Source organism: Cricetulus griseus, chromosome 5, assembly GCF_003668045.3.
Source record: "Cricetulus griseus strain 17A/GY chromosome 5, alternate assembly CriGri-PICRH-1.0, whole genome shotgun sequence".
Classification (NCBI taxonomy): Eukaryota; Metazoa; Chordata; class Mammalia; order Rodentia; family Cricetidae; genus Cricetulus; species Cricetulus griseus.
In genome coordinates, this window is record NC_048598.1 from 29056079 (window position 1) to 29200257 (window position 144179).

The following is a 144179-nucleotide window of genomic DNA, read 5'->3' on the forward strand; positions in this document are numbered from 1 at the left end:
ACAAACATTGAGCTATTAGTTCAATTTCAGATAAATAAACTTCAGAATTCTAGCAACTTATTATGGTTCTAAATGGCAACAAAGAGAGCAATAATATTTTTCCATCATTTTAGCAGAACTTTAAATACATATTTACAACATTTAGTAATTTCCCTTTTAAAAAAATTCTTTTCAGCCTCTATGTATAGGGCCAGATGTCTAATTAGGGACTCCACAGCTCAGTTGTATGGAGTTTACAAGTACCCTTGGCAGGTATCGGTCACACTATCCCATTCCCCAACAATGACGAAAACACTTGTGTTTTTATGAATTGAGCTGTCTAAAAAGATTACTATTTTTTTTGCCCTTGCCAATTTTCACTATGATTAGAAATCAATAAACCATGATGCAATCTTTCTATTATTCTTACTATTAGTTTTTCACACCCAGTCTCATCTCCCTCCAGATATTTTTCTGCATTAAAATTTTCTATAATTTTTCATAGTCATGGAAAATTATAGATGGCTGGAGTTTATGCTTTTTCTGTTTTGTTTTATTATAGACAGACAAATACTAACTTTTTAAAAGTTTGCTGTGAAAGGTGTGTTTCCCTATTTTAAGTAATTTTTACCCACTTAAAGGCTTTGTGGTATATTGATGAACAAGATTTCATAGATCCCCAGTTAGTCATTTGATCACTCGTCCTGTGTTGAAGTATTTTTTTATTGAAGGGAAAGCAATAAAAATTTTTAAAATGCATATTTCCAACATTTCCTAAAATCCTGGATGAAATGCAACTTGCACAATTCATGGAAAAAGTTACCCAATACTTTTATGAAAGCAAATCACCAGCACTCTAGAGGTTACTTGGCATTAAATTAATAAATTTGTGTTTGCACAAATCTGTGTGCTTATGTTCAAGGAGTTGAGAAGTGAATGGATTTGTATTTTTTCAAGAAAGACAGTTAAACTCCTATGGGAAACACAAGTAACATAAAGAGAATAGTTAATGCCTAGTCCAAACTGTCAGCGGGAAAATTAATTGCCATAATGTATACACATAAACACATACTCGATGAGTTCTTAGTCAGTTTCAGCTGTTCCTGTGTGCACTGACACCCTGCCAGGACTCAGATCCTCACTGGGCTGTGACATGACTCCTTGAAGCTCCCCATTCCTCAATGATAAAATGGACAGAATAGTTGTTCCTTCTCTGTAGAGTAAAAGCTCAGAAGAGGGTCTAGCAAATGCTAAATTCTCACAGATATAACACATTGTTTACTGTATTTTAGGGGACTTTATTGAATTGGTATGCAGTTGTTGATAGTTAAATACATTTATACAACATATAGTAATCATAATCAAATTAGTGTACAAAATGGCTAATTTCTTTGTAGTGAGAAGATCCTGAATCCTGTTTTCTAGTTATTTTGAAGTTTATAATATACCACTTGTAAGTACATCAACAGGTCATGTGGTAGAACTTACGAGGTCTCACTGTAGCTTTTTACCTGCCGACCAATCTTGTCTGTCTTTTCTCCTGTCTCTAGGATTTTCAGCCTCTCCAATCACCTTTCAGCCCCATACTGTAATCACCTTTTATTTATATTCCAACTGTGAGATCATGTTGTGTTTGTCCTTCTGTTCCTGGTTTATCTCATTTAACAATATTGAGTAAGTTTATTCATCATTGTCCTTCTGTTCCTGGTTTATCTAATTTAATAATATTGAGTAAGTTTATCCATGTTTTAAAAAATGAAAAAAATGCATTCCTTTGTGGGTGGGTAGTATTTCATTATGCTTGTATACCAATCTTAAAAATCCATTCCTCTATTGATGGCCAGCTTGAGTCCAAATCTTGGCTACTGTAAATAACTTTTGATACATAGTTCAGTAATGATATTGCTAGCTTGTAGCTTTTATTTTTAACTATCAGTTCCCTAAAATATGAGTGTGGAACTAGCTTACTAATAGTGGGGTGCATACACACACGTATATAATTAGATATTTTATTTACGGAAAAAGATAGGGTCTCGTTTTTTGTTCGCTCCCCCCTTCCTCCTACCCTCCCCCTCTCCCTCCCCTCACCCACCTCTAGCTTTGCATAAAAAGCATGAAATCCACATTCTGTAAATGCCAATGTCTCATTTCGCAAGTGAATTAATTAATTGATGAAGTCAGGTGGGTACAAATTACACTTCAACTGTTGACTAACAAAAGTGAGGCTGAAGCGAGGGGCCCTCTTTCCCAGCCTGGCCAGAGAAATCAAAGGGGAAAACTCGTCATTTACTAACGTAGTGGCTAATATGGAATTGACTCAGCAGCCTTACAGTCCTCCTCCGGAACGAAGTGCTCTGAAAAGTGATGTCTTAACCTCTCGTGTCTGTCCTAGTCTTTGAAAAACAGGTGGGATTAAAAACGAAGGCACCTGAAACCAAAACCAGACCGAGGTCTATGGCTGAGCAGCTGTGCGGGTTCCAAAGAGATTTGCGGAACTACACTGCCACCTATTGGCGAGAAAAAAACAGTAAATTCCCATACTTCATTTGTTAACGGTCCATGTATGCCCCCTCTAGGAGATGCAGTGTTTAAGAGAAAACATATCCGCTATTTAACAAACAACTGAAAGGCCACCCCGCTTCCTACCTAGCTTTCTAAAAGTCCGTGTTTGAAAACTTTTTCCTCTTAGGACTTACACAGCATTTTCTCTCTTGCTCCTGCGCACTGTGCCTTTGTCCTCCTGTGGGAGAAGAACAGTCCTCTAGCACTGAGATTTAAAAGGAGACATTGCTTCACTGTTTTATTTTCAGTTGACTTGTTTTCATGGCGTTATAGTTAATTTCACAAATATATGTACATATTCATGAGGTAAAATGTGACTCTTTGACTCATATGGCATTTTTAGTAATTAAATCAGGGTAATTAGCACACATAGCACCCCAAACATTATCACCCCTTTTGTGGTGAGAAGGTTAAAATCCACTCTCTAGCTACTCTGAAACACACAGTACATTACTGTTAGCTCTCATCACTATATTGTACAGCAGACTGGAATGAGGGGAACTAATATTGTAGTATTATTTTCCATGAGATCAACTTTTATACCCCATATATGTGACTTTTCTTGGGGGGGGACAGCAATTAATAAAGCAGATGCCTTAAGAATTGGAGGTCATTTACTATTCCGCTTTGCTACTAATTGATGCATTAAAGATGAAACACTACTGCCCTCTCGTTGCTGGCAAACAAACAACTATATTAGCTATTGGCTAGGCTTCAGGTAAGAGAAACAGTCTAGAATTGTCTTCTGGCACTGCCATATTTAACAAAAACCCACATAGGTATAGGACATGGGTAGTGAGTCAGAAAAAACAAAGACCAGAAAAGGCCTGAAAGAAAACAGATATTCAAACTGCCTTCTTAACATAGATTTATGTTTCTACCCGGAGATGTGTGCTGCTCTCAATACTTGTCAGAGAAGCTTACTATTACAGTGAGTAATAGTAATGATGAGATTAAAAAATGGTCTAAGTGCTGAGAATGTGAACACTCAGTTATAGAGGAGACACCGCCATATAACCTCACCCCAAACACACACACACACACACACACACACACACACACACACACACACACACACCCCTCCAAGGTTCAGGGATGAGATTCATCTATATCAACCCCCACACACACATATGTCTAAGCCTCAGGGTGCACTGCAGACCAAGGAGTAGAAAGAGCCAGAGGAGGGAAGGGGAGCTGTGCACGGCTGTCCACTGGATTCTACATGGCTGCTGCACTCACACTCGTACCAGCTGTGCTCACTTGCTTAGGACCTGAACAGGATCAAGCCAGTCACAATTCCAGCACAGATGGGGGAGGGGCACACATAGAGAAGAGCTTCCAGAAGATCCACCCCTAACTGCAGAGCTATTGGTAGCTGATGGCTGCTGAGGGAGGAAGAGTTACACTTCTTTGGAGACTGCTGGTAAGTTGCCACACCCCAGTGGATGTCCCCACCCCCATGCACACATGGGCAGCAGTAACTGGACTCAGTGGATTATTAATTTAAAAAAACAAAGACATGAGGTTGGGAAGCAGATGTGTTGTAGGGTTCTGAGAGGGACATGAGTTGTCAGGGTGGACATGGTCAAAATGCATTGTATACATGTATGCATTTTCAAAGAATACTTATTTAATAAGAGAAGAATACTTATTTTAAAATGGGCTGGTTAAAACACAACAACAAAAAATACAATAACAAAATGGACAAATAAAGAAAAGACGTCAAAAACAGAAGAGACCTACAGGAAGCATCTGATACTTTCTTTGTGTGGGTGGGTTGGGGAGATGTATTTTTCTTAAGACATTTTTGATTGGCTTTCTAACTACAAAGATTATTCCACCAAGGTAAAGAAAAAAAGTAAGTATGCATTGAGAACAGCAAATGCCAAAGGCAATATGTAACATCATATGAGTGGCTTGACTCATTGAAGAATATAGTTTACAAAAATTCCAGTTGAGGTAAGTAAGGGAAACCAGGATAACGGAGCTAAAATTATTAAGATTAAAGCAAGGGATAGCTAGTATTCAGTGAGAACCAGAGCCAGACTGTGAGAGTCATTAGAGGTGTTCCATCTTTTCCCACTTACTATTCTTCAGGAACATAACACAATTGCATGACCCTACCTTATTTGAGTGTTAGGCATGGTTGTACGACATACAACAATGAAGTGTGAAGAAACCTGGCGGGTTTTACAACATGCGTTTCTGGCCTCAGCAGTTATGGATCCAAATGTTATGGTGGAGTATATATGTCTCTCAACAGGTGTGCAAGTTGATCAAAGTTCCTCTGCTGACACTCTGGATCTTCCCATTCGTTACATTAAACCACCAAGACTTTGTGCTCTTTATGAACACACAACATTTCCATGGGTTATGGTAACAGTAAAATTATAAAGGAAAGGTTTAAGGGAACATAAAATATAAATCATTGGTTTGGAGTGAACTAGAGGGCAAAGGTTTAAGTAATGAGTCAAAACAAAGTATTTCATGTATGTAATAAAACACGTATATTTTGGAAAGATCCTTCCAAATTTACCCATTTTCCCATTAGATAATATTATATCCTAAACTCTAAAACAGTGACAAGAGCACCGCCATAGGGGTGTATTTCCTTTCTGCTGTAAATATTTTTTTATCATTTCCCACACCAGCACTATAGTATCAACTCTATTTCATGCTTCTTCAGCCGGTAAAGAAGCCAGAAGAACTTTATGCAAACATCTGCCAGGCTGCTCTGCTCCTCTGGACAGCATCATCCCATGGCTCACCATTCTCTAGGGAAAAGGCGCTAGGTGAAGCCTGTAAGATCCTGTGTGAACTTACCATCTAGCTCTGGTTATCTCAGCCTTGCTGTCACTGTGTACTCAGCTGTTCCCCAAATGTATCCATCATACTCTGGCATCTGACGTCACTCTCTGTGCCAACAATGTTCTTGCCTCTTATGGGGCTATCATATCTTTCTCCTATTCCTTCTGCACTCTTCTCAGAAAGACACCACCCTACTCCCACACCCCAGTCACTTTCTGGAGTTGAGTAACTCTCTCTTCATAAGCACCCTGTTTTCATAAGGCAAGAAACGGAAAGCTGGGGGGGCGGGGGCATTCTGAGCTCTGCAGGTCCATAGATCTATACCTGGCAGAACTCTGCGGGTCCACAGCGCTACACCTAGCAGAATGGGAACTAAAACTCCCAACCCACTGTGCTCTCTCCACACACAGACTTTGAAGATTTGGTTACCACCCAGTGGTGCCAAAAGGAGGTAGTGGTCTAAGCATTGATGGACTAAGAAGTAGGGCTTCATGGAAGGGGAGCTAGGTTATCAGGAGTGTGTCATTGAAAGGGATCCTGGAATCTGGCCCCTGCTTTGTTTGCTTTCATGCTGCCTTGGGGTGAGCACCTTCTTCGGATGCCTCAGTATAGGCACACAAATCACACAGCCAGCTGACCACAAACTAAAGCTAAGAAGCTAGAAAGAGGCGATTTGGGGGGAAGGAACAAGAATTTAAGAGAAGGTGATAGTATAAGGGATAGGAAGGGGAACAGGAATAATGGGTATGGGGTTCAAATGGGAAGGAGGAGAGGTTGCTAACAATAAGGACATTTGAAAAAGCTGTGTAAAAACCTACTATTTGAGAAACTCCATAACAGATAAGTCAACTGATACATTAAAATAGTTTAAACAGAATTATTTCTACATAAAAGAGAGTATTTTTCCCAGAAGTCATACATTGCCAAATAGAAAACTGGCTACCAGGTACTGAATATCTTCTTTCAAGTTATTGGTCAGACAGGTTTCTGAAGACCACCAAAATAGTGAAGGCTATTGTCATTGCTCTTGATGGTAAAACACTTTGGTGGTTTGAATTCAAATGGACCCCATTGACTCATATATTTGAATGCTTAGTCACCAGGGAGTGGCACTATTTGAAAGGATTAGAAGGACTAGGAGATGTGGCCTTTTTAAAAAGAAGTGTGTCATAAGGTAGTGTTTCAAAAGTCCTTGCCAATCCCGGAGTCTTTCCTCCTGCTCCATGTGTGCTGCCATGCTCCCCACAAAGAACTAAACCTCTGAAAGTGTAAGCAAGCTCCCAATTAAATGCTTTTTTTTCCCCATAAGAGGCGCCTTGGTCCTGGTGTTTCTTTGTGGTAATAGGACAGTGACTAAGACAGATGTTATTGCTGAAAACTATGCAATTGGTCACAAGACTTGTAGAAACCAAGCTTTTATAAAACTAGAAGCCTTTTTGCTGGCCAGCTTTCATAGCAACAGAAGGTACTGGGCAGGCTGCTGAGAGAGACACACCATCAGCAGTCTGACCCAGCTGGGAACTGCAATAGCAACAGACCTGGCATGATATGCCATGAGTGACACAGAGGCATGGATGGGGAAGCATAACTTATGCCTTCACGCTTAGCTGTGATGCTATTAGTAATTGAAGGCTGTTAGAAAAAAGTCAGTTTCCTTTAAGAGCATGGCCCATGGTAGGTTGACCATGCTCTAGAATATGGCCTTGTGTTTATGTGTATACGACCAACACTAATTAGATTCAGTGAGTTATAAAAAAAATACAAAGAGTACATGAAACTGTGAGTGTGAGGAAGGATGATTCAGTAAGAGTCTGGTGGGGATGTGACTATGAACCAAATACATCGAATACATATATGAAATTCTCAAGGAACAATAAAAAACCTAATTTAAACAAACCTCAGAAACCATGACCCAAAATAAAGTTTTCTTCCTTTCAAGTTGTTTGTCTTAGACGTTTTTTTCATAGCAACAGAAATTTGGCTGTCACAAAAGCTTTTCATTAGTAATTTCAAAGAGTTACTGTTGCTTGGGATCTCAGCCAGGTGTTTCCACATTCTTGGCCTGCTTAACTGAAGAACTGAAAAAGAAGCATTCACACAGATTTGCAAAAAGTAGCAAAATAACTTTATTTAGAATGAAGCAACAGTACAGATTAGAAAGAAATACACTACGAAGATTGACAGCAGGCTTCATGAGTAAAGTACTTAAGGGCCCTGACTACTTCTGTGGCTTCTTTTTATGGGTTTAGTGGGTGTAGTGAAAGTTGTTCCCTTTGTTGTGGTGGTGGTGGTTTGTTTATTTTTAATTGCATTACTTATTTATTGTCAGAGAGTAGGTATTGAGAGAGTTAGTTCTTTCCTTCCACCATGTGAGATGGAGATTAAACTCAAGTCATTGGCTTTGGTAGCAAGCACTGTACCTGATGAGCCATCTTTCTGACAATGTTTCTATTAATTAATTAATGTGCACATTTGCCTGTGTGAGGGTGTCAGATCCCCTAGAACTGGAATTGCAGACAGTTGTGAGCTGGCAAGTGGGTGCTGGGAATTGAACCCAGGTCCTCTAGAAGATCAGTCAGTGCTCTTAATCGTTAAGCCATTTCTCCAGCTCCTGATTCTCTTGTAATAGCTAGGTTAGTGGTCATATAATAATTTTTCTGTTCTGCATTCCCTTCCCATAATGTGTCATATTTTAATTATATGCATGTCTAAATATGTATATGCATAAGGTGGTAAATAGAGAATTATTCATAAAAATTTACTTGAGGACACAGTTTTGCATTACTGTGCATGCAGTCCACACCAATCCAGGCTGAATCCTTCTGTCCGTTTTTTGTACTTGGATACATTGGGGATATATTTGAATAGAAACTAAGTTTGCTTGTTAATAGAGGAAGAGACACTCATCTTACTGTTGGAAGGGTTGTGTGTGTGCCCCAATGCAGTTGGGGGGTCTGAAATTGATAGGCACATTGCTCAGAGAGGCATGTGTGTGGCATAGAACATGCAGGGGAGAATGTTAGGCTGCCAAGTGCATTATTAAAAGAGGAGGGAGTACCCAGCAGAATCCGAATAGAGTGCCAGGCTCCTAAGCAATTCCCCATGCTTGCCTGTCTCAAAAAAGGAAATATTAGTTTTCTCTTTTGGAGGATTTTGCAAATTTACCTAAGTATTTCTTTGATGTTTAAATCAATAGCACAGAAAATTAGGAAATAAAATATAAAGGTCTTACTGCCTTCACTTCCAGAGCGAGTGAGGTCACCTTTGTTTCTAGACCTTGTTTCTATGTGTTTACATATATGTATAAGTAACCTTTTAGAAGAAACATATGGAAAACCTTGTAAGTTAGTGAAAGAAGAAAAAGAAAGAGAACTATATACATTATGCACCAGTGATGTTCATGTCCGTGTGATCCGTGTAAGAGTACTATGACAAAGTGTGTGAAAGCAGTGTGCAAAACATTAGAGACAAACGCTTAAAGTAGTATGAGAGCCAAGGGGGAGGGGAAAACTGAAGTCATGGGGAGGGACAAACAAAACTGAAGATGTGTAGAAGAACCATATCAAAACCTACTGCTACATAAACTAATTAAAACACACCATTTCCTTAATATTTTCTTTTTTTTTGAGTAGAGGTACCTTGCATGAGTTGACTCTTCTGCTCCCACAAGTCAACAATGTTAAGAGAAAATCCCAGTGCCAAGAGTGGAATACCTCTCTGAATTGTTGACCCCCGGAGGCTCCCAAAATGATACAGGTGCTGCTACTATTGCTCTTGGTTGCCCACCAGAACTGTATGGGAAGTCCTTACTGGTGAATGTACCATACACTTCCGATACAAAGCACAGAGAAGTCAAGCGGGAAGTGGAAGTGTTCTCCCTGCCGACAAGCGCTTATAGTGCCAGAAGGTACTAGGGCAAGCCACTGGGACAAAAGTCATGAAGGGCCTTTTTCAACTGTTGACTCTGTGTGCCACAGTTCTGACCTTCTTGGAGAGATCTGCCTACTGGCACAATATTGGCAAGACCGCTTCTATTCAACCAACTGCTTTCTGACTGGATTTGAGGCTTACTCCATGGGAGGAAATATATACCTCTTGCTGAGTCTGTGGCTGGAGAGATCACAGGCCCTAGAGGAGAATGTATTATTGATATTTTGCTTTTAAAATGCCTTTTAAATATTTAAATGTTTTATTAAAAATAGGTTTTCTCATAGAATATATTCTGATTATGGATTCCTTTCCCACCTCCCAGTTCCTCCCGACTCCCCTCCCATCCAGATCCACGCCCTTTCTGTTTCTTGTTAGAAAGCAGGCACACAGAATAATAATAAAATAGAATAAGGTAAAACAAAACGAACTCATCAGAATAGGAATACACCCACAGAAGAGTGGTGCTGTCAGCCTGACTCTGGGAAGCGTCTTTTAGCAGGACAACAGTAAATACAGAGGCTCACAACTGGTCAAAGTGGTAAGAAGTGGCTGCTAAGCGCTCAGCCTGTATCACCCCTCCCAAGGTCAAGGAAACATCAAAGAAAGGAAATAGAGATGGTTACGAGCCAGAAGGTAGAGAGGAGCGTGTGAACAACCTTCCAAGTGTGGCATAGTCATCCCAACCACCAAAACACAGCGTTTATGAACATCTTCAAAGGAAAAAAAAAAAGACAAGATGTGAGGGCTTGGAAGGGGGAATTGATTAAGAAGGAGGAAGTAAACAGCAGAGAGAAAGCAGTAACTGGGTGTGGATATGATCACAGTATGTTCTATATAGATATACAACTATCAAAAATAAAATAAAAATTAAAGTCTATTATAGAACATACCAGAATAAGTATGAATGGCCATCAAAAGAAGTGTGTGACTTTTATACCTATGAATATGTTGTTAAAATATGACTCTAAAAGTCAGCACTGAAGCTGCATGGAATAATCTGGGCAGCCACAGACTCTAGAAAGTCAGTTCTAATAGAATGAACAGAGCATCAACACTAGAAGCAGAATGAAATGAACAAGTTATCACAGGTTTGAAGCCTGAGAGGAAGGGAGTGCCATAAGGAGCACATTCTCTATTTTCTCATTGCCCTCTACTGCCTTGAATGCTGCTTTGTACTATGTCTCTCTGTGTGTATATGTATGCATATGTGCTCAGCAAATATGTAGCCAAACTCTAAACTTTAATGCAGGCAGGAACCTTATCTCCAAGTATACATTACCCCTTAGCCAGAGGGCATGCCCAGTGCTCAACACTAGGTAAACACTGAGCATCCTCCATATTGACTTCTGATTTTATTTATTCTCCTTGAAGAACACTTGATTGCTCAAGCTGATAAGAAGTTCCCAACCCCTTCCCTTTTATGATATTGGCTCTTGAAACTTCTTTTAAGTTATGTTTCTTGTTGTCTCGGCATCTAACCCATAAGCAGACAGAGAATGCCAAGTTCATGCCAGATCACAATCAGCAAGGACGAGTCATCACGGCTGGCAAGAGGAATGGAATATTCTTCCTCTGGAGAGCTTATGCCTCTGCAAAGATGGCTCAAATTCTCGTGAACCAAACAAGGATCTTCTTGTCCCCCAGTATGTACTGACTTCTACAAAGGAGACATCTGGGCCACATCATAAAGCATATGCTGGAATCAGCAGTAGTAAACTCAGAAAATCTCTGAATTCTAGGATGAGGAAGAATCTTAACTAGACCTTAATCCAGTTTGCACTTTTTTGTTTTTATAGTTATGTAATGAACACTGCTAGCCAGTTTCACAATACATTTACACTCACTTAGGGAGTTTCTTTTTCCTGTGTATTAAGATAGAAATCTTCCATCCTGAAGCCCATCCTTTGGTTTGCTCACTAACTAAATATTTTGAAAATTGAGCTCTAAGCTTATAACAATGCCAGGTTCTTGGATCAGAAAAAAAAAATCTGCTGATTTCAAAAGCTGTATAAGTTGATGGCAACGTGGTCACGTAAATGGTATAATTCACATGATAATTTATGTGAAATGATGTGTGTCTGGGCATAATGGCAGGATGGAGGCTCAGCTAACTTAATCTAGGCTGATTGGACAAAGAAAGGAAGACGCCTGAAGTATGTGATATATTTGTTTCTCTAATTTGTTAATTATTAAACTATATTATCAGATACTAACTGATCCAACTATAGCATACACTCAAAATATTTACATGGCTACAGACATGTCACTGTGTCCCATCATGCTTTCGCCACTCTACTCTCCCGCCCCTATGTAGAAACAAGAAAATGGGAGGAATTGGCCCCCAAATATAGACATAATACCTATGCCTTGCCATGACTCTTTGTCTTGGCATATCTATGCATAGCATTTCACTGACAACAAAGACTGGGTAAGGAATGGGCACCTTATGTTGGCAAAAATATGTTCTGCACATGAAATTGCATGTTCTCTTAACACATTCTTTTTCTAGATAGGAGTGAAAAACATGGAGCCCACTTTTTACCAGAGTAGCTGACATGTAAGATGAAACTGACACTGTTGTAAGTCAGAGAAACAGAAGAAACTGGATTCCTGGTCCTCTTATTAAACTGCTGCATAAATCATTCCTGACATATGCTTCAAAATATCTGGGCCCAAAAGTGAACCTACTCACAGAGCCAGTGTAATTGGATTTGGGCTCTCCTTAATGTACCTTAAAGCCAATCCACATTGTTCAATTTGCAGACAGCCTTATTAAAATGAAGGAGTATTATATCTATGCCTTTGATTCTTTTTTAATTTTTGACAGTTGCATAAATAATATTAAGTGAGGGAGGTTTTTGTTTTTTGGCATGCCTTATTTTTCTGAATTAATTTTGGTTCCTAGTACCTAAAGTCACATTTTCCTGGAGAAATGTTCTTGATTCACTCAGCAAATGAATAACAGTTGGAAGCAATTCAGTGCCACAAGTATTGATTACCCAGCTCCACTTTGACCTGTCGTATGCTAGGTACCGCGTTATATGCAAAGTAGCTCTGAATAAGATATGGCTCCTTTCTTCAATGAGCTTAAAATCCTTTTTGAAATGTGATATCAGGAGTTTGAGCTCTGCCTTCATACACTCAGCTTCAAAAATCTGCCTTGCCTGCTTTGCATTGGGCCCTAGACAAATGCTGTCTCAACTAATCTTCACATTGAAGATACAGGTGATTATTTACGAATGAGGAAATTAAGTTCAAAGACATAACTAACTTTCACAATGTGACTTGTCAGACTAAATAGTGCTGGGAAATGAGTGGATGTCTGAGTTTCAAACCAAAAGTATGTCCAATGTTTAAGTGTCATCAGAATATGTCATTAACAGCTACGCACCCATGACAGCCAATTTATGTCTATTGTGGCTTTTGTGTCTTGGAGATACACTCTGAAGTCAAAGGTGGTACTCAGTTGATCCTTCAGAGGAAAAAAATCTCTTAAATCAAACAAAAGCTCATATGATGGCAATTAGAGCCAAAGGCAAGAACATTAAACAAGACATTTTAGCTATTCATCTATTGAATGAAGATTTATTATACCTAATATAGGACATGCATTGTGCTCAACACAATGAAGATGACAAAGATTCATGAGGTTCATTTCTACTCTAAAGGAGCTGTGACCTTTTAAGTAACAATAGCTGCCGTGTGTTAGATTACTACAAACCACTAAGCATTCCTCATAAGTCATCTGTTGTCCAAAAAAGGATTGCGTGATATTTTTATTCCCATTTGTTCCCATTCTATGGATGGAGATCTGAGGATGGACAGGGTATCATAAAATCACACAAGGAAAGATTTGAACCTATGGGGGGTTCACTCAGTCAATTATATCTCAAGGGGCTCTGAGATGTTTTAGCCAAGCTAAGAACCCTTGGTCAATCTTTGAAAGTCATATAGTAGAAGGACAGCTGACTCCCGCAAGCTGTTCTTGGACCTCTATTGTATCCCCATGCTGACATTCATGTTCTCTTACACACACACACACACACACACACACACACACACACACACACACACACACACACACACACACGATAAATAAATGTAATGAAAACAATAGCATAAAACATTTTAAATTTACCTGAAAATTATACCTGTAGCCTAAACTTGATTGAGATATAAAGGTAATTCCTCAAAGGTGTTCCTCTTTTTTAATCTTTTGGGAGATGGACAGACAGACACACACACACAAAGAGTAGAACAGAGAAGTGGGAGAGGAGAAGGAGGAGGGGAATGTATGCACACGTGCATGCACTTGTGTGTGCCCACATGCAAAGGCCAGTGTCTATCACTCTCCACCTTATTTTATTGGACAGAATCTCTCACAGAACTCTGAGCTCATCAATTCAACAAGACCAGCTGGCCAGGCCAGCACATGGACCCTCCTGTCTTCAGCACACCCTCCTTTGCTGGGATTACGTGCACACACCACCACACCCAGCTTTTTATGTGGGTGCTAGGGATCCAAACTCAGGTCCTTATGCTGGCACTCCAGCACTTTATCCTCTCAAGGCATCCCTCTCTTATTACCAACTTCTACTATGAAGTTGCTATTCCCTTAGCACAACACACATGCCAAAATGTGGTCCTCTTTGCAGGCACTCCATGAAGTCACATGATGTGTTTTTAGCTCAGTGATAGAAACTATCAGCTCTCTCTTCCCAGGGATAATCAAGTGACTGAGTTCTTGAAATCTGTGGTATGAACATTATATTTCAAGCTCTCTTGGCCATAATAGGCTTCTTGCCTCTGCCATACATGTTATGCATTTCTCTAGCTGATTCATGCCTTCCATTTTGCAAATAATGAGTCAGATGTAGGAAATGGTTCCAAGGTCATTCACATCACAAGTGAAGGGCCAAGACTCAAACTCCAGTACTCTCTACTCTTACATAGCTTTGAGTAATATGTCCAAATTTTCAATATATTTTCAAGGATAGCCAAGATTAGTGCATTTTCTGCTAAACCATATGTGAATGTATTCTATGGCTTTTTATGGTGAGAACTACTTTTCTTCAAAGCATTTGTTCTTTGTTCCTCTCATTCCATTCTCATTATTGCTTTCAGAATATTTCACATGTATGCAACCTCTGCTCCCACCCCCTCACACTGGTGCCTCATAATTACTGGTCCTGGCTCCACATTCTCCTTCATAACTATTCCCACAGGCCATCCGTCACCAGGCTATAGCCTGTCTCTCAGTGAAGTTTTCATGAGAATGTCTCTTTTGTGGCATTTACCAAGGGGGAAATGTCTCCCAAACTCCTTTAAATAGACTAGAGAAATGCTTTTCTCATAGTCATTTTAAATAGGCAAAAACCAAAGCAAAGCAAAGCAACAAAAACACGAACTTGTGACGTTTCACATCTGTAGAACTCAGGAGGTGGTTTGACACATGAAAACTATTGGGGTTGACTCTCTTCAAACCCTTAATCTGACCAAGACAGTGATTTACAGTTCTGAGTCTCAGGTAGACTCTGAGGAATGTGTTCTTATTTTCAGAAAGAAGAAATCATTGAAATTAAACATGTGAGATTTATTTTTTAGATCAGAAAATTTATGATAAAACCCAGAAGCGTGGGGGTACTTATTTGGGTGAGGTCTCGATAGCTTTTGTGCCTCTTCCTAAGTGCCTTTCCCTCTATTTCTAGCATACATGCAAACTGGTTGAAGGTGACCTTGAAAGGAACCATAAGGGAGAGGTTAAACGAGACACTAGTGGTCAGCCCTCTCTGTGATTAAGCCATTTAAAGCGTTTTTGAAGTTCTATGAAAAGAAACTTGGAGTAAAGTAAGCTTAAAACTACTCTCTAGTTGCGTTTTTTTTTTTTTTTTTTTTTTTTTTTTTTTTTTTTTTTAGTCACAAGAGCACAGAAAGGACATTCCATGTCTTTAAGAGAATATCTGAAATCATGCTTTAGCTAACACCTCCTAACAAAGCAATAAGATGCAAAGGCCAGGGGTAGTGTTCTGATGTCTAAATCCCACTCAAGTGACATTGAACTGAACTGGTGCAATTTCCCAAGATTAGTGAGAGGTAGCACCTCACAGGACTGTGGTGAAGCTGACAAGAAGTGACACGAGTAAGTGGCACCTGGTGCACTGATGGCTGGTACTGAGATAACATTCTAGCTGTTGTTTTCATTCGCTTCCAAGTGTAAATCTTCAGTGCAGTCCAAGGGGTGTGACAGGGCATAGGCACTTGGCTGCTTAACAACCGCCCTGAATTTATCACCCTGGTTTAGCAAAAATGTATTACTCTGAGATCCAGGTCAGAGAGACAGATCATTGGTCTGGAAAACAAATAAATCACTCATTCTCCATCAATCCTGTATGCTCGCTCATTGACACAATTAACCTTCATATCCAGCAAGTGGCTAGATTCCCTAAGGCATTGATGCAGAGGGAGATACGTCATCCAAAGTCTTAGCATTAATAATCTCACCAAATAGCTGTAGAATTTGTGTGATCTAAATCCAGTATTCTGAGGGGAAGAAATTTTGGCAAGAAAGAATTGGAAGGCTATCAGGCAATGTGAGGGGATTTGAGAAAAGAACCACAAATGTGTCAATCACTTGATTTTTCAGACTGCTAAAATCCCTTTGTTAGAATTTCCTAGGCAGAAAGGACAAGTAGACTCTACAATCAATGTGTTTGCATGTTCACTAGACCATGTTTAGCAAATTTAAAAATCAGACTTAGAATATCCATAGTATTTGTGACTCAAAAACAATGGTTCTGTCACCTCCAACTGTGTGTGTTGGTTCTGATTTTTGAAAACAGCCACTGTGAGATCAAACAAGCAGTGGTTAAGTTTCTTCAAGCCAGGTAAGATGTTCCACCACTGGGATATCCAGCCATTGGCTCCATAGCTTCCTCTGTTTGGAAATTGTAGGAACCCGCCGGAAAGAGGCCTGACTCTACTCTACCTCTTCTTACCTTGGTCTATCAATATTTCTTCCCCAAATAATTAACTTTTGCTAAGAGATGTCTGAATGAAAAAATCACAAATCTCAGTGGCTTAGAGGAACAATCCTGTATTTTCACAGGTGTGTTGCTTGGCTGGGCTAGATTGAGGATAAGCCCAGCTAGTGCTTCAAACTTCAAGAAGGAATTGCTTCACATTGAGGGTTGATGAGCCAGCTGGGGTCATTTAGTTCCATATCTCTCATTGTCCCAGGACTCCAGAGCTCACAAAACCACACTCACTTTATGGTAGAAAAGGGAACACTATAAACTGCACATGCAAATGGCTGATCAGTCCTACCAACATGACCAAAGCAAGTTTAATTACCAAACACAGTCTATGAGAGAAATTATGAAGAATTGAAGCTACACCTCCACCATGCCAAACTAATGTCCAACCTAAGCTAGAAGTAACTCCCCTCTAAAAAATGATTAATTTCTTTTTTCAAAGATTTTTCTTTCGTCACTTTTCACCGTGATGTGGAGTCCTAAACTCCTTTTCCCTTAGCCAGAGTCTAGAATTCCTTCTTTCCACTTCCTGCCTTTCAATGGAAACTTTCCTCACTCATTATTTATCAAATATTATTACTATTCATGTCCTATTTTCTTTTCAATTCTTCGAGAACAAACCTGTAAGACTCTCTTTTTAATGGATGGCTTAAGTATTTGTGTTGTTGTCCCACTGATGACCATAAATGGTAAAGATATAAGGTTTACACATATATCCTAACTATAATCTGAAACGGACTGCTAAGGTGAAGAGAAGCTAATTATTGAATAAAAATAATCTGAACATCATCACAGAGTATTTGAACATCTGCTAAAAATTTAAAGAAATAACTATGCTGTTCCTCATGACAAAAAAAAAAAAACAATAAAATTCCAACTGCATCACAGGACTCTGTAGTTACAAGGTAAGGTATGAACTGGCTAGTGTTTTGATCTATTCTGCTTTTGTCCTCCAGGTACTCAAACTGTCAGTGAAAGGTAGGGCTGCTAGACCACATCTAACGTACATCACTGTGATTGAAGCAGAAGACACCTTGAAATTTTGATTTGTGGTTCCAAAGTAGTATAGGTGATGTGGTCTCTTGGGTCTCTTGGTTCCATTGCTCTACCTTCATGTATGTGTGCGTGTGCGTGTGCGTGTGCGTGTGCGTGTGCGTGTGCGTGTGCGTGTGCGTGTGCGTGTGCGTGTGCGTGCGTGTGTGTGTGTGTGTGTGTGTGTGTGTGTGTGTTGATATAGAACATATAATCAAAAGTAAATTTATTCTATTTTTAACTAAATCATGCTCACAAGTAATCAGTAAGTTAGACTATATAATGTTTGAGTTGGAAGCCATGGGTCCATCAGGAAGTATATATGCTTTACTTACTGTCTTAGTTAGGATTTTTCGTGCTATGAAGAGACACCATTACCATGGTAACTCTTATAAGGAAAACATTTAATTTAGGTAGCTTGTTTACAGTTTCAGAGGTTCAGTTCATTATCATCATGATGGCAGGCATGGCCACCTGAAGGCAGACATGGTGCTGGCTACACCTTGATCAGAAGGCAACAGGATGTGTACTGCCACACTGAGTGACGCTTGAGCAAAAGAGACCTCAAAGCCCACCCACATGATTACATACTTCCTCCAACAAGATAACACCTATTCCAACAAAGCCATACTTTCTAGTAGTATCATTCCCTTTGAGGGTCATTTTCTTTCAAACCACCACTTTCTACTTCCTGGCCCCTAAGTACTTGAAATCATATCAGAATGCAAAACTGCTTTCATTCCAATCAAAAGTCCCCATAGTCTATAACAGTCCCAACAATGTTTAAAAGTCCAAAGTTCAAAGTCTATTCTAAGATTCATACAATCTCTTAACTGTAATTCCCTATAAAATAAAAAAGATCACATATTTCCAACATATAATGGTTCAGTGTATATGTTACCATTCCAAAATGTAGGGAAGGAAGCACAGTAAGGAAATACTTGACCAAAGCAAGACCAAAACCAAGCTGGACAAACTCCAAACTCTTCATCTACATGTCTGATGGAGATGCTGCTTGGATTTCCAACTCCTTTTATCTCTGTTGACTGCAACGTATTTCTTCCTCTTGGACTGATTCCACTCCCTGTTAACAGCTTTCCTTGGCAGGTATCCCATGGCTCTAGCATCTCCAACATTTTAGATTACCAGGATAATACAGGTTTCAACTTCACAGCTTCACATAATGGCCTCTGTATGTTGACACATGCCTGACTTCAGCAGCTTTCCCTAGACATGGAGGAAAATTCCATAATCCATTTTTTTCTATCCAGAATCACATGGCTGAAGCTGCCAAATTCTACTGCTTAATGGGGTTAGAACATGGCCAGCTTATTCAATTACATCGACACCAGCTTTCTGTCCTTCACTGCCTAAACTTGGATGTCCTTGAACTTGCTCTGTAGAATAGGCTGGCCTTAAACTCAGAGACTCCCCTGCCAGCATCTGCTTCTGAGTGCTGGGATTAAAGGTGTGTATCACCACAACTAGCTCTAAGCTTTTCTTCAGTTCCTTTACACAAGTTGGAAACTTAGCTTGGGGGATCTTGCCCTGAGATCACCACTCCATTTATCCCTTTTCTTAATCTGTTGGTCTCCTTGAACACAGGATTCAGTTCTATTCCATTTCCTGGTGCTCCTTTTCTCAATCTGTAAATTTTGTATTTTTACTTGCTTAGCTTGCTCGTTTTCAATATAAATCTTCATTAGTTACTACTAATAACAACACAACAGAGTCAATACTAGGATGGTCTGAGATTTCATCTGCTGGTAGAATTAATTCAAAACTTCTTCGCTTTAGCCTTAGGCAAACTTTTTGGACAAGGGCAAAAAGCAGACACTTTCTTTACCAAAATATTATATGAATGATCTCTAGGCAATATTCTCCTCTAAAACCTTTTGAGGCAGCCCCCGACAGTTCATTAAATCACACTCAGTACCACTGTCTTCCATGCTCCTAGGAGTATGACCCATTAAGCAATGCTTAAAGCATTCCACTGCTTTTGTAACCCAAAGTCCAAATTCTTCCAAATAAAAACCTGGTCAGTTGAAAATACTAACAGTAACAACAAAAGTTAATGTCCCTGGTACCAACTTCTGTCTTAGTTAGGATTTCTATTGCTGTGAAGAGACACCATGACCATGGCAACTCTTATAAGGAAAACATTTAATTAAGGTAGCTCATTTACATTTTCAGAGGTTCAGTTCATTATTATGGCAGAGAGCATGGCAGGATGCAGGCAGACATGATCCTGGGTACATCTTGATCCGAAGACAATAGGAAGTGGAGTGAGTGTCACACTGAGTGAAGCTTGAGCAATAGAGACCTCAAAGCCCATTTGAACAGTGACACACTTCCTCCAACAAAATCACATCTATTCCAATAAAGTCATACCTCCTAATAGTGACATTCCCTTGGAGGGGCATTTTCTTTCAAGCAACCACACTTACTAAGGCAATATACAATTCTGATGCTTTCCTCTCTAATTTTCAAAACGAAATCATTGAAGAAAGGATACTCCTTGAGTCTGGTACCCCTGCTTAGTTTAGTGCTTCCATGCTCTCTGACTACTTTTCTCCACCATACTTGGTGTTCTGTATCGTAACTGTCAATTCTCTTGTCTGAATCCACCAGTCAACCATAAAGTCTGAGAAGGAAGTGAACACCTTTCTTTCTCGTTGTTTGATCCTTTGAAACAGCAAGTGACATGAGTTAGATGCTCACTGCACATTAATTGAGGGAAGTAAACACCATTCTAAATATTACATAGCACAATAAAACTGAAGCATTTTACAAATTGTGAATGTAATATAGATATAATTATCATAACCTTCATCAATCATATTTAATGAGAAAAATTACAATAAACAAACCAGAGATTTAAAAAAAAAACATTATCAGCTCAGGCAATCTGCCAGCTTTACACATTGCCTAGTTTGGGGTTTTTACATGTCCATCTGCTTACTTGGTGTATTCTTAACAACATAAGCAATAGGGCATATGAACACACTTGATGGTGGGGAATATGCTTATATGAACTGGCTATATACAAACTCTCACATTAGTAACAAGCAGAAAACCTTGGACTCAGCACTGAAATGGTTTCACAAGGAAAGTTCTCCAAGGTTGTGAAATATAACCAAAATTCAAGTGCAAATTAAAATATGAGTCTTACCAGAAGGAAAATGCATTTTTCTCCACATTAAAAAAAAATCTTCCCCTGAACGATACGACCATAATGATTCAATTTCTCCTTCACCAATCAGCATCAGCCCGTGAGATTCAGACCTGGCACATGGAAATTTCAGCCTTAAGTCAAATATTATTTCAAAGTTAATGACAAAATCTATTTTTGCAGTGGTCTTGTTTAAAATATTTCCCCTTAATACTCTTGAAATGCTGTAATTGAAAGCAGTTATTTGAGATGCCAGGGCATGCTTCTTTAATTATGTCCCATGCCATCTGTTTCCAATGGAAGGGGGGTATCTGTTTGCAGTTACCGACCTTATGAAAAACAGGCTTGTCCCGAAATAGATTGGAACTAAAACCAGAAAGCATTTCTTTCAGAGGCATCCTTTCAAGCCAATTAACTTTAATCATTATAGAAATGTTTATTTCCCATCTTAGTCTCTCTTCACATGTAAATTCCTTCAGGGGAAAAGATCTCTTTTTGTGACTGTTTGAATAGTTCCAATTTGGATTAATCAGAACCTGCTGGCCTGTTTATGTCCCAATTGTGAATGCTGGCAGCTTTCTTGATGAGGGAGGCACACATTTCCCGCAGAATCAGACCCTGAGGTGCAGTAGATACACACCTACTAGTCAAAGTGGGTTGGCAAACCTCACCACCCCTGTATGTGTCCCATCACTGAAAACCCATTTCCCCAAAGAACTCGATATCTTCTTGGATCACACATTTACACATCACTCTCAGGAAAGCTGTAAGAAGCCTTGGTGGCCTTGCAAGACACAGTGTCTGAGGTGGTGGGTTAGAGGAAACATCAGCCTACTTAAGAGGATATTGTTTTTGAAGTGCCTTTATTATTTAAGGGAAATTTCTACCTACGGGTAAAAACATATTTCATAACAATTTTCAAATGAATGTAGATTAAGTAACTTCATTAATCCCTTCATTCACTCACTCATACAGACTGTAATTCCTAGGTATTTTCTTTTTTTACTGTTTTAGATATTCATATATCTAAAATTCCAAGAGCAATGTCTTAGACATTGTCTCAACCAATATTTGCTGAATTTTTCATGCTTCCAGACCCTGGAGACACATTAATATAAGATATGTAAAATCTATGTTCTTAAGGACTTGTATTTAACATGGTCAGTCTTAAAATGGTTAAAAGAAGATATGCTGTCTAAAAAGCTACAAAGAACCATATTACTAGTCTTTAAAAACCCTACAATACACATAATTCTGTGTGTAAATATACATATATAGTTTTAATTAACTGTTCTCATCTGTGTTGATGGTTCTTCTGCCAACAGCCAAAACCTTCTTAATAAAACTCCCAATACCATACATGAGAAGTTTCCCTTTTTTTTTTTTTTTTTTTTTGGTTTTTCGAGACAGGGTTTCTCTGTGGCTTTGGAGGCTGTCCTGGAACTCTTGTAGACCAGGCTGGTCTCGAATTTACAGAGATCCACCTGCCTCTGCCTCTGCCTCCTGAGTACTGGGATTAAAGGCATGCACCACAACCGCCCGGCTGAGAAGTTTTCTTTTGATTGTTGGTCAGGACTGTCCTAGAGACTCCAAAAACATACAGCTATTGTTGTTGCCCTTGGTTACCCCACAGGTCGAAGGTATAAGTCCCTATTGCTGAAAACAGTATGCACTTTAGATACAGGGTCCAGAGGCCCCTGAGCTGAACTAACTTCAATGTCTCCTCCCTGAGGATTAGCTTTCCATGGTACCAGAAGGCACCATGCAAGCTTCCAAAGGAAGGAGGCAACCAACAGTCCTACCCATCTACGATAACTTTTGTGCCGCATCAATAATTAGAATGGCACCATAACCACAAGGGTTCAGTAGTGGCCCACATGCCCTGGCAGGAATCAGCAGTTCTCTAATTGAATGTAAGACTGGCTCAACAAGAGGGAAACAGTGCCTGGTCCTGGAAACCTAGCTAACTACTCAATAAGGTTGTGGTTATTGGAGGAGAATCTACAACCATTAATTTACTAAACCAGCATAATCCCCAACAACAATCTGCTACATTTGTCCTTATGCCCACAGTCTTCACCCCTTATCAAGGAAACTTCTCTTTACAACAGACATAGACCACTACAGAAAACCACAACCAATCAAAATACAAAGTTGTAGTGCCCACTTCTAATGGATACATCTAAAAACAACAACAACCCCTGAACCTAAGGCTCGAAGAACATTGTGGAAGAGGAGGCAGAAAGATTGTATGAACCTGAGATAAGGAAATTTGTTGTGCAATTGCGACTCCAACATGACTGGTCAAACATGACCTGAAAAGAATGATACCAATGGGTGTGCCAAATTGGATGGGAGAAAGCCCAGGAAGCTTCAACCCTACACAAAGAACTATAGGCAACTGAGGAAAGCTGGGAAGAGAAGAGGTGATCTCCTGGAGTGGAAAGAACATACCAATTGTTTGTCCCATGCCAAATGGTCAGTCAAGAAACCATTCATACAAGTAATATTATGCAGGGTGAGTAGGTTATATTTAGGAATATATATATATATATATATATATATATATGCATGCAATAAACAATTGGTGAAAAAGAAGTCATAGATTTTAAAAAGACAGGATGGGCATATGGGAGGGTTTGGATGGAGGAAAGGTAAGGGAGAAATGTAATTATACTATAATCTCAAAAAATGATTTTAAATGTTCATAATCCACATAGCATGAAAAAGAAATTTCAAAGCCTTATGCTAATAAAGCCCAATTAGTCCCAATGACTAATAATAAAAAAAGAAGAAAAAGTACATGAACTGTAAATAACTGTAAGACAGATCAAGTACTTAGACTGTGTCATTTTCGTCTCTGTGCCTAGATGCAAAGTGTCTGGTGTAGGCTTGGTATTTAATAAACACTCAATTAATTGAACTCAGTAAGCTCGTTGGCTACCATTTAAGAAAGCTGCCATTTACTGGGCTTCTAATAAGTTCCACTTGCTATGATGAATGTTTTCCACAGATGAGTTCCCCTAATCCTCAAAACAAACAAATAAACAAAACCCAGGGAAGTGGATATTTAATGTCTCCAATGTTCAGAGGAGGGGCTGGAACATACGGATGGGAAAATCACTTGGTGAGACTCATCAGTTAGTAAATTCCCGGATGTGATTAAGAACTCAGGTCTGTCTTAAAGTCAGTATCCACATCTGCTTTCTGTTATCTTCCATGACTGCTCCACGTGTCGTTTAGAAAAGGCTTGCCTCTCACACACCAAACTCATGGATACATATTTAAAACCTGAAACCACCTCATCATGTGGGAAATGACAGCTCTCATCTCCATCTCCCCCTTGAAGTTCCTGGAGTTTTATATTGACTGGGCCTTTAATAGCAACTATATCTTTTAAGTTGAGTTTCCTGAAGTTTGCATATCTGTGGTTTTCAGATCTCATGGGCTCCATCCAAGAAGAATATATTCTAATCATTTCCCAGGAATCAAGAGAGTCAGTAATGCATTTTTCCCCCTTTGGAGTTGAAAGTTATCCTATCAGGTTGGATGGATTTGGCAGTAAAGAAAACCACCCATCTATCCCAGGCTTTCTTCATCTGATGATTCAAATAGAAGTGTAATAAAATCCTCCCAAGCTTTCCTAATTTAGTCCCATTTCAAACTTTCCAGAAATCAGTCAGAAATTCCTGTGGGAACATCATGAGAGAGACAGTACAGGGTGACGCAACAAAGGCGAGGGCAGAAAGAGATAATGTAAAGTTCGGAAGGAGTGCCAAGACATGTTAGTTGCACAGCAACCCGTGACTGAGCATCTAAACACACTAGCACTGAGGCCCTCCGCAAAGGATGTGCTCCAACATGGAGCTGGGTTCTATGTCCCTGAGGCTGGCATCAGTGGCTCCAGCACAGCTGGCTCTCAGCAGACTAATGAGTTGTGAACAAACTACAAATATTAACTCTGCCTTAAAATAGCTCTAATTTGTCAGTTTCTCATTTGCTGCTTGATAATAACAATCATTATTTCTCAGTCAATATCTACAGTGCACTGTCTTAAAAAAACTAGATGCATCCCTACCCAGAGAACATTAACTTTTAAATTTAGTATACACACATGAGAGAGAGGGTCAGAGACAGACAGACACACAGACAGAGACAGACAGAAACAGAGAGGGAAGGAGGAAAGGAGGGAGAGAGGGAAGGAGGGAGGGAGGGAGGGAGGGAGGGAGGGAGGGAGGGAGGGAGGGAGGGAGGGAGGGGTACATGTACTTAACAAGTGCCTTGCAGGGTAGGTAGGGGGAAATGAATGTGTCCAGTTGAAAATACTAACAGTAACAACAAAAGTATTAGTCCTCTGCAGTCAGTGTCTACCATAGTCCAAGAATTGGCCTTCCAAACCTTAGACTGACCTTATCAAGACCCTTTGAGACAAATGTTTTCATCCTTATTTTAGAAGGGAACAGTGAGACTCAGAGCGGTAATGTTCTTCAGCCACAGAGGTAATGAATGACAGAAGCAAAATTAGCAGTCAGTCCCTCCTGCCTCCAATCGTTTCTGCTTTCTGTCTTTACACAGTTTGTGCAACATTAGAAAATCTGGATCAAAAAAATTACATTTTTTTTTCATTTTTCAAGACAGGGTTCCTCTGTGCCTGTCCTGGAACTCACTTCTTATAAGACCAGGTTGGCCTCGAACTCACAGAGATCCACCCAAGTGCTGGAATTAAAGACACCACCACACCTGGATGAAAATTATATTCTTTAAGGGTAACAGCCTCAAGGTATACATACAAGACACTGAAAATCTAATACAGGATCTGGACATATACCTAAACTAAAAATGTTAGTTAAGTTCCATTTCCTGGCATTTCACTAGATAAGTATATAACTGATGGCATGTCACCCAGCTGTACCAGTTCCCAAATCATGACATGGAGACTTATTAGTTATGAATTCTTATCCATATCTTAGCTCTTATTTTAATCTGTTTCTCTTTATCTATGCCTTGCCTTGGGGCTTTTTACCTTTCTTTCTGTATATCTTATTTCCTGCTGTTTCTACGTCTGGTGGCTGCCTGGCCTCTGGCTTCTTTCTCTTTCTTCTTCTTCTTCTTCTTCTTCTTCTTCTTCTTCTTCTTCTTCTTCTTCTTCTTCTTCTTCTTCTCTCCTTCTTTCAAAGGTAGCATAAACAAACATAACACATCTTTACACCATTAACAAAGGTAGCAGAAACAACTGTAACACACCTTTACACAGTTAAAGTAATATTCCACAGCAGAAGCAAACATACCACATCTTTGCCCAGTAAAATAAACACTCCATGTCACCTAGCCTCAAAGGACCTTACCCCCATCTCAGGGATCTCTGAGCAAGCCTAAGTAGTCAAGCAGGAAACAACACTCTAGCACTTCAGTTGTCCTTGTCTAGGTCGTATAAGAACATACTGAGCTGCTTTTGGAAGTCATTTTCACACACTGCCTTCCATGATTGGCTCTTCAGAGCATATTCCAAGTTAACCTAAATACACAGCCCAATGGAAAACAGTCAATCTAGTCAGCCATCCAGAGCCAAGAGACTACAGAGTCCAGCATGTGGACAACATTTCCTTCTGAATGGACTGACACAAAAGCAAAGAGTGGGAAGAGGCAAGAGAGGACAGTAACAAATCTCCCCCACCAGTGACAACTAACGGATAGTATTAAGAGTCTACAGAACCATGAATCTGGCTGTCCACAAACAACCAGAGCCAACGTATGATTAAAAGGCACACCAAGCTGAAACTGAGAAGCCAATTATGCACAAAAATAACAGTAAGATTAAAGGCAGCTTTTAGGCAAGAACAATAGTCATCAAAGAAAACAAAGGAATAAGATACTGAGAGTGGTGAAAACACTTGTGGAACCAAGCTAATTTTTGTTCTTGTTCTATTTAAGAAAAATAGAAAAAACTTTTACCATGCAGAATTTCTCACTGAGTTCATTAGAAAATTATACACATGATGACTTCATCAGTTTTTAGTCAGGCAGCTCCCTGACCACCATGGTTTCAGCTTTCTTCTTTCTCCCTGTCTATTTCATGGCTGCCTCTACCTTCAAGGTAGAGTCCTTGGAGTTTGTGTTCTCTAGTTTCTACTCAAGTATCTATACCATAGGACTTTATGTCTAAAGAGTCCTGAGCCCACTTAGATTCTACAGGGATCTCTCCCCTTGTTTGTTATCTCATGAGTGCCACCAATGCTCTATGCAGTCACTGAAGAAGCAGCCTGGATATCTGAGCAGTCAAAACTACAAAGTAGTATGTGAGAACCTTCACCAAGTAAGATAGAGTGAAAATTCAGAATAGAGTGAGTATTCGAAGAAACCTAAATTTTATCATGGTATTCCAGGTTTGGGGGAAGGCATATTTTTTAATAAGGAGGGTGGAATATAATTTGTTGAACAATTTGTGGTCTATCTGTATAACTATTAGATATTTGATACATGGTATATGGGCCTCCAATTATGTTTAACTGGAAGGCCTTCGGAATAGTAGTAGAACCCCCGAAAGAAAAGGGAAACAAGGAAGTGTGGCATGCCAGAAGCCACAGTAGGCATGGAAATTAACAAACCACGCAGTAAATCAGGACTATAGAAAATTAATGGCTAGATGACAGACTGAGCGGGGCAAAGAGATCTACATGCACAGACCCGGGGTGGTCTGCCCTGGGCCCCAAGGAATAAACACTGGCCCACCAGGTGCCTTGGGGCACTGAGCAAATGGACATTATTATGGTGAGCAAATGTATGGTGTGGAGAGAGAGAGAGACAGAGAGAGAGAGAAAGAGAGAGAGAGAAAGGGAGAGAGGAAGGGAGAGAGAGAGAGGGAGGAAGGAAGGGAGGGAGGGAGGAGGGGAGGGAGGGAGGGAGGGAGGGAGGGAGGGAGAGAGAGAATGGTTAATTTCCTGTGAACAGAGGCATATCTGAAGAGGTGAAAGAGGTGAGCAGAGGTGGGTAGCTCCTGGGATGCTGCTCCAGCCTGTGTCTGAATTCATGGCTCTGATGCAGCCATGGTCTGTGTTGATGTCCTGATACCACCAAAGGCCGAGAGGATAGGGCTACACAGAGTTGGTCCTGCTCCGCACTGGCTGGAGCACTCAGGAGAGAGAGTCCTGCACCTCATCTGGGTAGCACAATAGAGGTGCTTCTTATCACAGAGGCATGGACAAGTTGGTCCTGAGGGCATGAGAATGAGAGAACAGGTCATGCCTCTTTCCTCTGCAATGTGGAGGCAAGGATGAGGGAAAGAGAACATCCCTTCCTTCACCCATCCACACTTGCAGCAAACAGGGGACCTGAACTAACCTCTCACCGGCTGCAGCACCCTGGAAAAGGAGCCATGCACCTCATCTGAGAAGCAGAGCAGAGTTAGTTAACCCTGTTGACATGGGTGCTGGTGAACCTGCCCTGAGCATGTGAGGACCATAACTGGTACCACCTTCCTCATCTGCGGTGTGTTGGTGGGGGCTAGGGAAAGATGCCCTCACCCGTTACCCCTACTGCCTCTAGCTGGCGAGGCAGCTGGCCCTCCCCTTTACCAGCTGCAACTCTTGGGAAAATGGGCCCTGAACCTTGTCTGGGAAGCACAGCAGAGCTGACCCTATTGATGGGGGCATAGATGAGCGCCAGAGAATGTGAGCCGGGGAGATACGGCCCCGGCCCTCATCTGCCATATGGCAGCATGGGTGGGGGAGAGATGCCCTCTCCCCACCTCACTCCCACCCGTCTACACCTGTGGTAGGCGGGAGAGCTAGCCCTGAGGTCATAAGAGCTGAAGACCTGTTCCTGCCCCTCAGCAGCAACAGCACTCAGGAGAGCAGGTCCTGCAAATCACCAAGGCAGAACAATAGAGCTGACCTTGTTGGCAGAGGTGTGGGTGAGCCAGTCCCAAAGTTGTGAGCATGGGAGAGCTGTTCCCACTACATTTGTGAGTAATACATTTGTGAGCTAAAAGTGGTAAGCACACACACACACACACACACACCAGTATGTTTTCCTGTGATAGGTCAGAAAGAAAGTATGCTACAAAAGTAAGATCAAAATATTTAACCCTTAAACTTTTAGAGCTTGTTATAGACTAAGGGCAAGGCTGAATGAATAGAAACACTTAGTTTCTTAATGAACACAAGGAAAGTGACACACGTTGAGCCCCACTAACCCAACAGAAAGCACTTATTCATGCCGACTTTAATTATTAAAATGTGAATTTATTTTTCTTTTATTTTGCATTTTTCTGCTTATGAAAATTCCCTTTGCTCTGCTGTGAATTTTCCTGCTCTCTATCCACTTTTGTGTCCTATCCTCCCCCTCTTTCCAGCCAACCAAGTCCAATTTCTGTCAATACATTCTATCTTTCCCAGCCTCAGTTACAGGTAGAGATTGTGCCCACATCCCTCTCCACCCTAAGGATCTGCCTGACCTGAGCTTGAGCAGTTCTTGTGTCACAGTGGCTGTGAGTTCATTTGTGCAACTGCTTTGCTGTCTTCTGAAATCATTTTTCCCCTTGGAGTCATCCACAACTTCTGGCTCATACAATATTTCTGTGCCTCTTCTAAAGTGATCCCTGAGCCCTGGGAGAAGGTATGTGTGATTACATGACCCATTTAGGGTGGAGCATTCGGTAGTCTCATTCCCTGAACCCCGACCCATTATGGGTCCCTGTGTTAACTGCCATCTATTGCAGAAAAAAACCTGTCTGATGAGGGCTGAGAAATATACTACTCTATGGGTATAATAATAAGTCATTAGGAGATGGTTTACTACTGTGTCCAGTTAGCAGAATAATAGCATTAGGCTTTCTCCTAGGGCCTATGACCTGTCTGGACATAAATAGATTCTTGGCCCAATAATCATGCCAATTGGACTGGACCTTAAATTCGATCAGAAGTTAGTTATTCCCATTATGTTCCTGCCACCATTGCACCAGTGAGTGTGTCTTGCTGACATAGATATTATTGTAGTCCATGAGATTTGCCGCTGGGAAAGATTGGGATTTACATTTCTCCTCTGGTAGCTCCTTCCAGAACTATAAAAATTAGATATTTAGGAAGGAGATACATAGGTCAGTACCAGCTTGATTTTTCCATGTTCTGTGATTCAAGTATCTGCTGTTTCCAGCAATAGGGCCTTACTTTCATGTTCTGGACAGTAATCAAAAGTATCAGCAATGCCCTCTAACGTATGGGGGGGCAGTCTAAGGAACCTCACTTGCCAACAATTCCAAAAGAGGTAACACATTACTATCATTGGGCTTTTTATTGCTTACTTTATTTATCTTAGTGGTATCTAGTAGGGGCATAGTTACTCCAATTCAGAGAAGTTTTAAACTTTATAAGTATGTATATAAAACCTCTCCAGAAGAAGGTTTCCATATGAACTTTTTGGAAAAGTCTTTCTGTCTATGACCCTGAGAAAATAAGCATTAAGACAAGCAGGTAGTAAAGGGGACTTTATGAAGCTTAACTGTATAAAGTCATTTTCATTATTGCCTAGTATAAAGAATTTCCCCCTCAAGCTGTCAATTTAATATATTCTTCTTTCAGAAAACCCTTCGTCACTTCGTCTTTACAGCATGGCAGTCTGTGACCTCAGGGGTGCCAGCTGCCTTTTGGAAGATGGTTACCTCTGAGTGTGCTCTGGAGTTGTTTAGCTCACAAGTTTTAACAGTTGTCAAAAACCCAATAATTTGATTTTTCCAGGATGTGTCAAGTCTTGCCCTGGGTGTTTGCTGCTAATGATTAAGCCAATTTTTAGTATAAATTTCTGGAGTATATCACAGAAAAGATCCAGTTCATCCATCTATTTACATATACACAACAAAACATCTTGGGGATAGGATCCAAGCCTAAGGGTAGCATTCATTTGTATTTTATATATACTTTATACACACCACCTGCCGGTCATTTTACTTGCATTGTGTGACTGCATCTTGACTATAGCCCATTATAGAAAGTTGGACATGCAATTTTTCACTTCTGTTATTTTAACATTAAAACAGTTTCAGATTTTTGATAATTCAGATTCGAGGTTTTTAGACTAAGGATGCTTAATTTGCACATGACTATGGTGATCAAGAAGGGCCACATATCAATGTAACACAGGCAAACAAGTAAATTAAATTGAGTACACAGATAAAGCCATACTTTACAAAAGTCCTCTCCTCCTCCTCCTCCTCCTCCTCCTCCTCCTCCTCTTCCTCCCCCTCTAATTTGATGGGGAGAAAGGATATCTCTCCAACAAATAGCACTAGACCAATGGGACACCCAACACAGAAATGAAACAACTTAAACCTCATATCATACAAACAATTATTTTGGGAGAGATTATATCTTTACTACAATCCACAGAAACATGATTCCTAAAAGAAAGCAAAGGAAAAAATGCCTCCAGGTTTTAGGGAATAATTTCCTAGACAGGATACAGTGAATATAACCATAAAAGATGAAAGAGTGACAGAGATGTCATCAAATTCAAACCTTGAGAGATTCTTTAAAAAAAAAAAAGGAACCATAGACTGGGAGAAAATAACATATATATGCATATACATTATATACATGCATATGTATTATATTGTATGTGTTTGTGTGTTTATATTTTACATATGCATACAATATATATTTCATATTTAAGAAAGACACAAATAAATTGAAAGTATTTTATAAGAAGAGATACTAGGCCGGGTGTTGGTGGCGCATGCCTTTAATCCCAGCACTCGGGAGGCAGAGGCAGGCAGATCTCTGTGAGTTCGAGGCCAGCTTGGTTGGTCTCCAGAACGAGTGACAGGATAGGCTCCAAAGCTACACAGAGAAACCCTGTCTCAAAAAAAAAAACATAAAAAGAAGACATACTAATGACCACATTTCACATGAGAAAGTATATTATATCATTAGTTGTTAAATAAAAGCGTATTCAAAGTACCATGAGATACAAATTCACACACAATAGAATGGTTGAAATTTAGAGACTGACAATATCAATCATTCACGATAATACACAACAATGTAATTTCTCATAAATTTCCAGCAAGAATATTGTATGGTAAATCCCTTTGGAAACTGTCAGTCTTTTTCAAAGTCAAACATTTGGCAGCTTTGTTGGTAAAAGTTACAAACCTAAACATTGGCCACAAATGCACATTAACAGAGGAGCAGCACACTGTGGAACATCTATGCAATAGAAGACTGCTGTCAACAGCCTTTAAAACGCCCAAAGAGTTAAAGAAGCCATATACAAAAGAGTTCATAGTATGTAATTTCATTTCATTGGGTTTGATTTTCATCAGGGTAATATAACAGTTAAAACCAATCTATGCTGTGAGTGATTGAAACAATGTTTCCCGAGGCCCACCAATGAGTAAGCAATAGAGACTGATGAGAGATGGGAGGGTTAACATATTCTATACATTGTAAAGAACATGGATTACATGGGCATATAGTGAGTAACTAAATGTAAAATTAAACAGTATTTAAATTAAATACTGTATTTAATTTTTGTGACCATATTCACTTAATTATAAATATGCATACAGTAACAGCACTGGCCATTGTTTTATGCCCTGGAAAGGCAACAGTTAAGTTTCCCTTAAATCAGTCTTGAATCGTCTTAAAATAAGAGAATCTGACAAGGTCTAAACAGAGGGAGAGAGGAGAGACATCTGGCCAGCTAGAGGAATGACAGCCACATTAAGGGAGCTGTTGGAGGTGAAGATTGGACTTCTTCTTAATACATGGAACTAGACAAAATTAATGACTGAGATTAGTTTAATGATTAAAAATTACATCCAGACATCAGCAAAGCAGCTGAGACCTGCCATATACTTCAAGAGGTAGGGAGAAATGAGTGCCAAAGAGCCACAGACAACTGCTTTGTAAAAATCTGTATCAGGAAACCATATGCTTCCATCTCCAACACTAGGATTGGCTAGCCTTCCTTACTAGATGTGAGAGGAACTAGTTGTCATGACAACCTGACAAAGATTGGAGTTCATCCATGAAGAATCTTGGTGTTCCTGAATTGAGCTTGAATAGGGATCTCCAGAACTACCAGAGTCAATAAATGATTCTGTTCTCAACCATCTCTGATTGTGAGTTGCTGTTTCAGTTTGGGAGAGAAACACATGAAGAAGCATTCCATGTGGCTCCATGTTGGACAGAAGTTACAGAATTCTTTCCATGTCTCAGTGGGTAAAGTGCTCACTGTACAATCATGAAGACCTGATATCAGACCCTTCCCTACCCCCAGCACACATATAAAAAGCTGAGTGTGGTGGTGCTCACCTGTACGCCAATGCTGGCCCAACTAGGGTAGAGAACGTCAGATCCAAAGCTAACTTGCCAGCCAGTCTAGCCAGTAGTTAAGTTAGAAGAGCAGTAGAGAAAAAACATGTACTGCTGACCTTCAGGCTCTCTGCGTATGCATACATGAGTATGGGCACCCTCACACATATTTAGACATGCATGCATATATCACACACATACACACACACCCAAAAATTAATCACATGAAGTTTTATGAACAGTGTGGCTGTCAGGAATGGGCGGGTAAGGATACTGACGAGTAGTTACTGAAAAGCAAGGAAGTAAAGTGGCCACCAACCACCATCAACCTCAACATTGGCTACAGACCAGATTCTTCACACACATCTCCAAAATAAGGCTCTGTTTTCTGTCTGCAGCTTTAAAACTCACCAATTCTTTCTCCAGTGAGAGATGGAAATTCTTAAATGTAAGGGGAAAAAGAAGGATCCCTATGATGGAACCATCTTAGATTGCACCACCTTGATTTTATTTTAAAAATCCTTGTGTATTACCTTTAGTAATATGATATAAACAGTTTGATACTTCCAACCGATAATTCTATCTGTCTGAATACTGGATCTGTTGCTGAACTCTATCAACTCAACAAAGTCATGGTTAAATAGATAAGAAAGTTTTAGCATCATTCTTTATTTCTATACCTTACATGGTCAACCTTTGCTTCTCATTTTCAGGCACAGAATTCTAGGAAGATAACATGTCTGTCACTGAGATTTTGGCACATGAACTCTCCACTGTTTCCTTAAGTACCTCAATGACCTAGTGCCATTTTGTTAACCGAGACTAGCTGTGATGATGTATAGAGATCATAGTAACAAGTAGAAACAGCACTCTCTAGCAAGTTCTAACAAGATTGCTGCAGTTTTGCTACTGTTCATTCTTTGTGTTTCATGAGCAAATAAAGTGCTAGTGCTGGCTGGCTGAGGATTTCAACATAGATTTTTCTGAAGAAACAAAAGTACATGACAAACTTCTCTGAAATTTCTGTTATGTCCTTTCTTGCAGCATCATGATGCATGAATGACGTATGAATTAAATAAATATGACTAATGATACACAGATGATAATATGGAACAGATCCACAGTGTTTGTGTAATTGTCTGCTTTATTCTTTCCCACCACACTGGCAGCTCAGGAATGGCAGACTGTCCATTTTATTTGGAATCCACATAGCTGCTGATCGGCAAAACACCTTGCACACAGTGAGGTCTCAGCACACATGCTTGAATATATGAATAAACAATTGCATCCAAGTCAAAGCAGATGCTCAGATGCTTAATCTGGAAACTGAACTAACCACATTTCATGTGTTAGAGTAGCTAATGAGTTGTTGAAAGAGTGACATGTAAATTCCAGTGTTTCAGCATGCTCTCTACCCTTTTGTCACTCCCAAAATTAAATACATGCATCTGCTCTAGCTAATTTAGGTTGTGTATTACTTCAGAAACCAAAGGTAAGACATATTTGTCAGTCTCAAAGTTAATATAGGCAGAAAGATGTGCCAGCTCTATCTTGAACTAAATGGCTTCTAAAGGGCAATTATTGAACCAGAAATCCAGCTTGTGGGTAGAAAGCAGAAATAGAGTTAGAAATTGCTATTTTACAAACTCTAATAAAATATGGAGTAATCAATGGCCATCAACGTGCATTAAATCACTAAATGCAAAACTGATGGAGAACCTTGTAGTAGATGACTCAAAATGGCAATGCTTAAGCTCATGTTTTATCATACAGTAAAATTACTAGACATTTAGTGATTACAATCTAAAACCAAATATCTTAAACTCTGAAATACAGAAACACACATAAGATGAAATGTAATTTTGTAGGTAGCCACTAAAATTGTCTCAGGAAAGGGTAGAGTTCCCTAGCATACGACCTCATCCCAGTGAATAGCCACAAGTTCCATGGTTCACAGGACACTGTCACTTCTGACTAACTGGCTATGAGTTGGAGGCTTCAGCAGATTCCTTCAGGCTCCACAATTCACTAGAATGACCCTCTAAACAAAGGGAGTTGTTACATGTATAGTTTATGTTTTATCATGAAGAATACAACTCAAAAGGAGACAGCCAAAGCAGGTAGGGGATTTTCCGGGGCCCAAAATATAAGTTTCTTTGTCCTCATGATTTGTCAACCTCTTGGTCCATAAGTGTGCATCACTAATAAGGAAGCTCACACTACCATCACTGTTCATAATTTTCATTCCATAGGCATGGCTCATGGAGCCATTCCTCATGTGATCAGACTCTATCTCCAGTCTACGTTCCCTTCTCAGAAAGCTAGCTGATACCAGCTGGCTCAGTCTCATCTCTGACCACATAGTTGGTCTTCCCTTTCATCTTCAGCTTGCTGTACTTATTCATGCCCTGCCAGCAGGCTACATCGCTCTGTAAGTAAGGCTTCTCCCTAATAAATACCCTTATATTTTTACCTGACTCCATATTGGTAATTCCCACTTTAGTTACTGTCTCATTTTTTTCTTCATATGTAGAGTTTAGACCAAAAATAAAGACAAAAAAGTAGAGATAAAGTATTAGGAGAGGGGCATCATCATCCATAAGCGTAAGGAAGGCAATGTAGAGACAGATGTTATCAAGTATGTGTATATATGAAAATGTCACAGTAAAAACCAATATTCTTTATGATTCACCTTCACTAAGCAAATATTCTCCATAAATGTTAAGTGTGTTAATGCCCAAAATATGCTTTCTATTTGAACTGTCCATTTATTAAATGAAGACTAATGGATTTCACTTAAAATCTTATTGTCTGCTTTATTACTTTGGGAGTCGTTTTTTTCTATATCAATAAGATTGGTATTGGCCTGGGTCCTTCCCCATGTGTCCAGGGCCAGAGTGTATCCCTTCACATGGGATGGGTTCTCAAATTCCCTTCTTACACCAGGGAAAAATACTAATCCACTACCAGAGGCTCCCTGGAGTGCAGAGGCCTCCTTATTGACATCCATGTTCAGGGGTCTGGATCAGTCTTGTACTGGCCTCAGAGCCCCTGTTGAGGGCCCTACCCTGCCTGGGGAGTGGAGGGTGGATGGGGTGGGGGGTAGGTCGGGAGTGGGGGAGGAGGGATGGGGGTGAGGGAAGGGAGAGGGATAAGGGACTTACATGTGAAACAAGCTTGTTCCCTAACTTGAACTAATAAAAAAAATTAAAAAAAAATAAAATTGGTATTGAAGTTGCTATCCAATGTCACAGATACCTTCCTGTCTTTGAAATAAGGAATAAAGTAAGAAATTGTCATTTGTACTATATAGTAACTTAGAATATTTTCCTAAATTTATTCAGTGAAGTGTTAAAGAATTTTCTCACTGTAATAGGGAGACTTTGTATTTTACATGTAAAATCCTTTCATAATCTTTAACTTAATGGCCAGTATTAGATTTTCATTTCTTCCATTCCTTAACTTTATCATTGAAATATATACTAGTAGTTTTAACTGTCAATTTGTCACAATGAGGAATAAAACTGGGAAGAAAAGTCTTAATGATGAATTGCCTAGATCAGGTTGACCTGTGGTTATGTCTATGGAGTGTTATCTTGATTGTCAATTCATGTAGGAAGATACAACCCACTGTGGGTGGTATCATACCCTAGGCAGGGGGTTCTGCACAGTATAAGAGATGAGAAAGCTATATGCAAGTAAGTAAGCATAGATGCATTTATTGTCTTTGATTGTGGATATGGTGTGACTTGCTGCTTAAGTTTCTGCTTTGGCTGTCCTTCAGTGATGGACTGTAATGTGGAATTTTAAGCTGAGTAAACTCTTGCCTCCACTATGTTGAAACTAGAAGAAAAAACCTGTAATTATAACATACTCCTGAAAACAATCAAATACCTTCCCACTAAAAGTTGCTTTTGACATAACTCAAGTAGATGAAGATTCTCTCCATTTTTAACATAAGCTGGAATTTTCTTCTTGGCTCTCCTGAATTCTGTGTTATTGTGTGTTCATTTAAAGCCATATATAGTCAGAAGTTAATATAGACACATTATTATCTTATAGGGAAGAGTTTTCAAAGTGTTCTCAATAGAAACCAGGGACCCCCAAGACCTTACCAAGAGGTCCGTGTGATCAAAACTGTTTTCATAATAAGCATTTGTGGGTAAAACCAGAGTAGCCATATCAGACTACACTAGTCACAGTCTTCATTGCCACATATGAAAAACCAACAACCTCAAGTCAATAATGTCCTTACATGGGAAGTCAATGTGACGCATGCCTGCTGCATGGGAAACACGATAACATCACATTTTCAAGGGAAAAGACTGACAAGGTTACTTGAGTTGTGAGCTCAGTTCTCCACTCTAGCCATGAAACATCTTTTATTACTCGGAAAGAGTGACAGACTGTGGTTATCCAAACTGGGCTATCTGGCAGATTTTTCTCAAAAGTGAATGGAGTCTGTCACTTCAGGGAAAACAATTATCTGTTGCCGATGATAAAATTAAAGGTTTCGGGAGAAGAGTAGGATCTTGGAAATGTTTGCCCATCACCATGAGTTTGAAAGTTTTCCAATACTTAAAGACTTTTTCTCATGGCATTGGTATTCATAGTAATAAGAGTGATTGTGTGTCAGTGTCTGAAAGATCCATGTAACTTGGTAAGATATTATGTTCCAAATTACTAATATGTAATATTATAAGATCAGGCAAGTTAGGAAACTGAATTTTAATGTGACAAGGCATGAAAGATTTATTAGTATAGCGTAAGGTTGCACATAGCACCAACCATTTATCAGTTATGACTTACAGCATTTTAGTGTAATAGCTAACAGTGGCCACAAATATTTGAAGGGATATTTGCAAAGAGGTGACATGAAGGGCAATGGATAGTTCAGTAGTTACTACTACAGTGGAAGCATCCTTGTTTTCAGAAGTATTTTCTGTTGCAATTGAGTGCTTAGTTTATATAAACATGTTTGTAGAGAGGTAATTGCTTCTTGGCTTTCTTTCCAATCAAGTTTCTAGGAGGAGGAAGAATGGAAAGGTATTCACAAACTTGTAAATACCCACTTGAGCAACAGTGTCCACCTTTACAGGACTAGGCCTTGAATAATAGCTTCAATTTTTAATTTCTGATGAACAAGTCTATAATTTAGCTGCTGAAACCTCCCTAGGAAAACAGACCAGCTGAAACATGAGTCTGAATGTGCCCTTGGAATGCCCTTTGCTGTCCCAGTGCTTCCCAGATGAAAACAGCTGGTTCTTGGCAGCATGAGAAATGAATAGCCATTGAAGATGGGTTCCCAGGAAGAAAGTGCTCATGTTGGATGCTTATCTGAGTAGTCAGGGCATTGAAGTAACACAAGTACTTCTTCAATTTTAAGGAGAATTAATGGCATTTTCCAGATACATCTAAAGAGATCTCAAAAGTAACCCATGCTACTGCCATTCATTATGAACTCATTGGAGTGACCATTCATGGGATCTCAGTAGCCACGAGAGTTCACATAAAAAGGAAACCCAGAGAACAGGGTGGAAGATTCTAAGCATCACCAATGAAACACTTTCCCACAAAATACTCTGGAAAATTGACTTTGATGAGGAGTCTTCTTTTGAAGAATGATGGGGAATGACCATTTACCATTAGTTCAGGAGTCAGGTCCAGCTTGCTCCAACCATCCTCTGCTCAGTGGGAAAAGCCTGTTACTGATTATTCATAGCACCACCCATAAAATGGTCTTGAACAAAATCAGAATTGTATGCATGCACAGCAAAATGCAGCTTGCATATAGGCTTGCAAGGACTAGGAGCATGGGTGTGTGAGGAGATATTCACCAGTAGCTTATAGAGAATCTCTAAAACAATCACTCAGCAGTACACGCACAATTATGGAAGTGTATAGCTATACTTTTATCCACTTTCCTCTCTTTTATTTGCTTAGGAAAAACCCAAAGCCCAGAGAGCTCAAGTAATTTGCTAAAATAATTATGCAAATGGAAATTCAACTGTCCCCAGATGCCAGTCCCATAGATACTGTTCAGTCATGAAAGCAATTATTACAAATATGAAGTGTCCACTTTTGAGATTTTTAAACATTGAGAAACAGAAAGATGCCAATACACTGAGCAGGTACCCTACCCGATACCTGTCTAGAGTCAAATGTATTCAAATAGTTTTTTCCACACTCTCTTCCTTTATGATGGTAATTCCTAAAGTGCTCAGATAGAGCATCCTCTGATGATGGTACAGCACACTTATTTCTTGAGTTTCCTTGAGTCATTGTTCTTGCTGGCTTCAAAGCGCCCATCCTATAGACTACAGTTTAAATATCCCATTTCCCCAGGTTTCCCCTATACACCAGAGTCCCTCACACTTCCACACAAGAAAAAGAAGTTTTTTCAGCTTCTGAATTCCTAGAGAGCTGTGTGTGCTTGGTGTTATCATTTTACCAAAGTGACACCATTATATGAAAACATCAATATAAAAGTATCTTCTGTGCTAGAAGTCATGCTTTGTCCTCACTTCACAAACATGTTTAAAAAGAAAACACCACTCAATGAGCTTCTTGTCAAAGCAGTAAGAAGCGTTCAGATACAGTTTTATTTAACCTTTTCCTAAAATAATTTTTATGTGTTTGTTGTCTTTGAAGTGCAATGGTCATATAAAGTATTTCTGGTACTGGGTGGTTTTATAGATGAAATGAATTCTCTTATTTCAGTTGGAATTGGCTGGTCTGTGGACTGGGACAAGACAATTCTCATCCTCACAGAAACTTAACACACATGTGTGCATACACACAGCACAAAAACACAAAACCAAAAACTTTAATATAAAAGCAAACAATCAATAAATTTAAAAATCCAAACAAAGCAGTGTGAGTTTAAAAAAAGTCTTCAGAAATACCATTGAGTTCATTTTGTGTTGGCCATGTACTGCTGGGCTTGGCACCTCCCTTGCATATGGTTTGTAAACCCAGTGAGACTCCCTTAGAGAAATCAATTTTTCTTTTACAAAAGTTATCAACTAGCGATAGCTTTTTTGGTTATGGATGGGAGCTTGGTCCAACTCCCCCATCTCAGCTGGGATGGGAGCCTATCTGGTTTAGATTTTGTTGTATGGCAACAGTTCTCCTGGAAAGACATGACTACATCTACTCACCCCCAGTAGGAATCCCACAAAAGACCAAAGCACAAATGCTACCCAAGTCCAACTCAGTGAACCATTGAGCTTTATTGGGGTTACTTAGAGTAATATAGGTGAGAGATTACTTGTAGAAGCAGAAATAATTCAGAGACAGCTGCATCACCAAAGCCCACCCCAGCATGGTTGACAGCTCACAAAAGCAGGGAGCCTGGAGCACACTGCACAGCCTGTAATCAGATCAACAAGTTGCAGAGTATCCTTTCCATATGCCTCAGTAGGTCTAAACATCTTCCAGGCAGCTTGTCTGGTCTTGAGTGGTCTTTTCACCTTGGCTTGTCTGAGAGGGACTCTCACTGACTCTTCTGACTTCCAACTTTTATACTTCTCAGTTGCATCAACGTGTTCCCTGGTGTTTATGTTTTATTCAGGGCCTTAAAAAACACAAGTGTGACCATTAGCCTAGCTTACATATTCTCAGCACTGGAGTCAATTTAAGTCCGAAGGGTTGTTTTTGATACTTGTTTTATTAAGTGGGATTTTGTTCTACTTTAGAATTTGGTAATGGGAAGGTCCAGAAAAGGTTATTTTACACTCTCGTTTTGTCCTCTCATGTCCTTCTGTCCTGTGTATCACACGAGTTTTTAAAAAAATAACTTGATGACAGTGTCCTGGGACCATTACAGATGTTTCCTATTTGAAGACTGCCAGGGAAGAATCTTGAATTTCTTTACACAACTTCCCAATTTTTACTATAAAATATAATGTAACAGAGTATATAGTATCATTATTTATAGAAGGCCCTCTTTATTTCTATTTTCCATTATAATATTTTTATTTTAAATTCAATAAGTTATCCTAAAACTCACCATGTATAACTGCAAATGCAATATTTTTAGTCTGTTTCCTGTCAAAGTTCCACACTTTCAGAAGTAAAACTTAAAAGCTAATTAGTGCCTGCTACTTGGAAATCTTCCTTTCATGTGAGGGCAACAAAACCCAGGCACAGTTACTTGGCTTAGTTTTAAAGAATTTTTAATTAAAAGATACATAAATTTATGAATATATATATATATATATATATATATATATATATATATATATATTCTAATACAATGGATAACAGCCATCCTAGGATGGGACCTGTGGAGGCACAGATAATGATTCACTGGACTAGGCTCAAATATAGGTTAAATATAATTTATTTCAGGGAGAAGTCACTTAAACAAGAAGCAGATGGCTGCCATAGGTTCCCGCTCTAAGGATCCATACAGACTGTTCCCTGTGACCCGACTGACCACAAGAGAGAACTACCTTCCTGGGACCCCAGACCTAAAACTCACACTCCATCAAGTCTGCACCTGTGACCACACCCAAAAGAGCATAGTCAGTGTTACAGGTGAGGGTGGGATGGATATCTCACTACAATTTCCCCCTTTAGGCTAAAAAAAAATTAGCCTTGATAGAAAACTGCATACAAAGATAGCAAATATCAAGTATGCTCTAGGAGAAGGAAAAGTAAGAACAAACACACTTAAGACCTATTGCCCATGAAGCAACTAGAGCAAAAGGCAAGAACTATATATCCAGTCCTAGGGTAAAAGCATAACAGAGATTACTATAGAGTTGTCCTAAGCTGGAAAGTTTAGGTCTAGTATTTAATATTTCTATCTAGGCAGAGAGAACAATAATTGTGACAGTCTAATCTTCAACCTCATCAAAGACCTGAGAAGGAGGATAGCAATACTAGGGTAGGCAGAAAGAGCAGGCAAGCGATTTCCAAAAGGTGCAGCAAAGACAGAAACAACAGGCTACCTGGACAGTCATTCAAAGTCTCATAGCAGCATAGGGGCAACCAACTTTGGCTAAGGCCTAGAGCATCTAACTGACCAGCACAGAAGCAGGGAGGTAGAAAGGCTGTCTTACCCCAATTTGGCAAAGTTCAGCAGTCTTCTAAGTTTATCTCCTGCAAGCACAGTAGGACAGCATGTCCAAAGTCAGTGGTTAAGGTGGGGGCAGTTCTTTGCCCTAGAGGCCATTAGCCGAGGAGAGAATGGTGCCCAACATTTTCTCAAGAATAGCTTGGTGCTGTCAGGAGCAACTGTGTCTCATGTCAATGGAGTACTAATATTAAAAAGTTTAAATGCCATATTCTGCAGGTCTATGAAGTGTTTGGAGATCAAATATCTACGTCTGACTAATTTCATAGATAAGAAACATGGGTGGTAATAGTCTGTAATTCTCAGAAACATAGTTGTACAATGGCTGAAGCTTCCCAAAATAATTTAACCAGGACAATGACTACATATATATATATATATATATATATATATATATATATATATATATCAATAACAGAGATAGAAATGAAATGTCTTGACTAATGGTAGAACTGTAAAGTGCAATATGATAAAATATCCTAAGTTGTATCAATATACAAAATGTATATACATCAAGATAGTTTTATCTTTGTGTGCAAAACATCGTAAACAGAAAGAAGACCCTAAACAGTCAACATACAATAATCTAACAATTTAAGTTATCTATAGCTAATAGTTGCTAAAGCTAGTTCACTAGAAAATAAGTTAATCTACCTATATCCCATCTTAACCATACCTTTCCCATCCATACCCTTAAACTTATCTAAAAGAGATACCCAAGTCTGAGCATCACCTTCCATACCCAACCCTAAACAACTAAAACCAACCCTATGCAAGTGAATACTATTCCTTAAAGCCAACAGTAGGGAACGGGAGCATTGTTTTCTTAAGATTACTTCCCTGCCTTGATCCCAGACCAAAAACTCACACTCCATCATGTCCGAACCTGTGACCACACCCAAACGGGTGTGGTCTGTGCTACAGGTGCTGTCGGGGTGGATATCTCACTACAGGGACCCAAATTCCTGCCTTCCCCGAGTTTCTTCACCAGGTCTGGCTTTCCATTAGAAATTGCTTCTAGTAGTATATACTCACTATTGATTTTGTTAACTATTAGGAAATAAAAAAATCACCATGGTCCCTACTCACCACAAACATATATTTACATTTTAATACATGATGATATATTATAAAAGAAAAAAGAAGGGGCCACAGTTTGGTAGAAGAGAAGCTGCCTAGCATGCATGTGGTCCTAGGTTCTATTCCTAGCAACAAGAAAGGAAGAAAGAAAGGAAGGAAGGAAGGAAGGAAGGAAGGAAGGAAGGAAGGAAGGAAGGAAGGAAGGAAAAGAAAAGAAAAGAAAGAAAAAGAAAAAGGAAAAGACTTCTTAACTGACACATAGACATACAATTGTAGGGGAAAAGGGAAACATAAGAAAAGAAAATAATGAGGCTTCTTTGGAGCAGTTCATAAATGTAGGAAACACAAATGGGTCATTCCTTTCTCCCCCTGATTATACAATGCTGCACACTAAGTAAGTTATGAAGAAAAGAGATTTATTTTGGCCTACAGTTCTGGTCCAAGATTATGAGACCATATATAGTCCTGGCTTTCTTTCTTCTGGCTGGCAAAATCTGATAACTGTGTGGCACATTACATGAAGAAAAATGGAGTGATTACGTGTGTGTGTGTGTGTGTGTGTGTGTGTGTGTGTGTGTGAGAGAGAGAGAGAGAGAGAGAGAGAGAGAGAGAGAGAGAGTCTTGTTTCATCCTCCTTTAATAGCATTGTTCAATAATGAGGGACTAATATTAGTCCATTCTTGGGCTGTATCTAGTCCTGATCATTGCCAAAGACCCTATCTCTACAAAGACCCACATCATGGTCAGATTAACCTTCCATTGTCTGAGTACTTCACGATGGGGATTAAATACCAACACATGAACCTTGTAAGGGCAAAGTCTCCTTAAAGCGCAGCAGTGGACACATTAAAAGTTTTGAGGATGAAAAAAGCAAAACTTTGCATCCGTCTCCTCTTCCTTTCTCCCTCAGGACCGCCCACTGCCTTCTCTTCCTCAAGTGCCCATCATTCATTCCAGAGAGCTTATTCTGTAAGTATTCAGGCCTTCTTGAGAGTAACCAAGAGGAGAGTCAAAACATATGTTAACAACAGGTCCAAGAATAATTTTTCTAACAACTATATAATACCATATATGTAAATACAAAAGCACGCTGCCAAAGGAATTCTTATTTTGGAAAAATAAGTCATAAAAGTATGTGTGATTTTCTGCTTTCAATTTTCTTTCCAGTAATAATACTTACTGTTGTTCACTTATTTTGTCAAGTAGACAATCATTGGCACAAGATATGCAAGCAAAATTTAAGAGTGAATAGTTTTAAAGTAAGGAAATTCCATTCGTGTAACTTTTATCTTCAAGCTAGGAAAAGATCACCATTAGTCAATGACACCAAGGTCAAGCTCAGAGATACTGGCCCCTGGATGCTGGGGGAACTCCTGCTACCCAGTCTACACAAGTTGCTCTGCCAACAATGTGTATGATAGTAGAGTCACTCCATAATCAAACAGGATTAGGAAATGTTAGATTAAATGATAGAATCCTGTATTAAGCAATATGACGTATATTTCTTTACTTCAAACTAGTCAGCCACTTTAATATATTAATGTGCAATATAAATTTGTAGAAGAAAGCAGTAGCTATGTAACCTTTTGCTTCTGCAACATGCTGTTAAACATTTTTAAGTCACCTGAGAACAGGACTTTAGGAGGAAAATAAGACCCCATTGTAATTTTTCCATAATACAGTATATGTAAATAAATTCATCCTTGTGATACAGGACTCTAGGAAGCTAAGCATAAGGAAACCTTGGTGACATTATTAGTTTTCCCTTATGTGGATTTTTCCCTTGGATTTCAATAAGGAAATAACACTGTCAGCATAGGGACCCGAAGGGCAGCTGAAGCTCAGAGAAGAAACCATATAGCCATAGACTGCATATCAATTTAGGTAGCATGTGATACGTGAAAAACTGAGTGATTATAGACATACATGAAAAGCAATGCATGGTATACATGTACAAGAGCATAAGTGTAAATTATATATTCATATAAGACAGAAAGGGGCAGGTCAGTGGTGACACACACCTTTAATCTGCTCAGGAGGCAGAGACAGGCAGATCTCTGTGAGTTCAAGGCCAGCCTGGTCTACAGAACAAGTTCCAGGATAGGTTCCAAAGCTATAGAGAAACCCTGTCTCAAACATACAAACCAAACAAACAAACCAACAGAAAGGGGCTGGCCTACTTCTCAGTGCAGCATTGGGCAAGTATTAAGCACTGCTGTTAAAAATCCAAGTCCCTGTTCCTCTGATTCTTACAATCCTTCTACTCTCTCTTCCAAAATGATCCCAGAGCCTTAGGAGCAGGAACTGTGCTTTAGAGATAGAACTGGGCTCTACAACTCTGCATTTTCTATAATGGTCTCTGTTGCAAGGAGAAGTTTTCTTGATGAGGACCACACTTATCTGTGGATAAGAACAAATATTTAGAGTATAGTTAGGAATGATGCTACCAAGCTGAACAGGAACTACAACAGACATGCTAACATGGACAGGGGTTGGGGAGTAGGGGGAAGAAAGCTCAGGGCCTCAACCCTACAGAATAATCTTACAGGTAAGGAAAGCTGAGTGGGAAAATCAGTCTTCTCCAGGGAAGAAAACACCAACTGGTTATCCAATACAAAATGGTCAGCCCTGAAAACATATATACAAGTAACATTAAACAGATACAACAAGTTCTATTATGTATTTAGAAACACCAACAACAACAACAACAACAATTAATGAAAAAAAGACCATGAATTTGAAAAAGATTGGGGATGGGAATATGGAATGTTTTGGAAGGAGGGAACAGTGTGTGATTATATTATAATCTCAAAAACATAATTTAAAAATCAAATTAAAATCACAGTGTTAATGACAAATTATTTAAATTCTTATTATAAACACTTCTGGGATTAATTTCCCTGGAAAAAAAGCAGAGACATTAGGGAATGGAGCAATCTAACACACTGGGATTTGTTAAAAACACAAAGCTCTGTGTCTTATGTGAGTTGTTCAAACACCCTATTTTAGTGACTCCTCTGGGAGGCATTCGTACTCTGCCTCCCTGGAAGATGCAACACTAAGTCCAAAAAAGGGTTTTTTCCTAGTGTGCTTTTCTGTTTTTAGTACTGTGGCCTGAGCTGTCGCCACGAAGACAGTGAGAGCAGGGACAGCAGAGCTTAGACAAAGGTGAGTGCAGTGGGCAGCCCCAGATAAGCAGTCAAGGCAAGTTGTGAAGGCTGCCTGAGAGCCTAGAAAGAAGCTGCTGAACAGTGTGAGCGCATCCAGGGCAGGAAGAAGAAAGAGCTGTGGCAGAAAGACGGAGAGGAAGCTGTGGATGAAGAAAGAAAATGCTGTAGAGAGCCAGGGAAGAGAAACCACAGTCTCTGCTCTCCAGAGTAGCTGGGGAGCTGTCAAATGTTTAAGGCCAAGAGTTTGGACACACAGGTCAAGAACTATAACACTGGCTCTGCCAAGCTCTAAAGAATCCTAGTCAGCCCACCTGGAAGCTGAAATCCAGGCTCAGTCATTGAGAATTTCTTTTTCCTGGGTCTACATAGGAGCTATTAGCATTTGTAAAGCCAGCACACACTCTAGTCTGGTGGGGGGATGGCTGAGATACTGTTATCCCACCTTCCTGCTACCTCCAAGCTCTGCTGTCAAATGCCAAGAGATAAGACAGCTACAAAAGACCGTTTGAAAGGCATCTCCTCGCTCCCATCCAGCTGAGAGAGAAGACTCCAGCCAGTTGATTGATAACATGTATTACATGTATACAAGTACATGATATAAAACTGAAGAAAATGTGTGATAAGCATATATATATTTAAACAAGTGTGTAAGTATAAAATGTCTGAAAATATGTTAGGTAACAGCAAACTGTTGCAAATGTCTGCATTTTGAGATATACAGTCCATCCTTTCTAGAAGAATGACCTCCAATGGGGAAGACCTCTCATCTCCATTTTGTGACTTCCTTGCCCCTTCCAGAACTTGGAAGAATGCTATTTGCACAAATAAGGCAGGCAGAGCTCAGGATGCAGATGCAGGATTAAAGGGTATTGCTCTCATCTTGCTTGATCTCAATATGCCAGATGCTTTATATTCCTCTGTTAAAAGCACATCTTTCTGCCCAAATATCAGGTATGTGCATTACTATTCATAAACAGTAGCAAAATTGCAGTTATGAAATAGCAATGGAATAATTTTATGTTTGGGGGATCAGACAACATGAGGACCTATATAAAGGGTCACAGCATTTAGGAAGGCTGAGAACCACTACTCAAGAGGCTTACAAGAATTTGTTCATGGACCACATATCAGGATAGAGAAGCTAAGAAATGCAGTCTTTATTCCAAGCAGACATCTACTGAGAAAGAGATTTTTATTATTTATTATTTATTAAATTGCCTTCATTAAAGAAAATGAAGTCTATAAAGCTTTATGGGCGCACCATCATCCAGAGAAAATGCATAGATTGCATAGAAGGGATTGCAGGCTTGTGTTTCTCCTTAAGACTGAGAAAAACTTGAAAGTGCCACTCAAATGGAAGAAGCTTCTGCCATACAATCTTCTCTTTTGTGCTTACCCGCAGTTAGGGAGTAGAAGAAGTGGGCTTCCTCTCCCCTGCTGTATGCTGCCCATGTTGCCCTAGTCAGGGAAAGGAGAAATATGTTTTCCAGTAAAGTAAGCCAGGCCTTTGCACGAAACCAGGGAGTTTAAGTGGCTAACCATAGTTCTGTAACTTAATGTGACTTCCGTCCACTAAGTAGAAAATCCCAGCAATGTCACAGTCATCCCGGGGAAGAGGCTTTCCCCTTAAAGTTGGAAAGAACAGTGAGAAATAAAAGTCAAAGTCATTGGTGAACAGATTCTGTAAACACTGCCATATAAAACAATCATCAAAATAAAGGCATGGTTTATGGTGAAAATTATGTTAAAAATAAAAAGTAATTGAAACATAGCAACAGAAAGCATAGTGTACAGAGTCTAAATCAGTGTTAATTCTCTCCCTTAACTCATCCTACTCATGTTACAAATACACAATGAATGAATGAATGAATGAATGCTAGTTATAGTTTTCAGAAAAGCAGTCCAAGTGGATATGCTAAAAATATCACATCTCAATTCTCCCTGTCTACAGAGATGCCAAATTATTGACTCATTACCACCTGGGGGCAACTGTTGAAACTCCAGACGTCATTTGTGGGAGAAGTTCTGACAGACTTGAGGCTTGGAATTGTCACCCTACTGTCCTGACCGTTACAACTACAGCATACTACTTGAGTTTCATGAGCATATTTCATTACTTGTTATGTCACAATCTGGTTCCAACCACTACACAGATACGGCACAGAATGTGAAGCCATCTCCTGTGGGTTTGGGCCTGGAAGGAAGCCACTTTCCAGTGTGTCATTAGTTTGCCATGAACATGATTTCCTTTTCTGTGTCCTTCTATACCATCCAGCGAGGACGCCCCAAGTTTTATCTTGAGTGACACCTAGTGGTTCCATGTTATAGGAGAAACCTCTGGAAGGTGATCCCTAAATTCTTCCAGCCTTTGCGATTATAATGCCGCCAGCCAGCTCCCTTCTCCTTTCAAAAAACTACAAAGGAGTTACAAGGCAACCCTGGGGGTGAAGTGGGAAAACTGTGGGAAGTTCCCTTCTGTGGACCAGAGCAGAAAGACACACTATGTTTCAGAGGTAGACACCAACACAATTCACATTTTTCTCTTTTTTAATTTATGGTTACATTTTTATATATACAAAAAAAAAAGCAGAATGAAACCCAGAACGTGGCATTCCATATTGCAAAGCCATTTCAAAACCATCATGCAGCAGACCCAACTGTGGTTCAGCAGTTATGTGCCTCATTCCTGTCTCTTGTTTTCTTTCCACTCATGGACCATTAAAAAAAAAAAAAAAAAAAAAAAAAAAAATTGGACAGAGTAAAAGGAATTCCCAGAGAACAGAGGACGCCAATCCAATACAACTTTCTTCTTAAATGTTACATGCTGAAAATAATACAGTAAACATTCGTCTGTCAAGATTTTCTATACTAAAAGAATGAAAATATTGTGGGCAAAGCTGATGCTGGTCCCCACCCTCTATTCCGGTCCCCATTTAGCATCATTGACATTGATACTGTGTTTATTTCCCAGGTCATTTTCCACAAAATAATTTATTCCATATTAAAGGCATTATCTTACATCCCATTATTTAAGATGTATTTTAATTATGTTATATATTATTATGCACGAAAATTCGTTTTTCTTTGGGGTTGATAGCTATTTATACTTAGCTGTATGACATGAGTGAATTATTTTGCCTGCTGAGTTCCACTGTAGAAAGAGATCAGTTTATCTCTCTTAGAACATTTTTCCAGTAATGTTTTCTAATGATAAACAATGCCACACCCACCTCCCAGCAACTGGTTAACCGGGTTCTGTCCTTGTTGGGAATTATGGCTGCCTGCTTTGCGCATCATGATGCTTCACTATCATGGCTGCAGGGACTCTCTGCATTGGCCCGGAGCCAGTACCGGATCCCTGCATGCTTTGGTTCCCAGGTTTACAGGGTATTTTGCAGGAAGCATGCTGCCTTCCTCTGTTACTTTCTTTCTTTTCTTCTTTTTCACTTTGATGGTGGTGGTGATGTTGGCCCATCCTCCAAGGCGTATGTCCAAACCCCATGTTGATAAATAAGGAGGAAGCCAAAGCCTTTGAAGGAGTCTTGAAAGTCGAAAAGGACTGACGAAGATGAAGGTAGTGGGGGTCCGTGGTGCGCACCTCTCCCGACGTGGGCAGGACAAGAAGATTTGAACCATTTTAACAATGGAACAAACATGCAGGATTTTCAGCTATTTATAATGGAAATTTGTAATCATTCCACAAAGGTAGAAATAAATAACAAGTGCAAAGAAACACCCAAGAAGCCCCAGAAGGGCAAGCAAACAAAAAAATTTTACAATGTTGTGGAAAAGGTAGAATTTTGAAAAGAGACTCTTAACAGAAAAACTGTTCCTTTATAAAAGCAATGAGAACAAAACCAATATTATCAAAATCAAATTTTCCAGAACTCAGTGTAGTAATCAGGGGTTGAAATAATTTTTTCTTTCAGCCTAAAATCTCAAGAAAAACAACTGAAACTCAGTGAAAATATTGGTTCCATGGTGATTTATTTAGCCTGTTACCATCTTGTTATTTCTAGTCCTCAAAAGACTTAACTACTGTCAACTTCACAATGAAAGGAACTATGAAAATAGCACCCTAGCCAGTGCAGGGGAAGGTGAAAAGATTTGTGTTGTCCCATAAGTTCTCCAGGAAGCCATGCTATTTGACCTGTCTACCTTCTCCCTAAAGAAGCAACACTCAACTCACATAATTTGTTTTTATCTGCTCTGACCCAGAGCTCATTCTGTGCAACAGCTCTGTTCCCACACCATTTGTTTAAAAAAGGCATGAGAAATGCTTGGCTAGGCAGCTGCCTTGGGTGACAAGACCAAGTACACCAAGTGAGCAGCTGATCAAACACAAAAGTCAGAGGATGAACTGTCCACAGGGAACTGTGAGACTGATGATCTACTCGTAGGCATCCCCAGGCTATGTGCATGTGCAGGGCTCTGTACATACCAAAAACATCCCGGAGAAACCCCAGGTTCTCACTACATTTTGAACTTGACACTCTGCACTCAATAAGTAAAGGTCAAGGCAGAGTTATGAACTGCTGGAAATCTTAAAGACATTAGGACACCACACACACACACACACACACACTCATCACCTTGATGAAGTCTGGAAGACTAATTATTTCAAAGCCTTTTAGGAAGTCTGTATGGTATCAAAAGAGGACTACTGAGTAAAGAAGTCAGTAGTCATGTATTCCAAATACAATAGACTCAACAGTATAATAAAGTGAGGAAATTTGTTACATTCATAAAGTTTAAAAAATCCCACCTACAATGACAGCAAGAGTAACAACAAACCTACACTTCCTTATCGTCTTTAAAACATCCAGGGTTCAGTGAAAATGCTCAGGTAAAGCATCTTAGGAAAAAGTCACTAATACATACAGAAGAATATAAGTTGAACTAATTAGGTAAAGTGTGTGTGTGTGTGTGTGTGTGTGTGTGTGTGTGTGTGTGTGTGTTGTAGGCATGTGCACATGTATGCATATGTGTGCAAGTTAAAGTTTTCCTGTATTGCTCTATACTTGTGTTTTCAACATCAGGTCTCTCATTGAACTCAGACCTCACTTAGGGACAGTGCTGGCTCCCAGCATTCTCCAAGGATCTTACCATCTTCGCCTCTCCAAGCAATAACATAATTGGTGTGTGCCGTCGTGCCCAGCTTTTTATACGGGTGCTGGAGATTCAAACTTGGATCCCTAGGCAAAGACTTTTAATAAATTATTATAAATATAGCAAAAGAACTAAAAAATTGTATAAAGGACTGAGAGTACAAGAACAATGTCCCATAAAAAGTACAAAATGATCCAATGTCAATTGAGAGCTTGTCTATAGAAATAGAAATCATAAAAAGGAAAAGTCAGATAATGTAAGTGAAAAATGCAATGAGGCCATCAATAGCATATTTGAGTAACAAGGAAGAATCAGTAAACTTAATGATATGTCTATTGCTATCCAGCCTAAAGAGCAGAAATGGAGAAAAAAAGTTTACTGTGGCACACCATGACACACACTAACCTATGCATGATACAAGACTCAGAGGGCAAAGAGAATGAAGGGTAGAAAAAAATCTGTAAAGATAATGGCCCAATACTCCCCAAATCTAATGAAAACCATAAATTCTAAAAAGCTCAGCAAACTTCAAAGAGAATCTCTGATGAGTTCTAAAGGGTCCTGTAAAGAAACAAGTAAAAGTCACTGTATTAGAACAGGACATCATCAATCAAGGTAACCTGATCCGTGATCAGAAACCACGGGGGACCCAAGGCAGTAGGATGCCATTTTCAAAGCACCAGAAAAAAGAATCAACCAGTTTTTCTAAATATAGTAAAATCACTCTCTGAAACTGAAGGAATGAAGACAATTGAGCAAAATTCTTGTTTTCTTGTTTTGGTAGTAGAACTTCCTATAATAAATAAACAAATATTATAATAGGTAAAAATGAAGGGATGCTATTCAGTAACTTAGTAACATAACTAATACTATTGAGTGCAGAGCTAAAATTTGTAACACTAAATGCAGTTATCAGGAAAGAAGATAACTGGGCTGTTGGTACAAGCCTGCAGTCACAGACACTCCGGATCTTAAGACAGGAGCATCACAAGTTCAAGGCCAGCCTGAGCAACTTAATGAAGCCTCTGTCCACAAATAGGTAGATATATAGGTAGGGAGGTAGATGAATGATAGATGGATAGATAGAAAGATAAAAAATTTAAACCTTAACTTTGCATGTTGAAAAATAGAAAGAGATGGAGGGAAATAGGGCAAGATGATGGCCAAGGAAGTCTTTCCAGTGAGTGTTTTTCCACAGGATTTGAACACCATTCCTACACCAAACTACATTCACAATAGCAAAAACAACCAAGTGAAAGACCTCAGTACCTGGTTTTAACATATGGTAATAGGAGTGGTAAAAATGTCAGAAAAGAAAGAACTTCCACACAACATCTTCCTCAATTTGAAGCAAGGTAATATGGGGAAAGAAGTGGAAGAAGGAAAAAGAATGAACAGCAGGCCTTGGAACCTAGTCTGAGGTAAGCCACAGTGAAACCTAGTATGGCACAGATCCCATAGCTCCTACCCTGTGACCTGATGGGGCAGGTGTTGGGTTTTGACATACAAGTTAGTCTGGCATCCAAGGGTCTCTTTCCACCATCCATCATGAAAGCTCAGCTTGTCACATGGTGCAGAGGTGGATTCCAAATATGGACTTGAGTGTAATGAATTAATGAACACAGGACTTTGTCTAAGAACCAGTGTGGGGCCCACCAGAATGAACCTCAAGACCAGAAAGAATCAAGAGGCCCTTGACCCAAGGCCAAGGCCCACAGTCATAATTCCTGAGTCTGCCAATACCAAGCATGGACTGTGTCCCAGTGAGGCATATTCATGTCAGCCTGCTTTGCCAGCAGCTATGGCATGGGTCTGTGCCATGGGCCTCTGGCATAATCTCAGAGATTATGTAGGTCCCACTAGCTATGAGGTACACATCCAGATAAACTTAGCATCAGCTTTGATAATCAGAGAATTTTGAAATGAATACTGGCCCCCATGGCTCATTGTACATGAATTTTGTAAGTATTTCTGTGGTCAATATAATTACAATTGGGAATTCTAGGTTGTAGGCTTCAACTTTGCCATAAACTTCCCTATAACTTACTTATATCCATTTGTATGTCTACCAATTGAGTAAGAAAATACAAGTTTTTTTTAAAAAAAAAAAAACCTTGCCAGTATTTAAAATGGTTGTTACTTACTTGTATTTATTTTTACTTATTAGCTGGAAAATAATAATGAATTGGTTTGTATTTCTACAAAATCAAGTATGAGTAAATGCTCATGCCATGAGGTTATCTTTGTGAATCTTCTATTCATACCGATCCAACATCTACTGAGCCATATGAAGAATTTCTTTTAGAAATCAGGGAGCACCTGGCCCTGAGAACCAGCAGCCAGTGGATATGTCGGTACGTTCCGGCCAGGTGCCACAACCATTCTAGAATGGAATCTTTGAAACATTCGGTTGCCATGACAGGTGTCAACATTTCCAAGGAATATCTTGGTTGATAACTATCCAAAGTGTGTAACAGGGTTTCTCTTCCCTACTTTGTGCCATCAGAAATTACAGAGAAATTGCAGACAAGTAAGTGGTTGTTTCATTATTTTTGTAGGCATCCAAATGCCTGCTTTTCCTGCTACTTCTCTTAGTTTGGACTTATTGCTGTTGCTTTATTGAAAGAAAACTAAAACACCTATGGATAAATTAGGAAATTACTTTGCCATAGACTCATGACAAAAATGTCCCACAACCTGCAGTGTAGAAGCTAGAAACCTAGGATATCGGTGGCACAGAGTGGGACTAAAAGACGAATCTGGTTACATTATAACTAAACCCTAGAAACACAGTTCATAGTGGTAGCATTTACAAATGAAATCTTTCAAAAGGTTGAAAATAAAAAGATAGGGGAAAATCCTACTAGAAATAGAACAGTAAGAACAAGTCAATTGAGATTCAAGGTGGTGTGTATGAACTTGTTGTTGTTGTTATACAAAGAACCACACACAGAGAAAGTATGATTCAGAATGAATACAATTATGGAAAGCCTGTTTGTAAAAGAATTCTAAGACAAACCTCAATGTTCTTGGTCCCAGTATTCCTGTCTCATAAAGTTAAAGATAAAAACTGAGTCTCTGAACATGCTAACTTTTGTTTTCATTAAGCACCAAGGCAAAGGAGTTTCACAGCTATAATTAAGGGCAATAAGAAGTTGTCTTTGAATTAATCTAAAGAGAGAGTATCTGAGTGGGCCGGACTTAACCTCACAAGCCCTGTAATTCTCACTCAAGTCTATTAGAAATAAGATGGTGTGGGAAGCCCATGGACAGGGTCTTCTTGATGGGAAACTGGAATTGGATTCTAGAAGCCGAGCCACAGCTACCAGAGAAGAAGGCATGGGCCTGATGAGCTGGAGAAGAGAGTTATAACAGTAACCTAAGTGACCTTAGGATGCCCAGCTTGATACGGCAACAGTCCTGAATCACAGCATTGTGACTGAGAAAGAGGGACCTTGAGCAGAGGGTAGGAAGAGCCTATTATTGATTAGTTTGGTGGGGCTTAGAGAAGCTAAAATGACTAAGGGTTGGTTTCATTAGGAAATTGAATGTGTGGTACTTGGAGTCTTAAGTTGGGAAATTAATGTAAGTGCCACATTATAACCTTATAATAATATAGTGTCAAATGGATAGAATAAAACCAGCCAAAGGAGAGACCTTACTTTGTGTATTAATGCCCTGCATTCTCTTTCAGCATCACTGGAAGAATCTAATTGACTGGCAGCATGTCAGAAGATAGTAAGGCGTGTGGAGCTAGAGGTACTATTGGGATGGAGGGCCTGAACTTTTGGAATGTGTGTGCTGTGTGTGTGTGTGTGTGTGTGTGTGTGTGTGTGTGTGTGTGTATGTGTTTCTCTCTGTGTGTGTGTGGTATGTGTGTGTATATGTGTATGTGTGTGTGTGGTATGTGTGTGTGTGTGTTTCTGTGTGTGTGTGTGTGTGTGGTATGTGTGTGTATATGTGTATGTGTGTCTGTGGTGTGTGTGTGTGTGTGTGTGTATGTGTGGTATGCATGTTTCGCATGTGTATCTTTGTGTGTGCATGGTGTATGTGTTTGTGTTGTATATATGTGTGGGTATGTATGTGTGGTGTGTGTGTGTATGTGTGTGTGTGTGTGTGTGTGTGAGAGAGAGAGAGAGAGAGAGAGAGAGAGAGACAGACAGACAGACAGACAGACAGACAGACAGACAGGGAGATTCAGATATTGAACCCTATCCACAAACACAGAAGATTTGCTCTTATTGCCCAGTAAGATACTCACAGCACTTGCATGTCACTATAATTTCTTAAGAATAGAAGTAATACAAATTTTCTTTGATCATATGCAAAAAATAGAAGTGGACAACATTAATACACACACACACACATACACACACACACACACACACACACACACACACACACACACACATATATATTAAATTTTCTGATAATGTTGGGTGATAACTACACAGAAAACTGTTTTCTGTTCACAATATTAAGAAATTAATTACATATCTATTGCATTTGGAATAGTCAACATGAGTAGATTAAACTTTATCAGATAATGTTGCTACAATGACGATTATCATGAACATGTTTTTGACAAAATTAACACTGATATTTGAATTGTAGGTTAGATCATAGGCTCCTGAACATCCTCTGTTTAGAATAAATGTCATTTAGTTATAGCACAGTGCTCTTCCATTTGATAACCTAGTATTTGCTAATTTCTGTTAAGTACTCCTCTGGAATACACATAATGAATTTATGTGTGGAGTGTGTGTGTGTGGGGGGGGATATTACTATCCAAGTCAGTAGGACTTCAATTTTAGAGATAAAGTCTAACTAAGATGACAAGAGAGTTTTTTTTTTCATTATTCTTTACATACTCTTTCCTCTTTCTGCCTAGAGACTCCTCTCCAAAGTCTGAGGTCCACTTTGAAGTGGTACCACAAGGTATGTGACATTCAATAACATTCATTAGTGCACCTGAAATCTCCTCCAAGGGGAAAATCATACTCACCATCTCTATTGCAAATATGTTAAAGTTAATACTTAGCTTGTGTAGGTAGATGGAGACAACTCAGTGGGGAACCGTCTTTTAATTATTCTCCTCTATAGCATTATGGTCTCAATCACTCTCCTGAACATTTATAAATGGCCTTCAGCACCAGTTCAAAAGGGTCTACCCCAGGCCTACTGATTCTCCAGCCACCATCACAGCCTGATAGCTCCCCAAGTCTCCTCACTCTGATACCTCTACTGTGGAAATCACCAAACTGCAGTCCACCCTCCTCAGCTTCACAGCTCTCGTTTTCTTCTTGTCTTCTATGATTTTTTTCCTAGGCCTCTGGACACTTTTCTTGTCCTTCACTTCTAGAGGTCAGAGAAGTAACTATTCATTTTGTGGTCTTTGAAGTGTGTAAAATACGAACTTTATTAGTGGGTATTCATCAATTAGTTTTTTTTTAAAAAAAAAAACATGGATTGCAATAATGAACTTTTAACAAACTCTATCACCATTTTAATATCAATATTCAAGTGAAAATTAGTGCAAGAAATACCTCCACAATAAAATGTGTAATCTTTCAGGAATGGGTATGTATAGTTATTAAAACTTTTATACATAGTTTCATTATGATCTTAAGTATAAAACATTGCTGATTATTAAAATTAAAATATTGGTAACAGTTGATAGATGAAATGAATTTTCCTAGCAAAGGAAATCATTTGCCAACATCCCCAACTCAAAGGAGAAAAAAAGGAAATATTGGTATTTCATTCATACATTCACTTATTCAAAAGCAGCTTTAGAGTATCTGTGGCGTGTCCAATATCATGCTGTAGTTTTGAAATGCAACACAAAATGAAATTCCGAAACTAGTTTCAAATTGCCTATAGTCCAGCAGAGAACTGAGTTAAGTTAGTGCTAAGAAATTACAAGGAAGGTAGAGTGGGTTCGATGTGACAGGTGCATGTTGGAAGGGACCTTCAAATTTATCTGTGGTTAGAGAAGACTTCAATGAGTGTTGTAGGATGGGTGAAATATCCAGTTGAAAGTAAAGTGCATCCCTGGAAGAGGATAGAGCACATGTGTGCAAGAAAGCACAGAGCACCACACTCCAGGACACTTTTCTAAGGGAATGAGTTCCTCATGAGCAAGGATCTATGGCCACTATCTGCTGGGGCAGAAATGATGACCAATGGGAGGGAGATAAGATATTGTGCCATGAATGAAAAGGGAAAGATGAAAAGAGGAAGGGCACATGGAAAGAAGGAAGAAGGAAAAATCTCTTAAATTTCAGAACTCCAACCTCAGATTAGGAAGGAAAGCAAGACAGACAGAAACAGAGACAGAGCAACCTCCCCCATTCAAGCAACAACTTCAGCTAACACATAGTAGATACTCGGGACATACTAGTTAGCATGTCTGAGTGCTTAAAATGAACTACCATTCACTCCTCATAACAGCCCTTTAGGGGACTGCTACTGTTATCCCCACTTTGAAAAGAAGCAAAAATTGGCAAGAGGTGACTTGCCTGTGGTGGCATAATTATTAAGTGAAAGAGCCAGCCTAAAAACTCCAAGTCTGGTAATAGATTTAGTAGTCTAGCACCAAGGCTGTTGTCACTAAAAACAAAAGAGTTGCCTGCCCTAGAGATAGGGCATTGAATGAAAAAAAATATGATGTTAAAGATTTTAAATAAGAAGGATTTAGAATTAATGATGGTGGTATTGCTTATTTAAACTTTTTCATACAATATGCTGGGACCCCCATCAAGCTTGAATCAGTCCAGGTTTTGTGCATGCTGCCACAATCTCTGTGAGTTCATATGTATATCAGTCCTGTTTTGTCTGGAAGATATTGTTTCATTGGAGTCATCCATGACACCATTAAAAACCAAAAGTGATAGGTAAAAGTTTGAAATTGGAACACACATCCATCTAGTAGGGAAGAATGTTCCACTTCAGAATTGCCTGGAAGACTTTTACAAAGTGTTGGTGACTAGGCTTGATGACAAATATCCAGAAATGTAGCTCAATACTCAGAATCAATATTTTTAGCCTCTTAATGCACCGTGGGAAGACATTCTGGATATTTCTGATTTCCAAGAGCACAGGGCCAATTGGAACCTAATAATTGAGTAAAGCCCTGAATGATCATAATCAGTCAAAGACAGATTGTTAGGATAGTCAATGTAAGGGGACAGGAACAGTGAATTTTTGTCTCAATGGCAGAGTGAATAGTACAAACATGTTCGATTTCAAGAAAGACAAGAAACCATAAAGCTTTGTATTATAGTGAAGGTTGTCTAACGTGCAGATGTTATTTTCTTCCAGCAATATGTTACATGCTAACAATACAGATCACCAATAATCATCCCCTAAAAGTTAAACAAAATCATATTTGGTATTGTACGAAAAAGAAAAAAGGAGAATTACTTCTCTGAGCCATCCAGTTCTAGTGAACTTGAAAGAGTGTTTTTCTTTTTTAAAAATTTTAGTTTACCTTTATTTTATGTGCATTGGTGTTTTGCCATGGGTATCAGATCACCTGGAACTGGAGTTAAAGACAGTTGTGAACTGCCATATAGATGATGGGAATTGAACCCTGGTCCTCTGGAAGAGCAGTAAGTGCTCTTAACTGCTGAGCTATCTCTCCAACCCCTAACTAGGGAGAGTTTAATGGCTGTGTCTGAGGCAGAATGCTTTGCCTGAAGGGGAATGCCATTTTCTTAGTTCAGACCCCAATCAGGAAGTTCCTAATTTAACGCCCAGGCAAGCAGCCCTACCCAGTGGGATATGCTGGCACAGATCTCACAAGACTCAACCCCAGAGACTCGGGAATAGCACGAAGCAAATAGAGACAAGGTTTTTTTCTCCCAAGGTAGCAATTAATCAGTTGTATGCATTTGCCTGTACATTAGAGGAACTGGATCCCATTAGAGATGTCATTATACTATATCAGAAATAGGGATCAAGCATTTCCTTGGCCTGAAAGCCAAGAGTAATGTGGCAATATAGGCTTGGCTGGACAGGAGAGGAAAGAGGGCTCCTCAGTCATCCTTTGCTAAGAGTCCATTTGTCTTTATTAAGTTCTCAAGGTGTTTCAGAAGTCCATGGTTTGTTAGATGCACACCTTGCCATTCTTCCTGCCCACTCCACGTATTATCTTTACTGTGTTTTGAATGTTCCTGTTCTCTGAAGAAACTTTTGAGTTTAATTAAAATTTGGTTTACTTTCACTTTTGTTGCTTATGCTTTCATGCCCAACCAAAAATTCAATGTCAAGGCCAATTTCAGGGGACTTTTTCCTGGAGTTCTGAAGTTGTCATATTAGATTTAAATTTTTAGTAGATTAGCCTCTTAATTTTTGCATATGGCACAAGACAAGGGTCCAGCATCATATACCTCAATACATATTGTGACCATTCTTTTGCCATTTAATGTTCTTGGTACCCATACCTAAGGTAAAACTATTCCTGAAATCTCAGTTCCATTTCATTGATTTTTGGGAGGTTGTTTTCAGGCCTGCTCTCTCATCACTTTAAAAAGTGTTGATACCTCCACTCCCTTTTCTTTGGGTTGCTTTGGCTAATTGGGCTTTACTTTTCCAGTTTAGAAGGGAAGCATTATGCATTCTTATTGAGATCTCTTTAATTACTGTGTTTCATGGTTACATGGTTATGTTAGATAGCTGCTTACCGAATGGCCTCGATCCTTATTCTCTAGGCTGAATTTATATGTTCCTCGGTAAGACTTGACTTCAATTACCCAGCTAAATTTCCATAGATTGACACTATATTGAATAGATTGCACTCAACTTTTCAGTGGTATACAAACACACACACCTGGTAAACAACATTCCAAGCAAATTTAGTCTGAAATGTTACAAAATCATAATGGCTGGCTATAAAAAGCCACCAATACTGTGGCTGAGTCACAGAACTTCTAGTTTTAATCCCATGAACTCTCCCATTTACAATCTGATTTGTTTCCTTTATTCTCTGTGAAATGGAGAAATGAATATGGTGTCATGAATATCACTGTTCTATAATTGTTGATTCTTTGGGTTTTGTTTTTTTTCCTGTGATCCTTAGGAGTTTAAAGCTGAAATCCTAATGGATGCATACTCAGGCCTGATAAGAGATCAATGCATTATCTTGGCCTTGAACTCTAGGTATGTAAGCTATAATGATCCCTGATTTCACTAACTAAATATCTTGCAAGTGTTATAGATTTAAAAAATAATCATAAGAACTTGATTACTCTCAATTCCTTCACCCCACTTCAGCAAGCATTGTTTCCCTTTTAGGCTCTCTCCTGAGTTTCTGGATTGCATTGATGATCAGATACTTTCTGGAAGATTGTGGGGCAGTTTTCTTTTGCAATCAATTTGAAGATGCATACAATACTAGAGATATTTACATATGTAAAACAGAGTACCACTGGCTATGAAAATTTGTTAGTAATAATGCCCAGTTATCTGAAGTATACATTTGTGGTTTTGGCTGGACATGTAATCAGTCTATAACTTTATTTCTAGTGAAATATATTCTGATTTCTAAATAACTGTGAACCATATTTTCAAAGAACATCACTCTTTCATATTTGAAGCATCATTGTTAAGAGAATATCAAAACTGGTGTGTTATATAAAGCCCCAAATTGTACCTCACACTTAGTACTTTTTGCTAAAAAAACCCTAATCAAGTTGGGTTGCATTTGAAATCTCACAGATTTAGTAATTATATCTCCTTTTTTGTCAGTTTTGTTGATCCTTTGATGCAATTTGAGACACAGTTGAAGATAATAGAGTTATCTTTCCAAACGATATTTTCCTTGCCAAATCTTAACATAGTGAAATCAATGGGGAAGAACCCTGAAGACACTGAGGACCTGAAGGTAGGCTCCTTCTTCCTTTCCTGATAACAAGGCCTTGGCATACACCACAGCAAACTATCTGGTGCACCTCTGTGGTTAGAATATCCTGCCTATGTTTTTATTTGATAGTATTTGCTCTCATTAACCCATTTCCCTGAAATCCTCATGACTATAAAGATTTAACAGATTTACAAGGTTTATAGGTACAAGTGAGTGAAGATAGCTTGAGTTTGGTTTAGCAAGACAAAGGAGCTTGTTGGGAAGTTCTGAAAGGGAGAAGGGAGCAGACACAGAAAAATGCAGCTACCACGATTCCAAACATCAACAACATTTGTGGTCTCTGTCTTGTCCATATGGCTACATGGTGCATGGAGCCTTAAGCTGGAGCTGCAACTGAGAGAAGATGCTTAGTGATAGAAGATGTTGGTGAATAATAGAAGATGCTATGAGTGATAGAAGATGCTAGTGAGTGATAGAAGATGCTAAGGAGTGATAGAGGATGCTAAGGAGTGATAGAAGAGTCTAATGAGTGAGGTCTCAACAGCAGAGCTGCCCCCCTCCTCCTTTCTCATCTTAAGTTTATAGGGGAAACTGGGACTCTTAAATGCAAAGCTATACACATTTGGTAAAATTTTGTTTAAGACTAGCTGGCTTCACCGGGCGGTGGTGGCTCATGCCTTTAATCCCAGCACTCAGGAGGCAGAGGCAGGCAGATCTCTGTGAGTTCGAGACCAGCCTGGTCTACAAGAGCTAGTTCCAGGTCAGCCTCCAAAGCCACAGGGAAACCCTGTCTCAAAAAACCAAAAAAGAAAGAAAGAAAGAAAGAAAGAAAGAAAGAAAGAAAGAAAGAAAGGAAAAAAAGACAAGCTGGCTGATTGCACATTTCTGTTTTGTATTTCAGAATTTATATGAAAATATTTTCAACATATACGAAGATAATCTTCTTATTTTAGTGTCTAAAGACTTCTATAAGATACAGATCTTAAAGGTAAAAGCAAAACACATAGTTTAGTTACAGTGTAAACAGTTCAGCACATTCTGTTTATTTCTAATTGGCCATATTTGTCTCTCCATCTAGTACTGGGAGGCTGGGATTTTTTCCTAAACTTTCAGTGGTGTGAAATTACTCACAGAGTTAACCATTTCCTTCATTTGAGTTATTAAAGGATTAAAATGTAGGAAATGGTGTTAGTGGCTACTGAGAAGTCATGTCTTCTGTGGAAACATGGGAGTTGGGGAGTAGTAAAGAACTGAGCTCCCTTCGAGTCTACACAACAATGCTAACTCTGTCATGATGCCTGTTTGCACTCTGTTCCACCAGTGCTGGATCTAAGGACTCTGCCATAGTTTGATTTCTGTAGCTGTGAGTAAACACCTTGCCAAAAAAAGACATCTTAAGAAAGGAAGGGGTTTATAATCCATAATTGCAGAGAAGTCACAATTGTGGGAATTCAGACAGTACACCATATTCACAGTCAAGAGCAAAGAGAAATGATACACCCTGGGTGCCTGTTTGCTAGGTTGCTTATGCTCAGGTAGCTTTCTTCATTTATATAGTCCAGGACCACATGCCCAGAGAATAGTGCCACCACAGTGGGTTGGATCTTCCTGTATCACTCAACAGTTGTCAGGACAGGTCCTCAGACACATCTCAAGACCAACCTGATTTAAGAAGTTTCTCAATGGAGTTTCTCTTCCCAGGTGACTTAAGGTTATGTCAAGTTGACATCTAAAACTAACCAGCACATATGTCCATGCACAGCTTATCTTCATGTTTACCATATGAACTAGAAAAACCTTCCACTGCTGTGAATGGAATTTAGAGCCATTGTTGTGAGAGCCAGAAGACAAGCTATAGTGAAAGCCTGAATTTTCTTATGGACTACTTAAATGATCCCAGTCAGGACACTGGTAGAAAGATGCAAAAAAAAAAAAAAAAAGAAAAAGAAAAAGAAAGAAAAAGCCATATGAATGAAGTCTCAGAGAGGAAGATGCTAGAGACTTGAATAAAAGATAATCTTGTCACACAGCTATGAAGACTTGGAAGAAGTGTGAACTTTTGCTGGGTCCTCTTGCACGTAGGGCTGGGGAAGGGCGGGATGCAGAGTGTCTACATCCCAGACTACTTCCCCCCCCACCTCCCAGTTACCTGAGAGAACCACACTGAGTAGGGAGACTTGTCAAAGCAGGATCTCTCTTTATTACATCAGGCAAGTACTTATATAGGGTTGAGGAAGTGGGTGGGGACCTCAGGATGGAGTGAGGTGTAAGGGCCAATAATATTTCACCAATAATATTAGCAGTAGCTGGGCAGAGGCAGCTTTGCTGAGTCACTCCCATGCAGAAGAGATAGGTCAAAGACAGGTCCAAAAACTCTAGCCAGGCTCAGGAAGTTCCACTAGGCCTTGTGTCCCGGCCATTTTAGGCCCAACAAACTTTGGGGAAGGCTGAACTGTAAAAACCTCTTCTGGAAGGAGAAGTTAAGATGTCAGCAACTGCATCTCATCTCTCATTTCCCTTTTGGAACTAGGCTATCCAGAAGATAATGTTTCTAAGTAGCAAAGTGTGCACTTCGCTACATGGCTCCTTTCTGTCGGGTATCGTGAAAGGAGAGAATGAAACCAGGATTTAAATATTAAAGTTTTAAATAAAAGTGTTGTAGAACGCAAATATCTAACTCTCACCCTGGACATATGTGAGAGAGAATACTAATGAACTGGTCAAGTGTCTACTTACTCCAGAGATCGATCTACACAGGAGAAAGCCAGGTTCTGTCCATCTGAACAACAGGAAAAGGATCCTGAAGGCTTTTCAGAGATCTTTGAGGCAAGCTAGCTCCTCAATGGCATAGTTTCTGGAGAGGTACCGCTAGGACCACAGCATTAACTGATGTGCACCACTTGGACATTCTGCTCTGCAAATACCAGCAAACCATACCTCTACTGTCCTGGATGTGACTGAGGCAGGTCTAGGTGTGGCTCCATCCACATCTCTGGAAGGTATGAGCCATAAATCTTAGTGGTGCCCTCATGGTAGTAGTTCTGTGGGCACACAGAACATAAGATGCTGCCTCCAGAATATCTAAATCAGGAAGCAGAATAATTCTGAGAAGATGATCTTTCTGGATCAGATACAATTTCAGTACTCTCTTAAGGGTGAAATACAAATACTATGCTTTTTAAAGCACAGTGAACTTAAAAGTTGGCATACCATCATAGTCTCATACAAACATTTAATGATACCTGAAAACTTGGATTATAGTGAATATTATATGAATAAATTTAATAAAACACAAATGTGTTAGGATAATAGTGGAAGTTTCACAGTAGTTGGAGGGTTAGGTTTTTGTTGTAGAGAAAATGTGATCACATATGGATTAATCCATAGACAAAGTTGGAAACTACAAATACGAGTCTTTCATAAATGAAAATATTGTGGTCCTAATACAGCTGTTACATTTCCAACAGGAAATGACCATGTGGATGAATCAGAATAATCAGTACCTTAAAGAACGAGCAATGCTGGTCATCACCAGAGTACTAATGTTTGCATCCAAGAGAGCCAAGAAATACGTAAGTCAATGACTCAAGATTGGATTTCTAGAGGACTGTTTGCCAGATCTTAGGTCTTGAAATCACTGATGCTGGCTTGGTACCAATGGGCAGGGAGACAGGGCTATCTAGAAAGTGTCAACAGCCTACATGACTGTGACTCAATTAGAGCAGTGTTTTTTCCAATGATTGACTAAACTACATCCTACATTTATACATATCCTATGAACATGTTAAACCCCCTGATTTTTGCTATCTAGACTCAATCTCTGTTGACCCAGTGCTATGTGTAATGTCACATATGTCATCCTTCCTGTTTTCTAGAGTATCTTTAAACCTTTTTATTTAAATGCATACAACTAATTGTTGGGGGCCTTGACAAATGCCGTGGCCCATAGAGTAACAATCTATGTGCGGCAAGCAGGAAATCCAGTTCAACACTACTTAGTTGGTGTTGGTTCAGATTTTCTAGAGTCCAACCCCAAGCAGTTACTGTGAACATATTTAAGTACAGTAGGATTTGAAAAAAAAAAAAAAAGAAGAAAAGAAACAGTATCCTCCTGTAATGCAATCCCCTGTGCACAAGCAGGCATAATTATATCAAAACTCTTTTCAAACTACATGCCCATTCTTCCAAGAAGATGGGTTCTAGAGCTTGTCTACATGTGTTTCCTTAAGGATCTGGTGTGGTCTTGATCATACAGATAGTGTAGAGTGCACTGGTTGTAGGCGCTAGGGGTAGCCCCTGGCCATACAGATAATGCAAAAGTCAACTAGACCATTTGCCACCTCTGGGGCCTGCTCATGGGAGCTTTTTGTTACCCAGCCATGCAGAGAGTGCAAATCACCAGGCTATTAGCCCCCTCTATTCCCAGCCTTCTGGATAGAAAAACAGGTTATACACATTTTTCTTGAAAAGACAACTCTGTGTTTTTAACATTCCTGACTTTAATAGTGCTATCTGCAAGTGCAAGGATGTTTGTGTTCCCAACAGCTAATCCTTGAGTTCTTCTACTGCTCACCACACTAAAGTCTACGCCTTCGCTTACTCTCCTCTTCATTGCACTCTGTCCCTGTCAGTGTGATGTGTGTCCTGTCAAGCCATGTGTGCATCACCTCTTTTTTCTTTACTACAATTTCACTCTGTTTACATGTTGTTCTTCCTCAGTCTTTCAAACACTGTCCCATTGTTGTTTCAATCCATGTAACTTTATTTCATACTTCTAAATGCAATAAGTGTCTCATGGTTTTGGTACATTACGATTGACACATGTTACTTTCCGGTAGGAGAAAGGTGTGAGTGGCTAAGGTTCATTTTAACATAGTTTGTATTCTTAGAGTGCCCATTTTCTCACAGCTTCGCAAATACTGAGATGTTATTAGTCAGGATTGTTAAATTCCAGATGGGAATTGAGGAGATGTCCTAATTGTCAAGCTTGGCTGAAGCTTTCTGCTTTGAACACATCATTGCCCACCTTCTCAGAAACCTCACACTGTGAACATTCCCCTCTTGTGGATGCTTTTGTCAATATTTCCTTTTCTAATTTATTCTCTAATTTTCAAGTGGTCAAAGGTCTACATACAATAACTAAATGCCTCTGGCTCGTAAGTCTCTCTCAGGGTTCCAGTTCAGCTCTCAGCCTAGAGGCTGATTGAAGTCACATGGGGTCTGATGTCAAGCTCACTGAATTGGTCCTTTGTTGGTCTTTATATATAAAACATTTATATATACTCAACTAATTGTTCATTTAATTATTTGAATGAGGCTTAGGATTAAAAGCAGCTCACCTCTCATATATTTTCTGTGCTCCTAACACGTGTAATCCACCCAGAAATTATTTGCTGACAACTGTTTATCTGCTGTCTATTCACATGCTTCTCTCTGAATATACTGATACACTCCATTAAGCCATACCCAGGAAGTACGTCAGATATTTGGGAGCTGTGTCTTATGTGACCACTCCCTTCTCTCTTTCCCTTACTGTACCATAGGACATGCTCCTTTGCTCGCAGGACACTTCAGATGTTAAAAATGTAACCACGCACATTCAGGTGTGAATCCAAAGCCACAAATTGTTAGTTTCAACAGATTAGGGAAGTTCGCAACGGATAACCTAGTACTGCAATGGTCTGCAGTGGTTACTAAAGGCCACCAGGTGGCGGCACATCAGCATTTTTCAGAGCACTGCTAGCCACCAGCTGCTTATTTTGGTCATGAGGGCACAAACTTCAGTAAGCCAACTTTCTTTAAAAAATAATGTCTTAGACAAATGATTAGCTTGGTAAAATTTATATATAAAGCATATCTATATCTATATTTATATTATATAGTTACATATAAAACAACTATATATTTACAAATATTCATGTATATGTATAGTTACATACATATAACAACATAATCCAAACTACTGTTAATAAATTAAAAGCTGAGCTTCCAACAGGTCTAATACGTCTCCCTCAGTATCTGGCACAAACACTATTTTTCTGTTCTCTGATTATGTGTAACTACATATTCTGTGCTACAGTATTGATGAATGGACAAACTAGATGTGACATGGCCATACAGTGACATATCACTCAGCCAAAGCATCATACCAGCCAGAAACACTAAATTATATACTTGACAATTATTAAAATGGCAAGTCTTACATATATATTTTGCCATGATAAAAGACTGAAAGAGTGTAGTTAATAGAAGGATATTAAAAGTAGCAGAGGGAAGTTTAGGAGAAATGATAGCCCTCCAAACTATTTGTCATAAAATAGGTGGTTGACACATTATCTCTGTCACATGTAGCGGGAAATAAAAGCATGAGCAGTAGAGACGGCTCAGTGGGTGAAATATGCTTGCCTTCAAGCTTAATGAGCTGAGTTCCATTCCCAGCGCCCACATGGTAGAAAGAGAGAACCAACTCCTACAAGTTAATTTCTATCCTCCACAATGCTCTGTGACACATACACACAAAAAATGTAAAAAGAAAGAAAGGAATGACTCTACCAAGAGAGTTGTTGTAGCACAGAAAATGTGAGTTAAAGTGGGATTTATTGTATCAGGAATAAAGAGATAAACCCTATCCACCTGGTGATGGAAATAAAGGGAAGCCGATTATTAGATACAGGTGTGACTTCCAGATAAAGCAGCTAAAATGCTTAGAAGTCGTTGCCTTTGACATCTAGCTCCTAAATCCATCATTGTTTCTAAGACAAGGAACTGAAGAAAGATAGGATCTGTAAGCATCTTCAATAAAAAGGGACAGGGTAGGAATCTGATCGGGAGTCCTTAACGTTAGTAACAAGGCTTCTTTTCCTCAGATCTTTTCTTCTTTGGGTAGATTTTCCACAAAAGTGAAGCATATCCTGTTAGAGTTCTCAAGAAACCTGATGCTTGAAAAGCCATAGCTGTGATTGACACCCATCTGAAAGAACTCTGTGCAGTTTAACAGCCTGCCTTCCTCTTCTGGTAGCCTATCATGACTCATGCCCTGCTAGCAATCTAGACAGCCACACCTACCATGTTAAATCTATGGGCCTAAACAGATCCTATCCAGCAAACAGAGAGAAATTATCAATGACTTTCATTGCAAATACAAGTACTCAGAAGTTACATCCACATGGTCATGAGAAGGAATAATCAGAGAGCATGAAAGGCAAGACTGTAAGGCATATACCCTTAGGACCTCCCCTATAAGCAGTCAGTCCCCAGCTTTGGTGACCTAAGCTATGAAGTATTGCTTTATCAGGTCGAACATAGAAAGAAATATTCACCATGGACTCTCCTTAGGCTCATAACACGGGAGTGGTCCTTAAGATCTTGCCAGTCGATAGAATCAAGAAACTTGGTAGGCTGAACCAAAGAGCAGGACACGCAGGGGATGAGAACATATTTCCCTAGAACTAGATGGGTCCTGTTACCCACTTCCAGATTCTGGGTTGTAGGACTCCTAAAGTGGAAGGTTGTGGGATACTGTCCCAGAGGGGTGTGGGTGAAAGACCAAGGACATCTACAGAAGAAAGAGATCGATCCATCTCATCTTCCCCTCTCTCACTCAGGCCAGCACCCTCAGCATCTCAATTCAATCATGGCCTTGGGTAACTTCATAGGGCCTTGGGGAGGACAGACAGAGAAATGGCACAGAAAGGGTAGGAAGAAATAAAACAGGCCCTGGCAACTTTCTAGAGGGTGCAACTGGAGCTTAACTTCTCCCACCAAAACCTGCAACACCAAACACCAAAAACATCTGTCTAGGATAGTAATCACTCATCTTACTAACAAGGAACAGCTTGGCAGCCATGCCACTAGTGCGCAAAACCATAGACTGATGAAGCAGTTTATCTTTAAAAGAACTGTCTCCCACAAACCTGATACATGGTATGCATATCTTCACAAAAACATACCCCTTCCATCTCATCTCCATTCACGCCTCTGTAATTGCATTTAATCCAGCCAGATAAATTACCCAAGACAAAAATCTAAATATCCAATTAGCTAATGTGCCAAAGCATAGGGAGAGAAGCATAAACCTTGGCAGTAGCTTGGATGTGGGAAGCGCATGGTCTGAGGGCTTTGTTTTTGTGGGGTCTTTCTAGATTAATTTCTCTGGTAAGAGTCAACAAACTCTAGGAGGAAAATAACTTCACATTGCACTCATAGAGCCATTTAAAGCATTTCACATGGGAAAATTAGAGCTTGACAATAGTTTGAAATTCTTCAAAACTTCAGAACTGAGCTGAGCACTGACAAGAGATGCCCACAGGTCTCTACCCACTGGTGTTTCACTCCTCCTTAAGGCATTTGTTACCTACCAACTGCTACCTGGATTAGGAAATATAAACTAATGTTGAGTTACTATTATCTCAAGCAGCTCCCTAGGAACCCCCGCACACATACATGATCATTTTTCCCTATAGCACCTGTTACAAATATAGCATTTGTTTACTTTCATTTCACAGCACAGAAAGCTGTGTACAGAGACTCTAAGTCAGTGGTTCTCAACCTTCCTAATGCTGTGACCCTTAAATACAGTTCCTTGTGCTGTGGTGACCCCCAACTATAATTTCATTTTTGTTGCTACTTCATAAGTAATTTTGCTACTGTTATGAATTGTAATGTACATATATCTGTTTTCTGACGGTCTTAAATAAATCCTGTGAAGTGGCCATCCTCCCCCAAAGGGTCATGACCCACAGGTTGAAAACCGCTGCTAAGTGGTACCCTCCTACTTAAGAGGATCCAATACAAACTTTTAATGTTGATTATTCAAATCTAATGCATTTTCTTCTTTGATTTTCAATTAGCCAAGTATCGACGCTCCGTGTTTAGGTGTCCTGGCAGCAGAGCTCTCTCTCTTGTGTGCCCATGAAGATCCCTTAATCACACAACGAGCATTATCAAGCATGAATTATGTCCTCTACATTGCAATGTGTCAGAACTGTAAGTACAGCTCGCCATCTTTTCCTGTTACTAAAATCTTGCTCTAATTATCTGACTTTTGAAGAAGCTGGTCATTAATGGTGGGGAAAAGGATTACAGGTGAAGTCAGGAAGACAGGAAGGAGGAGGTTTATAAATGAAGCATTTAGAAGAGGCATGTTCCCCCTCCCTCCAATGGCTGTTACAAAGAAAGATTCAAAGAGCTAGCAAAGGCTATAGTGGGTGTCCAAAGACCTGTAAGCCAGAATTTAAGATCTCATTACTCACAAGTCATGCAGAATTGTTTTGTCTTATTAGGAAGAAAAAGTCTCCTCAGATTATGCTATTTGTCATTTAAGATGCTAAAAGACAAGGGAATAGGGGAAACTAGTTCCAAATACTTTAGCTGTTCACCAGAACAAACTTGAAGCCTACTTCTAAGAATAAAAACATTCCAGTATTCAACAAGGTAAATTCAAGAATGTCTGGCACCTAGTAAAAATTAAAATGCAGTCAGGTGCAGTGGTGCACATCTGTCATCTTAGGCCTTGGGAAGTTTATGGAAGAGGATTTTTGAGGTCAAAACCAGACTGGGTTACACAGATCCTGTCTCGAGGAGAAACAAACAAGAAAAAAAAATTAGTCATGAAAAGAAAGTAAAATACAACCCACTATGAGGATAAAAACCAACCAAAACTTATAAAAAGTACAACAGATCTGTTAACTAGTAGAGAGTGACATTAAAGACAATTATTACAACTATATTTGCTTACTTAAAAACTTAAAAGGAAAGTGTCAACCTGGTAAGTAGAGTCAGCAAATTTTTAAAAGACCCATAATGCTCCATTACTCAGAATGCTGAGGCAGGAGAGGGTCATGAGTTTGATGTCACACTTGGGTTACATAAATAAAGAAAAGAAAGAGAGAAAGAAGAAGGGAAGGTGGGAAGAAAAAGAAAGGAAGAGTGGCAAGAGAAATCCATGAACTCATACTGAACTTGTAGAGGACAAAACACTATCTGAAATGAAAAACACTTAGGTGGGAATTAACAGCAATTAGTGAAAAATTAATGCTCCATGAGACTGCGGCAATAGTAATTATCAATGATTAAACAGAGAAGTAAGAAATACTGAACAACTAACAAGGAATAAATGTTATAACTTATAGACTTACAAACTTATAGACTTAAAAAGTTGAATAAAGTACAAAAAAGATAAAAGAAGCACAATAAAGACACGTTCTAATTAAATTATCATTAGAGATAAAGAAAAAATGTTAAATTAGAAACCAGAGGAAAGAACAATTTATTTACCTGTAATATATTTCTCATCAGAAACAATGGAAATCTGAGACAAATAAACAGAGAAAGAAAAACTGTCATTTTACTTTTTCTTACCACCAAAAATACCTTTCAAAAGAAAGTTCAGTAAAGATTTTTTCAGATGTGCAAACATTCTGTACCATCAGATCTGTATTTCAAGAAATGTTGTAGGAAAATCTTCAAGAAAACAAAGCCATAATGTGAAATTTTAGATTTTCATTAACTAAAGGAACAAACTACTAGAAGTTGAAACTATCTTATCTAAATCTCTTTGAATGATACTCTAAGACAAGGATGAAAATAATATAAAAGTAAAGTGAATGAGAATAAATGAATTAAAGTCTTAAGGGGAGAAACATTAATAAACTTAAAGATTTTTTCTATTATGCACAAAATCATGAAAAGTAAACTGTGTTATGTTCAAATGTATCATATAAAACTTAACGCAGCAATTAAGATAATGTAGTTACATGTAACTAACTAGAATAGAAATAAACCAATTCACAAGATATCCTTAATCCAAATAAAGCCCATAAAATGGATTATAAAAAGAAACCAGGTGAGAAAGTCAGAAAACTCCAATTAACTCCAATATAATAAATAAAAAGGTTCAAAATACACCAAAATAAAAGGCAGAGATTGTTAGATTAGACAAAAAGCAAGATCCAAATATATACTGCCTACAAGAAACCTGTTTAACTAGGAGGACACAAACAATATTTAGAAAATAACAAAAGTACCACTAGTAATCAAATAGAAATAGGTTATGGGCTACATTAATAAAAAAGATAAATTTCAGAGCAAGAAAATGTTTCTGGGGGAAGGAGCTATTTTGTAGGGATGAAGTGGTATAATAGCTGGTAGACACAATAGTCATGAACACGTGGGTGCCTAAAAACAGTGTATTATCATAAAAATAGAAATAAACTTATCAAGAATAGAAGTGTAATCACAAAGAGAAAGATCCACAGTTATAGCCAGAGACTTCAACAGACTTTTCTCAGTGGTGTGTAATCACACAGAAAATCATTTAATGATCTAGACTTTAGCCAGCATGACCTAACTGACATTTATAGAATCCTCCATCAGCATCAGAAAAATAAGCTATGACATAGGTATTTTAAGCTAAAAAAAATTAAGAAATTATTTTCTGACCAAGTGGTCCAAAATTAGAAATCAAAATGACAAATACCTGAAACCCCAAAGCATTTGGAAGCTAAATAACATACTACTAAATAGCCTACAGGTCAAATAAAAAAGATGCAAGAAATATATTTTAAACTGGATGAAAGTGAAATCTCTAATGTGTACAAGTGTGTGACCTGCAGATAAAGGAGTCCTAAGAGAGAAAATTCATATGTTGATATGCCTGCCTTAGAATGGAGGAAAGGTCTCAGTCCTGAGCAGCCTTCATCTCACAAAACCAGAGAAAGAAAAACAAACAAAGATGAAGCAAGCAGGGAGGGAGAAAGAACAAAGATAAAAAGGAAACAAAGGGCACCAGAAAACAGGAAAAAAGTAAGGAAGAAGAAATGGTCTATTCTTTGTGATGGCCATGGGAACAAACACATAGAAAACACAAATTATTAGTGTTAAACATGGCCTCATTGAAGTACTTGATAAATTCTGGACCATGCGGCCTTAAGCTTGTATGAGAATAGGCCACGAGCAGAGTGTTAAGTACCCAGAATATTGTAGATATCCAAAATTGGGTAGGCAACTGTAAATAACAATGTCTTATGTTAAAACAGTAATCAGATGATAATTTTCTATTCTTTGTCTTAACACAGCTGGTGCTAAAAAACACAAATCCATCAGGCCAAGTGATGGAGAAACCAATAACCCCCGAGTGACAACTTCTGACTTTGAATTACTATCCAAGGCCACACAAGGAGGCAGAAGCAAAATTGCCCAGGTATATTCTGTGTAGTTTGTTTTAAAAGCTTCATTGCCCTTAGTGGTAATTTATTTCCTCAAAGTTGATGTTTTAATAACTTCAGATTCCTTTTCTTTATTCAAAAAGACAAATGATTAAATGATCAACAGAGCATGGGGTTTTCTAAGTTTATGCCACTTAAGAATTATGTCTACTATCTTCAAATATAGCAATTTAAAATATACTATTTGTTACAAGATGTCAATTATATAGATGTTTCTTAGTAATACTTCTATATGTGGGTAACTTTCAAATGTTTTGACAAAATTAATGGAGTCAACAATTAAGCCTTTTCTAAAATGTGTTAATTTCCCCCACAAATATCAGAATGACATTGTAACTTCTATTTTACTATTTTTAAAAAACTGTGAAGTTTTACAAAGAATGCCTATAATTCTAGTACTCAGGAAGCTGAAACATTGGAGTGGCAAGTTCAAGTCCAGCCTGACTTGCATAGAGATACGATCTTAAGAGGGGGGAGGAACTAGTTACATGATGCGTTACGTCTTAGTATTAAGCAAATAATTTTACCCAATCCTAATCCTAAAGAAACCATTAAGATCTATAACTCTATATTACTCTTTCATTCTTCACAGTTCATACTTTTTACCTAGAGCCTTATGGGCTCCCAGCACTGGGCCCAGGTTGGGCTGTCAAGTGAATTAACTTTCAGATATACATACTAAGCCATACTCTTCAGCATAAGTTCTGGGAAGGACCCTCAGGTTAGCCTATCTCCTAGGGTATTCTTACTTCCAGACTTCAAATATAACGTAGTGGTTCTCTTCTCGTAAGGCTAAGGATATGCCAAAGCAATGCATTTAAATAATATATATATACTCAAATATATATTTATATACGAGATACATTCAAATATATTTATATATACGTATATAATGAGATATATTCAAATATATCTGTATATATTCAAATATGTATATATAGTCAAAAGATACCTTACAGGTGTTTGGTAGGTTCACAAAGACAAGGGGGTTTTCTTGTACACATAACTTCAAAACTTGCAAAGCTGGCTGAGTATGACTGTCCATTTCCATAAGGAAACTGGGAATCCATGTAAGCTTTTGAGCAAACCCTTCATGGTCCACACACTCTCCCTTCCAATACAACGCCAAGGGACAGATCTCTCAGCACTGTGATTGGGCTTTAGAGTCTGAGATGAGCAGCCTTCTTGGGGCCCTTCCTCAAAGGCTCCTGAGAGTTACTATCAACAGGTCCAGGTTTGAATCCTCCCTCATCTGAGTTCAGCTGGGTTTAGATATCCTTGGACTGGAGTGCCCTAGTCCCATGTGTTTAGGATCTGTTATTCAGTTTCTTGTTGTTAAATCACAGAAAGTTCAGGGTTACAGGGCAATGACTAGATGACACAAACTTAGACCTCCATAATACAGTAGATAAAACAGAGTTGAGAGAACACCAACATGTTGGAAGAATCCAAAGCTGTGCTAAGACACTCGAGAGACCATAGCCAAGTTCAAGAGATGCAAGCTGTGAATTTGTTCTCTAGGGTAGCCAGGAACAAAACAGCACTGAGGTATGAAGACTGTACTGAACGCAAAGACAGTTTGCAAGTTCTTACTCCTCTTTGTGAGGACAAGACTTCATAAATAACTCACAGAGGATCTTGAACATATCATTCACCAAAACAAGTTCATACAATGCAAATTAATAATCTCACTCACAGGAATTTATAGAAAGAAACTCAGAATTATGTACGTTTGTGCAATAGTGTTCTTCACAGATATTTTAAAATTTGAGAATTTCTCACAGTGTGTTTTGATCACACACTCATTCCCTCTCTCCCAACTCTTCCCAGATCTACCATCACTTCCCTATCCACCAAACCTTGTGTCCTGTTTGCTTCCTATTTTAAAAAATAAATTTGCCGGGCGTTGGTGGTGCACACCTTTAATCCCAGAACTGGGGAGGCAGAGGCAGGCTGATATCTGTGAGTTCCAGACCAGCCTGGTCTACAGAGTGAGTGTCAGGATAGGCTCCAAAGCTACGCAGAGAAACCCTGTCTTGAAAAACCAAACGAAAAATAAAAATTAATTAATTAGTTAATTAATTAATTAATTAATTAACTTAAAACATCAGGTGCAATTTGTTCTGTACAAATACTCTTGGGTGTTGGGCCTGCCCTGGAGTGTGGTTGACTTACCAGAGACCATATTCTTAAAGAAAACTGACTCTCCCTCTCCCAGCAGCTATCAAATGTCAATAGCTCCTCAGCTAGGGGTGGGACTTCCTGCTGGCCACACTCCACACCCCCACACTCTCACCTCCATCCCTGCTGCGTAGTGAGATTTGCAGTTTTTTTTAAGAACTAGCATGTGTAACATGAGAAATACATGGCAGATTATGAAATATCAATTTATTCTCTATTTTTCAGCCACCAAATCAAGTAGCCAAAGGAGCACGCAACATTGTAATTTAACATTAATAAACACAGGAGGAGATCTCCAGGTTCCAGATGATTTTCTGTAGTTAGCGTGCTCTTGGTAGAGTGCCCCCCACCAAGTGAGTGTGTTTGTGTGGCTTGTGTGTGGGTGTGGCTGTATATTTGTGTGTGCATGTGTGAGGGGAGATGCGTCAATCCTTGTGGGTTCACATGGAGTCCAAAAGTTAACAGCAGGTGCCTGCCTTTGATTGATTCTCTAACTTTTAGGACATGGTTTCTTACTGAATCTGGAGTGGATTGATTCAGCTAGACTAGCTGGTCAGTGACTCCAAGGATGTACCTGTCTGTTACAACCCTAAGCACTGAGCTTGCAGATACATATCATCAAACCCCAGATTTCACATGGCTGCTGGCTATCCAAACTCAGGTCCTCTTGCTTACACAATCACTTTACCAACTGAGCCATCTCCCCAGTGCCCACAAACTGTAGTTTTTAATGTATTTAATTTAATATAATTTAACTGTAATTTTTAACTTATATGTCCACAGCTTTGCAAGACAAAATCTCCTAATACCAACTTGAGGTTTCACTGAGAACTGATCTTTCTGTAATTTTAGGTGCAAATTAGAGTAACCCTTGTTGAGTAAACAAATATTTCAATGAAGAAATTATCACTTCCAGTGGCATTTTAAAATTTAATTCTTACAATTAAATATGGCTTTCTTCAAGTAGGACGAACTATAGCAATTCACTCACCTCTCCAAGCCACAGTAGTTCTTTGGTTTTCATCCACAGCTTTCAAACTTTATCATCCCACAATGGTCTGCTGAGTAGGTGCAGGCTAGGGATGGAGGGCTGGGTGCAACCCATTCTGTCTCAGATCTCAGACACGTCTTATTGAGCAAAAGGAACAGTAATTCATCTCTTTGTTTAAAAAAAAATGAGTGTTTTGTCTGTCTGAATGTATGTGTACTCTAAGCATGCCTGGTGCCTATGGAGGTCAGAATAGGGCATCCTCTCCCTGGAACTGGAGTTATGGGTAGTTGTGAGCCACTCTGGGTGCTGGAGAGAGAGCCCAGATCTTTTGCAGGAGCAGCAAGTGCTCAAAACTCCATCTATGCACCTTCAGTATTCCACACCTTTATAGGCAGTAAGTAGAATCTTTTATTGGTAATATTAGAGTCATTTGCCAGTTGCATGAATGACTTGATTTTCATGCAAAGGCAAAAAAGAAAAAAGAAATTGTGGCATGTTTGTCCTTTCCACTCTCATCATCATTTATAGAATGTGGATAGTTCTCAAACTTCAAAGGGAACTGTTTACAAAGCAAGTGTTAGACCTCATGAACTTCTGGGTTTGTTCACATTCATTCTTCCTTGTTCCCTGTCTCTGTCTGCCTTTCTCTCTCACTGAAAAGAAAATGTATACCTTCTCATCACCTTGACTCTCTCATCCTAGTTTGTCCAGCATCTTCTACCAACCACATTTCTTTCTCACAATGTTGAAGACATCCATGGTAATATTTGGCACTGAAATTGTTTTAAAAGCAGAAGATAAGTTTTGTATAATAATACCTGGGTTTTGATCATCATTACACTAACACTACCACAAATATACTTCCTGTCATTTTTTTAATGGAAAAAGCAGTTTCCATAGTTCATGAATGTCTTGTGCTTCTGCCTGGTCCAGAGTTCCTCCCCCGACCCTGCCCTGAAATGTCTAAGCTTTGGTGTCTTGCTTACACTGGTTGTCACAAATGTCCTTTTGGTTTCAGAACGTGGGACAAATATTACTGCCCAACTTGTTGACTGACTTCGTTTTTACCCTTCTGAAGAAACTTTCCTCATCTGATACTGACATAGTATGTGAGGCCGCATCCTTACTGAAGCTGACTTTGGATTATCATGCTCAGAAGATCACTATGGTAATGTAGTTGGCAATGAGCTAAGAACAGTGTGTGCTCTCAAAAGTCTACTTCTCAGCTTTGTTATCTGTCTATTTCTTTACATCCCCATCTCTTGCTATTGTTCCTTAAGTCACTTTAATCAGATGAGGCTTTTGTGAAATGTTTCAAACAGGGAAAATTGTGGGTACTGTTAGAATGAAAATTCATTTACCAATCATGCTATATTAGAACATTTTGTCATGTTTACTTTGTTGGCTTTTAAAAAGAGAACTATATTAAAAACAAATACCTTTGTAATTGAAATCTCCCACAGAGCATTTAAGGAACATTTTCAAGGACTCTCAGATTGGAGTGGCACTGGCTAAAGAATTTGTGCAGCCCAATACAACATGAAATATGGAACTACATCTCATTCAAAGTTCAAAAGGATGGAGTTTTGTTAGTTATTCCTTTTACTTTATGGCCTCCCTCTCATAATTCTTTGCAGTATTTTTATTTGCTATTAGATGTCTAAGTGAAAAGAAAATTCACTTTTTCATTATTAGCATATTTTGTCCATATGTACTTGTGTAGTGACAGAATTTGACTAGTAGAATAATTCACTCAAATGCAGAATCAACAGAATAATGCAATATGTATTGTGTAGTTCATACATAAATATGCATTTTAGTTTTACTAGGGGTTATACAAAACTAACTCAACTGTTTTTATTTCACTTCAGTCATTCACATATCCTATTAGTATTTTCTGTCTTCAATGTACTGACAAGAAAAGATCAAAAAGAATAAATAGGTTACTGTTATATTACTATAATAGACTATATGCATGTATATATATATATATATATATATATTAATTTTAATTAGAAAGAAAATTATTTTACATGTCAGTCCCAGGTCCCTTTCCCTCCTCTCATGCCCTGCCAGAATGGATAGTTTATTCTGAATAGAGGTTCACTTCTTATAGTGCTTGGTTCTGGGAAGCCCATAGTTTTTATCTAGCAAGGACCTCCTTGTTGTATCACCTTATGGGAGATGTAGGAAAGGCAAGAGAATATTTTAAGACAAAGCACAAGGGGACAAACTCATTCTCTTATCAGAAACCTACCCCACAATAATAAACCCATTACTAGGGATAACAGTACTGGCCACTCATGAACACTGACCCCCCTGGACCTAGTCACTTCTTACAGGCCTCACATCTGGGGCTGGTGAAATGGCTCTGTGGGTAAACTGCTTGCTGAGCAATCATGGAGACTTGAGTTTGATCCCTAGAACCCATGTAAAAGCCAGACAGTTTGGAGCATGTCTATGGCTCTAGCCCTGGTGGTCAGGGACAGGGCTAGAGCCATAGAGCCTTTGCTTAGCCAAAATACCAACCTTTAGGCTCAGACATACCCTATCTCAAAAACATAAGGTAAAGAATTGGTAAAGTCACCAGTAGCACAGACACTGAGATCAACAATTGATAAATGGGACCTCCTGAAACTGAGAAGCTTCTGTAAGGCAAAGGAGACAGTCAGCAAGACAAAACGGCAGCCCACAGACTGGGAAAAGGTAATCACCAACCCCATATCCAACAGAGGGCTGATCTCCAAAATATATAAAGAACTCAAGAAGCTAGTCTCCAAAACACCAAACAATCCAATTAAAAAGTGGGGTACAGAATTAAATAGACAGTTCTCAATAGAGGAATCTAAAATGGCTGAAAGACACATAAAGTGTTCAACATCCTTAGCCATCAGGGAAATGCAAATTCAAACAACTCTGAGATACCATCTTACTCCTGTCAGAATGGCCAAAATCAAAAACACCAATGACAGTTTATCCTGGAGAGGGTGTGGAGAAAGGGGAACACTTCTCCACTGCTGGTGGGAGTGCCAACTTGTACAGCCACTTTGGAAATCAGTATGGAGACTCCTCAAGAAAATGGGAATGAGTCTACCACAAGATCCAGCAATTCCACTCCTAGGCATATACCCAAAAGAAGCACATTCATATAACAAGGACATATGTTCAACCATGTTCATAGCAGCATTATTTGTAATAGCCAGAAACTGGAAGCAGCCTAGATGCCCCTCAACCGAAGAATGGATAGAGAAATTGTGGTACATTTTCACAATGGAGTACTACTCAGCAGAAAAAAAACAATGGAATCTTGAAATTTGCAGGAAAATGGATGGAACTAGAAGAAACCATCCTGATTGAGGTAACCCAATCACAAAAAGACAAACATGATATGTACTCACTCATATGTGGACCTGCTTTATGATACATAGTAGTGACCATGCTTTATCAGAGCTGTTTTTAATGATGTTGCTTAGAATGGCTTCCTACCAGATAATGACTGAGAAACCAATTTAATTTTTTAAAAAAATGGTGCCAAGTACCACAAGAGTGACAGAACTGTGCTGTTTTCTGGGATTTTGTTTTTTTACATTTTTGTTGTTGTTGTTTGTTTGTTTTTTGTTTTTTGTTTTTGTTTTTGTTTTTAAAATGGAGTGTGCTGGATGTCTCTACAATTTTGTTCAAATGACTGCAGAACCTGGAAAAGCTGTTGCTACTATTGATGCATATTGCCATTATTGGTCTTTTTATATAAGTATATAAATGCTAATTGAAACTCAAATATGTGATGAATCCAAGGTGTTTCAGTGAGTGCTCACCTGTGCATGAACTAGAAGAAACCATTCTGAGTGAGGTAACCCAATCACAAAAAAGACAAACATGGCATGTATTCACTTATATGTAGATTTTAGACATAAAGGATTACCAGCCTACAATCCACACTGCCAAAGAAGCTAATAAACAAGGAGAACCCTAAGAGAGACATACATGGTCCCCTGGAGAAGTGGAAAGGGTAAAGATCTCCTGAGCAAATTGGGAGCATGGGAAGAGGAGGGGAGAGAGCTAGGAGAATGAGAAGGGGGGAAGAGGAGGGAGGCAGAGGACATGAGGGAGCAGAAAGTTTGAGTCAGGGGAAGAATAGAAGATAACAAGAATAGAGATAATAGAGGGAGACATTTTTGGTTTATAGAGAAATCAGGCACTAGGGAAATGTCTGAAAATCTACAAAGATGACACCAGTTAACAATCTAAGTAACAGAGGAGAGGCTACCTTAAATGCCCTCCCCTGATAATGAGATTGATGACTAACCTATATGCCATCCTATAGCCTTCATCCAGCAGCTGGTGGAAGTAGAAGCAGACACCCACAACTAATCACTGAACTGAACTGGAACCCAGATGCAGAGAAGGATGAGTGAAGAGCACAGGGGTCCAGACCAGGCTGGTGAAACCCACAGAAACAGCTGACCTGAACATTGGGGAACTCTTGCTCCCCAGACTGATAGCTGGGATACCAGCATGGGACTGATCCAGACCCCAGGAACATTTCAGGAAACCTCGGAAATCTACGGGACCTCCTGTAGCAGTTCAGTACTTATCCTTAGCACAGGTGTGGACTTTGGGAGCCCACTCCATATAGAGGAATACTCCCTGAGCCAAGACACACAGGAGTGGGCCTAGGCCCTATCCCAAAGGATATAATAGACTCTGATGACACCCCATGGAAGGCATCACCATCCAGGGGGAGCAGAAAGGATATGTGATAGGAAGGGTTTTAGTTGGGGGGGTTGGTAGGGGAGGACTGGTGGGAGAAGGGAACTGGGATTGTCATGTAAAACAATCCTGTTTCTAATTCAAATAAAAAAGCTGAAAAAAAAAAGAATTGGTAAAGTCTTCATAATATCAACCTCTGGCTTCCACATGTACCTGAACAGATACACACACAAACACACAAATACACACACACACAGAGAGAGAGAGAGAGAGAGAGAGGGAGAGAGGGAGAGAGGGAGAGAGGGAGAGAGGGAGAGAGACTGCATCTGGGAATTGGGTTTTAACACATTTGGGGGACATCCTCAGACTGTGACACCCTATGTCCTTTCTATGTCATTGTTTTCCAGCCAAGTATTTGGAGTTTTAGTTAGATGCCTCTGGTGTCCAACTTGTTTTCTCATTGAACTTCTCCCCATCATGACAAATGTACTGGGAACATTGCGTGTAACTGGAGATGTGGGAACTATGCTAGTCTCACCTATTACAAGGATGTCCTGTACTCCATTGTCCCATTGGGATTGAATTATAAAACCCAATCTAAAGAACACACAATGTCAAGACAAGAAAGCCAAGCTTCAGACAAGTATGAGAGGACCTTCTGAGCATGGATCCCCATACAGATCATTAGGCCATGGACCCAGGAATACAGTCTTGATGGTGATAGACATATGGGACTCCCAGTTTCCTCTCCCCACACATCCTCTCACCACGAAAGTAGGTAGACTAAGGAATCATTCCAATTCAGACAGCAGACAAGGTAAAGTACCACATCATAGAGAGTTCTGAACGCTGCTGAGGACAGGAGCATCCTACAGGCCCAACACAACCTGAGGGAAATCGGAGGTTCATGGTCATCTGCATATACTAAAACAGAGTTCTCCAACACAATAGGAAAGAGAACTCAGAGAGCCTACAAGAAGCCACAGCACATCACCAGAGGCAGGCAAGAAGGTCAAAAAGAAAGCTGGAGGTGTAAAACTAGCTTCTACTGCAGAAAGTCAACCAAAGATAAACTGAAGAAAAATACGGTTCAGCAATTTAGCACCTTGACCCAGCTACTGTTTTCAAGCTATTTCTTCCAATATCCAAAAATATGTGATTGTATTCCTGCCCTTAAATACTTTGTGTTACAATAATATTTATAAATAAACTTTCTGCTATGGCTTATTTCTATTCTAATTGCTACATTAATCATTCCAATAAAGGTTGAATTCCTACAACCAAGAAATGGCTTGGCTTAAAGGTGAACAAGGAACATGACACTTTGATTGAACTATGAAATTCTTCTTCCAGGTGTCTAAAATTGTGGATGACATTTATGAGCAGCTCTCAGTTGATTCTTCCCATGCCATGAAGGCTGTCTTTTTGAGGGTTATCAGCCTGCTGACAAAAGCCTCCCCTAAGAAGGTGATCTTTCAGCTCTTGGAGTTCCCAGTCCCTGCGGACGAGTAAGGCCTTCTTCATCTTACCCCTCTGTACACACTTGTAACAAGCTCCACAGTCATATGGTCGAAGCTCAAGTCTTCCTTTGTTATAGTCAGGCCTAATTTCTTTTTCTGAAAAGAATTTCATTTTTTTTAATCACCTATGCTGGCTGCAAGATTTAGGTATAGTCATGTTCTGTGTAACTTTGTGCAATGTTTAGCACACAGTAGGATCTCAAATGCTTTATCAGTATCACTGTGGACAAGGGTGTTGAATTATGTTCTGTTACAAATCTTACCAAAGCAAATTGCTTCAAAAAGAAAATATTTTTTGCCCATTGTTTTCCTTGAGAAAAATCTCCCAGACATAGATTTTCTTATTTATAAATGACAGACTTTAAGCTATTTATACCCACCAATAAAATAAAGAAAATTTTTAAATTCCCAAAATAAGGGCCTGAGAAATAGTGGCTAAGTGCTACTCTTACAGAGGCCCAGAGTTAAATTCTGAGGTCTCACACTGGGTGACTTACAACCACCTGTAACTCCAGGGGATCCAATGCCCTCTTCTTCTGTCATCCATAGGTACCCACATGTGTGCACACACACAGACATCCACACACATGTACATCAGTAAAACCATAAAATAATTTTTTAGTTATTAAAATTAATTGACAATTTTCTGCCCATGATCGTTTATCTAAAACTCATGACCTAGGACTGCAAGAGATCTTAAAAGGACAAAAGCCATTACTTGCAGTTCATGGGCCAGTACAGCTCTAACAGGTGCATTAGAAAATCGTAGAAAAATGACATGGCTTTATTTCTACAGTTCATACACTGTGAGGGGAAAGGGATCGCTTCCCTTCTACTGGCTATGCAGAATTTAAAATAGCAAATGGAAAGAAAGCATGACCCTCAAGACCTTTTCTTTGCAGTGCTCTGCTGCTGATGTGGCAAGCCGTGAGTACAGAGTCGAGTGTCGCATTTCAAGTTCTGAAGACAATCTTGTCAGTCCTGAAAGGAAAGCCTGGAGAGGTGGAGGGAACCCTGGTAGAAAGAAGACGCTTCTCCCTCGATGCCACCAACATGATGCCTGTGGCGGTAAATGACAATATGAATGTTTCTATTCTCTGTTGTCCTCCTATCTGCACTGATGAAGCCATGACTCCTGGGCATAGTCCCCTCTCATGCATCTGTCCATCCCAAACACATTCATTGTATGCCACGTCTTGATGACGGAGCATGCATTATGCTAAGATACAGAGACAAGGACGAAATCTTTTCATTCAAGATAAAAAGAAATATATAGTAGTGTGTGTGAGGGAAAGAAGGTGACAGGTATGGTTTAAGGTAAGTAGGATATGGCACAGCTCCATACTGACATGACAAAAAAATCAGAATCCTGGAGTGGTTCAAGATAATACTTCTATGCGTCTTGGAAAGACAGAGGGCAGAACAAAAATCCTGTTGTTTTAGTTAGGGTTTCTGTTGCCGTGAAGAGACATCATGATCACAGAAATGTTTATAAATAAAAACATTTCATTGAAATGTTCAGAAGTTCTGTCCATTATCATCATAGTGGGTAACATGGGCAATGGCAGGCAGGTATGGCGCTGGCTGATGAAGCATACCGTGACACTGGGAGCACCTTGAGTAAAAGAGACCTCAAAGCCCACCTCCACAGTAACACACTTCCTCCAACAAAGTCACAACTACTCCAACAAGGCCACACCTCCCAATCCACTCCCTGTGAGCTTACTGCGGCCAATTATATTCAGAATACCATACCTGTCAGGATGTAACTGATATGGCAAGAAAGCCAAAGAATCTGAAGGAACTGCCCAAGGGCAAAACTGTACTTGACTGTAGTGAGATAGTCACCAGCTAAGTCATATCAGCTCCAGTAGTCACTTTGGTATCTGATACCACCTTTGTCTATTACATTGCTTCCATGGATCACTGTCGATACACCCTGAGAGGAAACTGAGAGAAATGTAATGAAATACATTTATTAATATGGGGTGTTGGGATGTGTATATGTTGGGTAGTGTATATGGTCACTATGCAGGGGTCAAGTGATTCAAGGATGACTTGATGCCCTGGGTTTTTAAGGAGTCTAAGGAAGACTTTGCTTACTAGTCAGACTATTCTTCATGGCTATCCTGGAAGGGGACCTTGGGATATAAGCCCTCCTTGAGGATCAGTTTCTTTTCCCCAAATTTGGCAGCTGGAAGGGAACCATTATCAGTGCCTTGGAATCTCATTAACAAGAATGCCTGGCCCGGTTTCTGCTTCACAGCTAATGTAGTCAGTGTGGTTAAGTGAATATGTATGCTCGCTGAAGGAGTCTGGGAAGGTTTGCAGCCTTTCTTGCCCCCTTTATGACTGACTGTTTGGAGGGAAACAGTTATAGTGTGTATAGTGGGGCACAATTAATGCATACCGCAAAGGAGGCAGAGCAAGTTTGATGAACAGATGTTTTAACAAGAGAGTACTCACACAACGGAGTTAGTCCCCTACAGCCAGGTGAACCATGGAACAGAGAGAGCCGCCAGCGTGCTACCCTCATATTTAAGGTCTTGCTACATCACTGGCCACACCCTAGTATGCATGGTCTGCGTCACCTATGCCAGCCCCCAAGAGGGCATGGCTAACATTTTCCCTACAATTCCCCTTTTAGTCTAAAAGAGGATTAAAACTTAACAGTGTAAATTATCTATCATTAACAATCATAAGGGTGAATTACAGGAAGTTATAAAAATCTGCTAATGTCACATCTTAACTGTAACTATTCCAACTCAACCTTAAAGTCATCTTAAAGAGATGTCCAAGCTTGAACACCTCCTTCCAAGTCCAACCTTAAACAATAGGAAACTAGCCCTAACTAGGTGTCAACAGTAGGGAATGGGGCATAGTATTTTCCATGCTACTTCCTGCTGAACTGGATGGAAGACAGACTCGTGGGGTCCTGTGGGAAGGAATGTTAGTGTGATGAAAGTCCTGAATGAGCTATATCCAGTCCATGTCTGGTGGGAGATGCTTGATTGAAGGTCCAGATTGAAGTCCTTATCTTGATTGAAGTTCTTGTATTGATTGAAGTCAGTACCCGAAGCTCTGGTGGGAGTGTCAGTTGAAACGAAGCAAGTTGGATCTAGTGTGCTTGAGGAGGTGTGGCCCATTTTCTTTCTGGAGCGTCCAGGGATTGCTGTCAGGTGGGTTTTCATTGGCTGTGTGGGACTGAAACATATGTGTTAGCAGAGAAATGTTTGCTTGTGATGTATGCATACCAGGAGAGGCAACCATGGGAAAATAAGAATTATGAAAGGGTCCACACCTTGAGAGAAAAAGCCAAGAAAAGACAAATGACAGTCCCTAATCTTTCTCCTATTCTGTATTACATCAATTGGTTTCTTGATACAATACAGTAACTCTGAAGTTTATTCTAACAATGTGCTTGGATTTAGAGGAGGAAAGCCAAATCCAACTCTACAGTTAGCATTGATTTAATTAAATCGGGAGTAGGAAATAGAGATAGTGTTCTCTGAGAGACAGCTGTAAAGTTAACCATATGGCTCATTCATTTTGCTTGATGGTTACAGCTACCTTCTCTTCTTAAGTATCTACCCACACAGTGTCCTTTGACTTCTGGAGATGAGTCGTCCTGTGAAAATAAATGCAAAACACTTCCCTTTCCTTTGGGAGGTTTCTATACAGTTTATGAGATACACCTTGGTATGTTACCTGTCATTTTTCCTCATTGAGAGGTTCATCATTTTCGACTCGAATCTTGATTAACTTTGATGGTATCCAAATTTTTCCTTCTCCTATGGAAACAAATACGAAACCCATTCCCCAATGTAACACATGTCCTGGTTCCCATACAGAGGCCAGTGCATCTTTGAAATATACAGGCTGATTCAATTCACCAGTTTTTTCAGTAGTCCAGTGTCTTTCTGCAGCTCTTTGTCCTTTCTCATTAGCATTAAGAAAGTTTAGAGTTAATAATGCATTATGTAACCTATGTTTTTTTTTGGGGGGGGTTGTTCCCCCAGCATGTTTATGGAGCATTTCTTTTAGTATTCTATTAGATCTCTTTACCACTGCTTGTCCTGTAGGATTGTGTGGCATACTGGTTACATGTTTTATGTTATAATATTTGAAAAACTGTTCCAATTTAGTGGAGACATGTGTTGGAACATTGTCAGTTTTTATTTGTGCAGGTATACCCATAACAGCCATCACCTCTAACAGATATGTAATAACAGAATCGGCCTTTTCAGAGCTAAGAGCAGTAGCCCATTGTAACCCTGAAAATGTATCTATAGTATGACACACATATTTTAAATTTCCAAATTCTGCAAAGTCAAAGACATCTATCTGCCAAACCTCATTTCTCCAAATGCCCTTAGTATTACAGCCTGCTGGCAATGGAGCTTGATTATAAAAGGAACAGGTAAGACAGTTTCTCACTATCTCCTTGGCTTGTTGCCAAGTGATGGAGAAGTCCTTTTTCAAACCTTTGCTATTTACATGATGTTTCTTATGAAATTCTGAGGCTTCTGGCACATTTCCTATTAATAAACGATCAGTTTCATCATTGCCTTGTGATAGTGGGCCTGGCAAATCAGAATGGGATCTGATATGTGTAATATATATAGGATTAATTCTGTTTCTGATTATCTCCTGTAATTGTATAAACAGTGAAGTTAATTCTGTATTATCAGGAATGAATTCTGCAGTCTCAATGTGTAAAATAACTCTCTCTGCATATTGATACAACTTTAAGGTCAATTTTGTGATATGTATATGTCTCCTCTTGTTTAGGTATTGTGTTTATACAGATCTTTTAAAATGTAATGATAATTAAATACAGATTATATAGTCACCTATAATAGTCAGAACTTAGTTAGGTTAGTTAGGTTTTCTAGATATACAGAGATGTATTTGAGACAGAGATTCTTCAAACCTTTCAAAGACCTACAGAATATATGGCATTTAAATGGTTTAGGGTTTTTCTTGACAGTGAGACACAACTGCTTCTGGCACACCACATACATCAGAAAGGAGGATGGGCATCGAAGAAACTTGTTATGGAGTTTGCCTTCAACGTGGCAAGATTAGCCATTGGGTCAAGAAACTGCTCTTGACTAGACTGTTTTTTGCTGTATAAACTGGACATGCAGGACCCACAGGAAAGTGACTGCTGAACTTACAAAAAAAGATGAACAATCCTGAAGGCTTCCTGCTGAAATGGAGAAGTGTGCCAGACACACTGTGGCCTATGGGCTGAAGATGGATGCCTCAACGTTACAGAGGAACTTTGGATGAATGTCCAGGTAGCGAGATGTCTCTGTCAATTCTAGAGTTTATATATTATCCTTCTGTGGTCTTTGATGGAGTTGAAGACAGATAGTTATGGTTATAGTTTTCTTCAGTTAATATAGAAGATAAGTTACCCTTTTTATTTAGACAGAAAAGAGGAGATGTTGGAGGACGACTTTCTGTGTATATGTCTCTCTTATTGGTTGATAAATAAAGTACCATTTGGTCAAAGAGGAAGCAAGATAGGTGGGACTAGGAGTCAATGAAGATTCTGGGAAATGCAGTAAAAGATCTAGGCAGAAAGTGACGTAGCAGGCAGACTCAGTATATAAGCAAGGGCAAGAAGGAAGTGGTTCCTTTCACTCTTCCTCCTGCTGTCTGCTCTGAGCCACCATGTGATCCTGGGATGAGGACAGCAGCAGAAGGCATCCTCCATAAGATAAGTCTTATGATTATGGTTGACAATTGAGACTGAGCTAGCAGATGAGAAATCCTAGTCATTGGCCAAGCAGCATTTGTACCTAATATAAGCCTCTGTGTGTTACTTGGGACCTTAATGAGGCAGTGGGAGGAACTGGGGTGGCCTGGTGGAAAGCACTCACATGGCAGCAGGGCTCAGGCGATTGGAGTAAAGATTTATCATTATACAGTTGCCTCTTTATAACTCCATTTTCCTTCCCTAATAGGCTTCCCAGGCTCTGTGCACCTTTCTACCTGTGAATTCTTATAGGAAAGTGGTGGCCAAGCTTTTCCCCGAGTTCCTGATGGCCCTCATGCTTCAACTTTTCTACTGTAGTCAGCTTTTAAAAGACACGGGACAGGACAGACCTCTGTAAGACAATGCAATTTGGAGGTGTGGGGAGATAAATGTCCAACAGCTGACTTGGGTTTATGTGGTAGTTGCTGTAAGCCAGTGTGAGGTTCTGCTCACATGTATTCCAGTTTTCTCTCTAAGGGTAGAGTACATTCAGAAAAGCACTCCTCCTCAGTACATTCACTAGGATCCCCCCTCCACATGTGCACCATATAGAAAGAGTCACTAGCACAGAACACTGCTCATTCCCACTGTGCCTACTGTCAGCTCAATGAGAAAAGGAAGACACAAAAAGAGCCTTCAGGTCTAAAGCTAGATATCTTCAAGCTCTATCATTCCATATTCTCTGATAGTAACCTCTCAGAGTTACTGCATAAATAAAACAGAACAGTGGGTGCAAATATTAGTTGTAAACTGAAAGTGAATCACAGTTTTATATGGATATGATGTGGGTGAGAGCAGTATGGCATCAGCTCTCTGTTTCAGGACAAAGGTCATGATTTCCTTTTGGACAAGAGACTTGGTTTTCTGTCCTGAAAGTCAAGTCTCAGTACAACTGTCAGCTATGTGCTAAGTCTGGTATGAACATCTAAGCCAAACAGAGCACAACTGATCTTCTTAAAATACTTAATCCATTTACTGTCTTTTTAAAAAGATACACACCAAACCACCCATCAGAAGATAGGAACCCATTCTTATTTAGGACATCCCCCAAAGAAAATTGATAGTTCTACCAAGTCATTACATTTCTGGGTAAGACAGTAAGGTGTTAATGTGATTCTACCTAAATTTTATGTGCTACCCTTTTATTTTAACATTTGCCATCCATGCACTGTACATCAAGGAAGATGAAAAACACTTAACAATTACTGTCTTCTGAAGTATCCTTTCTTCTAAAACACTATCCTTCCCAAGATAGAATGGAGAGGTGAATTGTATGTACTCGGTTATACGTAGGTCACTGTCTTAGAATGTCTGTTCTTCTTTGGACCTCAGCTATGTACGAGATGGCCTGAAGGTCCTGCTGAATTGCTCTGGACTAAAAGAAGTGGATGAAGCTCTAGAGAAAAAGAATTTCTGGGACCAGTTTTCTCAAGTCATGGATCACCAGTATGGGATCCACCTCATTGCAAAGTAAGAACAGAGGACACTGGGTAGGACTCTTACTTTCCATCTTATCATCTCCACCTTCCTTCAGGTGTCTCATGTTGGAACACATTTTCAAAAGCCTCCCTAGTAGTCTACATTGCAACATGATTTCTGTTTTTTTGATAATTTGGAAGATTTATTCTGAGATACTCTTCCCCTTCTTTTCCTCTTACTTAATGACACAGAGTTAACCAGAATTACTCCCTCACCAACACACCCTTATCCATCCACCCATAGGATAGTATTCTCTTTCAAATGCAAAGGACTTAAGGTAAATGTGATGTTTTCCTCTCTGATGCTATCTGATCCCAGCTTTGTGGACATTCAAAAGTGCCAAATGCCCTCTAGCTTTAGAGAGGTCTACCAAAGGTCTGTACTCAATAAGCCAAACATATTCTGGAAAATATAATGGAACATTTTTTTTCCTACAGTGGAAATGTTTTTTGGTTTTTTTTAGTTTGTTTTTATTTAACTCTTCTGATTATAGGGATCAGATTTTCTGAACAACAACAAAAAATTAAGAATGCAGGGTCTTGGTGTCATGAAAGAGACTTTGCAATTGTGACTGACTCAGAGAATACTTTTACTGTGGCCCACAGGCTTTAGATGCTTCAGAACAGTGTGAGCATATGTACTTTGGAAACATGATTTTAAATAAAAACTGTATTTATTTAGATATTTTTGAAATTGACAAAGCCTAAAAGATAAAAGTCATGTCATGTGACTTTGATCATCTCCAAATACATAGCATTTATTAATGAATATAACAAGTAAATTTCATAATTTTGATTTCCTTTTCATCAACTTTGGCTATATAGACATTTAGGGAAAGATAGAGTTCTAAGAAAGATCCTGCAACTACATGAGCTGCTACAACATGACTGTGTAGGGAAATAAATTACTATCCTTATACACTATGAAAAACCATACCATTTGCAACTTCAAAACAGGTGTTTTCATAGGTAGAGAATGCAAGGAAAATATAGACAAAAGTCCATTAAAATATGGTCCAAAACAGGTGAAGTTGATTTTCAGATTTCCCAAGTTCTCCATAAGACTATAAAAGGAGGCCTGTCATCTTGCTGGCCACTGAGCCTACAGCCACTGGCACCTACATAAGCAGTACCCCCCACATTGTACCAAAAGTTAGATTAATATATCTTAAGATAAAGATATGGTATGTTTGCACCCTCTAAGTGTCACTAGTTAAGCATCACCCTCTTTTAGTACTACACAAAATGTGGTCCACAGATGAACATCACCTAGGAAGTAGTGCTATAGTTGCAAATTCTGTGTGTTTTGAGTGGACATTTAGTTTTAGAAAAAGGACCTGGAGTTTGAAATGGCAGGTTTTCATATGATCCCTCCATATTCTACCTCTACCAATTGGATTCAAGATGCTTTATGAAGAAAACGCTAGGCCTGGCTACCACCTAAATGTTTTTGGAAAATGGTTTAGTGACTCAGAACTTACTGTCCCTTCTCTGGAGTAACCCGGAGTCATCCCAAAAGCAAGAGAACCATCCAAAGCCATAAAGCTGACCTATAGTGTGTGTGGCTACCTTGGGTTGTTGTTTAGATATATATTTCTTCTCTCTTTGATCAAGGACTGATGGATGCTTATGCAAAACTAAGGCTTCTGTACTTAAGGTAAATGTGATTTTACCTTAAGGGTAAATCTAAGAGGGAAAAGGAAAAGAGTGATGATAAGGAAAGAATTATTGTGGAGACTCAGGCTTATACAATTCCCTAGAGTCTATCTAAACTTTGCAGTGATGCTGAGGTTTACCTTAGACTAGGGAATTTTTTCGAGTGACTTCTTTCTAATCTGGACAGTCAGTAGTATGTAGGTAAGGATTGACTCCTTGCCACTGTACTTGTTAATGCAGGATACTTTTCTCCTTTGTTGATTTGGTGTCTTGTACTCCTTTACAGAACCCTAAGTGAATGTAACTTCCCACAGTTTCCAGAGACCCTACATTATGTCTACAAGATTGCAATCAAAGATCCTAGAAGATCAGAAGACACCATTGTCACAATAATATTCTTTGCCGAAGTGAGTTTTAATAGTAGTTTGTGACCAACAGAGTTCTCCTTCCCATTCCTTGAATAAACTTAAATCAAAACTCCAGCATCTCCTCTCCCTCTCTAAGTTCTTTTCTCATGAAAATTGAAGAAAGTAAAAGATATATGAAATCAAAGGGGGAGGCAGGGAGGTGTTCTGACTTTCCTCATTAATTTATTAACTGTACTTTTGTTTATTAAAGCTTCTGAACAACTTCTTCAAGGAATCATTGCCTGAAGAATTTTTGACTCCCTTCAGAAACTGGATCAATGATTCCAATCCTTCAGTTGGCAAAATGAGTCTTCAGAAAATTGCAAGCATGGCACCAGTTTTCAGTGAAGTATGTGTGTGTATTTTGTCATGATTGGTTGTTTTAATACTGCTCCATGTCTCGTAATGCAACTTTGGTGCCTTTCAGTTTCTGTACAGCTAAAACTATCAGAGTCTGAAACTCAGTAGAATAGATACTATAAACCAACTAAGTGGTTTTTGTCACCTTATTCATAATTTTCCACAGTCATGTCTTGTGCTCAGAATTTACTTACTATCACTGCTCAGAGTAAATACTCTTCTTACAGATTAAACTATAAACTCCTGTCCATTCCTTCTCTGTATTTATGTACTCATTGACTTCTTTCTTAGGGTACTCACCAGACCTCCTCCATCCACTTAAACACTTTGCCCTCACTTATACATGATTGAATTCTTTGCCCTTTTTGACCATCACCTCAAGTCAGATTTTACTGAATATTCTGACCTCTAGCAGCTTCCTCCCTCTGAGTGCCACCCCACTTAGGAGCACTTATTTTATAACAGTGATGGTCAAAGTATGGTCCTCAAACCACCCGAATCAAAGTCACCTGGAAATGTGTTACAAATGCAAAGTGTTATTCCCATCTCAAGCCTGCAGAACAAGAAACTCTGGGTTGTGGTCCACAGGTCTGTCTATTTAGGTCCTTAGATGATAATGAAAGTCACTATCTTAAATCATCTCCCACAAGCTCATGTGGTTAGTGTTCCAGTTCAAAAAATTTAATCAGGCCCCAATGTCTTGTAATTTCCTATTTCAAAGTATCTTGCACAATACTGAAACTGTAGATGCACCACAAATTATTTTTTATTCAATAATGAGCTTAATAATAAATCTTTATCTATCTGATCACAGACTTCAAGTCTATTGGTGAATACCATATTTTTGCATTTAGAATTTCATGAGCTGTGAGAAAGGGTGGTCCTCAAGCCTTGTATGTGCCCATGGAGAGGAGCAACTTTGTGAGGGTCAACAGTGCTTACTCATGCACACCCTCCTTTCTTGTGATATTGACAACCATCTTCCTTGAGTGAGGTGTAAAGCCCTCTCAGTACCCCACTCCCAAAGAATGTTTAATATGTAAAAACATATCTTGAAAAGTTGTCTACCAGTGAATTTGGGGACGATCTAGGGCCAGTACCACAGCTCCTGCACAGACAGTCAGGTCCTCTGGCTTAGGAGAATACAAGAGAGTGGCCAAAAGAGTGTAGCCCCCAAGGCTCTTACCCTTATCTTGGCCAGTGTCTGGGAAGAGTCCAGTCAGTGCATACTTTCCCCTATAATTCTTAGGTTGCAAACTTAAGTTTCAGGGGATTTCAGTCGACAACAGGTAGAGTGAGTAAATACTTGGTTACCAACCTAATAATGTGAACTGCTACACTTATTCTTATGCTTTAAGAACACAAAGACTTTATGCAGATACCTTAACTATAAACTAATGTAAAATGGTGAATTTTTCTAAGTGGGGGGAACAGAATCTTATTCACTTATGCAATCAATCAGTGAATGTTCTAAAGATGATGCTAGAGGAGAGCTCTAAGGAGAGAACATGGATGATCAGTGTGGTCAATTTAGGAGGGATCAGTCTGTCCCATCCCAGTGGTGGGAAAGAAGGAAAGAGGGAATCAGTGTTACATAATAATTACTTGGTGATTGTGGAGTGACCAGTGAGCAGCCAATAGAGGTAGGGTTTTCTTTATTTAGACACAGCAGTCAAGTGCATGCCAAAGCGAGAGGAGGGAGCTGGAACCAGTGCCGGTAGCTGGGGGAGCAGAAGAGAGGGTGCACCCATCTGCCTACCCCGTAAGAAGCCCTTCTATGTCAGCCTAAGACTTCCCCTTACTCCGCCCTCACGGGCACACCTGTCCGGGTACCTGGGGTGGGACTAGAGTCTCCCTACAGGTGACAAGTGCAATGGGATGTGGGTAGAATTTATTCTCAGAGCCAAGGGGACTCGATGGTTATAAATTAAGTTGCTTATAGTGATGGAATTTATAGACAGGTCATGTTCCAAAAGATGTGAATAGGAGGCACAATAGGAAGCTTTTTCAGAATAAAGTAAAGACTTGGATTAGTGAGTGTTATAATTTGATTTCTTAGACTGGGGGTTTAAATGAACTTCAGTATATCCCTGGGTAACACACAGAGCCTTGGGATGAGGAAAAGCCATTTTGGATTCTGCCTGCCACAAACAGATTCTAAACAGTGCTACTAAAGTTTAGATTGTTCAAATATTTTATTTTCTCTGACAACTACTTTTTATGATGATAAACAATTAAGAACATTTAAAATATGGGAGTACAAATATTTTTTGAACTAGATTAACTTGCAAAAACCAAATTTGCAGTACTTGAATTGTTTCTAGACAGACTTTGGAGTCAATTTAAAACCAAGATAATTTTTATATTCTTTCCAATAGAATTCATGACAGCTTCTGCAGTTTTCTTAAACCACAAAAAAACTACTTTTGTATCTTTATTTTGGAATTTCTTGTTCTATTATAAATACAGAAGTATCCCTATTTCAGAAGACATATTTTGTTAAAAATGAATTGTACATATTTAAATATGCACGTTCGTGATAAGACTATGAGAACAGCTGTGTTATTGGTATGTGATGTAGTTTAAACTAATGGGGAGAACAAAACAAAGCTGAAAGTGCCTGAATCTAGTTTTAGCTCAGAGAGATTCCCTTTAAAGACTTGAATGCTGAGTTGAACTTCTGGAGTTTGCTTTTTCCACCTAAACGTTATCTCTAAAGTTTTAGGGGAGAAGTTAAAAGCCATAAAGGCTAGTAATTTTTATACGGTATTTTAAAATTAAGACATTTTGGTTCACAGTAATTTAACTGGCAATTGACTGCCCAGTGCCACCCAAGGGTTATAAACCAATGTCAGCCAGCAGCTCTTTTGTTATTCACTCATGAAATACAGAGTTTAAGATAGGATATTTAAAATATTTTGTATAAAAAATACAAGAAGCACCTCTGAGAACACTGAAACAAATGTTTAATTTGAAAAAGAATGTAACTTATAAAGGCAGCTGTCTTCCTGTAAGAGTTCTGTTGCCAAGGGATTTCTTAACGTCTCCATTCTGTCTTGGGTCTGGGAAAAGTTAGGCTTTAAAAAATGATTGTTAAAAGTTTCATTGTTTAAAAGAAAATAATCATTTTTACATCTTATTGTAAAACATTTTACCTTTCAGATCACTTAAATGAGTACTACAAATATGTCAGTACTACAATAGTCAGTGTGAATGCAGGGCCTTGAAAGAATTTTGCTTTTTTTTTTTTGAGCTTAGTTATAAAAGCAATCTCCTGTGTTAAATAAAAATGTGTCAATAGTTTGATAAATGTGTACTCATAATCAAGAGCATCTCAGCTGGACTTTGTGTTGGCTGCTATATAGAAATGAACAAATGTCAAGGGATAGAAAATTACTTTAGATATTTAAAAGAGAAGAAATATATAGTCTATTTGTTTTGTAACAAGTTTCTGTAAATAAGATAATTTATACTATTTATAAGAAAAAAATAAGAGGGTTGTTTTTACTCTTTAGTAAGCGAAAAGTTATTTGCTGCTTTGTCCAAAATTCTTCTCCATGTTGTTCATAACAGGGAGATTTTATGCCAAGGTTAGATGGACAATAATGGAGAAACATACAGATCTTCTTTCCTAGAAAGACAAAGGTACCTTTAGGCACTGATTCAGTCCTTAACTGAATACACACACACACACACACACACACACACACACACACACCTTCTTTGTTGTCTCCCATTTCTCTTTTCCTTCCCCTTCTGTTCTCTTTGGCTCTAATTCACATCTGGGGCTCTTCAGTTCCTCTGTTTAAACATTTCACTTTCATGTTTAGAGACCACACTACCAGATATATTGGTAAATATTTAGTACCAACTCTCTGAAAAACCAGATCAAAATTTTCTGATATGAATATTCTTACTATGGCTAATTTCAAGATATCAAATGCACGTAATAAAAACTTGGAATTGATAATAAAAAATAATAATATATAGTGATAGATAATCTACCCTCTGATTATACAGCCTATGTTTATGCATAAATATCTTTTCAGTCTCCTTGAAAAAAAAATTGAATTGTGCAGAGATGCATAAATAACTTTTTATTTACTATTCTGGATATACAGATTTCATAACTACACTAGCAATCTAAAATGTAGAAAATAAATACACACTAGCAAAAATATTTTTAGAATTGATCAATTTTTAATACTACTTTTGATTTGATTTTATTATAAATTCATGTGATTCATTTTTAACAATGACTTTGCAAAGCATCTAAAACAGTTTTAAAGAGGACTTGTGAGTTGGCATGATAAACTTGGAAGTGTACATACCAATTATCAGCCCAACCCTCCTGGTCCTAAAGTTCTACAATTTTTTCCTCTTATACATAGATAGAAAACGTCTCCAACCTGTTACTCCCCGTCTTGGATGCTTTTCTTTCCAAAGAGCACACTGTTATCATCCGGGCCATGCTCACCCTCCGAAACATTTTGAGCAAACTGGACAAGACTAACTACTCCACAGTGTGTACCAAGATTGCTTCCAGCTACTGTCCTCTTATGGATCATGTGAGTGACATCGTGTGATTAGATATATAAAACCATTAGCTTTTGTGGTTCAGTTAAGCCCTAGATGGTGGAATGATCTTATATCCTAGAATCAGCCAACATAAGACAGCTGTCTGTCTCTGGATAAATTTCAGCTTAGTGGATATGCTGATTAACAGTGGGCCTAGGCTGGGTGAGTGTAAATCTATCTTCTACATTTGATACTCTGGTGAGATAGAGATTTCTTCAGAGTCTTGGTGCCTCAGTTTCCCCACCTGTAAAACAGACACAGAAGTAGGTTTTTTTATACTGTTAAGAGTTCATATGTTCACCCCTCCAAGGTTTAGAGGACATCATACAGGAGGGGGTGGAAAGAACATGAGTCAGAGAATGGAGCACAGTGTTGCAAAAATGATGTCTTCTGGACATGAACTTACTGAAGCTGTGGATATCCACGAAAGAACTGCACAAGATTGAGCTTGACAACATGTCATCTTGCAAGGAGGAAGGGCTCATAAGGCCCTGCCCATCCATGAGGGACTAATTCCAGTTAGTGGTGTCTAGAGGAAATAATGTAACTTTCACCAGTGGTGTATCCACTGATAATTTGTCCATGAGTAAGGAACCTCCGCCCACACTCATGCAAACAACCTTATTTAAACTCATTGGTCACTACATAAATGAGAGTGAAAATAGAATTGTTGAGGAAAAAGAAGGACTTTGTCAACAAGAGGAGAGATGAGAAGATGACAGGCGGTAAAAATGACTGAAATTCATCACACACATAGATGAAACTGTCAAAGAATAAAACAATTAAAAAACCCTTCAGTTGGAAACTTATTTGTCAAAGAGTAAAGGCTTAGAAATTCTCTTTCACTTCAATTTTGCTTGGATATTTTTCTGTTCCATATTACTGTATTCCATTAAAATACACTGCTTTTGCTACATGATTACAATATTGACATGTGCAGTGCCTCAAGTAAATGTTCGTTATTAACATATAAGACGTTGTTTTGTTTTAATTTTTCTTTATTTTTGAGAATTTCACTCATGTAAACCAGTGGTCCTCAACCTTCCTAATGCTGTGACCCTGCAATACAGTTCCTTATATAGTGACCCACAACCATAAAATTATGTTGTTGCTACTACAGACCTGTAATTTTGTTACTGTTATGAACCCTAATGTAAATATCTGATATGCAGGATAACTGATATGATACCCTCAATGGGGTCATGACCCACAGGTTGAAAACAACTGATGTATATAATGAATTATAGCCAAATATATGCCCCCCTATTGAACTTGCCCTATGTCCTCCCAACAGGTCTCCATCCCAACTTAATGCCTCTTTTAATACTCTGCTAGTCCAGTTAGTGCTTCTGTATTAAAAGAATCACACTGTAAACACAGAAGACATGAGTGAGGAAAGAACAACTTATAGGGGGTCCTTCTAGAAACCAGATGCCTGCTAAGTGACTCCAATTGCTATCTGGGAAAGTTATTGATAGCAAACATAGTTCAAAAAGTTAAGTAAGTAAGCATCAAACCTGACACGCGAGAGAACCTCAACTCTGAGCCTAAACTGGTTGTAGAATTGCTCTTCAATAGCTTACATAGATTTTATTAATTAAAAAGGCAAATAGAAAAGAGGAAGACTGACAGGACTTAAGAACAATTACATTAAATAATAATATTTAAAGTGATAGCAGCAAGGTTTTCTTTTAAAACAAAATCTTTGTTGAAATTTACAAGTTAATTCGAGAAAGTCTTAATGTCAGATCCAGGAATTAAACTCTAGAGAATCCCAGTAATTAGGAGTTATTTCCATACTACATCCATTTAGCAGCAGAATAGCATTAGATGTTCCCTTAGTGTCTGTGACCTGTCTGGCCTCAAGTTTTTGGTCTGATACTGGCACTGGGTCTGGGTTCCTTCCTGTGGATCTTGACTTAAATCCAATTAGAATATTTGGTTAATTCTATGATAAGCATGCTACTATTGCACCAAAGGGCATGTCTTGCCAGGACAGAGGTTTTTGTAGCTCACAGGTTCACAGCTGGATAAGACTGGAGATTCCTTTTTCTCTTCTGGAACTATAAAAACTATCCAATAGGATGGGGCATCCATATCAGTACCAGCTTGAATTATCTAAACTCTGTGATTCATCAACAGACTCTTAACCACCACGTTCTGAGTGGTAACCTAGGACATTAGCAATAGCCTGTAATGTCTATGGGTCAATGCGGCCTCATTATCCAAGATCCTGCCACTGAACTATTCATTTCTCAGCCTGTGTTACCTAGTAGAAACATTGTCTGCCCATTGTAGGGTAACTCCATTCTAACTATTTTAGTATGCATGCACGAAATGTATGTGCGCGCGCGCGCGCGCGCGCACACACACACACACACACACACACACACACACACACACACACACACACACATATGTATGTATGTATGCACATATATATATGGAAGTGTCTACCCCAGTAGATTTTGTGTTACTTTTTTTAAGGACCTTTAGTGTTAAATTACATTTCCTGTATTTCTTCCTTTACCTTGGTCTTCCATATCCCACACAAATTTAACCCTTAATCCACTTTAAGCATTTTTCCTTTTGCTTTCTATCCCCCACTTTAAAGCCCTTCCTCTACAGTTCCTACTAATTTTCTGACCTTTGTGTGTATTCCAAATGAAACATTCATAGCTAAAAATTCAAAGCTAATGTCTACAAATAAGATATGTTATATTCGTCTCTCTTAGCTCACTATTTTCCAGCTCCAGCCATTTTTGTGAATGTCATGATTTGTTTTTCTTAATAGCTGAATAATATTCTATTGTATAAACATACTACATTTTCATTATCCATTCACCAGTTCATGGACATCTAGGCTGTTTCCATTTCCTGGCCATTGTAAATAGATTAGCAATCAACATGGATAAGCAAGTGTCTCCATAACAGGAATAGAGAGTCCTCTGGGAATATATACAAGAGTGATCATATGGTAGATGTATTTTTAGCTTGGGGGGGGGCGACTTCACACTGGTTTCCACGGAGGAATCACCAGCAGGAAATGGGCAAAATTCATTACTAAGAATAGTAACTATGCTACATATAAAAGCTACAAATCCTTTGTCCTGCATACCTGAAACTTTGTATTTTAATCAATATGCCCTTCATTCTACCAACCCAAGCAATCCTGAGTGAAGTTTTTATCTAATTATTCTTTATCAATAAAAATTCAGGAGTCAGATATCAGGCTAAGAACCTGAATGAACAGAGAAGCAGCAGAGAGCTTTCTAAACCCCTCCCTACTATTTACTGTGTCTCTCTATATATCTTCGGTCCTCCGAAACCTCTATGGCCAATTTTGGTTAGCTAGAAGCTAGGTCCACCCTCTGATACAAAGTAAACTTTATTGACAGTTTCAGGGGTGTCAAAATATCCCACAGCATTTCCCACATTTTGTCTAAATAAAAAGGGAAGATTTTAACTCTTAACACAGTAAAACTATATACAATATGAACAATTATCAGGTACGAATTACAGTCACAATGTCCAGTCCATTCACATTTGACAAAATCAGAGAAAATGCTCCATTATCTATCCTGTCTTCGGGAGTCCAAAGTTTTATACCTAGTTCACTTTCTATCCTCACTTGTATTACCAACCCCAAACTGTCTTTTTAGAACTTAAAACATTTTCTTTTTATTTTATTTTTTCAATCTTATTTTACATATCAATCCCGGTACACTCTCCCTCCCATCCTCTCATGCCCCTGACCTTTCCCCCTCATCCATCCCACTCCCCATATACCCCCCAGGGAGAGTTGGGCCTCCCATTGGGGACCATCAAAGGTCTGTCACACCATTTGGTGTAGGGCCCAGGCCCTCCCCCATGCATTTAGGCTGAGAGAGTATCCCTCCATGGAGGAATGGGCTCCCGAAGTCTACCTGTGTACCAGGAATGAATACTGACTGGTTCCACATCAAGAGACCCCATTGACTGCCCAGGCCTCCCAACTGTCACCCAACTTCAGGGGGCCTGGTTCGGTCCTATGCTGGTTCTCCAGCTGTCTGGCTGAAGTCCATAAGCTCCCCCTTGCTCAGGCCAGCTGTTTCTGTGGGTTTCCCCAGCATGGTCTTGACCCCTTAGCTCATCACCTCTCCATCTCTAGAACTGGATTCCGGGAGTTTAGCTCAGTGATTAGCTGTGGATCTCTGCTACTGCTTCCATCAGCTACCAGATGAAGTCTCTAGGATGGCATTTAAGGTAGTCATCAATCTCATTATAGGGGAAGGGCATCAAAGGCAGCCTCTACACCACTGCCTAGATTCTTAGTTGGGATCATCTTTGTGGATGTCTGAACATTTCCCTAGCGCCCGATTCCTCTTTAAATCTATATTGCTCCCTCTATTAAGGTATCTCTTTTCTTGCTCTTCTCTATTCCTCTCCCAAATCAATCTTCCTGATCCCTCATGTTCTCCTCTCCTTTCCTCCTCTCCCCTCCTCCTGCTCCTCCCTCCCTTATCACTTTCCCTTTTTCCAGGGGGTATGTATGTATCTCTTAGGGTCCTCCTTGTTTCTTAGTTTCTCTGGAGGTATGGATTGTAGGCTAGTAATCTTTGCTCTATGTCTAATATCTGTATATGAGTGAGTACATACCATGTTTGTCTTTCTGTGACTGGGTTACCTCACTCAGGATGGTTTCTTCTATCTAGTTCAATCCATTTGCCTGCAAATTTCAAGATTTCACTGTTTTTTTTTTCTGCTGAGTAGTACTCCATTTGTAAATGTACCACATTTTCTTTATCCATTTTTCGGTTGAGGGGCATCTATTGCTTTAAGGTTCTGGTTATTACAAACAATGCTGCTATGAAATAGTTGAACAGATGTCCTTGTTGTATGAATGTCCATCTTTTGGGTATATGCACAAGAGTGGAATTGCTGGATCTTGAGGTAAACTGATTCCCATTTTCCTGAGAAACCACCATACTGATTTCCAAAGTGGCTTAGATTAAACAATTTATGCTTTTATGTCTCTCAACCTTACACATTTTGTACTTCTTTTATGAATTTCTTTTCTGAATTTGTTAACAAGGAAAACTGTAAACATAACTATCTCATCTTCAACTTTGTGGTTCCCTCTTTCCCCATGGTTTGTTGGCCACCAGTCCATGAAGACAAAGGGGAGAAGTGGTGACAGAGTTTTGTATGGCCTGTGAGTATGACAGAAATAGTCTTCCAAGAGACAGCTTCAGTGAGGCTGTTCAGCTTTATTCCAGAGTATAGGAGATATATAGGATTAGGGACTGTAGCTGCGTAGTCACCTAATTTTCATTAAGTGGCATGCTCCTATCATATAGCTGGATTAGTAGCAGCACAGCCCCATCAAAATAGCTGGAGCATGTCACATAATTACCATATGGGCAGCAGGGGGAGAGTATTCGGAGAAATCCTTGTGTCAAGGTTTATCATTCAGATAAGTCAGGCAACCAGGCCTAGAGACATTCTCTAAATAAGGTTAGGTAGAGAGCAGGAAGCCCTCACTGTGTGTGTAGTGGGGGAGTCCTCCAAATTGTTCTGAGCTTGGAGAAAGCTGACAAGCTGTGATGGGCTGCAACCTCTGACCAGCAGGGCCTCTCAACATTCAGCTCTATCAGGCACCCTAGAAAGATATATTATTACCTGAGTAAACAAGAAGTGTAGACTAACAACTTTCAAAACTATAGAAATTACAGAGATATCTGGCTGCCTAGACAGTTATCCAAGGTTCCTCTGCAATCTTGGGCATCCTTTTTGGCCTATGGTTCTAGAAGAGCTGACAGACTTTTCTATGAAGCAAGAATTTTGAAGGGCTGTCCTATATTGTCTTGGAAAAGTTTGGCAGTCACCTTTTGTGTCCAGCTTGTCCAGTTTGGACAGCACACTATAAGCATTCAAGGAAAGGGCAGTTTCTTGGTCTGTGCCTAACTTTGCCACAACAAAAGCAAACTCCTTGTGAAGTTTCTTCTTTTATGAAGCAAATTGGTGTTGTCAGGAGCAGATGTGTCTCACTGTCATGAAAAGCCTTTTAAATGCCATATTCTGTAGATCTCTGAAGTGTTTGAAGACCATTCATCTATCTGAAATGTTATCTGTTTAACCTTGAAAACGTACCTACCATGGTGACAAATTTGATTGTTATAGATGAATAGCTACTAACCTACATTCTTAGTTATCTTTAACAGTTTGTAAAAATAGCCTTTAAGCCTTTATATTTTAAAATGCTGCATAGGTACAATACCTTAAGCAATAGAGAAATATATATACAGTATGGTATAACAAAAATAACCTTAAATTTGTATCAATATGCAAAAATATCTTGAGTAGAAACGTATATATGGTATAACAAAAATAATCTTAAATTTGTATCAATATACAAAACTTCATGCCAATGTAAAATATTTAATACTAGTAATTGCTTTTTTTACTTTAAAAGTAGATTCAGTAATTTACCCTTTTCCCTATCATTCCTATACCCCCCTTTTTTTCTTTTCAGAAGGAGATCCTGAATCTAATCTCCTTTGTTTAGTTTTTTTTTTTTTCTGACCATGACCAGCAATAACTTGCAACCAGCCCTCCCTAAACAATGACAAACATCCATAATCCACCAACTTACCCACCCTACCTCTTGGGTATATGGACATCAGGTTTTATAGACTGCTTCCTATTGTCCGGAGGCAACAGCACCGTTAGAGGACCCTGAGAAAATTGAGGTAATGGTCAAGTCCTGAGATAGCTAAGTGTTGTTCAGTCTCATTGTGATAGGAAAGTGCAGGACTTCTCTGAAGTCCTGTCTGTAGTATTCTTGGTGGCTGGATCATCTCAATTAACCACCTTGAAATTTTACTTAGAAGTTTATAGTCCAAAGGTGATCTTTGGGTGGTGTTCATCAACTTAATGACATTACCACAATCCAGGTGGAATTGTCATTGTGGGGCTCCATCATCCTTTTGGAGACTTCAAAGGTCGGTGTTAGGAATGGTCATGGTTCACTGAAGAAAACTTAAACATTTTAAATGTCATATACAGAAGATCACAGAGAGGTTAAAGGACCATAATCTATTAAATACATCCAGGGAATGTAAGTTTAATTCTTAGTTATCTGATTCAGATTCAAGCCCAAAATCATGTAAAGGAAGCTAGATGAGGCCTATTTCTAGAATTAGTACTCAATATGACCATTAATATCATGAGAGGAAAATATATATATATATATATATATATATATATATGACATATATATGTCTTAAAATTTTGAGATAATATTTGCACCTTAAGAAAAATTTAAAGAGTCAAAATAAAAACCAAAGGATTATGAGATTAGTGGCAATAGAATAGTACCTTAATTTTGTTTTGTTTTGTGTTGTTTTGTTTCTGTTCTATACCAGGCAGTTCTTCTGACATGAGATATATATTCTGGATTTTCCTTTGGGTTTAGAGAAGGAGAGAGCCACACTACAACTGCAAAGACAGCTTTAATTTTTAGCTGAATTTGGGCTGCAAAAGGACCATTTGCCCCGGAGTTAGCCACTTACCACTACATATGTGAGATCAGTAAGGTTCCTTTTTATAACTGGCGGAGTCCACTCAGCATGATGACCTCCTGGTTTAGCCATACTGCTGCAGTGATAATCTTTATTTTTTTCAATTATGTCACAAATTATTTGTGTGTTCATCTATCAATGGGCACTTAAAGCTTGGCTATTGTGAATAATGGTTAGTAAAATCTTATCACAAAAAGAAGCTCTAACAAGCCCAATCTTTACTAAACATGGTAGTCACATATGTATGTATATATACCACACATACATACCACCATTAAAGAAAGTATCACTGATCTGAAGTGTCGATTTTTTTCTTTCTCATATGCATGTTTCAGGTTAATGGTGGTGTTCAGTGCATGGCCATTCGACACTTTGGTGAATTACTTAGGGATATGAGTGAATACAAATGGATGCTGAACCATATAATCCTAGGAAGTCTTGTGCCCCTGATCCTGTTTTTGGAGTCTACTGAAACAAGAATTATGAATGTGAGAGCTTTTTTCCCCCTTAAATTTCTTATATAACCTTATTTCTCTCAATTAAACCCAGCAGTGTTTTATGTAACAGCAATCAAGTCTCACTGATCTTACCTCTCTCTCAGGCTTGCAGGTACACATTAACTATGTGCTTCTCACAATTCAAGTGGTCAACAAAATATCTGCTCCAGGAGGATAATTTTGATTTTGAGTTACTGGTTCTCAGTATCTGCAACAACCTTGTAAGTGGAACCTCTGCTTTAACTGTCATAAGCACAACTTTAAGGTACCATAGATCGTGAGTACTGCAATGGCAAAAAGGAGGATCTTGTAGAAAGAATGTGAACAAAAGAAATAGTTATATTTACAGTAAGAGCTTTAAATGAAAGAAAATTTCTCACACTCTCAACATTGATTATTCTATTTTCTTCCTCCTATGTTGACCCTGGGAGGATATAAAATTGAGTAGAACACTCCACATCACCAAAGGAAAACTAGAATTTTATTTTGCCATGACCTCATGAGCTGGTCTTTTGAAATCCAGTATGAACAAGGGTAAATAAATGGGGATGAGAGGATGCTAACTATAGGTTGGAAACACAACCCTGGGTTCAGGAATAATATAATAAAGAGACTGATCCTTGCCAGCAGCCCAAAGAGCATAGTTCATATAGACAAACCTCCAAGTTTTAAACTGTTCTTAATTTCATACTAACAAGTAATTAAGTTCTCTTACTTTGACTCTTCTCTATAGGAAGCAAATATGCTTTGTCAATAATTGAGAGAGTAATTTTCCTGTTTTATTCCCAGCTTTCTTCTTATGAGAGGTACATTATAGACTTAATATCTGATACCTTAGGGTTCCTGGGAAGCTCTCGAGCCTTTCTGAAGAAAGGATCCATTATATTAGTAGGTAAATAAATTTAATTTTTCTTAATTTGTCTTTGAATGTACAAAATAGGATTCAAGTCAAAACTATTCATTAAAATATTTACAATTTTTTATGATTGACAATGCCTGTCATGATGATAAGTATGATGACTAGGGTTAATATGTGTGATTGAAATAGAGTTCTCTTTTACAACAAAAAGTAGGTATATCTGTCTAACCAATTAGTACATGAAATGTGTTCAACAAGATGGGTAATAAAAATTTTAGAATGTGATATCAGTACTAAATCATCCCTCTACTGCTTAAAATCACTATCTAAATAACAAGAGTGATTTACAACTTCATATAACCATCATGTTCAATGCAACCTGAACACCTGTAACCACAAACTACAATGAATAAGGATGAGCTATATGATCCAGTAAAATTTAGAAATAAAATGCATTTGAGAGAAGCTCAGAAAGACACTCAGAGGAGAAGACAACTAAAGTTTTGACTTTGGACAAATCTGACCAATGATGGTGGTGGTTTTCCTCATGACACTCCCACTGTGAGAGTCTGGGATTCCCAATTTAGTGATAGGTTGGCTCTTGTCCATATTTGGGACCCTAGACTACCAAGAACAGAAAGGAATGAGGAAATTCATGGTCATAACACCCTGTAGAGATCAGGACAGTCAAAATGCATAACCAACTGAACCATGAGGAACATTAGGCTGGAGAGGAGACAGAGACACAGAGACATACAGACAGAGACATATAGACAGAGACATGCAGACAGAGACAGACACAGAGAGTTCTGTAATAACTTTATTTCAAAACAGTACAATCTCCTGAATAGCCTGGCGCTTACCTTCTCTATGGAAGTCTCCATAAATAACTTTTCATAAAAGGGTAGCATCATTTTTCTGTAGAGGTTCTTCAAGGGAAAAATAGAGAAAAGAAGAAAAAATATAGAAAATATTTTTTGCCAAAAAGATGAGACTCATAATAAATAATTCTGTGAACCTAAAGCTTTAAAATAAAGGATGAATGAATCTAAAAATATACAGGATGTATCTGATGAAACAAGCAAAAACCACGACAATAAGATTTTACAGCATAGGGGCAAGTGTGAGTAAAGACAGATAACCATCACCAGAAAGGAAAACAAACTGTAACCCACAAATGAGAAAATCTACAGTGTTAGTAGAGATAAACCAATCCCCAACAAGAGCTAAGTTCACTCACGAGAGATCAGTGTCCATCTTACTGTGATGCTTCGGAATAAACATTGATTATGTACACTTGTTTATACATATATTTTAATTTAAAATATAATTTAAATGTCCCAAATTTTATATGTCAATGGTAGAAATATATAAGAACAAAAGATACCATTTATAATGGGTTTAAAAGAAATAAGGAGAGAAAATGATTGTCTTAGGGTTTTTGTTGCCGTGAAGAGACACCATGACTATAGAAACTCTTATAAAGGAAAACATTTAATTCATTGTCCACTTTAGCCCATTATCACCATAGTGTGCATGCAGGCTGGTATGGTACTGGATACATCTTGATCAGAAGGCAGCAAAAAGTTGTCTGTCTGTCACACTAAGTGAAGCCTGAGCAAAAAAGATCTCAAAGCCCACGCCCACAGTGACATACTTCCCCCAACAAGGCCACACCTACTCCACCAAGGCCACACCTCCTAATAGTGCCACTCCCTATGAGATCATGGTGGCCAACTACATTGAAACCACTACAATGATTAAGGAAGAAATGGGAGAGAAGGAGAAAGGGAGGGAGGGAAGGAGGTGGTGGGGGTAGGAGGAGGGAGCTGGAAAGGAAGTGGAGATGAGAAAGAGCAAAAGGGGGAAGAAAAGAAGGAAGGGTAGATTAAGAGAATGAGGAGGGAATGAAAAGCAACTTTGAAGTGCATGCACGGCATGCCTGAAAACTACTTCTGCACATCACCGAAGAAAATGAAAGTTGAACAATGAACAGAGCATAAATTCTATTTTGAGAAAGAGGGAATAAGATTTAAAGTCCCAATGCTTTTATTAAATCTATGCCTCTATCAACAGTTTGTTTTCAAGGTTGATAAATTGATTTCCAAGTTATATAAAAAAAAGTTATATGCATAATAGTGAAGATTCCGATTGAAAAGAGTCCTGAGACAAGCTGTGCCAGATGTCAGCTTAGCTATAGTAATTAAAGATCACATTCAAGGAACAGACAGAAAAAAATTGAAAAAATAACATCAGGAAATAACCCCTAAATTATATAATGTTAAAGGGTGAGCCACAAACTTTGACAGTGTTGAAAACATATAATATTCTTTAAATGTAGGGGTATCTGGTAAATCACAAACAAGAATGGAGATAGCATAATAGAGGGAAACATTTTACGGTTACAGAGAAATCAGGCACTAGGGAAATGTCTGAAGATCTACAAAGATGACACCAGCTAACAATCTAAGCAACAAAGGAGAGGCTACCTTAAATGCCCTCCCCTGATAATGACATTGATGACTGACTTATATGCCACCCGATAGCCCTCATCCAGCAGCTGGTGGAAGTAGAAGCAGACACCCACAACTATTCACTGAACTGAACTGGAATCCAGTTGCAGAGAAGGATGAGTGATGAGCAAAGGGGTCCAGACCAGGCTGGTGAAACCCACAGAAACAGCTGACCTGAACATCGGGGAACTCTTGATCTCCAGACTGATGGCTGGGATACCAGCATTGGACTGATCCAGACCCCAGGAACATGGGTTTCAGTGAGGAAACCTCGGAAATCTACGGGACCTCCTGTAGTAGTTCAGTACTTATCCCTAGCATAGGTGTGGACTTTGGGAGCCCATTCCATATAGAGGAATACTCCCTGAGCCAAGACACACGGGGGTGGGCCTAGGCCCTATCCTAAAGGACATGATAGAGTCTGATGACACCCTATGGAAGGCCTCACCCTTCAGGGGGAACAGAAAGGATATGTGATAGGTAGGGTTTTAGGTGGGTTGTAGGGGAGGAGGGGAGGGAAAGGGAACTGGGATTGTTTCTAATTCCTAGAAAAATTAATATATATATATATGTAATTATAAATTATATAATATATATTAATATTAATTTTTTCTACTCCTGTGTTAAACAAAATTTAAAAAGGTAAAGAAGATTCAGTGCTACACTGAAACCATAATTATGAAATAATTTGATAAACTAACATGGAAAATGTACTTGGTAATCACAAGTTAGAGGAGCTTTCTAAGTGAAAGTCACATTCTAAGTCATAAGAAAAAATTGCAAACTCTGTAACACTAAAATATTTTCAATGAAAAAAAACACTACAAGGTTAAAATCCAAATTTAAAAACCATAGAAAACCACCTGGTAAGAAAAATGCAAAGAACATTAAGCATAAAATTTTCACGACTTCATAAAAAAGCAATGCAAGACTGTATATTATTTCCACTTCCTTGGAAGATCTCCTCCTCCTCCCCTGTGCGCTCTTACTAGCTACCTAACCTCCATGGATATTATAAATGAAACGTGTATCTAAAGCATAAGAGCTAACATCTACATAAATGAGAAAACACACAATGTTTGTCTTTCTGAGTCTTAGTTACCTCTCTCTAACTCCATCCATTTACCTGCAAATTTCACAATTTTATTTTTCTTAGCAGCTAAATAATATTCCATTGTATAAATGAAGCACATTTTCATTATCCATTCATAAGATGATGGACATCTAAGAAGGTGGAGTCCCAGTTGTTTTACTGCAATGTGCTATGTAGTTCTGACCATGTTATAGGACAATGGAAATGATTTTTCATCATAGCAATACTACGAGTCATTACCTTTCCTAAGAAGGACAATTTAGTAACACCCATAAAAATGCAGAATGGGTTTTTTTATTGTTGTTGCTGTGTCTTGTGGTTCTGGAGATCATGATAGGGCAAATACCTATCCACTGAGTTACTTACCCAGCTTTATGTTTCAGTTGACAGTTTCCTGCATATACACAATGAAGCTCATCCTCCTTGCTCTCTGTTGCCCCATTATCTCTCTCACTCTCACTGGAAGCCTTTTCCCCAACAAGCCCCCCTCCTACTTTTTAGGCCTTTTGTGTGTGAGATAGTTTTTAAGAGGGTTGCCCGCATGAGCGTGGGTAGGAAATTATTTGCTGGAGTACGGGCAACGTACAAGTGGTTATCCCACTGAAGAGTGGAGTCCTGTGACATTTCTGAGTGCTTGTCAGAAAACTCCCAAGAAATCAAGACAAGAATCTTACAAGTTTAGTTTTTTCAAAAGCACAAAATTGTTATTTTATGCTTTTATGCTACTCCAGGGTGTAGTAGACATGAGCAAATTTACTTCAGATTGTTATTACAACTGGCTATTGTTATTTGTTTATATGCCTCTATTTGTTTTTGCCATTTGGGGTTTGCCTGCCACTTGAGGCTTGACTTTGTCATTGTACACTTTACTCATTTGACTCTTCTTAACCAACGTGTCTGATACTTTGAACACAGTTGGCTGTTACATGAGACTATAGTCCACAGTTCCGTTCTCTCAGGTCCCATCCTAGAGCAGGAAACAACAGGTTAGATATGTAAGCAAAATGAGTCAATAGCAGGGCTGTGTTTCAAGGAATCTCTATTCTGTTACTCTTTGTGTTAAAATGGCAATACATGAGCTATTTCTACAGGAAGGAACATAGATACATGTTGTTCTATGTTTTACTCTTTTTCCTTTTTTGAACTCTTTGGGGGCCTGTCACCCAGCTCCCAAATGAATCAAACACAGAGGCTTATTCTTAGTTATGAGTACCTGGCCTTAGCGTGGCTTGTTGTTAGCCAGCTATTCTTAATTATCCCATCTACCTTTTCCCTCTGGGCTTTTATCTTTCTTATTTCTGAATCCCTTTATTTGGCTGTGTAGCTGGGTGGTTGGGTGGCTGGGTGGCTGGGTGGCTGGCCCTTGGCATCCTCCTCTCCTAATTCTCTTGCCCCTCCTCCTCCTTGGTTCTCCTTTAACTTATACTCTGCCTGTCAGCCCAGTCTATCCTTGCTCCTGCCATGCAATTGGCTGTTCTACTCTTTATTAGACCATCAGGTGTTTTAGACAAGCAAAGAATCACAGCATAAACAAAGTCACACACTTCAAAATAATATTCTACCACAGATACATCTCACAAATCTATGTTGAATGATGATAGTAGAGCCCCAAAATAAATGCTGAAATGTGGGGAAGGAAACTGCAAAGGGCTTGTGGAAATCTTCTGGGATACGAACCTACATGGTAGCTAAAGTGTGTTCACTTTATGGTCATCCTGTTAATCCCAATGGCAAGAATAAGACCACTACCACAATCTGAGTGGAATTCAAAGCAAACTTTGTTTTTATTGGGGTACACCCAAGAGCTGGCTAGCACTGCTTCCTAAGTTGGGTTAAAGAAAGAAGCCCTGAATCCACCTCTTGGGACCCTTTTAAGGAGTAAAATCACAAGTAGTTTTACAAAAAAAAAAAGAGGCAATGGGTTAATAAGAAAGTATAACATTTTTTTAAAACATCATGTGGTCACCCACCATGTGATTAGGAGGGTCAGGGTATCCTCAAGAACAAATCAAATTCATGGATTGTGGAAGGTGTCAGGTTCCAGGAAACAGAGCTACTCAACTCTCACAGCAAATTGAAACTTAATTTTTAAAAATACAGCATATTGGTGTATGCCTTTAAAATGGAGTCAGGCTGGTTTTCTTAATTATCCCATCTACATACAAATTCTTCATACACATTTTAATATTTATTGAATAGTGATTGTTTGAAAACACTAAAGGATCGTTTAAGGAGAATCTATAATCTAGCTAGGTAACAGCAGAAATGTATTTAATAGTTTATTTTGACCTAACTTTGCTTATACTTTGTGCATAGGGTACTTGGGGAAATCTGGAGAACACTTACTGCTCAAAGAAGAAATTGATGTCATGATTGAGGGTAAGATTGAGGTCTTGGTGTATATATCCAAATTAATTCGCTATTCTGATTCTAGTTGGATGAGAATTCTATATAGGGGTTACGGATGGAAATTGGGAGGTGGTAGGTTTATGGATTGGAAAATCAGGAAAAGGGACTAGGTTAAGGGGCATGTGTTTTTTTCTCTCCCTATTCTCTCTTACTGTCCCTGTTTCATTCTCCAAATTTATCCCATTTATTTATGAAAACTAATTACCATGCCAGCGTCTTAAGAAGCTACTAGAAGTTCAGGAGTCATTTCACTTACATACCCTGCAAATCTTTTTTTCCTACATGTAGTTGTTGGGCTACCCTAGTAAATAAAGCTGGCTCTTTCCTCATGGGTTTTACATTTTAGTGAATATTAGTATGCATTACATTCAGAGGGGGAGGCATTGAAGAAGGGTAATGTTATTCCTTCAAAGGACATGGCTTCACTGTCTCTTAGCATCTCTTTACTGCCTTATTAGAAAATAGCTTGGGGCAGGGCTAGAGAGATGGCTCATCCGTTGGAAGAACTTGTTCTTGCAGAGGACCAAAGTTCAACTACCAGCATCCACATGGTGTCCCACAATCATCCACAACGCCATTTCCAGGGGATCCAACACCCTATTCTAACCTCTGCAGGCACCAAGTACAAAAGTGTTGTACATAAACACACTCTGGCAAACAATTCATAGACATAAAATACAATAAATGAATCTAAAAAAATATTGAAGAAAATAGCTAGGATAGATGTCTTCCCCTCTTTCTCTCCTTCCCTCCCTCCTTTCCTCCCTTCCTCCTTTCCTTCCTTCCTTCCTTCCTTCTTTCTTGTCTGTCTTTATTTTTAAAGTCTGCAATTGTCCAGAGAAATTTCAGGTTCACAACAAAACTGCTGGAAGTTCAAGGATTCCCCATGGTCTTCCACATTGTACTCACACTGTCTCCTCCCTTGTCAGTGTCTTCCACCAGGGTGGTACAGTTGCTTTAAAGAGTTGTGCCCACTTGGTACATCATTATGTCTCCTTCACTTTGTCAGCTACTTCATTCATTCAACACTTCTGACTACCTACTAAATGTCAAGCACTATGTTTCTCCTTTAACCCTTCTTAAGTTCTCTCTCTTCTCTCTCCACTTATCTTCCTCTCATTTTCTTTTCTAAAACATTCTCCATCATTCTATTTCTTTTATCTAAAAAATTAAAATAATTTGGCTCACCCTGTAGTCCCAGCATTTGGAATGTGGAAGGGGAAGACTTGCCACAAGTTCAAGGCTATTTATCATAAGTGTATTTTCATGACAATGAATAGACATTGACACATATTAAAATACACGTGCTTTTTTATTTTATTTTATTTTATTTTAATAAGTTTTCTATTGATAATCACTTGGACTTATTTCTGTTTCACATGACTATCACCAACACATGAGTCTTTCCTTACAATGCTGAGAAGAATGCTTGACACATATATATGCTATAACTTTGGTAGCCATTTTTAATCATCTTTAATAGATCTTATTAGTCAAGTAAAGAGAGTTGCAGTGGGAGAATCTGGGGAAAGCAACTTGGTACAATGTGGTTGCTTAGGCTTAATGCTTCTTGGAGTCAGAGAGAGAGACCTTGAACTAAGGACCCCTCTGCTGTTACAGTTGTTGAACGAGCTACTCGGGAGGAAGATCCTGTGATCAAGATGTTGGCAGCAAAAACTCATAAGCTTTTTAAAGATATAGCCTATAGAATAGCCTCTTCAACAATTAAACAAACCCTTCGAAGATGGGCTAAGGTGTTCCACACCAAAAAATTGAAGCCCATTTATGACTTGGCCAATTCTATAGGCCTTATGGAGTACACGGCAGAAGAGGTTATAGAAATGAAAGCCAAAGAAAGCTTGTACGAGCTTACTGCCACCTCATCCAGACTGCAAAAGAAAGAATTCTTTGTTGATTAGGAACCTCAGTCTATGCTTAAATCCTATTTCTTTGGAATGTTAAAAGTTGTCACTAATCCTTCTGGTTATTAAATATATAAATCTGAAGAGTCTACCACAAGTCTGATGGTGAGAAAACCCCTTCCCTACAGCACAGAGAAACCAGACGTACATTCTTATGCTTTCTTAGCCAAACTGTGTAGGCACTGCTTCCATGCTGTCTTAACATCCTGGTCAAAAATTTCTCCCATTGCATTTATCAGATTGTACTAAAAATCACTTCCTTCTTTCTCACGGAACTAAATTTTATTGAAAGCACCCTTCTTCTCTTATATGTGTGCTCTAGGATGCACAGCACTTGGTATCTGATGTGAAAAAGTAAAATCTAGTGAACACTTGCCAAATAAGTTAAATGCCAATAGAACATATCACTTTTATGCTTTGTAATATGTGAGTGATGCTATGTCATCCCCACATACTTGTAAGCATTACTTAACAGAAATAATAAGCAGTCAATGATTTGAAAGGGCACTGACAGACACACTATGTGTTAGTTGTGTCTGCATTATTTCACATGCATCCGGCCATCTACAATGCTCATGGTTATATTTTAATGCCAGGATTACAGAGAAAGACAATCTCTGTTAGTTTTGACAAAGGGCAGAGAGCTTTGCTAGGCAATGCATACTGACAAACAGTCCTGCTAAACTCCACAGAGCTGTTTCTCTCCAGACATAACTGAACATAAAGTCTGAACTGCAGAAATTATTACTATATTAGACAACCATGTCTATGATATCTAAATTCTGTCTAGAAGATACTTATACAATAACATTTTTCTTGAGATTTTTTAAAACAAAATTAAATTCAAATGGGTATCAACAGATGAATGTTAAATGTAGAATTATCTATAGTGGAATGTTGTTAGATATTTTAAAAAATGAATGAAATACTAATACATGGCCCTGAAAATATTGTATTACTAAGTGAAACGATCACAACTTCATGATTCCTTACACGTGAAATATCAGGAATATTTAAACCTGTAAACAATAAAAAGTATGCTAGTGGCAACTAGGACTTAGGGAAGGAATTATGGAAGGAGGGGGAATAAGAATAAGAGCTTAATGGGAGGTTTCCTTCAGGAGTGATGGAAATATCCTATAACTACACAGGGAAGGTGGTTATACAACACCCTAAATGCACTAAACCCCACCAAATATAGATTGCAAAATGATTGACTTTGTGTTGTATGAACCTCACCCCAACTTTTTAAAGAATGATAGAACACAGACCCACTCTGCCTGAGCTATGGGAATCCTGACCCTACATGACTTCCTAACTAAGTCAGTTACCACCCTGAGCCAGGGGCCCTGTCAAGTAAGAGTTGTTTTAGCCTCTTCTGGAATGTGCACCATTCCCTCCTTCTCAGAGGTAGTCATGTTCCAGGAGGACTCTCCCTGGAGCTCCTGGTATGTAACCTTAGGTGACCTTCAACAAAAAGGAAACATAGTGTCCATACAATGTTCAAGGAAGACTAACCTGTGGATATATTTTTAAATGCCATCAATATGAAGGTTAATGAGAATGGAAGAGCCCAAATCCACAAACAAAACTCCTTCCCCAGGCTGTTGTTCCACTATGGGGAACAGTTTATCACTTGAGCTCCATTTATCATAGCGAGAAGCTCTCTCTCTCTATTTTCCAAAAAAGGAAGAGAAACTATGACTTCGTTATGTGGAATTCCCCATTAAGGATGTAATTGTGAAGAGATTTCAAAACAAACACTCCACCGTGGAGGTCATTGGTTGCTCACACCCCACATGGCCACACAACCAAGTACTTGTCCTCCATAGGATGAGATGTGACCAAAGTTTCAGCAGTGGATGCTAAACAGAAGAGAACGTTCCAACTTCAGCAGCTCTTGGCTGACAAGAAATCTAGTGCCCCACACAATATGCTTGATTCCTTCCTGGTGAAGAAACTCAACTACTGCAGACAGAAGGCCCCTGGAGCACGGCACAGCCTTCCTATTCCATCACCTGCACAGACACCTGCAGATACCATCCATCAAGGCCTGGTTCATGGAACAGAGTCACAAGACATGTTTGTATGTAAAGATCTCACTGCAGCAAATCAGTCTCCTCATTCTTGTCCTGTTTCCCCTTCAGAAATAACTGCCTCCTTAAAGCCTGGAAATACACCACTAAAGCTTGACTGCTAGCTATGAGACATCTCTATTAAAATGCCATAAACTTTATCTCAGGGTGTCTGTGACAGTTAATCTTAGTTGTCAACTTGACTAGATCTACAACCAACTGAACGAAAATCAGTTGAGCATATCTGTGAGGGATTGTCTTGATCAGTTTATTTGAGATCGAAAGGCCCGCCCTAAAGGCAGATGGCACCTTCCAGTGGCAGACCAGGAAAAGGGAAGTCCAAGAAAGAAATGCTTTGGTTTTTGCCTTGTTACCTTCATAGGTTGGCAAACTCATCCACCCTGTTGGCATTTTGCTGTTGGTGCTGCTGCTGCTGTTGTGACACTGTGTTAGACCCCCAGAAAACTCAGGCCTCCGGGGTCCCAGCCCAGGACGGCAGTCACCCCAATCACCAAGCAGATTCGAAAGCTTGCTGCAAACTGCATGAGGCTTTATTGTTGTTTAACGAGCTAACCCCATGTTAGCTCGGGTCTTTCACCTACCCGCCATGGCGGATGGCTAGCAAAGACAGCTTGAACCAGCTGCATAGAGATCTTGTAGGGCAGCATAAGGGGAGTGTCTAGGGGTACTCACAGGCTCAGGATTGGTGTGCCTCCAGGCTTGGAGGGCTTGCCCTGTGTTGATTGGCTAACTGGTTGTTATGGCCCATAGGCCTTCCCAGGGTGGTTGCTGTGCTCTGCGAGTCATTGCTGTGCACTTGTGAGTAAAGCACACCCAGAGCCGTACAGCATAGCGCCGCCAGCTAACTTCTGATTGGTTCCTAGCCATGAGGCAGGCATCTGACTTCTAGTGACTAGGACAAGGTCATGGCAAACACGTGCTACTGTCATGGCTGCAGAAATGGAGAGGAGTCCCTTCAACTGCAGCCACTTTTCACCTACATCAGAACCCAGTTTCATTGGCCTCCCAACATGAAGTGAAGACCAGTGACTCCCCAGGAATCCCCTATGCTTTCAGCACAGCTGAAGACGTTGAAAAACCCTGTAATTAAGGTTGTAGTCCACCATGTTCAGATAGCTCGGTGCAAAATAGAGGACTCCGTTTCTCAACAGGCCTTCCTCTTCTCTGTCTTATCTTATTTGGAGAGTGTCTCTTAGCTCAGATGCTTGACCCTATTTGGAGGATGACCATATACAGAGCAGCCTGCAAACACTGCATGACTCAGCACAGAAGTCCTGCTGTTTCCTCCCACCTGTATGATAATTACAGCTGTCTCATGACCTGTGTCAAGCCCTTCCTGCCCTTAACCCTAAGAAACCTTATGTACCTTATCCCTGGAACAATAAAATGAGCTGACTCTCCGAAGTTGGCTCCTGAGAGTTCTTTCTGTCATGCTCATGGCTGCCCTCGTGGGACAGTAGCCAAGACTCCTGAGGTAAGACCTACACTCATGACCCGAGAAGGTACTAGGCTCATAGTCTCTCCAGTGTGAATTCAGCCACCATTGGACTACCTGTAAGCCAATCCAAGAAACCTTCTCATAATATCAGTGTCGGATCAGTCCTGATCCTCTCGGGCCCATAGTATGGAACCAAGAGAATGAAGAACATAACAGAATTTCCCCCACATCACCAGAACATGTCTCTGTCATCATTCTACTGCTTGTAGTTCTGTGGCCTCTTGACTATTAACAGCACATGTGAGAGCTCCATTCCAAAATATTTAATTCCTTTTTATGCTATCAGTTTTCATTTTTATTATTTTCAACCCAATGGAATTCCTGATGCTGTCTTTGTTTTTTGTTCTCATAGCCAAATCCCCTGCTATTATGACACTATATTTTTTTAGCTCTTTGTTAAATTCCACCCAGTTTTATGTACTAAAAAGTCAAAGAATCTGCCAACTAAAACTATAAAATGGCATTGTTCCAAAACATGTCTTTGAGAGAAGTTAAAGCATGATTCAGTTAACTATACTGAGAGTTAGATCCATTTATTTTTAAAACAATGCATGCAAGCACAATGGTATGTACATATATAATTTTAGAAATATACATTTCTAAAAAAATCATTAATAAGTTTCCAAATTGGAGTAAAATAAATGAAATTTATAGGTACAACCCTTTTAATTTTTCACATTTTGCTTTTAAGCTTTATTTGTATATATTACTTTTTTGTGTATTTTTCCAACTTAGAATATAATATAGCAGTGAACACTGAAATTCTCAACCACTAGAGCACTCAGGTACATGTTGGCCAAAAGAGTCAGTGTGAAACAGGTCACTGTACTTGAAGAAGAAATGTAAAGTCATCTGTAGAGGAGCATATAGGAAGGTTTGAAGGGAAGAAGGAAAAGAGAGAAATGTTGTAATATATTATAATCTCAAAAGTAAAATTCAATTTAAAAAAGTGTGCTCTCTTGTGCTTTGAAAGAAAATGACCCCCAAAGGGATTGGCACTATTAGGAGGTGTAGCCTTGTTGGAGTTGGTGTGGCTTTGTTGGAGGAAGTGTGCCACTCTGGAGGAGGGGCCTAGGTGGTCTCCTTTGTTCAGGTTCTGCTCAGCATGGTACACAATTGACTTCTTATTGCTTGTGGATCAAGGTGTAGAACTTTCAGTTCCTTGTCCAGCACTGTGTCTGCCTGGACACAGTCATGTTTCCCTCTATGATGATAATGGACTAAAACTCCAAACTGTAAATCACCCCAATTAAATGTTTTCCTTTATAAGAGTTGTCACGTTCATGGTGTCTCTTTGCAGCAATAGAAACCCTAATATTTCCCAACATTCACCTACAGGCATTTTGGTGATGAGAGTGCTACATAATATTTTCCATTAAGCACCTGGAACTTAGCAGAATTGTCAGACACAGTAGGAGCTAGATAAATGGAAATTTTGAAACCATAATAATGAAGAGAAATTTAGGTTCCCGTGGATTAAGTCTAAAATGGTTATTTTTGAGCAGGGCCATGAGTTAGACTATCAGGAAAAATTGGACTGAAGGTAATCTATCTGTTGGGGAGGCAGACAGGAAAACAATCAAAATTACCACCATGGTTTTGGGAGTGGGTGCTAATTGAGAATTTCTGTCAAGACTGGTGGTGGGGATAGGTTTGTGCTTCCATACCATGAATATTTCCCTATACAATTTTAGATCAATCATAAAAGTCAATACCTACTTTAGATTTCAGCTCATTAAACATAGAACAAGATCTAAAACGTGAATCCCTACAAGTTAAACCTTTTTAAAGAGCCTTAGACACCCAAGAGCTCACAAATCTGAAAGAGAATCCAATAGTTTTGCCCAAATGTTCTGCTTTCAGAAAAGTCTACAGATTCTTCCACTGGGATCTTCCCTACACTCCTTCTTTTGTCAATTTACCATAACATGGAGAAAAATTAATCCAGTTGAACTTTGAATCTACATATTAAAGAATAATGTAAAAAATCATTTGGGGAAATTTAGTAAAAGAAAATGAGACATGTAATTCTATAATGGAAATGTGTGATTGGAATTGGACAGATTCTTAGACATAGACATGTATTTATGAGGCCGTAAGAACTCTGCTATTCCATAGTGTCAGCCAATGTCATCCCTAATATTTTCATCTGCTTTGTCTTTGCAGTGTGATTTCCTTCTCCCTTTTCTTTTTCCTCATACTTACAAGTATGAAAAATATCTCAGAATAAACCTTCCCTTTGCCTACTATCAGACACAGAGGGGGCACTAAAAGTCCCTCCTGAAAACAGGAGAATGGAGGAAACCCAATGCAGTAGATGATGTCTGGGCTGACAGACGCTAAAGGGAATATTGCATCCATTGCATAAACTAGCTAGTAAATTTTACAGAGTGCACCGCAAAGACACAGAGGGCATAAACCAAGATCTATGTATAGTATTACAATGCATACACACAACATTAATCATACGAGTAACTAGATAACATTTTAGAATTCATAAATCTTTAATTCAGTTTCCATTCATAACACATCCATCATTCCACAGATGCACTGACTGATAAAAGTCTATATAAACTCATTCTGGCAAAGAAACATTCTCTACTCAGAAAAATTTCAAATAAACAAACCCATGTACTCAGAGAAACTCAAGGAAATTTCAAGCATTGGTTGTGCTCTTATTAAATGAAGAAATTTATTATTATTGTTGTTGTTGTTGTTGTTTGTTTTTGAGACAGGGTTTCTCTGTGTATCCCTGGCTGTCCTGGAACTTACTCTGCAGACCAGGCTTCCTCAAACTCACAGAGATCCTCCTGTCTCTGCCTTCTGAGTCTTAGAATTAAAGTAATACCACCACCAGGCTTAAATGAAGAAATTAGTTTTAAATAGAGATCTCAGATTAATAATTTAGTGATACACCTAAAAAACCTTGGGAAGAACAAGAACAACTCCCTCAAAAAAAAAATAAGAGACAGGATGAGAACATCAAAATCAGTCCTAAAATTAGTGAAATAGAAACAAACAATACAATCAAATAAATGAAGATTGTTTTTTTTTAAGAAATTAACAAGATTGACAAACCTTTAGCAAAATTAACAAAAAGAGTGTACAAATTAATAAAATTAGAGTTGAAAAGAAAAAGTGTTATAACAGGCACCAAGGAGAGTCAGAGAATCATAAAGGATTTACTTTAAACTGGGAATTCTACATATACCCAATTATATGAATGTAGAGGTTAACTTTTATTGAGCTCTTCCTGAGAGCTATCATTTAATCTACATAACATTCTGAAGGCAAACAATTTTTAACCCTCCCCCTTCTTTAAGGTAAATAAGGCAAAGAGAGAGTAATTTTCCAGGATACTCCACTTAGTGGAATTAGTTGAAGTCCATGGATTCAAACCCACACTTTCTGGCTCTCACACACCCAACTCTCGATTGTTTAGTTCTAGTTCTTCCACATCGTCTCAGGCTCATCATGTGAGGTCATCATACTTTGTTACTCCAGTACCTCTCATTCACCTGACAGTCTTCACCATCAAACCTTTCACATCAGACACCCTTGAAATAATTTTGTTATGAAAAACATATACCACACTTTTATTCTGTGTGTTTGTGTGTGAATGCATGTGTATGTAGTGAATACATAGATATATGTATGTATTCATATATATGTATGCTGTAGTGCATATATATATATATATATATATATATATATATATATGCTGCTGTAGTGTATGCAGCCGTGTGTACAGTTGCACACATCCATACACCATACATGCACTAAATGGAGGGCATTTTGTGGCCGTCTCTGTCATGATTCACTCTATTTCCTTGAGGCAGACCTTCCTACTAAGCCCGAAGCTCACTTTTGGGTAGACTATCTGACCAGCCATCTCCAGACAGACATTTGCCTGTCTTTACCCTGTAGCAAGGGGGTTACAGGCATGCATAGCCATGCCCAAGGTTTATTGGTTTGTTGGTTGAAATGGGTGCTGGAGATTCAAACTCAAGTCCCCATGAATGCACAGCAGGCACTCTTATCCATCAAGCCATTTTAAATGAAATCTTTGGATTTATTGACTTCATTTTTCAAGAATTGGTCACTAAGATAGACTTAAGTATATAGGAAAGTACTAGCCTCGGGCATTTGAGGACATACAGGTTCTTTTCTTAAATCAACTCCCAGGTATAATCTGTGAAATACTTTCAGTTATCATTGAATCATTTTTTTTTATCAAGCATTTCCTGGCTGGCAGTGCCAGGAATATAGTATCAAGCAAAATGGGCACAAATCTCCTTCTACATAGACTTTATTACTTACTGGAGATGCAATATCAAGCAAATGACCATACAAGTAAGTGTATAATTATGTTAGCATGTGTGCCATGAAAGTGAATACAATGTGCTCATATTGCTCTAAAAGAACCTAATATAAAATGGGGATTTGAAAGTCTTCATTAGCAAGAAAGTAAGCATTACATGGAGCTTTATCATTAGAAGAGTTGAAGAAAATTGTTAAGACATGAGAAATGCCATATGTGAAGTAGTCTGAGATGGTAATTTCCTGGTATGCTCATGACACAAAGACAGCCAGGATGGATGGGCATAGCATGAGAGGGGCAGAGATGTAGGGTTATGCTTGAGTTGTTGACAGTGGCATAGGATATTCTGACAATATGGAGTTATTCCAAGATCATTGGAAAGGCACTCAGGAACATTGGATGGGAAAATAACATCCAAATTGAGATTTGAAGAACTATCACTTTGACTTTTCTGTTCAGACATTAGTTGACATTAGTCAGGCTGAGTACACGACCAAGAAAGAAGAGGTTGTAATGAACTATATTCTGGTTTGCAAGACACCAGTTACGACGGACAGCACAAACTAAGCTCAAGCAGTCCTAATCACAGCTGGCTCATCTGTTCAATAAGACCATGAATGACTGATGTAACAGTGAGTGATGCTTATATTGCAAGGAAAGGCTAACAATTCCTTCTACATTTAAACTCTGTCCAATACCTTGCTCTCTTTGCCATAGCTTAACCATCCTGTGACAACCCAGCTCCACACTGTACACATTCTTTTTCTTTACTCCAGCCTAAGACAGCAGAAGCTCTGCCAGGTACTTGCCCAGCTTTCCATGGTCTATAACTTTCCTTCATGCCTTTTGATAATAACTTAAACTATGGTGATGCCAGCCAAATTGAAAAGCAAACATCTTGTATTTTGGACATAGAGTCCCCATGTCTTAAATTTTGTATTTAATGGATGAAGGAAACTGAGACTGGTTTCAATTTTAGTGTTTCATTACACTGCCAGGAGATAAAACCTGATGAACTGGTGAAATGTTTAGGAGCAGGAATTTTGGACTGAGTGAGATGGAGATTAAATCCTTATGTAACCTAGCTGTTACATAAGTTATTCATTTAACTCAAGGGCAGGGAGTAGAAGCCCTGTCTAAATACCCAGGACTAAATAAATTAACATAGTCTTTAGAGTCTACTAACCAATAAATGTTACCTGCTGAGTTGTAGTGTTTTTACTCAGCAATGTGAAAGACGTTTCACTTAGTTTTCTATATCATTTTTTAATTTTTTAGCACAGCTCATTTTTTACTTGCTGACAGAATTACTCTATCATTTCACATTGTTGCCCCAGCTCTATCTTATGTACAGTATCCTAAGAGGCTCAAGTGGCATCAGTCTTTCAAGTGAGAAGTAAAGAGGGACAAAAGCAGTGTAAATGTTCCTCAGTCACCATCAAGGATGCACAGTGACATTTACCGAGCCCAACTCAAGCCTGTCATTATCAGCCATAAGGTCACAGGAGGCCCTATTTACTGCAGGTCATAGGAGACCCTATTTACCCTATCTCAAGATTTAACAACACCTGGCTCTCAGCCAACCACACATCTCTGACCCATGATAAACTGTTATTCTGCTAAGCATCAACTTGGGAAACTAGGTAATATTGATCTGTGGCACTATAATGTCTGTATTCTGCATCTTAGTCCATGCTGCTTTCGAGGAAACTCCCAGCATCTTCCAAGTCTCTATGTGCTTTGCTGTTCTGAAAAGATGGCATCAGGTCTACAACAAGATCTGTGACCCCTTAGGGTGTATCTGTCCTGCAAGTAAGCATTGGGGAACAACAGTCTAGACACAAATTCTGCTTCTCTCTCCTCCAAGAGAGACAAGTCTGATTACCACAAATAACAAAATAAACTGCTATTCTTTTGTACTGATGGTTTGCACCTAGAGTGACAGTTCCTTTTTCACAGTGTTTCTTTTATGCTGGACAAGGTAAAAACAGATGTAAACTGTCCAGAACACACAGTAAATGTGATATGACATGAGTTTGCTACTATGACTGCGCTGGAGTGATGTACTTCCAACTGCTGGTTAAACACCTGGAAGATGATCTCTAAGGAGTGAGAAAAGCAAACCACTTTGTCCATCACAAAAAAAAAAAATGAGTTTTGACCCATTCAACGATACTTAAAATGCTCATCCTTAGTCAGCAGAGACACATATAGAGCATAAATTTAAAATGAGTTACTAAAATATAGTCCTCCATCTTCATATGTCCAAGTTTTACTAAATGTATCTTCAGGTGTCTTCTCACATGAGATGTTTCACTGGATACTGGGGTATAGTTCTGGATTCGGGAACTATCATAAGGGAAGACAGATACATAAACAAACTGAGAAAGAACAAAGGGCCCTGGTAACTGTCCAGGGTTCATAGTGTGTAGTTGCAGATGGTGTTGGGTTCCACAAAGATGGATCTGTTTCATCTTGCCTCAAGGCCAGAGAGTTTAAAACTGTCCTTAGTAAACCAAAAGACCTGAAGTTCTAAGGCTTGGCTACTGTAGCATGTTTCAGCCTTGGTAGCAGGTGTCTTATCTAAATAACAACAAACTTGGACTCAGGTGTGTTTACTCTTGACCCTCAAGGTCGGATAACAGGTGTGGTTACTAAATTCTTGGAGTATTAAGGGAAGAAAGTCTGTTTCTACCTTATACATGATAATAAAAGTCTTCTGTCATGTCCCTCCTTTTGGTTGGGATATAAATTTGGGCATTCAGTATTCATTGGATTGCCCTCCTGACTCCATCCTGTGTTTCTGCCTTCTTCTTTGAGTCCTTACCCACCCCTTCTCAATCCACACCCCACACTCAGATTTGACTTGAGCAAGTCCACTGGTTCTGACTGAAGGCCCACAAAGACAGGTTCCTACATATGGCACAGCAACGTGTGGCTACTACAGAGGGTGACCACAAGATGGCCAGCTTGATCATGGGATATGCATGTGCAGGGCCGAGATACAGAATTACACTTGATCATGGGTTTATGCTAAAAATAGTATGATTCAATAAAATGCAAAGCAACATTTTTCTGTAATTTACTAGGAAAGAAAGAAAGAAAAATTCCAACACAGCCTGTTTTACTGGGGAGTATGAAGGAACATTCTTAGAAAAAATAGATTCTACAAGTAGAATCTACACATCCACTAACACATACTTAAGTAAAGCTTGTGATTCAGTGTGGATTATTACCATTAAGTATATTTAGTTCAATAATGAATAACAGCTTAGTTAGCGTAAAATATCAGTGCTGAATGTTTTGCTAACATTGTGGGGTTTTGAAATCAGCCTCCTAGAGCTATGTTGCTATTATAAAAGATAATAGCAATCTTGTAGGAGGAAAATGAGGACCAGAGGCCTTTCATAGATGTCACTGGAAACGGTCATCAGTAATATAATAGGGACTCCAAGTGGTACTCTACACTGAGGACAGAACCCCAAGTAAGGTCACATGTAGTCATTTAATCCTGGGACAATGATGTGGTGTGAGTATCAATGCCATGATTTTGAATTAGAAAAAAAAAAGATTTAGAGTGAAGTGTCCCACCCACTATAACAGATTTACAAGATAATAAGACCAGTTCTTTATGCTTTTGCAGTCTATGGTCCAGGGTATCCACAATCAAGTGAATACCTGCTACATAAATAAAAAAGACCACAGTGTAGTTCTCTAGCTTCCTACTTAAAACTACTATCTGTTAGTCCAATAAAACTTCGGAAGACCCTCACCAGATTTACCTCTCCCTCAGGTCCTTGGGAGACCCAAACCCAGCTCCCAGACTAATTTTTAGAGGATGAATCAAAACTAGAGTCTCAGATTCAGGGACAAAGTCATAATTTCACTAAGGGTTTCAACTCACAATAGTGTCAAGTGTCTACCAACTACTGTCAGGTATTGTTCTAAGAGCAGAAGGTCACAGAAGTGAATACAGTTCTTAAACACACATTGCCTTTATTGAGATTTGATCCTAGCAGAAGGTAGAGAAATAACAGAAAACATAAAATGAGTAAATGATTGATCATGGGGGTTGATGTTAAGTGTCAACCAAAGAGAACAAAGCAAGAAATGAGGAGAGGAAACCCCAACAGGAGTAAGTTGTGTCGTTGCAGTCCCCTCCTACATGTATCTTGGCTGTGAGAACAGGAAGGGGCATCTCAGTGTTGGATACATGGCAGGAAGGCTGGTTGTCTTCTCAGTCCAGGAAATCCCCCATTTCCCCAGGAAGCCCGGATGAAAAAACCTTGTATATTTGGAACTCGGAACTCTGACTCAGAAAATGTTGCTTGGCTAAAGATCTTGGCCATTTGCTTTAAAAAAAAAAAAAAAAAGTAGCTATGTTCGGGAACAATGGAGGGTTTGTAGATTATAGGGTTTTCCAGCGTTGGTGTGGAGATGGATGAGATTGTTTGCTTAGGGCAATGGTTCTTCACCTTCCTAAAGCTGTAACACTTTAATTCAGTTCTTTGTGTTGTGGTGACCCCCCAACCATAAAATTATTTCATAGCTGCTTCATAACTGTAATTTTGCTCCTGTTACAGATCATGATGTAAATAGTTGATATGTAGGATATCTGATATGCAACCCCAAAGGGGTCATTACCCACAGGTTGAGAACCACTGGCTTGGAAGACACAGTTAACATGCCAACCATACTGCTGGAAGGAAGATTTTCATGAATTATCTTATCCAGTGTTGGTTGGCTATATAGCAAATGTCACATTCTGAACTCTGTGCTGTCCTTGGTAACTCCCTACCCATGTAATTTGATTGTCACATCAAACTAAGGGCAAGTCACAAGAAGACAGCATTTTGTGAACAGAGAAATAACAGAACACATAACATGACAGAAAACCTATCAAGCTTCAGGGCACATTTAGTTCTTAATAGGCCTGTATCTCTCTCTCACCTCGACATCAGGGATTTTATTTTACAGTTTGAAATTTCTCATTTACTATCTCATGTGACAGGTTTTGTTACAAAAGATATCTACACAGTAAGCTGTAAAGTGATCTTTAATTGTTATTGACACTATTAAACTTTGTTTTTTAGAACACTACAAAAGTGTTTCAAGTTATATGCCTTTATATTGGGAACTTTGCTAATAACCTTCAGCCCCTTCCTAACATGCCAGCTTCACCCCCACATCACACCACAGGCAGAGTCAACAACAATAATTACATACAGCTCTACACAATCCATCTTAAACATCAGACATTTGTTTACTCATAGTTCTGAAGCTAAGAGTCAAAAGTCAATCTGTAACTATCTAGTATCTCCTGGGGTTTCTGTCCTTGGCTTGTAGGTGGTTCCTGTCCTCTGAAAGTGTCTGTGTCCTAATCTTTCTTCTCATATGGACCTGTCCAGGATTGGCCATATTCTAATGACATCATTTAACCTCAATTAACTCTTGAAAGACCCTATCTGTGAATTCATCTACACTTTGTGCTACTGGAGGTTATTAGGAGATCAACAGAGAAACTGGGGTGGGGTATGATTCAGCTCATAATTACTTCATTTCCATCACACCTCGTCTTCCATATTGCTGGGACTTGGTCCCCTTCCCCCATACTTCATCTTTTCAGGTCTTTTATCTTTTACCTTGGCACCCTTACAATAAAGGTCAAAGTTCCACCATTTCCCTGTCATGTGATTTAGCAAAGGAAATAAAAACCTTGCTTGGCATAGCAAAACATTGTTTTGGGGAAACTGTCATTTGCTCTTTTAACTCACTGAGAAGCTGGCCTAGAAAGGGAGTTGTCCTTAGACTTCAGACCAGTCTCATGTAGAGTTTCTATTGCTGTGAAGAGACACCATGACCACCACAACTCTTATAAAGGAAAACATTTAATTGGGGCTGGCTTACAGTTTCAGAGGTTCAGTCCTTTATTATCATGGCGAGGCAGCATGGCGCTGAAGAAGTAACTGAGAGTTATGACATCCTGAAGGTAACAGAAAGTCCACGGAGACACTTAGAGATCTCCTGAGCATAGGAAACCTCAAAGCTCATCCCACAGTGACACACTTCTCCAGCAAGGCCATACCCACTCCAACAAATCCACACCTCCTAATAATGCCAATCCCTATGAGTTTATGGGGACCAATTATATTCAAGACCCCCAACATGTTTATTATGTCAGGTGTCTTTCAAGACCCTTTGTCCAGCAGCAGGCTAGCAGCTCTAATGCTTTGATGGAGCAGAAAGAGAACAAAGAACAAACAGCTCAAGAGTAAAACATTGTATCTTTGAGAACAGAGAGTACACCAAAACCATTGGAGTTACTACTGTTTATCCCATGATATAAAAATGCCTATGTTAGGGACAGAAAGCCAAAAGTTCAGCCATGGGAACCTCCATCCATGGAGGGAAAGTTCAATTGAGAACTCTAGCTGACCACCTTAATGCCCCCATTCTATGGCAGACAGCCACTGATTTGACGTCTCTGCCATCTCTCCTAGTTGCTGTAAACACCTGATTTGATGATATTTGTTCTCTATCTGCTACTTGGTCTTCTTTTAATTTTACTTCCTATATACTTACTAAACAGGTTTAGACCACAGATTTAAAATATCTGTGTGTCATATTGTGTTTTAACCTTTGGGCAGCAACAGAAGACACACTATAACAGTTGGAAGCCAGGCACTATTGTTTTTATATAAATTTATATCTTATGATTTTACCAAATAATGACTTGAGGGTCAGAGGTTGGGGTGAAAACCTGCTAGTTCAGAGAGGCTGGGGAGCAACTAGCTGACCTTCTTTCTTAAACAGAATCTCAAAAAAGAGAGATCTTTTCCCCCAAGTTCCTATCCAAAAGGAACCACCAAACTCTCTGTCACTCCCTTCCTGTGAGTTTCTCTATCTGTCTTCCTGACTCCCTCTTTACCCTCTGTGGCTACTTCCTGTCTGCTGGCTCCATTTCCTGACCTCTGTTTTTTATTTAATTAACACAATCTCAGGGTTCACAGTGTGATCAAATATCCCACAATAAGATACCTATACAACTGAAGGGGCTTGCACATGATCTGTATCTAGGTAATAGAGTTAAATCTTTGACCAGTCACTAAGCCATTAAACCTCCCATTTGACATTTGGCAATGGTGTTGTTTTTGTCCAGCCTGTTATCTTCACGTCAGATGGTTGGATGATAAAGTGCAACAGAGTTCTACGGCGGAAGTCATATTGCCACCCTTGGTAACAATGCGTAGGTGTGTTGTAACTGAAGCTCCTTAGATGGCAAGGTCCTTTGGAGAATCCCATCCAATTGACAAGGATCTATGGATACAATACTGAAAACTCCTATGCTGATCTTAGGGAACTCATGGGCTTCAGGTTTCTCTAACTTTTGCTATGCTTATTCTTATTGAAACTCTTAGTTTTGTCTTGTTAGTCATGATTATACCTGAGTTTACTGGGAACAAAAGCCTTTACAGAAAAAACAAATTTTTCTGATCTGTTACAAAAACCAGTTTGTAACAGTTGTCCCTCCGGTTGTCCCTGGCTACCTTTGCAGTCATCCTGAGTAAGCAGGAGGAACTCACTAAGGTTAATGATTATTCAATACCAAAAAGAGATAAATATATTCCAAAGAATGTAAAAACCAAGAAAACGGTTTCTTAAAAGATGACACTAAAAACCTATAGAAACTCAGAAGGAAAAAGAGATGGGACATAAAAGGTCAGACATTTCTCTGGTACCAGGATATGAACACTCAGATATTTTTCCCAATATCAAAGCATCAATAAAGAAATCTAAGCTGGGAGATGGTGGCGCACACCTTTAATCCCAGCACTCGTGAGGCAGAGGCTGACAGATCTCTGAGTTCAACACCAGCCTGGTCTACAAGAGCTAGTTCCAGGACAGTCTCCAAAGTCACAGAGAAACCTGTCCCAAAAAGCAATAACAATAATAATAATAATAATAATAATAATAATAAAAGTAAAAATAAAAATTAAAAAATAAATCTAAAACTCCTAATTCCTCTTAAAGAAGTACATTTAGAAATTGCCAGGAAGAACAAAGAAACTTAGTCTCAACAGTTAGAGTTAGGAATTAATCATTATTTTGAGAACTTAAAAAGAATGGATTATAACTACAATCTATACATACAGATTACTCAAAAATTGGTATACACCTGGAAATGATACTCTAGTCATCACAATATATCCAGGTGATCTCACATTGTTAAGAATTAATCACCGGGCTCAAATCTCTTAGTTTGTAACCGCACGTTTACTGACGGCTATGGTACAATATGAATAAGATATACCAAGCTAAATATAAACATTTGGCTTGCTAGATAATGACATCGGATAAAGGTCAATGATAGCAAAGGAGTAGAAAGAAGAGAAACTAAAACATTAATGATTTGTGGAAAATGATTAAAGAGAAATGCTTTGAAACTGCTCATGCTTGAATGCATTAGAGCTTGTATAAATAAAGACAGCCTGAGCTAGTCAGGGTCATGGTCATCAGTTTGAAAGACAACCAGTGGTCAGACTCCTCATTCTTCACCGCCTTCACACATCCTTCCTTCAGCACAAGAGTCAAACTGGAGCTGGACTCCGACACTTCTACATTCTAGGTTTCCAATGGAAAATCAGCATGGAGTCTATTATTCATGCATGTAAGGCAAAGTCAAGAAACAGGGATTAGAGAGAATTTTTGCTATGACACTCTACAGCAGTGGTTCTCAGCCTTCCTAATGCTGTGACCATTCAATTCTTCATGTTTCGTGATCACCCAAATTATTTTCATCGCTACTCCATAACTGTAATTTTGCTACTGTTATGAATCATAGGCAACCCTGTGGGGGTCGCAACCCACAAGTTGAGACCCACTAACATAGAGGAAGTAACATCAGGGAATAGACATAAATACTAAGTTACTACAACGCTACCTTCCCTATACACAATGCAGTCAGAAATAGGGTAAATATGAACACCTGAGGCCAGAAGAAAGAAATAGTATTATCTAAGCTTTTTATGTACCCTGCTTCACTGTTTCAAGTTCTTTTTTTTTTCACGGAAACTAATGCAGACTGCCTTAGATATTATTTTCACAATGGAATGATATAGATCTCTTACTATTAACTCCTGTAGCAAGCTGATAGCCTGTTGGGACTATTTCACTCTAAGTATTATCTCATTCATATGCATGGCAAATACTCATGGAATACTACTACACAGATGCTAAGTAAGAAAATGAGAGAGCATACCATTGATAAAATAATAAATTATAATTTATTGTGATTAGTTACTTTCAATGGTATGATTTTACTAGGATGATTGTTGTACTAAATTCAATATAGATTATCCTTTAAACCAATGTGCAAAGAAGCATAAGAGGTGGACTTCCTTCTGGGAGTGTGAATGCAAGAAAGCATGAAAAGGGCTAAACCCAGCAGGAACAACCCCTTACTCCAAATGCAAGTGGGTCTTCATCTCATGTTCTTACTTCCTGGCTACGGTAAAGACTCAGGCCCCTCTCTTTCCTCAGTTTTGTTTTGGATGACTGCCCAGCAGTCACCACAGTGTCATTGACTACAACCAATATCTGTAATCTGAAACAGGGGAATGGACAATTTGTCTTCATGACCTCTGCTAGAAAATCTTTCCAAAAGCTTTTCCTCTTTGGGGAAAGCCTCACTTGAACCCAAGAATTCAAGATCAGCTTGATATGCTACAGACCACAGAATTATGCAGTGAGAGCTTAGCTGACAAAATCATGAAGCTAACCCACAGGGATCATTCTGATGGAGGAACCCCACATGCAGGGTGGTGGGAGTACTTGCTTTATGACTAGTCACTATCCTTACTATAAATTCCCTGTGAAGCCATAGCCTCCCTTTCTATGGTGGGATTCATCCCCAATACTCCAGCAGAGTATAAATCAATTACTGGACACATTTTCCCCTATGCATTGGTATATTGGATGACTCCCCCCAACTATGCATGGTTCTGACAAGGAAGTAATCACAGTTAATACCCTTACTGTCTCATACAAGCTTAGAAGTCTGTCCCTCTACAGTTATCTTCCTTGACAGACTGTTGGTCAGTGTTGGTGTGCAGGCAAAGAGACCTCAATTGAGACATTCATAGATGCCCTAGGACAAGAATTATGACATGTCTAAAGTTGTTGAGCCATAGTTCTCAGAGTGTCCCAGATTCTCCTGCCATAGGATAGGAAAGTGTTGTTCCAAGCTAACCTTATATTAACCTTAAAGCCAGTCTACTAACAATAGATCTATGTCTTAAAGTTGTCTTTGGGCACTGTGCCCTCCCTGTCTGGTCATGGTTTTGCTTCTATGGCGTTGGCCCCTTGTGTTTCCATGGTAAATGGCTCAGCTCCTTATCACTTCCTCTAGGAATATGCTTTTGACCAATGAGAGAAATATCTTTATCACTTCAACGCTCCTGAAGGAAAGTTTTTATAATAGAGGAAGAAGCTAGAATTAGAAGATTGGAGAAGTTAGAGGTAGGACAGGATTATTTGAGTAGAAATGGAACAATAAAGAGCACAGGAAATAAAGAGCACGGCCCTCAGATTGTGTGAGAAGTGATTATAGAAACCCTTTATCCCCTCCTTTGCTCCTGAGAAGCATTTCACCTTTGGAACCTGGGTAGGGGCTGGAGCAGGTCTCTTAGCCCTTACATAGAGGGATGGAGAGTTAGGAAGGAGGAAAGGAATTTACTGAAACACACTTTGTTCAAAAATATAATGACGGGTTAGAGGGATGGTTCAGTGGTTAAGAACATCTATTCCTCTCACAGAAAACCCAAATTAGTTCCCAGAACCCACATTGGGCAGCTCACAACTGCCTGTAACTCCAGATCCAGGGATCTAATCCCACTCCTGATCTCACAGGCACTGTACCCGAAGATAAAACTCACACAATAGACATACACATACTCAAAAATAAAACCTTTGAAAAAATAAAGTGTCATAACGATACCTAATGTTTTGCATACCAACTATTAAAACAAAATTTTAAATGAGAAACTCTAATAAAACATTCAAACCTCTAAAACATTTTTGAGCCTGGCAGTGGTGGTACACAAGTTTAATACCAGAGTTTGGGAGGTAGAGGCAAGCAGATCTCTGAGTTCGAGGCCAGCCTGGTTTACAAAGTGAGTTCCAGGACAGCCAGGGCTACACAGAGAAATCCTCTCTTGAAAAACCAAAAACCAAAACAAATCATTTTTTGAAGGAAAGAAAAGGAAAAGAAAATTAAAAGATCAAACTGATTTTCAAAACATATCAGGTCCTAAATCATTTCCCTTGAGTTTTCTGACTTTGTCTTCATTTCATCTCCTGCACTGTTTTCTCTTACATTTCTTAGGTGCCACAACAGGACACTCACACGGACCTTGAGCTTAACCCTGGCTCATATGGCTGAGGAAGCTGTCACTTTTAGGATGAAGCAGGTTACTAAAAGTTTTGTTCTTATACAGAGTTGATTGAAAATCTATTGCTGTGGAGCCTACACATAAAACCAACAATATGGTTTTCTACTGACTTCCACTTTGCTGCATAAATTTCATATAGTTTGCTCACCCATCTCATTCTTTAGTCAATGCCTGTCATTTATTGTCAAGTTGGGATATAAAGTGTCCCAAGCTGGGTTAATACCTGAGTTAAACTGCAGCCATCATTCATCTCAACAAAAGAATGAGAAACAGAACAATGGTGTTTGTTGAAGTTTCTTAAACTGAAGTGGGCTTCCTTGAGGAGAAATTGCTAAAAACATGTCTCTTCTATAGAACTAGGTTTCTGACTACTGACAATGCAAGGAGTCATTTCATGAGAACCTACTGATGAACAGGGCATCATGCTAGGTGTTGAAGAAAACCTAAATAAAGATAAAAGACAGGACTCCTCCACTTTACAAGAAACTGTTGCCTATTTTTAAGACTGTTTATGCAACAATAACTAAGTTGTTGAAAACTCAGATGTCAAGTAAGTGAGGACTGCTTTCAAGCCTAAGTAAGTCCCAGGAATGAAAACATCATTTGACTGCAAACTAGAGATAACACCACAGCTTCAATTCCAGAATCGGAAGAAGCTGGGTTACGTGCTTAAACATGGTGTTTTTTGTCGTCAAAGGAAAAGATCAAACAATAGTTTATCTTCTAGCACCTTCAGAAGCCAAGCCAGAAAGTCCATTTCACAAATGTACAATGTACCAGGGCTTACATAAACCATTACACTCTGTTCTTCAAATCAACTTGCTTAATCAGTAGTGAAGGCCACAAAAGCAGCTAGCACGTTTTTGTTCCACACACAGCATTTTCTTGAACTCTGAACTTTTTAAAGGTAATTTTAAACTATCCTATCTTTTAAATGATAGCCTGTCTAAGGAGTTTTTGAACTTCTTGTATGTCAATAAATGATATAGCTCCTCCATTGGATGGCAGCCTGGGGTTGGGAGAGATAGTAAAATGGACTAACAACTCAGCCTTATGTTTTAAATATACTGTTATCAGATAATTAGAAGTAGAATGGGAAAACAATGTGAAGAGCATTTAACTATGTGTACTTGGAAGGTATGAGTGATTCTTAGAACATTACTTGGTACACTGTAGATAATTATTTGCTAAATTAATATATAAAATGTGTGTGCGTGTATATGTGTGTACGTGTGCTATAGTAACAGTAACTGTTTGTGTCTGTCTTATTGACCAAACTCTATTCAACATCTTATGAATCTTTTTGTCCTTACCACCTCCTTCAGTGTTTGACACATGCTCTTGAAATATGTGTTGAAGTTGTAAGTCACAATTTGAATAAATCAACTAGGGTCCTTCATTTTTGTTATTTGGCGGCTGTTTTTGTTTTTGTCTAAACACAAAAAAACATATTTGGCCTATGAATGGTTCTCAGTAATAGTGAGACTTCTTTATTAGAACAGCTGGAAATCAGTAGGCACAGGGGTTTGATGGTTGTTTGTTTTGTTTTTGATGCTTTTCTTAAGGTCAGGCAGTCATAATAGGCATTTATCAGCAACTATATTCCAAGAGGAGTAAATATCCAGAAATCCCAAGAATAAGCCAATAAAATGAAAATTTTTCTTACCCAAAATAGCTAGTGATATTAATTAAAATTTAAACTTAAATATAAATTATAATTATATGATTACAAAGTAAGAGGTCTCTTTCCAAATCATCTATTGTGACTCTTAAGCTAACATTAGCTAAAAGGACTCCAGCTCTGCTTCCTGTTGGCCTTAAGCAGTGTCCTTGGCTTTACTGTCTGATCCCACAAGTAGAATGTGGGAACAGAGCAGCCAAGTGCTCTGGGTTAAAATCTGAACTATGTCCCTGCTCCTAATGCCAGCTCCAGCTCATACGGTCTGGGAAATGGAATGAAACCCAGTAGTTTATCTTGGCCCTTACTGCCAGCCCCGACAGACAAGAAATCTCCTAAGTCACAGTGGAAACTTTTTCATTCCACAGGGCTCTTGATTAGGAAGGCTCTGATGATGGCTGCCATCCTGGTGATAGCCAGTCTCTCTGTCACCTCAGAAGCTCTAAGTGGGAACCCAGAGTTGCAGGTTCCCTTACGGTTTTTGCTCATGGAGTAACATGTGCAGTGTGAGGACAAGTAGCATTATCCCTTGTCAAAGGACAGCCAGTGAAGGAAGCCCATGGGCCTTGTGGTTGGATTCATCTCTCAACTCAGTATTGCTCAACAGTGCAGTCCACGATCAAAACTCACAGTGAATCACAGCCAAACAAACCTTTTCTGAGATACTTCTTCAAATTTGCACTGGCTTGTTCACTCTAGAATGAAATGCAGATTCTTATCTTCTAAGTTCTAGAACATTTTGCTTTATTTTTTCCAGTAAGAATATTTTGTTCATGTTTTATACTCTGTTGTTTACTTGACTGTTGTTTCTTCTTGGCTCTTTCATCCATTCACATATGGATCCCCTGGTCAACAGGGTAAAGCATATTAATAACTTAGTGCATACATGCATACATATTTTTCTCCTTAATAGAAGTTTATTTTAAGTTGTATAAGAGGGCCTATATGTGCTTGCATACATATTTAAAAGAATCTTTAAATAATTGTTCATTTTTCTAATTAAAATGTAATAGCCACTTTCACACATTGTGTCTGTTTTCCATGTTATAGAAGATTTCTCTAAGCCATCTATTAGAGTTGTAATACCTGCATTATAGCTTTTTAGTACCCACGGACTATCCCTCATAGGATTAAATAATTTATTCATTTCTCCACAAATAAGCATTTGTCAAAGACAGACATGTGCTTCAAAATCATCAACATAAAAGCAACTCGTTGCATGCAATGAAGCTGCCATAAGGATTTCAGCAGATTTATCAGCAGAGAGTGGAGGGTGATGTTTCTCAAAGTTCTTAAAGAAGAAAAACTGCCAGAAAGAAAAACACTACAAGTATCACAACTGCCCAAAAGAAATAAACAAGAGGTAAAGATACTTTCAAAACCAACATAACCTGAGAGAGTTTATTACTAGGCCTATCTTATCTTCAAAAAGGCAGTGAGACCTTTGCAGTTGGAATAAAAAGCTCAGGAACAATATGGAATTATAAAACTCAATGGTAATTATGAATAAGAAGGAAAACAGGGCACTGTAATAAAGGAACAGTGAGCCGTTGTCTTCTATTTCTAGTATAAAATTTAAAACACAAGAACACAGCTTGGGAGACAGCTCATTGGTAAAACGCTTCCTTTGAAAGCAAGAGAACCTGAATTGAATCCTTAGAACCTGTGTAAAAAACAATCGAGGCATGGTGATAACTTGTGGGAAATGGAGACAGGAAGGTGTTTGAGGCTCACTGACCAGAGTGTAGTCTATTCAGTGAGCTCCAAGCCACTGAGAGACCTTTTCTTAAAAAGAGATAGATAATGTTACTGAGGATGACATCCAAGGTTGTCCCCTTTATACACACACATATACACAGACGCAGATGTGCATGCGTGCGCGCGCGCGCGCACACACACACACACACACACACACACACACGCACACGCACACGCACACGCACACGCACACGCACACATGTGCATGCACACACACACATGTGCATGCACACACACACATGCTTGCATGTGTGCATGTACCAATACATTTTAAAAATGTGCAACTCTAACTTGTTATATCTCATAAAGTTTGAAGAAAAATGAGTCTGTACTTCTCTCTTAGGAGGTATAGAGAGATTGACAGGACCGGAGATAGGACCATCTTTCCCTATCAACAAGGGCGACTAGACCATGTTTCTAGTCCAATAGTGTGGGCCCTAGTGTCAGTAGCTCTCATGATTTTCAGAAGAATCCAAGAGACAAGCCCTTGCTGCATTCCCTTTAGAGCGTTAGCTTCACATGCTGTTGTATGAACATAAGCCAATTTGTCTTAGAGAAAGAGCCCGTGTCACCATCATCTGTACAGCACAGCACTTGGCAGCACTTGGTAGGAGAAACAAGCAGAATGATGTGACAGAACTAGCATGTCAAAGTCACAAGCACAGTGCATTGTGCAATTCAGACAAGTAATTTAAATACATTCTGACAATCCAATTCAACTGAAATAATACGTGTGTATCCCTACCCAGTTCATTTCCTTTTGGAAGCATTGTTTTCTTTTAAAATAAGGATGTTAACAAATGGCCATTATTCTGCATCCAGCTACTTTTTGAACATGACCCAACACTGCCTGTCTGTTTTTCTACCCATGCCAGTCATTGTACAAGTTCACTGTTTGAAGTACAGTTCTTTCCTCCTATTCTAGATTATGAAGCATTTTGTGACCATCCTCACACTGGATGGCTCTTTTGGAAAACACATAATCAACAAACTTCGTCTCAATTTTGCAGGAATACAAATATCTGAATAAAAAAGACAATTAAAGATGTATGCATTAGACTGCTAGAAAACAAAGCTTGTAAAATTACTTTTTAAAAAGGCTCCAGTTGAAGTTAGGTACCTAACAAAGTTTCATAAATGACTTTAAGTGCTAGCTTTTTCTTCACTACTATCTGAAGAGTTGAGCTTGACTCTGTTGACTTCTTGGCTCCTTATGGAGAACACTCTCCCATGGCTCTGACCATCTGTCTCTATTGCACTTTGACTGAGTGGCAGGCAATTTCAGACGCTGAGACCTATGTCTGCAAGTAGGCAGAGATGTTGACAGGTGGAGATGACAGCTCAGCAATGGTCTTGAAGAATGGGTACAGTCTCCCGTCAGGTCTCTGCCTCCCTGGAAGCCTCTTGCCCTCTGAGCAGATGGAGTGCGCTGGATAACTCATCCCGCCAGAGGTCCATTAGGAGAGTAAATTGCAATGGCAAGAGGCACATTCACTCACAAACTCTCCCCTGTGGAGTTCCTTTAAAATACAGTTGCAAGCTTGAAATTTAAAGCTCCCAAGGAAGGTCTCACAGAAGACACACAACACCCTCAGCAAGAGTCATGAATAATAGGATTTTGCTAAAGCCCATGACCAGGTCTGACCTACTTGCTTTATCTGTGACTAGCAAGCCAAGGATTTTTTTTTTCACATGATGGAAAAGCTATCTTTGCTGCTGGTCTATCTTCAATTGTGATTAATATTCTGTAGAGTTTGGAAGGCTACCATTGAAAGACCTACAAATAAGGAAAATTAGGTAAACTTTGGGATTACATATAAGGAGATGGAATAGAGAAGCATAGTGACTTGGAGAAACTGCCAACCCCCAGGAAAGGACCTATATAGTGGGAAATTACCAATACGGAGTCAGGTAGAAATATAAGGGTATTTAATAGGGAAAAGCCTTACTTACAGAGTGACCTAAAGGTGAAACTGGAGGTTGCTAACTCTGCTAACAGGAAAGCAGGTCTGAGTGACCAGAAAGGTGGCCCCGGAGACCTGCACATCACAGGAAGGGGTGTGTGTGCTCACTCACTTGCTACAGGATCAAGGATTATCCCTTTAAGAGAAACTCCTCCCTATGTCCAATAACACTGTCCTCACCCCCCTTAACATCAGGTGCCCAGCATTTTTTGTTTCAGACTCCACAGGAGACTCAGGGCTTAAACACACAGAAGAAAGGAAGACAAGGAAAAGGTAGAGAAAGAAAGCTATTGCAAAGGTAGAGGATTCTCATAGGTGAATGAAAAGGGAGTGTGGGGGAGGGTCAGGTAGGGGAATGGAGTTGGGTGGGTCTGCATTCACTATGGCTAGAGTGAACTTGGCATGCCATTCAGGAAGTTGTCTGGTTTTCATTTTTCCTGGGTATCCTAGAACATGACTCTCACCATCTAAATATTTTTTGTTTGTAGAGCTATGGAATTTTACCTAAAAAGAAAAATAGAGAAGTAGTGGTAGAAGCTAAGGATAGGAAAAGACTAGGAAACATAATTTTCTTGGCAGAGAATTGAGTTGAGAATGGCTAATAATGGGAAGATGTTGGTTTAAGGCAATGACTTGACTTTTGTTAAGGAAGGAAAAAGACTATCTGACATATTTACATATAGATGTTCCCTGTCTTGTGTCAAGTTAAATAGACATAGGCATACATGTATGTCACATGTATATATGTGTATGCATGCATGTATTGAAAGTATATATGTGTGTGAGTGTATGTTTGTACATGTGTGTTTCATATATAAAGATTCAAGTACCCATGAACCATTGATGTAGTTAGGTCTATGAGGGTTGCATCTGTATTAAATATGTGCTGGCCTTCCCCCCCCTTCTTGATATTATTCCTTAAGAGATATGTCAAGACTGTAGTTCCAACAAATTGGTAATATTATAAATTACAAGTAATCCAGAGATGAATTGAAGGATGCAGGAGGACTCCATAGGTTAGACCAAAGTCCCAGGCCATTTATAGAAAAAACCTGAGCATATGCAGATGGTCATGAAACCAACCCTCTCCCACAGAGAGGCCATCATACATCTAAGCACAGATCTTAGTTTGCTGTATTCACATATAAACATTTGTGTGGAGCTGTGTGTGTTTATAACATGGCTGTGAATGTGTGGTATGGGTGTTTATGTAGCTCAGTTGTGAATCTCTGAATTTGGGGAGCTGACTGAAACAAAATGATTAATACATTTTGCCTTCACATGCTTGTGCACATGTGTGGACATGCCCCCCCACACACAAAATAAATAATTTTTTGTTTTGTTTTTCAAGGCAGGCTTTGGAGCCTGTCCTGGAACTAGCTCTTGTAGACCAGGCTGGTCAATAAATAAACTTTTTAAATTTGAGGTTACCAAAGGTAATGTTAGCAATTCAGATCACAAATCTCAAAGTTCCCAAAGACTTTGTCCAGTTGTCTTTGTTTTTTTTTTCTGTTTGTTTGTTTTGTTTTGTTTTTGTTGTTGGTGGTGGTGATGATGGTGGTGCTTTGTTTTTCCAAGAATCAGAAATGCTTGTATAACTAACAGGAGTTCTCAAATACTTAGGAAATATTTTCATGCCCGCTGAGGCAAAATTTTTCATTAAACCAGAAGTAAACACCAAAGCAAGGCCTCAGAAATGCTGCTGGAAATGATCTCTGCACCTGTTCACAGGCACCCATGAAGAAGAGAGTGGCCATCGTTGGAGCTGGCGTCAGTGGCCTGGCCTCCATCAGGAGCTGTCTGGAGGAGGGGCTGGAGCCCACCTGCTTTGAGAGGAGTGATGACATTGGGGGCCTGTGGAAATTCTCAGTAAGTGGGGTATCTGAGAAACAGTCAGGGAAGTGGAGGAGGAGGCTCCAGGACTACCTAGGTTCTAGTTGTGATTCCTAGCGGGATTGGATCCTACAAAAATGCAACAGTGGAAGCCTGTCAGAAATAACTTCGCAACTTAGCAGAAAGCCAGTTGTCTTAGAAAGTTTGTTTATGTACAGAATTCACATCTGATAAATCACAAGTAGGAGTCACTTGGAGATAAATATCCATAGTCAAATCCTAGGTGAGTTTATATAATACAGACACATGTCTCCCTTGTTTAAAAGCCACCATGTAGGTCTGGAGATGGCTCAGCAAATACAGTGCTTAGACTCAAAAAGCATGAGGGTCTGAGTCTGGATCCCCAGAAAACACATCAAAGTCAGGTGCAGGGGTGCACACCTATGATCCTATGTAGTGAAGCAAAGCCACGCTGATACCTATGGCAACTGGACAGCCAGTCTAGCCAAATCAGCAAGCTCATGTTCAGTAGGAGACCAGGCCTCAAAAAAGAAGGTGGAACGTGTCAACTTCTGGCCCCAGAATGTCTCGGACATGTGTACATTTGTCACACAAAAATAAATAAATGTTTTAAATGTGAGGTTACAAAAGGTCATGTTAGTAATGTAGACCACAAATTTCAATCTCTCAGAATTTGGTCAAGAATCATTTGGCTACAAATGTACTAGGTTATTTCTAGGCTCTGTGTTCTGTTCAACTGGCCTATGTGTCTATTTTTATGCCACTACTGTGATATTTGGTTTTTGCAGCTTTGAAGTATATTTCGGTGTTGGGTAATATGATTACTTCCAGCTTTGGTTTTGTTTGTTTCTTTAGTACTTTGCTTGGTTTGGTTCAAGTCTACTGTGTCTATTTGGAGTTTTCTGTATTTCCAGAGAAATTTCAGGACATTTTTCACTACTTTTATGAAGAATATCATTGATATGTTGATGGATTGAATAATAATATGCATTGAATCCATAAATAACTAGGGTAGAATAAACATAGCAGCATCAATTCTTTCCCTGTGTGAACAAACTCACTTGGTGAGGTTTTCCTTACAATTTTCATTGAAAAGTCTTTCACTTCTTGGTTAAACTGATTCTTTTGTAGTTTTCTTCTTTTCTTTTTCTTTTCGAGGGGGGTTGTTGTTGTCACTGTTTTTTTGTTTGTTTGTTTGTTTGTTTGTTTGAAATAGGGTCTCTCTACATAGCCCTGGCCCTGGCTATGTAGATAAGACTGGACTCAAACTGACAGAGATCTGCAAGCCTCTGCCTCCCAAATGCTGGGATTAGAAATGTACACTACTAGGCCCAGCTCCTTTGGAATTTCCTACCAATTGTGAATCAGATTCTTTTTATGATTCTCTTTAATCTTAATAGAAAAAAAGATAACCTCTTTGATAAATGGTACTGGAAAAACAGGATATTCACAAACAGAAAATTTAAACTTGACCCCTATACCTCTCAAACACATAAAAATAAAGCAAAAATGGATTGAAGGCCTAACTATAAGATGCAGAACTACAAAATTATTAGAAGAAAATAGGGGAAGCACTTCAAGACATTAATACAGGCAAAGAAGAAAGTGGATATGGCCCCAGCAGCACAGGACATGATAGGTGAATAGATGAAGTAATTGTGGCACATAGTCTGAATGGAATAGTACTAAAGCTTAAAAAAGAATAATATCCCATTATTTTTAGTAAAACAAATGAAAATGGAAGTCATTGTGTTAAAAATAATTGTTCTTAGGTAACTGAATGTGTAGAAGTGATTACCAAAGGCTGGGGAAAGTAAGAGATAGGAAGGACACTGGGAGCTTGCATAGCAAGCTCCCAAACACAAGTAGGTTGAAGTAGTATGCCCTATATTATAGTTTATGGCAACCAATTATGCAGTTTTGAATAAGTATCAGAGAGTTACCCCAGCACTCCAAACACAACGTGATGACAAGAGATAGAAAACCCATTCCTTAATTTGATCAATATGTATTGTACTATGCATTGAAACATCATATTGTTCCTCAAAATATGCAAAATTATTCTGTTAGCATTTTTTTAATTCTCCATGTTCTTTGACTTATTCTATAGGTTCTTTTTTATTTAATTAATTTTTTATTAGTCCAAATTAGGAACAAGCTTGTCAATTCATTCTCCCTCTCCCTCCCCTCCCCCCAACCCCCACCTGCTTCCCCACCCCATCCACCCTCTACTCCCCAGGAAGGGTAATTTTTAATGCTGTAAAAGATACAGTTTCTAAATACTCAGGTTTAAGCACTATTCCATCCCTACATGTATACAATTGTTATATGATTGTCTACAGGTACTACAATTAAAGTAGTATTGTTGGATTGTGGGAGGGCACTGTGCTCTATGGAGGTACCTGCCTTTATGCAGGACAATGCCACCCATTTACAATGACTATAAACAATTAAGATGGTTATTTTTAGAATACAAATCACTTCTAATTTATTAACATATACAAAAAGTAGTTCCATCTACTTTAAATTAATAACAAACCACACGCAAAATCTCTCCATTCCTGTTTCCTCCAACACATTTTGCTTTACTGGTACAAACATTTATTTTTTCTACATTGTGTATGTATTAACAAGTCTTGGCAGCTGTTTTGTTTGTTTTAATTTATTTTATTTTTGAAATTATAATATAATTACATAATTTCCCCCTTTCCTCCATCCAAGCCCTCTCATATTCCCCTCTTTGCTTTCTTTCTTTGTCCATTAATTGTTGTGAAATACGTTACTTAATATAACCTACCTCGTCTCTGTAACGTTATTTGTTTTTAAAGGAATTTATTTTAAAACACTTCTTTAGTATTTATCTAAGCTTACCATTTACTAATGATGAAAGCAAAATTTCATACTAAATAATAGCAATAATAATCTCAAAATCAGAAGCTGGGAATGTGGGTCAGTTGATGACATTTACAAATTAGTACAATTCAGACTGCATTCAGAAGCCTTAGGTTGAATTCCTAGCACCACAAAACCGGGCATAGTGGCTCACACCTCTAATCTCAGCACTGAGGAGATAGAAGCAAGAAGATCTGAAAGTTTAAGACCATTCTCAGATACACAGCAAGTTCCAGGCCAGCCTAGGATACATGGGGTCAAGAGGAGGGGAGGTGAGAGGAGGGAAGTGGGCAGGGAGGTGAGAGGAGAGGGCAGAATGGGAGGAGAGGACAGGAGAGGAGGGGAGAGGAGAGGGGAGGAGAGGAGAGGAGAGGGAACTGGAGGGAAGGAGAGGAGAGGGGAAAGAAAAGGAGCAAAGAGGAAGGCAGGGGATAGAGCAGGGCATAGGGCAGGGAAGGGGGAAGGGGATTTAAAAAAAAAAAAAAAAACAAAGCAATTTAGAAGACTCGGGTGTGGAACTTGTTCTTACAAAACCCAAAGCTAATGAGACGGCTGCGAAGGGCCGTGAGGGGCGCACTGCGAAGGGCCGTGAGGGGCGCACTGTAAAGTACTTTTGAGGCTTTGTCACTGTCAGAAGATACACATTTATGCACTCATTAAATCACTCCCTAATTCTTACAATCTAGAACTAGCTATCAAAGAACAAACATTTGAGGCTAAAATGAAGTTAACATCTGGAGATGGAGAGATTTTCCTGGATTACCTGAGCTGCCTCGAAATGCTGCAACATATACCATCCCGTGCAGGAAACAA

The 144179-nt window shown here is 39.1% G+C and overlaps 2 protein-coding genes across 2 annotated transcripts in view; both read left to right on the plus strand.

The window, feature by feature from the left end:
* Positions 1-41200: 41200 nt before the first annotated feature.
* Mroh9 (maestro heat like repeat family member 9) lies at positions 41201-113852 on the plus strand. Its single transcript, XM_035445817.1, has 21 exons — positions 41201-41363; positions 56155-56201; positions 60346-60425; positions 61014-61149; positions 62030-62116; positions 64596-64700; positions 69978-70113; positions 73203-73327; positions 77543-77692; positions 82588-82742; positions 83657-83822; positions 88730-88875; positions 89854-89991; positions 91942-92062; positions 92274-92411; positions 96814-96990; positions 104898-105050; positions 105164-105280; positions 105849-105951; positions 111841-111903; positions 113554-113852. The coding sequence occupies exons 1-21, from the start codon at positions 41201-41203 to the stop codon at positions 113850-113852; spliced, it is 2805 nt and encodes a 934-aa protein (XP_035301708.1).
* Positions 113853-140357: 26505 nt separating this feature from the next.
* LOC100751580 (dimethylaniline monooxygenase [N-oxide-forming] 3) overlaps positions 140358-144179 on the plus strand; it is a 19436-nt gene continuing 15614 nt past the window's right edge. The window contains exon 1 of the mRNA XM_035445689.1: positions 140358-140489. Within this exon, the coding sequence (XP_035301580.1) occupies positions 140358-140489 (132 nt within the window). The remainder of the gene's footprint in view (positions 140490-144179) is intronic.

Excerpts from the sequence above, each read along its gene's own strand:
- Mroh9 (XM_035445817.1), top strand. The coding sequence starts at position 41,201 with ATGGCTGCCATAGGTTCCCGCTCTAAGGATCCATACAGACTGTTCCCT. Across the intron at positions 77,693-82,587 it reads ATGCTCAGAAGATCACTATG|GTGTCTAAAATTGTGGATGA; the intron begins GTAATGTAGTTG and ends TTCTTCTTCCAG. Across the intron at positions 96,991-104,897 it reads ACTGTCCTCTTATGGATCAT|GTTAATGGTGGTGTTCAGTG; the intron begins GTGAGTGACATC and ends TGCATGTTTCAG.